The 120,684-nt window shown below is 38.8% G+C and overlaps 2 protein-coding genes and 1 long non-coding RNA gene across 11 annotated transcripts; 2 read left to right on the top strand and 1 right to left on the bottom strand.

The window, feature by feature from the left end:
- The first annotated feature begins 1,060 nt into the window (after positions 1-1,060).
- KLHL7 (kelch like family member 7) lies at positions 1,061-70,057 on the top strand. 5 transcript variants are annotated; one of them, XM_058724832.1, is made up of 12 exons: positions 1,094-1,151; positions 17,395-17,525; positions 22,388-22,490; positions 23,287-23,380; positions 23,656-23,780; positions 31,249-31,424; positions 33,865-34,039; positions 46,042-46,184; positions 60,564-60,804; positions 63,205-63,406; positions 67,738-67,835; positions 68,739-70,057. In XM_058724832.1, the coding sequence occupies exons 3-12, from the start codon at positions 22,412-22,414 to the stop codon at positions 69,020-69,022; spliced, it is 1,617 nt and encodes a 538-aa protein (XP_058580815.1). In that variant the 5' UTR covers positions 1,094-1,151; positions 17,395-17,525; positions 22,388-22,411; the 3' UTR covers positions 69,023-70,057. The 5 variants fall into 5 exon arrangements, with proteins under 5 accessions (XP_058580817.1, XP_058580815.1, XP_058580813.1 ...); XM_058724833.1 differs by lacking the exon at positions 1,094-1,151 and adding an exon at positions 1,315-1,452; XM_058724831.1 differs by lacking the exons at positions 1,094-1,151; positions 17,395-17,525 and adding exons at positions 1,343-1,452; positions 2,477-2,577.
- LOC131509283 (uncharacterized) lies at positions 27,702-76,816 on the bottom strand. Of its 2 annotated transcripts, XR_009260406.1 has the most exons (4): positions 76,507-76,773; positions 37,189-37,262; positions 36,509-36,586; positions 27,702-27,838 (listed from the first exon to the last, which is right to left on the bottom strand). It is a non-coding gene; the product is annotated as an uncharacterized LOC131509283 (long non-coding RNA). The 2 variants fall into 2 exon arrangements; XR_009260405.1 differs by lacking the exon at positions 27,702-27,838 and having other exon boundaries at positions 36,304-36,586; positions 76,507-76,816.
- A 39-nt stretch (positions 76,817-76,855) lies between these two features.
- On the top strand, positions 76,856-95,383 carry NUP42 (nucleoporin 42). 4 transcript variants are annotated; one of them, XM_058724836.1, is made up of 8 exons: positions 76,959-77,055; positions 77,513-77,600; positions 79,478-79,706; positions 82,544-82,638; positions 89,405-89,481; positions 90,222-90,308; positions 92,858-92,942; positions 94,412-95,383. In XM_058724836.1, exons 4-8 carry the CDS (start codon positions 82,563-82,565, stop codon positions 94,978-94,980), a joined length of 894 nt encoding a protein of 297 aa, XP_058580819.1. In that variant the 5' UTR covers positions 76,959-77,055; positions 77,513-77,600; positions 79,478-79,706; positions 82,544-82,562; the 3' UTR covers positions 94,981-95,383. The 4 variants fall into 4 exon arrangements, with proteins under 4 accessions (XP_058580818.1, XP_058580819.1, XP_058580820.1 ...); XM_058724837.1 differs by having other exon boundaries at positions 77,513-77,611; XM_058724835.1 differs by lacking the exon at positions 77,513-77,600 and having other exon boundaries at positions 76,856-77,055.
- Positions 95,384-120,684: the final 25,301 nt, after the last annotated feature.

Genomic DNA, 120,684 nt, shown 5'->3' with positions numbered 1-120,684 from the left:
CAATTAAAATAAATATTTAAATGCACTCATATTCTTCAGTGTCCTGGGGCATTTGATGAAGTACATAGGGTTTTCCTCATTTCTAACTTCATGAGGAATAAATGGTTTCTATTGCCAGGGTCCAGTATAAAACCTCAAATTATGAACTAGCTAAAATACAAGATCTGAGAACCTCTAGATTAAGAGAAGAAAGATAAAGTGCACAGAGGCATAAATGCCTTAGACTTTCGTAAAAATGGAGGCTTATATACCCCTTGCTTTTTCATTTGAGTTATTGTATAGTTTGTCTTCATGAAGAGAAAGCATAATACTTCAATAGCATGTTATTTTCCATAAAACATGTCTCCATATATACCCATATAGACATAGGTAGAAAATCTTCTACCCTCTGGGTTATGTAGAAATTTTTCAGAATGTGAAACAATGTATAATTTCAAATGATCTTGTATATTATCATGCACTAGAAAGATTATTAGAGTCACCAAAAGTCTTTTCATGCGTTCTGTGATTGAGTTCCGGTAGAACATTTGGGTAAGACTAACTGAAGATTTCTGGTTTCTAACCTGATCCTCTGGTTTCAAACACAGTAATCCAGCCTAAGTAGGCAGGCGTTCCACATCAGGGAGACGCCAACGGTACTGTACGATTTTGCTCTATGAATCCCAAGCAAATAAATCTTGTATTCTGTGTAATACGCCTTTTACTGGCAGTACGTGAACATCTTTCATCATTTAATAAATATATATTGAGCGCCTACAGTTTGCGTCTGATGCTGCAGTGAAGAAAACACCAATCCTGTTCCTAAGGAGCTTACGCTAACGGGAGACACCCTAATGTGTCCTACCGCCTACGCTTCCAAAAAATATATATATAATCTCACCACATAACCTAAATTTATAAAATCTGACTTGGGGAAATGGAAGCGCACGCTCGTCCTTGGGGCCGCTGAAAGTCAAAACCGTTCCTGCTCCCGGGGGCGACCCAGCCTCCCGCCCAGCGCCGCGTCGCAGGGAGCGGCGCGCCTCTGTGACGCGCACGCCCCGCCCACCGCTCCCTTCATAGTGCCCCGCCCCCGTGAGCGAAGTGCGCAGACTCCTCAGCCCGGCTCCAGTTCGGTCGGGACGCCGCTGAGCCCGCGACGTCGCCTCTCGGTGAGTTTCTGAGGGGGCCGCCAGGCCTTGTCCTTCCGCAGTGGCCGCGCCGGCAGCAGGGCACTGCAGCCGCAGTCCCGGCCGCGGTGTTTGGTAAGCAGAAGCCCCGGCGTGCCCTGAGCGTGCAGCCCCCGCCGCTCGGCCCGGCCACAGCCCCGGGCGTGAACGGAGCTGACGGAGGATGGCAGCCGCCGGGGTGGAGAAGAGCAGCAAGAAGAAGACCGAGAAGAAACTTGCTGCTCGAGAAGAAGCTAAATTGTTGGCGGGCTTCATGGGCGTCATGAATAACATGCGGAAACAGGTACCGCCTTTGTGGGAGTGACGGACGCCAGGGGGGAGGGGGTCCGGGACTCGCGCCCCTGGCTCCCTGGGCCGAAACCGCGCCCGGTGGTGATCGCGACTCTCCTCAGTCCTCGCCTTTTCTTCCATTTTCGCACGCCAGCCGAGCTGCTGTTAGTAGAGGGTCGCGTTAACCATTTGTCGAGCAGAAGCGTCTCCTCGTCTGCCGGTGCTGCGTGGCTCGCAAGTCAGGCTCCTGGGAGACTCCTGGGCTGGCATATTCGGCATCGCGTATCGGTTGTGTAACAGCTCTGCCCTAGTTATCTCTTTGTGAGGCGAGGATCCTTCCATTGGCGAGCCGCTGCGTTAAGGTGTCGTGAGATCTCGTGCGAAGAAGCCCATTGGCACAGCCCAGCCCGAAGCCCCCTCAGAAGGGAGAAGCATTGCTGGCCTGAAATCAGCTACTCTTAGATAAGGATCCCCGCCCCTCGTCTGTGTTCCCCGGGTGGAGCTAGTTGAAGGCAAATCCTCCTGTACGTGTTAATTTAGAGCAGAAACAGTCACCGATAAATACCGCGCAGTCTTTTAAGGCCCCTCTGCGCCTCTGTTATTAAGAGGAGCTCTTTGTTCTGTCCTTGACGTGTGGCGCATTAATGACCGTCTTCACGTCGGCGAAAGGTGGGTGATGAAAAGAACGGATTTTACCGCGAAGGATGTAGACAAGAGAGGTTTTTTGGTGGCGTTTTTTTTTAATTCCATAACATCTTATACCAATAAGTATAGAAAAGTCACTTGGTTACCGTAAGCTTTATTTATAGCAAATAGGCTTCTTAGATGTGGGAATGTTTCTGTTCTGTAACTGTGGTCCTGTTTCCAAAGAAGACAAAAGCAGGGTGTATGAATAACTGCAAAACCTGGTTTGCTTATCTAGTGGTTTTGATGGGAATATGGAGAACAGTACAGGAATTTGAGATTTGTAAGAAGATCCTAGCTTCTGATTTCTTGAATCAAACTCTGACTGCAGGGATCTTGTCTTTGTTCATCAGCTCCTGGCATGGTGCATGAATGCGGTAGATATCTGTCTGAATGCCTTTAATCTTCCCCGGCTTTTGTGCCGAAGTCACCGTGAATGTCTGCATTCAGTATTGTATGTACCTGACTTTAATGTATCTATTTTCATGTATACATTCAAGTTCCTTTCATGTAAATCTTTTTATATTTGCAACACCGGTGACTTCAAATTACTGGTGCATTTAACAAGTGTGTGCTCCTAAAGGGTAGTTGAACACAGTTAACCAGTGCTCAAATTTGTTTCCAGCAATCCTCCCCCCCCCCGCCCCCCTCCCCCATCCCCAGAGAGGTGGTTTCATCTGTGGACTCCAGCATTGTAAAGCTTGCCTCATTCCTTATGTAGATAGGTTGCAGCTGGGTTGCAGCATCAGCTGTTTACTTGAGGAAAAGGGGATTGTATGTTTAACTGTTTGGGTTCAAAAATTGAATTGTATCCATTTCTTAGATTTAGCTTTAGACTATGTTAACCTCTGTTTATCCACTGTTAAACTAGAAATAAAGTTACTGAAAAATCAGGATTCTGTTACTGTGTAGTAGGGGAAAATAGAGCTAGAACAACCAGAGATCTCTTCCACAGTGGTTCACTGATCTTAATCTGCGGGTTCTCTTTTTGTCAATGGCTTTGCATGTTTTTAAGGTATTCTCCAGTAGAATTTTCACCAACTTCATGGAATCCTTTTGCAAGATGTGCAGTTTCCTTTGCAGTTGATGTACATTGTACTCGTATTGTTCTGTTTAACGTAACACAGGAGAGACTCACCAAGAATGACTGACAAGGGCATTTGATGGGATTGGCAGAAATAGAAAGTGGTCTGAGCCAGAGGAAGAATGTTTGAATGAGAACCAGTTTTATAAGTGTTCTTGTTCTTCAGTGAATATTTTTGTATTGTGACTCTTTTTGCTTTCCCATATGACTTCATTACTTTGGGGATCAGGATAATGAGTGCCTAGATGACAAGGACCCCTCTGTACACACCCAGAAACATTCTTACAAGAACTTGAGAACACTGAAATTAGAATACCTGAATTCAAATTCCTGCTGTACCATTAATTAGTTTTGTGATCTTAGATAAATATGACTTAGGTCATTTCATCTCTCCATAACATAGCAGTCAATTCTATATGTAGTGGCCAAGGAGGTTGTACAGAGCCAGCAGCCTCAGCTTCTTATGGGCCTCTTTTCCTTCATCATCCTTGCAGTCATTTCTAGCCTTTTATTTTTAAGTAAACTTTCCAATGAAGTAGAGAATTCACTAAAAGGATACAAATCATAAACATGCAGCTCATTGAATTATTACAAACTAAACACACCATCAACGATAAGAAATAGAACATGAAGAGTACACAAGAGGTCCCCCTTTACACTCTTCTGAATCACTACCCCCCCCACCAAAGGCAACCACTGTTCCAACTTCTGTCACCATAGATTTGTTTTTTCTGTTTTTGAACTTATATAAATGAAATCCTACTGTATATATTCTTGAGTCTTGGCTTCTTAAAGCTAACATTATGTTTGTGAGATTTATTACGTCGTTCTGTGTCACTTTAGTACATCCTCGTTGTGCTTAGTATTCCACTGTATGAATACACCACATTTATCCATTCCATCATTATGGACATTTGAGTCATTTCTAGTTTGGCACTATAAAGACAAGTTCTACTTGGAATGTTTTGTATATTTTGTACATGTCTTTGGATGTGTGCATGTCTGCATTTCTGTTGGGAACTACGTAAGAGCGGAGCTGTGGAGTCATAGGTTACACTACATTTAGCTTTAATAGACACTGTCCTGTAATTTCCAAAGTTGTGTCAGTTCATGCTCATTCCAGTTGTGTACGAGAGAGGGTTTTGCTCTCATCTTTGTCAGCACTTAGTATTGTCAGTCTTTATAACGTTAGCCATTCTAGCGGGTGTATTGTAGCATCTTATTAGGTTGAGCACCTTTTTATTTCCCTAACTTTTTGTTTAGATTAATTTTATTACCTGATACACTAGAGAGGGGCTCTACAAAGGAGGGCTGGGTCATAGTCACTACTGCTCCTATCCAGTTGCTGTCACTGTTAATGAAGTCTAGGAGACCCTTAACATTTGAGGGATATGTTTTGAGACCTTTTGGAGTACCACTGTAGTTTATAGTTTTCTCATGTTAAGTGAATTAAAGCATAATTAGAATTTAAAAGCTTATGTTAAAGCGCTATTGAGAATTATGTGAGAGAACCAAAAAAAAGCTGATTTGAAGACTGGATGCTGAGCAGTTAACTGGGATTATTTACCAACTAAAAGGACTCAGCTTCTGTACAGTCACCTCTTAAAGATTGTTAATTACTAGTAGTCATTTTCTTTAGGGTCTCTTGTGAATAATCTAAACCCTCTGCATTAAATCTTCAGTAAGAGAAACACTTCTTGGGCATGTATTTTCTACCAGCTTTGTCTTAATTCAGCTAACAATTCCCATATACAACTCCCATCATTCAGACCTTCCTATTCTTAATTGCTGCCTTCTCCTTTTGTCTGCCCAGTTTAGGAGATAATCATCTCTCTCTTCACTCCCTTTCAAATGCCCCAGGCTTTCTTGACATTCAGCCTTTTTTTCACATCCATCTGGCCAAAAGCATTGATGACAATTTACCTTATTTGTGCAAGGCTTCCAAGCACAGCTGGAGAATATCCCATTATTGAACAGTCCTCTGCTAGGTAAGTCCTAATTTCAACAGGGCTGTCAGTACTGGTGATCAATCCTACTTTCCATTAATTTTACTGTTTTTCTCTAACCTGAGTCTTTTCTCTATATCCTCATTTTCAGTAGGGCATCCCTCTTGTGATATCACAAATAAATAGAAGACATTAGTTTGGAACTATCTAACTTTTAACTTTCTACCACCAAGTCTTTAAGCCTATTTTGTTACATTTTATTTTGCTACAGTGAAGAAGCTGCCTCTTTTCCATCTAAAGCCAGTGATTTCACCTGGGCTTTGACTCAGTCTGGTCAGAAAAGTTACATTGTTGGTTACTCGCATCTCTGCTAAGCACCCTTAACTTCTTCTTTTCTACTAGACTCTAGCCATCAATATTCAGTCATGTTTTAACCTCCCTAGCTTTTAAGCCAACCAAACCAATACAGCTATTCTTAGTCTCAACATTCCCCTGTAAATAATACCTCTCTCCCCCTTGTTAAAACCAAAAGGTGGGTAGATTCACTGCCTTTTTTGGCTCACTGTTGATTTATTCCCTTATCTCAGTTTGACTTTCTAACTCAGCCCTTCAGATGAATATTTATTGAGACCCACTGTATGCTAGGCATTTTGCTAGATTGTGTAGTTGCAGTGATGAGCAAAACCAGACAGTCCCTGTCTTCATGTGGGTTTTGTCTAGTAAGAGAGACATTAGTCAAGCAGTCACACACAAATGTAAAATTGCAACAGTGGTAGGTATTATTAAAGAGAAGAACATAGTACAGTGAGGGCATATGAATAAATCATTTGACATCAAGAAGATTTCCCCAGGAAACTGGTAAATGAACTGAGAGCTGAAATAAGAGTAAGGGCACCTTAAGGAGGAGCCTCTTAGGTAGATGGAACAACAAATGCAGAGGTTCTGAGTCAAAACACCTACTTACCATAGAATGGCAAGTGCAAGATACTGATTAAAGGCCAGTGTGACTGGAGCACAGAACATAAGGGGGAGGATGGCGAACATGAAACTGGAGAAGTAGTTAGAGAACTGTCCATGCATAGTCTCATAAGACATTGGGGGGGGGTGCCTCTATCCTAAAACCACTTCAGATGCGGGGTGTGTGTGGGTGTGGGTGTGAGTGTGACAGAAACAGAAAAGGGATCTGTGAGTATTTGTTTTTCTTTTGAAAAAGATGGTGCCTAGTCTGTGGCCAAATGGGAGAACTCTCAGAGTGGTTGTTGGCAGACCAAATAGGAAGTTGTTCAGTAACTCAGATGGTCCCTTGGACTAAGGTGGTAGCAGCAGTAGCAATGAGGAAAAGATGACATATTCAAGATTTAGGAGGTAAAATCAATAGATCTTGGTGATGATAACTCTCACATGTGGTTGTGATGACTAAATTAGATAGCCAAAGTAAAATAAAGCATGACCTGATAATGTTGGCTATTTTTGTTGCTCTTGTGATATGGTGGTTGATTCGATGCTGAGGGATTTAATACACGTTGTCAGTTATGACCTCTAGGGTTCTAGAATTCATAACTAGATAGATGATGACATTAGCCACCAAGAGAGGAGACACTAGAGAAAAGGATCAAGGCTTTTTTTTCAACGTTTTTTTTTTGTTTGTTTTTTTTTTTAATTTATTTTTGGGACAGAGAGAGACAGAGCATGAACGGGGGAGGGGCAGAGAGAGAGGCAGACACAGAATCGGAAACAGGCTCCAGGCTCCGAGCCATCAGCCCAGAGCCTGACGCGGGGCTCGAACTCGCGGACCGCGAGATCGTGACCTGGCTGAAGTCGGACGCTTAACCGACTGCGCCACCCAGGTGCCCCAGGATCAAGGCTTTGAGGAAAGGATTATAGGTTGTATTTTGGATATGTTCAGTTCACAATGCCATGAGAGAGTAAGGTATATAATGAACTGACAGGTTTGAGAGTTGTGGGTTAAAAGTATAAATTTGTGGTGCACCTGGCTGGCTTGGTCAGTAGGTAGAGCAGTAGAGTGCACAACTCTTGATTTCAGGGTTGTGAATTCAAGCCCCATTTTGGGGATAGAGTTTACTTAAAAAAATTTTTTTAAGTGTAAATTTGTGATTATCTGCAGATAGAAGATAACTTTGTTGAAACTATGGAGAGTCAGGAGTCTGGGATAAAGAATAGGAAGGAGCCTATAAAGGAGACCCCCGCCCCCCCCCCCCCCAAGAAAAAAGGCCAGAAGAGTAAGAGGAAAGTGAGAATTTTCAGAATCAGGGAAGAAATTGTTTCAGAAGGAGGATGGCAAATTTTGAAGCCTATGAGAAGTCAAGATATGATATAGCAACACAGGGGAGTTGTTGACTGTAGTGTGTTGTTTTGATTGGAAGACAGATGGAAGTCAGATTGGCATGAGTAGGATGTGAGACCATTGAGACAATATTTTTGGAGAAACTTGGCCCAGAAGGGAGTAGGGGAGTCCAAATGAAGGTTGTTTGGTTTCATGTGTTTATTTTTTTTTTAATTTTTTTTTTAACGTTTATTTATTTTTGGGACAGAGAGAGACAGACATGAACCAGGGGAGGGGCAGAGAGAGAGGGAGACACAGAATCAGAAGCAGGCTCCAGGCTCTGAGCCATCAGCCCAGAGCCCAACGCGGGGCTCGAACTCATGGATCGCGAGATCGTGACCTGAGCTGAAGTCGGACGCTCAACCGACTGAGCCACCCAGGCGCCCCTGGTTTCATGTGTTTAAACTGGGGAGATATAAGTGTGTTTCAAAACTGAAAGGAAGAATTCATTTGAGATGTAGAGGTTGAATGTATATGAAACAGAATGTATAATTGATAGATGATTCCTGAGATAAGATCTAAAGTAAAGGTAATCTGTCATGGGAGGAGGATAGTTTCTCTTTCATCAGAGTGGGAAGGAAGAGTGGTTGGAAGAGAGGTTTGGAATCAGAATAAAAGAGCCTCTGTCAGAGGCTGTCTCTCTGAAAAGTAGCAAATGAGACCATCTGCTGAAATGAAGGAAGAAGAAAATGAAGTTAGAGGTTGAGGAAAATAGTTTTTGTGGAGTGGAAATGGTATGATGGCTGGCAGTATTTTTGAAGGTTTTTTTTTTTTTGAGGTTAATTACCATGGATTTGTAATTAATATTTATCCTCACCCTGGCCTTCAAAGCCCTGTCTGACCTGATCCCATCCTATTTCAATCAGATTTCATACCACTGTTCTCATAGCCATTTCACTCCAAGGCACCTGTCTTCCTTCAGAGCCTGAAAAGTTGTATCAGTGCTTGTAACTCTTTCCCTCTTACTTATGTTCAGTTCTTACCATAAATGGCACTTCCTCCCTGAATGCCCTTCATTGTGTCAAGGGCATGTACTACATATACTCTGTTTCTTTCCTTCACCCATTGATCTTTATTAGACAGATAAACACTTTGTATGTATGTCTTTGCTACTAGGCACTAAGTTCCTTGAGGGCAGGGACAATATCTGTCTTATTCAGTGCTATATTGCCAACATCTATCACATAGGTGTCAAATATTTGTTAAGTAAATAGTTGATGTCATAGGTATGGTTGATAACACCTAGAGATTGAGGAGGAAGTAAGAAGAAAAGACAGGATGAAATTCTAGGGGAATATCAACATTTTAAAGGATAGAAAGAAAAGTGCATTGGAGATTGAGGTGTGGAAGGAAGAAAGACAGCAGGGAATAATGTCATTGAAACCTAGATATAAGTTACAAAGAAGAGGAGACAGGAGTATCAAATGCAGTAGGGAGGCCAAAAAAAGATAGTGTTCCCTGGGTTTGAAAAGTGGTGCATTTAGCAAATAAAGTTTTAATGGAATGATGGGGGAGGGAGCAGATTTTAGAGGACAAAGGAAGGACAGAATGGTGAGTACATGGAGAGGGACCTGCCTCCTCTGTGGCCAAGGCTTTCCAGGATGAGATTAATGTTCTTTAAACACCAGCGGTATATACCCAAAGAATACAAAAATACTAATTCAAATAACCATGCATGCACCCTAATGTTTACAGCATCATTATCTTCAATAGCCAAACTATGGAAACAGCCCACATGTCCACTGACTGATGAATGGATAACAACACACATGCAAGCACACACACACAGATGCACACACGCTTTTTATTCAGCCATAAAAAAGAATGAAATCTTGCCATTTGCAACAACATGGATGGAGCTGGAGAATATTATATGAAACAAAGTCAGAGAAAGACAAATACCATATGATTTCACTCATATGCAGAATTTAAGAAACAAACAAGCATAGGAGAAAGAGAGAGAGAGGCAAACCAAGAAACAGACTCTTAACTGTGGAGAGCAAACTGTACCAGAAAGGAGGTGGGTGGGTGGATGGGTTAAATAAGGGGAGTAAAGAATGCACTTTTTGTGATGCGCACAGGGGTTTTATGGTAGTGTTGAATCACTAAATTGTATACCTGAAACTAATATTATACTATATGTTAACTAACTAGAATTTAAATAAAAACTTCAAAAAAATAAAATGTACTTCTAAATTAAAAAAAAAAAACAAAACTCTGGTAGTATAAAGTGCATACTGCCATCATGACACTTACCACATGTGTGTTGAATAAGTGAATACAGAAGCACATCTTAAAGGAGACATGATTGTATTAAAATTTCCTGTGAGGAGAAGAAAATCAAGATTTGGGAGCTGCAAGAACCATGCCAACCCCAGAGGCCTCTAGCCTCTCTCTAGGACACTGCCTTCATTGCACCTCAGCTCTGACTACCGCCAATCTGTTTCTCTTTCAGAGTTTCAAATCCTGGAGAGAGAGGATCTGATAGACCTAGTTTGGGTTGAATGTTAACCCTTTGAATCAATGATCTATGCTAAGGAGAACAAGGTCATGTAGCACAAACATGATCTTGAAAGGGTTATTTTATGTACTTATTTTATGTATTCCATTTCTGGGGAGTGGAGAATTACAAGTTGGGTAGCTACTCCAGTGGGCATCTATTCAAAGATTCATATCATTAAAACAGCTGGCATATTACATATTTTAATACATAATAATATAGCATATAATTTAGTTACATTCTGTTGAACTGTCTAAAATGTGGTTGATTAATATTTAAGAGAGGCACTCTTAATATGCCATCTATGCTAAATGTCATAAATTCTATACTCGGTATCAGGTTAGTCTACTGGAAAATGGTTTGCCAGAATGAAATTAGTTCTTTTTTAGACCTTTGAATTGCACTTAAATTCAATCACAATTTAATACTATACTGTAAGCTTTTATCATGAACAATGATTTTAAAATGTCTTTGTATCTTCTATAAAACTTCTTTTAGTCATGTTGTCTTTAGTCACTCATTGCTATGGGAAACAATATGCTATAGTGGAAATAACTTGAGTTTTGGAATCAAACAGATCTGGGTTTGAATCCTAGCTCTTCCTAATTGTGTGACATTGGGCAAGTCAACTTCTTTAGCCTTTTATGTTTATATTTACACAATAATGATTATAATATCATACTGACCTACCTTACTGATGTTGGGGATAGTGAGAGAGAGAATGTGAAAACTCTTGATAAATTATTTAATGTTAAATATTGTTGATATTGTTATCACAACGAGTCTACTGGCATTCTTGGTTATCAGCAAAAGAAATATGTTCTCTCTTAAGTCAAAATTATTGTAAGAAGTTCAGAAGCTTATAATGTTGATCACAGGCTGGAAGATGAGCAAGCATGGCAAACAGGCAGAAATCAGGCATTGTCCGTTAGCTAGGCTTCACAAACCCTGGAGTTCATTACAGTGTAGGCACAGTCTTGACTACCTGCTGCTGCTGCCGCCACCGTAAAGAGATTTTTCCTCCATCTTTCTATCATTTGCTCAAGATTCAAAATCCTGAAAGTTGGCATATAATTGACTGGCCTTAGATTGTTTGCCAGGTTTTGGCTCTGGTAAGTGAATAATAGAAACAACTGACTTCTAGTTTCCATAATGAGAGTCAGGCTCTGAGAATTGCCCCCTCACCATTTTCATAATGAGAAAATTTTCCAGAAATGGGAGGTTGGGTTTTGTTTTTTTTTTAATTTGTTTATTTATTTTTGAGAGGGAGAGAGAGAGCATGAGTAGGGGAGGGGCAGAGAGAGAGGGAGACACAGAATCTGAAGCAGGCTCCAGGCTCTGAGCTGTCAGCACAGAGCCCAACGCGGGGCTTGAACCCACAGATGGTGATACCATGACCTGAGCCGAAGTCAGATGCTCAGATGACTGAGCCATCCAGGTGCCCCGGGAGCTTCGGGTTTTAATAGGCAGGAAAGTGGGTGCTAGGTTGCCAGAATCCACAAATGTCTACTGTGATCTATATACCTCAAGCTGTTAAATACAAACATGTATGTACTTATTCTCATTCCTATAATTAAAAAAAGTCATCAGTCTTTTTCACTTACCATATCTAACTTGAAGTTCAAGATTATTGGTGATACCAGTTTCTTCTATAGTCTTTTCAAGATTCTTAGGCCTAAGTCTTAATAGGTTTATTTGATTGTAAAGGGGAAAGTTTCACATAGTTAAAACTAATATAAATATAAGAGCAAAAGGGTGCCTGGATGGCTCAGTCGGTTAAGCATCCAACTCAATTTTGGCTTAGGTCATGATCTCACAGTTGTTGAGTTCTTGTGCACTGACAGCACAAAGCCTGCTTGGGATTTTCTCTCTTCCCTCTCTTTTGCCCCTCCCCTGTGCATGTGCATGCTCTCTTTCTCTCTCTCTCTCTCTCTCTCTCTCTCTCAAATAAACATAAATGTATGTGTGTGTCTGTGTGTGTGTGCAAAGATGAAAATAAAAATGCAAGCCACATTGTTATTATTTAATATTTTTATTATGCATTGTTTTCATGACTTCGTCCTTCCCTGACTATTCCTATTTGTCTTTAGCCAACTCCTCAAGGTTCTTTTTCTGATGGGATGATCTAATCCTTTATTCCTAGGTATCTTGAACCTTTGGTATTACCTATAAAGTCACATTAGTCTTCCATTAAGGCTTATTACTAGCTTTAGCAGTACGAGCCTTAGGCAGGAATTTGATTTTATAATATTTATAAGTTGATTAGTTAGCCTGTTGCTGTTTATTTTATTTTATTTTTTTAATGTTAATTCTTGAGAGAGAGCACGCGAGCGAGTGTGAGTGAGGGAAGAGCGGAGAGAGGGAGGCACACAATCTGAAGCAGGCTCTAGGCTCTGAGCTGTCAGCACAGAGCCCGACGCAGGGCTCGAACTCACGAATCAGATCATAACCTGAGCCAGTTGGACGCTTAACCAGCTGAGCTACGCAGGTGCCCCAGCCTGTTTCTCTTTAATGGATGCTGGCAGAAGACATGAGACTCCTAGATTAGAGACAATAGACTCGATTACTCACAGCATAGCATTATGAGCATCCGTATGTATGTGTCAGTTCCTCTTGCCCCACAAGTACTATGAGGGTGACCTGCCCGGGGCCCAGATGGATATTATACACACAGTGGGTTTGTGTTGTAGTTCTGGAATGAACACTGAGCTTAAGGAATCTGCCATTTTTATAGCAAACAATAAGCAAGCCTGCTCCTTATTCTTGTGAGGGAGAAGGTATCTCATCCCTACGGTTGCTTGCTGGCAACATAATCCTGAGAAATGGTGGCCCAGGGAAGAAGTGTCAGGGCCTTGCCTTCTTGACATGTCCGGGTTTTAAAATATATAGGAATTCAAGAGACCCACAGAGGTCTCTTCTCTCCCGACAGACAAAAGATACCCAAGGGGATCCCCTGAGCCCCAGCTATCTTCTGTTGCATAAAGAGCAATGGTTCCCCACCCCCCCTTCATTGCCAGGTTCAGAGAACTACCCAAATGTAGTAACTTTTGTTCTTTTTACCCAGTGGCAGGAGGAGGCCAAAATGGCCAGGTTGCAGTTTTAACTTCTAATTCTGTGGAAACATGATTCTATCACTTGAATCATTCTTCTTTTGGGTCCTCATATCTCTAAACTAGCAGAACCCACCTCCAGAGACTGATTGCTGAGATCAGAAGCAAAATATTTGTGAGTGAATCATTAAGCATAAGAGTGAGGGGAGTTTCTTCCATCCCTTGGTTGCCAGGCTAACTCTGGCTATAGAGAAAACATTATTTCTGTATAAATTATGTGTAATCACATCATTTGAAAATGGATTCTACTGCTTAAAAAGTTTGAGGGCGCCTGGGTGGCGCAGTCGGTTAAGCGTCCGACTTCAGCCAGGTCACGATCTCGCGGTCCGTGAGTTCGAGCCCCGCGTCAGGCTCTGGGCTGATGGCTCGGAGCCTGGAGCCTGTTTCCGATTCTGTGTCTCCCTCTCTCTCTCTGCCCCTCCCCCGTTCATGCTCTGTCTCTCTCTCTGTCCCAAAAATAAAAAAAAAATAAATAAAAAAATTAAAAAAAAGTTTGAAAACCACTGTTATAAGGCTTTTCCGTGAAAGGAAAAGACATATATATTCTGTCTGTGTGTGGTGTGGGCTGGGAAAAACATTTCTGACCTTCACCTTACTGAAAGAGGAAACGAGGTATCTTGAACTCATTTCTCTCTCTCTCTCTCCTACAAATTTTGCCCAATGAGAGAGAAGTTCTGATGAAGCTAGGATTTAAGACGTACATACTTTTTGCCCCAAATTTTTATTTAAATTCTAGTTAACATACAGTGCAATATTGGTTTCAGGAGTAGAATTCCATGATTCATCACTTACATACAACACCCAGTGCGTATAACAAATGCCCTCCTTAATACCCATCACCCATCTAGCCCATCCCCTACGCATGCACCCAGCTCCCTCCCTCAGCCCTCAGTTCTCTATCTTTAAGGAGACTCATATACTTCTACTTAAGGTCTCCATCTGCTAAGGAGGACAGGTAGGATATGTCTTGTGGACTCTATAAGGTGGATTTGGGCCCCGCTATCTCCCCCCCCCCCCCCCGCCATATGAATATGCAAATTTAAAAATTTACATTATTGGAGTATATGGGTGTGAGTAGGTGGGGATTACTAAGCACTCACCCATCTGTTTTATTTTGTCTCACTTGGCTGTAAATCTTTACATAAACTCCCTGAGTTGAGAATCTCAGAGGGCTGAATAATAGTATTCAGGCACCAGAGCCCCATCCCAACTCCCAACAGAATGTACTGGACCAAGTAGCTATAAGTTCTTATTTCCAAGTTTTGGGTTTTTTTTGGTTTTTTTTTAAGTTTTCTGTTTTTTTGTTTGTTTTTAACCTGTACAGGGAGTGTTTTGTTCTTTTTTCTTTTTTTTTTTTTTAATTTGTGTTGGGAGAGAGAGCACACATGCATGAGCAGGAGAGGGGCAGAGAGAGAATCCCAAGCAGGCTCCGTGCTGATAGTGTGAAGCCTGATGGGGGTTCAATCTCATGGACCATGATATCATAACCTGCACCAAAATTAAGAGTCAGATGCTTAACCAACTGAGCCACCCAGGTGCCCCGGGAGTGTTTTGTTCTATGTTAAAGGCATCCTCTATCAATACCTATTCTTCCATGTGTCTTCTGCAGACCACCTTAGGAAGATTATTTAAATTTTTTACTCCAGAAAGCTTTAAAATGAGTAGATAATCTATTAACTCTAGACTGGAAATTCACTTGCATTTCCCATCTAAAATTTTTCTCAGCCAAGGTGTCATTCATAGCTTTCTAGATTATCTGGAGTGAAACAAATGACAGCTTAAAGCGCTCCATCTAATTCCATACTAGCAATATAAAATCCCCCAAATCTGACTGTTATGAACCCACTCATTATTAAATTCCCACATCTGTGATCTCCCTGTGGGTTAAAATTAAAGGCAGTTCCAAATGTGTGCTCTCTCTGGTTTCTTTTTTTTTTTTTTTTTTTTTAAATTTTTTTTTTAACGTTTTTTATTTATTTTTGAGACAGAGAGAGACAGAGCATGAACGGGGGAGGGTTACAGAGAGAAGGAGACACAGAATCTGAAACAGGCTCCAGGCTCTGAGCTGTCAGCACAGAGCCCAACGCGGGGCTCGAACCCACGGACCGTGAGATCATGACCTGAGCCGAAGTTGGTCGCTTAACCGACTGAGCCACCCAGGCGCCCCTCTCTGGTTTCTTATATGCCAAGTCTCAGCCAAAAAGCATTCACTTAAGTGTTTGGGTAGGTTCTGGGACTTTGTTCAGCAGCTGCAGCCTGGGCTATCTTCCACTGGCATATATTAAGTTAGTTTAGCACCTCCAAAGCTGAATTTTTCCAGTGTCAAGGTGGTTGGTGCCACATGTTTTCAGAATGTCAAAGGGTTCAGAGGACTCTTAATATGAGTACAGCATCCTGATCCCCACAAACCTGAAAAGATACAAGCAAATCTCCCATCTCTACAATAGATGTTGACACCTTACTATACAGTCCTAACCCACATTGTTCCCAGACAAAAACAACAGAAACGTCGGTTTCTAGAAAACAGAGAATCTTCAAAGAAAACTTCAGGATATCTTGGCTTTTGGCTTGCCAGTCTGTGTTGGCTATCTATAATTTATAGACTAAACTCAGCTAAGAGGAATCACTTATCAAGAGGCTAATAGGGACACTTTACCATATAGGGAAGAATTTTGTCTATGCATTGTAATGTTTCACTGGCATAGGATATTTTGTACTTAGAGAAATTTGCCAGGGGGATTTGCTCAGCTGCCAGGTCTTCTAGAATTTCTCTTGTTCCCCTTTGTCCTGCACATTTAAAGCTTAATTTTTCTTTTTTCAACCTTGTGTTCCTCGCACCCCAATGCTAGAGTAGTTGAGTTCTGTCCTTTGAGAGAGGATGATCCACATTTGTAGCAGGCAGTCAGGCAAAGCACAGTCTGTAGCCTTGCATTCTCTACAGTTCTGATCCTCCTAGTTCTGCACCCTTGTGTCCCCATTATGATCCTATCCTGCTGTGAAATTCCTTGTATCTACTAATCCTGTCTCCTGAAGGGGTCTTTTTTCCTTTCCATTTTTCTCAGCTGGAGAATGGCCTTTGACTGATTCCTCTAAAGCCTATGGGGACCAACATGGCCTTTGCAGTGTGCTCCTCAGAATCTTACCTTTCCTCGTTATTTGAGCTTTCCAGACCTTGGAAACTGAGTAGTAGCACACATATTCCTTTCTGTTACCTGTATGTGTCAAAATGGGCTGTGTCTCTGTTGTCTGTTTCTTTCAGCCATCACCAGCTGAGTTGTTAACCTGTTTAAGTTAAATATTTTCCTTTCTACATAGTGTGGAGCTAACGTTATTCAGATCAGAATAACTTCCTTTTCCTTTCCTTTTGATTTTGGGCCCAAATGTTTGTTTTGCTTCTTCTTTCTCTAGTGCCTTTCTTAAAAGACACTGTCCTCGTGAAAACAAAGAGGTCCACGTGTTCAGTATTGATTCAGTTACTGCCAACCCTCAGAGTAATTCCAATTATGGACAAGTTCAGTATTAACTTAGGCTTGGATTATGGCTGGGTCATTTGGCTTCCCTTTAATGTGATCTAGTACTCTCCCTTAGAGTCTTATTTCCACACATTTCCCAGATATGTTCCACTATAGCTTGTAGCCTTCCTGTCTTCCCAGACACACCACCTTGCAAATTATGTAATGGAGGAACTACTTTATTGCTGATCTTCCTTTTCCAAAAGTTTACAAATCTATCTGAATTTAATGTAACCACCTATTATAACTGTCCTACTCTTTAAGGGCAATCCTGTCATTATGTTTATGATTCCTTACCTTTAGCTTTGAAAGAGCTCTTAAAAATTTCCTAGATCCAGGCCTTTTCTGAATTTTCTCTTCCTCCATTATTTCTCTTTGGTATGTATCACCTAAATTGAATAAATAAAGCAAAAATAACTCTTTTTCCTAGTCTTATCTTTTAAAGAGCAGTTATATCAAACTGTATATGCTTTCCCTTTCAAAGCTGTTTGACCTAACATCCCCTGTGTTTCCATTAAGGAAGAAGTCCCCTTTTCCCTCTGTTTATCTGGTGTCTAACTTTTTCTTTCCTTTCCCACTGGCCTTATTGTGATTATGTGTGTTTAAATCCAGTGCTGTTTTTCTTGGCTTTCTGAGAAAATGTGATTCTGAAGGCTTTTTAATTTTTCTCTTAGGTTTTGAGTTTATCATAGCTTTGTTGAGGCTTTTCTAGTATCTCAATCCGAGAAGATTTACCCCCATATAATAAGGGCTCCATTTCCCTTTATCTTTTCAGTGATTTAAATCCACCACCCAACTATAGTTGAATCTGCAGTCTACTCAGGGAGTTATACCCAGGGCCAACTTGAAATCACGCTGTGCAGGACTGATTGCAGAACCTTGTTGACAAGCTACATAAACCCAAAGGTTAGTCATTCCCTGGTCCTCTTCTTGGGATACGATGAAGAACAGAATTTGGGACAGTTGATTGCATGCCTCCTACTAATGCCAGCACACATTGTTAAAAGCTAGAACCTCCTGCAATGCTGCGGAGCTTACATGGAGCCTCCTACCTTTTGCAGTCCTACTAAGAAAACCTGTAAAGAGAGCAAAAGGTCATTCTACCAACACTTGCCTGAAATCCTTGCCTCTTTTGAAGTGAACCTTTCCTGACCGAAGGACGCTTCCCACAGAAGTCCCTAATATTTGCAGGCACTAAAGCATTACCAAAGTTTCTGCCTCTGTCTACAGGGCTTGGAGTGTCTATGCATATGGATTTCAACAGCCCTCTTCCACTGTTGGTTCCAAACATTTGAGATGAGTTATGTTCTGCTTTGGGGCAAAATTATAGAAGAGAATGAGCCAGACCGGGCAGTTTATGGTCAGTGACCTCTGCCTTAACTCTTGCTCATCTTGTAGACACTCTTCCACAAGTGACAGTGGAGAAAAGGACTGCACTTTGCTTCTCAGTACTTACTTTCCCCAGAGGAAGAGCATTATGAGAGAGAAATCTAATTTCCCCTAAATGGGTAACAGTTATACCATTTTTTTCCAATTATCCATTCTCTCATCCCACTTTTTAAATTAATAGACTTTGTTTTTTAGAGAGGTTTTAGGTTTACCAAAAACTTGAACAGAAAGCACAGAGTTTCCGTTTTCCCTCTCCCCCTCCCAGTTTCCCCTACTAGTAACATCTTGCTAATACAAGTGTGATACATTTGTTATAATTGATGAGCCAATATTGTTACATTATTATTAACCATAGTTTACATTAGGGTTTTTTCTTAGTGTTATACATTCTGTGGATGTTGACAAATGTATAATGACGTGTATCCACTGTTACACTATCATACAAAATAGTTTCACTGCCTTAAACATTGCCTTCTTACCACATTTTTGAAATAGTATCTTTATGATACATCAAATTCCTGCTTAGTGTAGATCCCTCACATTTCTTAGGTTTACTTCTTAACATTTAATTATTTTGTTGCTGCTATGATGGGTTGTTTTGGTTGTTTTTTCTGTTTTCTCATTTGTGTTTTTTTATGGCTTACTGCTCACATATAGGTTAGCTAATTGCTTTTTCATATTTATCTTATTTGTGTCTAGCCATCTTTTCATTTAGTTCTACAAGTGTTAGGTTTATTTATCTTTATTTTCTTACTGATTTTGTTACCAAAAAACCCAGGTTCGGCTACTTGTTGCTTGAAAAGCCAATACTCAAGGGAGGAATTTTGATTGGAAAGGAATATGAGCTTTATTCAGGAGGCTGGCCATCTGGGGAGAAGGGAAACTCTTGTCTGAAAACCAATTCTGACTATTCTGCCTAGTCCAAAGAGTTTTAAAGGAACTTTAGGGCATTTAATCAATAAAAAGAGAGCACAGTGGCCTGTAACCCTTCCTGATTGCATGCAGACTTGATGCCAGCTACAGACATCATCATCACAGTGCCAGGAGGTTGTGTATTGGTGCCCCAGGGGGAGGTTGTGCAAGAGGATTTGGTTCTTTCTAGGGAACAATGTATAACCTGTAGATATACAAAGAAAGGCTTAGTTAATCACATGGGCTAAAAGTGCTTTCTGAAACTTAAAGACTACTAAGTTGGCCAGAGGGGCTGAGGTATCAGCTTCAATTTGGGTAAAATTTCCAGAACAATAATTGAAAAAAGTAGTGACAGCATGTTTCTTAGATGAGAATGCCTCTTCTGTGTCGACATTAAACGTGATGTTTGCTCTTTCTTTGTTGTTGTTTTTTTTTTAATTTATTTTTTAATGTTAATTATTCTAAGAGACAGTGTGAGCAGGGGAGGGGCAGAGAGAGAGGGAGACCCAGAATCTGAACCAAGCTCCGAGCTGCCAGCACAGAGCCTGACTGAAGGCTCAAACCCACAAACTGTAACATCATGACCTGAGCCAAAGTCAGACACTTAACTGAGTGAGCCACCCGGGTGTTTCCTCTTGACTCGAATGATCTTCGTTATACAGATGCATCATTTTCTTTATTAAAGAGTATGAAAGGAAATGAATGTTTAATTTTGCCATCTAGTGAAGTTTTTCTACATGAGGTTTTTCTCTTTTAACCTGTATATATGCTGAATTATATTAAAGAATTATTGTTCTTGAACCCTCCTTGCATTCCTAGAACAATATTTGACTAGTAACACTTCTGAATTCACTCAGCAACTATTTGACAGATCTCTAAGTCTCTAAAAGAAGAAAAAGGTGCAAAGAAAATGTGACCAAAATAGCAACTGGTATTTAAAGAAAAAAAGAAGATGGGGCGCCTGGGTGGCTTAGTCGGTTGAATATCCAGCTCTTGATTTCAGGTTCATGTCATGATCCCAGGGTCATGGGATTGAGTCCCACATCAGGCTCCACACTGAGCGGAGAGCCTGCTTAAGATTTTCTCTCTCTCTCTCTGCTTCTCTATCAAGAAGAAAAAGAAGAGAAAAGAAAAAAAGCAAGGAAGCATAATAAGTAATGTAAAAGAACATGGCATATGTAAGATGAAACATAAGTTATCAGTAATAAATATGAAGATTAAACTAAATCTGACTTAAAGTAATCTCAGATGGGGGTGGGGGTGCTGAGTGGCTCAGTTAAGTAACTTCAGCTCAGGTCATGATCTCACAGTTCATTAGTTCTCGCCCCTCATTGGGCTTGTGCTGACAGTGCAGAGCCTGCTTGGGATTCTCTCTTCTGTTTCTGCCCCTCCCCCACTTGTGCATGTGCTCTATCTCAAAATAAATAAAACTTAAAAAAAGAAAGTAATCTTAGATGGTGAGAATTTTTAATTAAATCACCTAAATCTATCAATTTATGAGAGGCTAAAAATTCAAAAGCTGAAAATAATAAATACAAAAATGTAACAAATATGGGGGAATATAAACAAAAAAATTACAAGATTTTTTTGTTTTGTTTTGTCCAGTGAACATGTATTGTTCAAAAGGTAGTTCTGTGTAAGTTTGTCCTCAGTTCATATAGATAGTACTTGTTATCTTTCATACTGTCTAACGTAATGCAAGTCTCTGTCTTCCGGTTTTCTGTGGTTACACTCTTCCCAATAGGAGCCTCTCTCTTTAAGTCAGTCCTATCTCTTGTTAAAACCCATTAATCTACTGTAGTACAGTCAGATGCACAATTTGGATACAAAAAGTTCCTCCCTTTCCTTCTACAGCATTAATATCTAGCTGGAGATTAATCTTAGAGAAGACTGAATTGCTTTGCAGAGATCTGATTTCTTTAACTTTCTTCAGTGCCTGTAAATTCATTGCCACTAGAACTCCCTGTTGCTGAGTGTATATTTTGAAAAGGTTTTTGGCTCCGTTTCCATACAGTTCTACATCTTCTGGAACTTCCTGTCAGCAGCCATAGACCCCTCCCTTATCTGATTTGCTGTTCTCTATCAGTGTTCTTTTTCTCTCCCACCTTTCCTTCTTTTCCTTCCACCTTTATTTTTCTTTCTTGCTTTTGAGCAACTAGATCAGTTTCTCTTGGTGGTAACCAAATATTTGGCTTGGTTTTGCTATCTGGTATTTTTGGTGTGGTATGTGGCAAAATCACCTGAAAGCTGACCAAAGGAAATAAAAATTTTAAACTTTGAGACACTATTGGGATAACAATGGCTTTAACTATAAATAATCTGCATATAATTTCTAAGCGATAGACCATAGGCCTTATTTAAAAAATCTTCACATAGCTGTAAAAGTGAAATTTTGTTTCTCTCTTACCCAACTATAAAATATAAATAAAGCCCATTTCTTTTCTTGTTCTAAGCATTACCATCTCATCTGGTAATGAGAGTATCAGAAACTGTATTAATAGTTTTAGTAAGTATTTAAAATTTACAAAAGGCCACATCCTCTGAGCTACTAACCCGACATTTAGATATGTGATAGATTTTCTTTTACTCTGATAACATTATTTTCCTCATATTCCCAGTGCCTAAGAGAGTGCCTAATATATCGCAATCATCAAATTTTCTCTGAGACTAACCTGGAGGTTATATATGTAACATCATTAAGAAATTGAAATTTTGTTTGACAAAAAAGATGTTTTTTTCTTTGAAATTCATGTTTAAGGGTTCCAATAAACCTTAAATTTTTTCTTTAATATTTCATTTCCTCAGCATCGTAAGTATGTAATCTGACTCTGGCTTCTTTCAGCAATCTAGAGTGATACCATTTTTGCCTTGGTTAGAGATCACAATATAAAAGTGGTTGGTATCCAGCTAGTCAGAAATGCATTTGAGAAAAGTGTTACTTAAGGAAAGAGTGCTGAATGGTCATTTGCTTCGTCCACTCTGTGTATTCTGAGTTGTTTCTGTGAAGGTTACTTTCTTGGGAAATACAGCGTGCACACTGCATCTCAAAACAAATAGATAATTTAAAAAGCCCAGATTGTTCTGTTTGAGAAACCATCAAGGACATTGCTCCTGTGTCATTTAGTGTCCCCTTAAAATTTTACCATGAGAAAACCCTTAAGAATTTGTGTCAGGAAAAAAAAATGGTTTCCCTAACAGATTAGTAGAATACTTCTTTTCTGATTGTAAAGATCTTTTTTTCTGTTTTTACTACTGGGAAACTCAATAGCACATTTTGATACAGCAAATCATGATAGCACCTCTCTAAGGTCTTCCTAAATAGGTCTTATAAACAGATTCTGTGCTGAAAAAAGACTGGATTTGAACAGAAAATAGAGATAAAACCTTTGGCAAGCACCAGTTTTATATGTGTGCTAAGCCAGGCCCAATGAGCCCCTTTTAATTTCATTTATTTTTCTCTTGACTAGAAAACGTTGTGTGATGTGATCCTTATGGTCCAGGAAAGAAAGATACCTGCTCATCGAGTTGTTCTTGCAGCAGCCAGTCATTTTTTCAACTTAATGTTCACAAGTAAGTATCTTAAAGTAATAAAACATGTTATTTTTTCCATGAGAATGACTTAGAGTCTAAATTAAAATATCTTTCCAGTACCTGGGTGGCTCAGGCAGTTAAGTGTCCAACTCAGTTTCGGCTCAGGTCATGATATCTAGGTTTCATGAGTTCAAGCCCCACTTGGGGCTCTGTACTGATGGTGCAAAGTCTGCTTGGGATATTCTCTCTGTCTATCTCTCTGTCTCAAAATAAACTTAAAATTTTTTTTAAAAGAAGAAAATATCTTTCTAAAGCCCTTAAGATATTAAGGCCATAAAACATTGAAGAGATTGGAAAGGGGTTATGATGATGTTTGATCAAAACAAAAATGTCCTTTCACTAGCACTAGAGGCCCAAGGGCTTTATTGATGGAGATGCAGTTTCTAGTTGAACAATTGTCATTGTTCTCATAGATTGGCTCCAGTTATATCAGATGTAGTTTTGCTCACAGCAATTTAGAAGAGTGCCACTAAGTCATTTTAGAAGTTGGGGAAATACTAAATCTAGGTTTATGTATCTCTGTTTACTTGGCCCTTTTTGTTTTTTTAAAGAAGTACACTAATCCACTAATTTCTTACCTTATTTTAAGACACATTAAGTGTGGAGAATTAATTTGCATTTGTTATAGGAATGTTGGGCCTCCTGGGATCTTTATTAACAGAGAGCTCTCTGTCCTGTTATTCTTCTCCACATTTAACATGGCCTGGAATGATCTGGTCCTCAGTTAACCTGGTGATAGTAGTCATGTCATTTATATTTCTTCTTTTCATTTTAGCTAACATGCTTGAATCAAAGTCCTTTGAAGTTGAACTCAAAGATGCTGAACCTGACATTATTGAACAACTTGTGGAATTTGCTTATACTGCTAGGTAAGTTAAGAAGGATCATTTCTGTTGTGGAGGAGTAAGGTTGGGATCTACTAGGGCAGAGCATTATCTTGACAAATTGATGTGCTCCAAATTCTTCGACAGGAAAAACCATAAGGATGGGGAAGTTTGAGGAGCTTATGCCATACTCATGCAAGCAAGGACCAAAAAGTTTAATTTTTTGTTTAATTTCAGGAGCTAGTAGGATACATTTTACAAAGCATTATTTAAGTAATAAAAAATTATAGGAAATTAAATTCACTTTAACTTCTTTGCAGAATTTCTGTGAATAGCAACAACGTTCAGTCTTTGTTAGATGCAGCAAACCAGTACCAGATTGAACCTGTGAAGAAAATGTGTGTTGATTTTTTGAAAGAACAAGTTGATGCTTCAAATTGTCTTGGTAAGAAGTCATATTCCTATTTAAAATAAAAACCAAAACAAACTTTAATGTGCATTTTAATAAAGGAAAAAAAAAGTGTCATTCTAAGTGTCCTCATTTAATTTTAAAGACATTGTCCACTAGAAAATACACTTAAAATACATTTTAAGAGACATTTAGGGAGATGCCTATTAACCCGGGCAGGAACGAGCCCATTAAAATTTCCAAAATATAAAATAGCTTTAATAATGAGTTTTTTTGTATCTAGAACAAAAAGTAAGGATTGCGTCTGGTGGTGGTGTGGTAATGTCATAAACATGAATATTTACCTTTGTTGCAGTACTTAGATTGGTCTGTCATAGACGAGAAAACAGGTTGTGTATACTACCTGAGGTCTTAAAGCTAGTATGTGGAGGAGCTGGAGTTGGAATTCAAGTCCTCTTGTTCTTAACTACTGTCCCATGTTGCCTCTCCACGTTATTAAATATGTTATTGTATACTAGAACACTTAAAAATCCTAGACTATAAATTAAGATACTGAATAAGAGACTGCTATAGCACTCTATTTTATTTTTTTAAGTCTTTATTTATTTTTGAGAGAGAGGTCAGTTGCAAGCAGGAGAGGGGCAGAGCGAAATCCCAAGCAGTCTCCATGCTGTCAGCGCAGAGCCTGATGCGGGCTCAAACTCACGAACCATGAGATCATGACCTGCACTGAAACCAAGAGCCAGACAGACGCTTAACCGACTGAGCCATCCAGGTGCTCCAGCACTCTATTTTAAAGCCATTAATAAAGTATTTTATATTTCATGTCAGGAAAAGCAGAAATAGTTGATCAGAGTTTTCCAAGGTGTGATATGGTATGCTTTCCACTGTGAAATAATCTTTAGTGGCACATAAATGAACATCCAGGTCTTTGTAGTGATATTTTCTTACCCTTGCTGTGATTCAGAGGAGAAAAGAATCAGGGTAGGAGTCCTAGGAAGGCAGGGAGGAGAGGAAAGCTGAATCAAGGACAACCAATGCAAAGATTTTTGACATATGAGAGAAGATGAGGGGTGCTGACAAGCCAACAGCTGGGCAAAGGGCTCCTGGAGATACATGAGAAGTTTGCAAGCCTTCTCTTTCCCCCGTTTTTCTAGGCTCCCCTCTAGTAATGAACTAGACAGTTCATTACTCCCATCTGTCACACACCCCTACTGTGAATGCAGAGCAAAAGATCTTTGTAGGCAGGTAAATAGGAAGCAGAATAAATTTTAGGGAGGGATAAAAGGCAGGCAAAGGGGATGGGAATGAGTTTGTGGCTGGTATCCAAAAAAGGAAATGGACCAAATGGAACAGGACAGGTAATAGCTATGCAGGTGAATACACTGGTGGAATTTATTTTAAAGGTGGTTGTAGGTCACAAACGAAAAGACCCATATATTAGGAAATAAAAGGCCAGTCTCTAATCTCATCTGTGCAGCAGAGACACTCTGGAATGAGTCCCTCTATTTCTCTGGGGCATAGTTTGGGGCTCCATTCATCAATAAAATTTATATTCTGAGATTTTACTTATTTCCCCTTATATAAATATGTAGTCTCACAAAATTTATTATAAAAAGAATTCAAAGGAGTTTTTGGAAGATGATGGCTTAAGTACTTCTCCTTAACTCCCTAGCACTCTAAACTTCCAACCAGCAGATTCAACTAGAAAGAAAAACAGCCAGAGTAGGGAGTGGATATGGTGGAACCTGGAGCAAGTTTGTGCTAATCTCATTTTAGGTTTTGGGCTTCTGAGGAGACCACTTGGGAGTGTTACTTCTGGATGCCTTCTGGATCATTGTTTTCAAGAGAGGAAGGATGGTGTAGCAGCCTAGAAGGGAGCCTGATTCTCTAAGCCGGGGTAAAGATAGTGGCCCATCAGTTGAGCCAAGTGCAGCTACTCTCAGTACCCAAGGGAACTGCTGCAGCCTGCATTCTTTTTAGCCCTGGGGTGGCTCTCCCTGTGAACTGATTAGAGAACTCCTTTGTTCTCTGCTGCCCCAGAGATCCCAACAAGCTTATTTCCATGAATTCTAAAGGCACCCATAGTATCTGATGGAAGTGGGCAAAGATATCATACCAGGTTAAAGGAAACCTGCTAGTTCGAGGACAGAAATCAAGTTAAACAGCCAAAATGAATGGCTCCTGTAGAAATTTTCATTTAAGAAATGGAGGAGACCTTAAATAGAAAGGAAAGCCATGATTTTCCATAAAATTCAATTGAATTGAAAAACAGAATGGATATTCCTAAAAATCAACCTAAAGAAAATAAAACAGAGAAAACTGCCTTATGATAACAACACAAAAATGCAAAGAAATGGAAATCATTAGTGAAAAACATAAAAGACCTGAAAGGAAGATATGGGACACTGATGTGAAGTAGGGATTCCACAAGGAACAAGTGGAGGAAAAGTGATATCAAAGAAATCGTAAAAGAAAACTTATTTGAGACTTAAAAAACTTGAACTTTCACACTTATACCAAGTACCAGACCTGATGGAGTGAGATTTTCCTCTCCTAAACATATCCTAGTGATATTTTTTCACCTCCAAAATCAAGAGAGAACTTTTTATTTTTTTTAATGTATGTTTATTTTGAGAAAGAGAGTGAGCATGAGTGGGGGAGGAGCAGAGAGAGAACCCAAGCAGGCTCCGTGCTGTCAGTGCAGAGCCTGATTGGGGCTCAGTCTCACCAACCAAGAGATCATGACCTGAGCCAAAAGTTGGACGCTTAACCAACTGAGCGCCCCGGGTGCCCCAAGAAAACCATTTGACGTGATAAAAATGTTCTGGCACTAGATAGTGGTGATGGTGACACAACATGGTGAATGCACTAAATCACTAATGGTAAGTTTTATGTTGCATGTATTGTATCTTAATTTTTTAAAGTATAATAAAAAGAATTTATAAGTTTTTAGAAAGGGTATGTATGATAGGTTACCAGAAATTGGTCACAAATTCTTTTCATCCTTGTATGTATACCCCTTATATATGTGACTGTAGCTCTTCCATCAAGAAGTGGAGTCTTTTTCGAAACCCTTGTAATCTAAGCTTGGCCATGTGGCTTGCTTTAGCCCATGGGACATTTGCAAATGTGACATGAGCAAAAGCTTAAATGTGCTTTGGGGCTTGCCCTGCTTTGCTGCTGGGGACTCTTCTGCCATCATGAAAAGAAAATTAGAGACCATTTGGGACACAGATGAGTTATACTAGCTGATGTTCCCTTCACCAACCAGCTTGCCTATTACCAAGTATGTGAATGAGGCCAATCTAGACTATACAGTCCCCACTAAGCAACCAGCTGGCTGCAGAGATTAAACCAGCCCGGGTCAAAAGAACCACCCACTTGACCCATAGAAGTGCATTGTTATCTTGAGCCACTAAGTTTTGGTGTTGTTTTTCCTGCATCAACAGGTAATTAACATAAAAGTTTACTTAGAAAAGGAGAATCTGAATGACATTAATTTTTTATCTGCAACAGGAAGTTAGAAGACCACAGCATTAGATATGCAAATCATAGAGAAAAAAAGAATTACATTTAAAAACATTGTTCATTTGAGATATTGCAAAGACACAATGTATAATCCACCTGGAGCCTTCTGAGAAAAGTATTGGGGGAACTACTACAGCAAAGTATGGTAAAGATCTCAAGATAGGGATATGCTGCATCAGCTTCCTTAATTGCAAGCGAAATAAACTGACTTTGCTAGTTTAAACAGAAAAGGAATTTGTTGAAAGCTTTTGAGTAACTCAGAATTGGCTGGCTCAGCTCAGTTGGTGAAGCATGCAACTCTTGATCTTGGGGCTGTGAGTTCAAGCCCCAAGTGTGGCGTGAAGTTTACTTAAAATACAAAATTAAATACACAAAATTAAATACACAAAATTGCATAGAAATCTCAAATCAAGCTTAGTAAAAGTCTGAATTTGAACAACACAAACTTGTTTAGGTAGATATCACAGAGTGTTTTACTCAGTAATCAGAGAACACATACAGTTTTCAGACACCCCTGGAGTGTTTACAAATACTGATCAGCAACCACAGAAAATCTGGAGCACCTAAAAGAGAAGAGACACAGTCTACATCCACTGATTACAGTGCAATAAAGCTGTGAACTAACCTCAAAAGGAAAGCTGTTTCCTCCCACTCCATTCTGAACACTAGATATTTAATTGAGAAATTTAGAAAAATATTTTTAAAGAGGTGTTAATGAACTTACAGGCCAAATAGAAATATATGACAATATGTACAGAAAAAAAACAACCCAAACCTTTAGAATGTGACCAAAGTATTCCTTTTTAAAAAAAAAAAAAAAAAAAATTTTTTTTAATGTTTATTTTTGAGAGAGAGTGAATATGCAGGAGGGGCAGAAAGGGAGAGGGATACTGAGGATCCAAAGGAGGCTCTGCACTGACAGCAGAGAGCCCGATGAGGGGCTCAAACCCACAAACCATGAGATCGTGACCTGAGGTGAAGTCAGATGCTTAACCGACTGAGCCACCCAGACACCCCAGTGATCAAAGTATTTCTTAGAAGAGAATTTGTAGTCTTAAAATATTTTCCAAATAAATGCATTTATTTTTATCTTTCCTTGACTGAGTATTCTACTCAAAGAGATAGGAAAAAAACTTTAAACACCTAATGAAAGTAGAAGAAAATCTCTTTCAAAGCAAAATTAATAAAATGGAAAAAGAACACTAATAGACTGTAGACTTGGCCAGAGAAACAAAAGCTAATTATTTCAAAAAATGGTATAAAATAGTAAACAAGTCTAATCAAGAAGGAAAGATCATAGAACAAACAACAAGAATTAGAAAAGGTCAAAGAAACAACAAGATATGAACACAAAAGAGAAATAGTCAAAATTGTCTTTAAAAGTTGAAAACCCAGAAATAGAAATGTTGAAAAGGTAAAGATTTGTTCCCAACGAATGCTCCAGGTTTGATGGTTTTATGTGTTAATTCTACCAAGCTTTCAAGCAATAGATTAATTCTGTATTACTTAAATCCAGTGGACATGGATAGAAAACTTTACAGCTCATTCTACAAGGGTAGGATTATTGAGATGCCAGGATTGGACAGATAACACACACGCACAGATGTGATTTTAGTTTCAATTAGGAACAATGATTTATGGGGCCTGTGGGTGGCTCAGTCGGGTAAGCATCTGATTTAGGCCCAGGTAATGATCTCACGATTCATGAGTTCAAGCCCTGCATCGGGCTCTGTGCTGACAGCTTGCGGACGGAGCCTGCTTCGGATTCTGTCTCCCTTTCTCTTTGCCCTTCCCCCACTCGCACTCTGTCTCTCTCTCTCCAAAATAAACATTTAAAAAAAAATTTTAATAATATAAATTCCTTAAAAATAGCAAATTGAATCCAATGAATATATTTTTAAAAATAATACTTTACCAAAAAAAAAATATATTGTTTGTAATACTTTACCACCCTGGTGTGAGATGTTGACAATGGAAGAGATTATTTATGTATAAAACAGAAGTATATGGGAACTCTGGTTTCTACTAAATTTTGTTGTGAACCTACAACTGCTGTGGAAATTAAAGTTTGTTAATTAAAACAATAATACTTTGTGACCCAGTAGGATTGACTTCAGAAATGTCAGAATGATTGAATGCTTAAGAATCTAACATAATTTAATATACTACCAAGCTATAGGAAAAAAACATAATCATAGCAGCAGATACTGAAGGCACTTTTATATTTCCATTACCCATTCCTGATTTAAAAAAAAAAAAAAAAACTCTTCCACTAGAAATAGAATATCTAATTAACCTGTGTCTGAAGCCAATAGCAAATATTCTTTACATGGAAAGATGCTACTATTCAACTTTTGCTGGAGGTGTCCATTAATGCAATCAGTGAAGACAAAATAAGGTAACAGTAAAAGCTTCCTTATCAGGCATAATCAGAACATTAGTTGGTTGTCTAATTTAAAATGTCATTAAAACAATGAGTGGTTAAATAAGAGAGGTTCTGCTGTAAAGGTGTTTAATGTAGTATGTAAGTATACCAATCTTCCAGTCTTTGACTGTGAGGCCCAAACCTAGTCTGTCAGTATTGATCCATGTCATGTCTTAAATAAATCACACCAATAATATATATAATTTTTTTTTTTTGGTTCCTTGAAATGAATTGAGAACTTAGTCTGAGTATAGAATCCCCTTAGAATTTTGCAGTATTTTTTCATATCTCACCAGTTGTCTTGGTCATATGCCTAATCTGAGCTTTTCTCAAGTTTGTCTGAAATCTGAAGATTAGTTTTCATAGAAACAACTTTCTTTTCACATTCATATTTTATTGAAAAGCATGATATTTAATTGGGTTGCATAAATACAGAAAATTCAACTGCCAGAAATTAGTTAATAAATATTGGTTCTTGGTGAAGATACCCTCTCTCTGTTGGGAGCATAGATACAAGCTATAGCAGACTGCTCACCATGAGCATCTAGTATGCCATGGCATTGGTTGGTATTAGATAATAGCAGTTAATCTGACAAGTTCATTACCAGGCATCAGTTATGAGAACCTCTGTGATATAAATGCGAAAGTATCAAAACTCATTATCTTAAGGCAACATGAGTTTAAACAGAAAATCAAAAATAATGAACTGAAAAATATTCAACCTCTGACTTTGAAGGGGGGCCTGCAACAAAATCACACACAATAATCAGTGGATTTATTTAGAAGGGGGATTGGCCAACTTTTTCTGTAAAGGGCCAGATAGTTAAATATTTTAGACTTTGTATGCCATGCACATGTCACACGTGGTCCTTGTCACTTCTTTTCCCTCTCCCTCTGCCCCACTTTTTTTTTTTTTTTTTTATGACCCTTTAAAACCATGAAAAATATTTTTAGCTGCTGACCAGCTGGTTGTGGGCTGGATTTAGCTCATGGACAGTACTTTACAGATTCCTGAAACAGAACATTAATAGCCAATTGGGGAGACATTCCCTCTCAAACAAAAATATAGAATAGCTAGGAAAAGGCTGAATGGGAAATGTATGAGGTTTATATAAAGAAATCTGTGTTAATTATATTGAAAATCATAAAAAAATCTGAGTAAATGGAGATACATGTCATGTTCCTAAGAGGAGCTCCTCTTGTGTTGCGGAACAGTCTCCACAGTAATCCAGAAATGCACTGCAGTCCTAAGTAAAATTATACCAGGATTTTTACAGTAGAATGTTATAAGCTTATTTTTATATTTATTTACAAGAGAAAAATGTTTAACAGCCAACAAAAATTTGAGAAAACATTGAAGGGGCTTCTCCTACAAAGTATCAATATTGGCCATACTTAATTCAGCATAGCATAGGCATAGGAATAAACCAGTAGAACAGAGAAGGATTCAGATTTGTTAAATTCACTCAGCCTCATTTTTTTGTTTTCAATGTATGTTTGGGGATTTTTAAAGTGATTTTCTATTCATTTATTTTCTTTTGTGTTTAGGTATAAGTGTGCTAGCAGAGTGTCTGGACTGTCCTGAATTGAAAGCAACTGCAGATGACTTTATTCATCAGCATTTTACTGAAGTTTATAAAACTGATGAATTTCTGCAACTTGATGTGAAGCGAGTTACACATCTCCTCAACCAGGACACACTGACTGTGAGAGCAGAGGACCAGGTGACTAAATTGTCTTCTCACTTTTTTCTTAGTAAAATATCTTTTCTGATTTCTTATGTTTCACGTTTGGATACATGACAAGGAAAAGAATCATAGTAGGAGAGAATGTGTTCTTTACATTAAACAGAGTATTCCAAAGTCTTTTTCATAGGAAAAGTAAGTCTTGCGTGCTTGTAAGGCTTGCTCTTTGAGAGAGAGACCATTTGGTAGAAATAAAGCTATTGGGTACCATGGTAGGAAGAACAGTGCTTCCCCCCAAGGGTATCCACATCCTAATTGTCAGAACCTGTTGTGAATATGTTACCTTACATGGCGGTAGGACTTTGCAGATGTGGTTAAAGACTTTGAGATGGAGAGATTATCCAGGTGGGCCCAGTGTAATCTCAAGCGTCCTTAAATGTGGAAGAGGGAGGCAGAAGAGTCAGTGTCAGTGTGATGCAGTGTGAGAAAGACTTGGCTGGATATTGCTGGCTTTGAAGATGGAAGAAGAGGCTGCAAGCCAACGAATGCAGGAGGAGGCTGCTGGATTCTGAAAAAGGCAAGGAGATGCTTTCTCCTCTAGAGCCTTCAGGCATCCCCGCTGACACATGGATTTTGACCCATTGTGACCTATTTTGGATTCAACCTCCATAACTGTCAGATTAAACTGCCGGAGGTGTAAGCTGGGTGCAGGCATTTGGGAGCTGGGTGGACTAACACTTAGAAATGCAGTCATTCAATTATTCCCTGTTTTCAGTCCCACATCCTTCTCTGTATTTTATTTAATTTGTTAAATCAGCAGTAGCAAACTAATAGAGGTACTGTAGGATCATATGCTTTGAGTTACTTTTGTTCTCGAGATAAAAGATTAGCACTGGGCCATTTTTGTCCAGTCTTCTTCATGGCCCAGTGTATTATATTAGTCTACAAGTTGACAGGCTGGACCTGGAAGACCTGACTAGGGAAAAACAAACAAACAAAAATCTTAGTTCTGTGACCCATGACTAAAATTAACTGACTTATATGCATTATGGAAAGAGAATTAAAAATGTAACTAGTCTGAAGAAACCTGGCAAACATTATCTATAGATCATTATTATATCAAGCCTAATGAGCACTATTTATAGGATAATGCCGTCAGTGATAAGACACGTTGATATGCATGGCACCTCCGTAGTCTTCCTCCCAAAACACAGTGCTCCTAGTCTAATCATGAGAAAAACCTCAGACAAACCCAAATTGAGAGACATTTTACAAAATACCTTACCAGAACTCAAAACTGTCAGTCATCAGAAACAAGGAAAGTCAGCAAAACTGGTATAGTCCATAAGACCCTAGGTGACATAATGAGTAAATGTGATGTGCTCTCCTTTATGGGATTATGGGACAGAGAAAAAAATTAGATAAAAAACTAAAGTTTTTTTGGAAATACGGACTTTAGTTAATAATGGATCATTAGCTGTGATAAGAGTATCATACTAATGTAACATTTTAACAGCTGGGTGCAGGGTATATCGGAACTTTGTGTGCTATCTTTGTAGTTTTTCTGTAAATCTAAAACTTCTCCAAAATTAAGAGTTTTTTTTTTTTTTTTTAAATAGACCAAGTCCCATTAAAAATTAATTCATATGGAGGTCAGAACTTAGGCCATATTAACACCAATCCCAAATTAACTAATTTAAGTAACTCAAATGTGGCAGGTGTGTTTTCAGTGTGTCTGAACTAGTGATTTGTGGGGACACCTGACTGGCTCAGTCATTAGAACATGTGACTCTTGATCTCATGGCTATGAGCTCAAGCTGCATGGTGGGCATGGAAACAGTATAAAACTAACAATAACAATAAAAAACTAGTGATTCATAAATCAGGTTGTGTTGATGAACTTGGACAGGTAAATACAGTATTTTGAAAAAAATTCTTATATAATCTGTAATGTATTTTTTAAACATAGAATTCTTATAAAGTTTCTGGAATGTAGATAAGTCTATCAGTTCACAATTCAGGAATATCATATTGAAATAAAATCATAGATGAACTTCATTTCTCTCGGGATGGACATCCTCTTAGGAAATTAAAGTATTTCCGTGATACCAAGTAAACATATATTGACACTATCATTGACCAGTAGATTTATTTCAGTAGAAATGTACAACACAGCTCCTTCTGAAAAAAGGTTATATTTTGTTTCAAAAAATAAGTTCAATATCCTCCCTGTCATTACATTATATAGTAGTAATTCTAAAAAATATATTACCGACAAGATTCATTAGAGCAGTGTGTAAGCTGTTCTGAAGCACAGGCAAGTGTTGGGGAATGAAAGAAAATGTCTGATAAAATATTGGGAATAAGTGGTTGCGTCTTTATGAGATCCTCCCCTGACCTTCAGCGTGAGAGTAAACATAGGTAATTGGAAATGTTGCTGCCTTGTAAGAACTTTACTGTGCTGTTTTTCCCCCCTTAGGTTTATGATGCTGCTGTCAGATGGTTGAAATATGATGAACCTAATCGCCAGCCATTTATGGTCGATATCCTTGCTAAAGTCAGGTTTCCTCTTATATCAAAGAATTTCTTAAGTAAAACAGTACAAGCTGAACCACTTATTCAAGACAATCCTGAATGCCTTAAGATGGTGATAAGTAAGTTGCCTTAATACCCATTTATAACCTGATCCTGTAGGCAGTTTCTCATGGGCTTAAAACCCTTTAGAATGGATCAGACTCCATTCAAGACTTAGCTCTTTAATTCTTTTTTTTTTTTTTTTCAAGTTTGTTTGTTTGTTTATTGAGAGAGAGAGGGAGGGATTGAGAATGTCCAAGCAGGCTCTGAGCTGAGAGCACAGAGTCCAATGCGGAGCTCGAACCCACACACTGTGCTGAAACCAAGAGTCAGACACTTAACTGACCTAGCCACCCAGGTGCCCCAACACTTACCTGTTTTAGATTAATAATCCACTGGGGTTCTTAGCTGTCTACCTGGAGGAGACTTAGCCCCAGCCCTCATTTTATAGGAATGTGTATGATAGAAGGTAAAAATTACTTACGCCTTGTCTCCTTTTGTGTATAATAGCTTTCATGTACTTTGTGCCTAGTGTTTCCTTTTTATTTTACTCAGCCAAATAATATACTGTGATCACTTTTTTTTTTCCTTTTTGACCAGCCAACAACTGCCATATTTTGTCATTTACTTAGTTTTTCTTGGCTTGCAGGCTAAGTCCCAACCCCTCTGTAAAATGCTACTTAATAAAATTGTACAATTAAACAATCTGTTGCTTTTATTTCTTGTAAACATCCTTCATAGAGCCTTCTACGTATTCCAGTGTGGACTATTTGCACTCTAACCCTGAGACACTCTTCTTGTCCTGGAACTTCCCTTCTCTGCCATCCTGGGATGTCCTTTCACTCCTCTCCTTTGTTAGATCCACTGCCTTCCCGGACCTCAGGTCTTCCCCTTTTTTAATTCTCCCTGTTGAATGGAATGTATCCCATAACAGGTTCCTGAGAAAGAGTATGTCATCAGTAAATATTACGAGACTTGATGAATCTCCTGTATTTATTTTACCATAAAATGTTGAAGGATAGTTAAACTGGGCATATAGAATTATGTTGAAAATCATTTTAGAAAATTCAAGTTAGAATTTTGAAGGCATTGCTCCATTAACTAGCTGCCAGTGTTTTTCAGAAATCTGATGCCAGTCTGATTCTTTTATTTTTTATTCCTCTTTGTAATTTTTTTGTAATATCCCTGATGTTTTGGAGGTTCACAATAATGTAACTTTGTGTTTTTGTTTTTTGTTTTTTTAGTAATCATGTTGGACATTGTCTTTTCAATCACAAATTTCTCATTTCTCTGTTACTGGTATTGTGATTCTTCAATACAACTCTTGTCTCTGCTTCTCTGATCTGTCTTCCAGGAGACAGCCTTAATTTTTCTATCATCACTTTTATTTCAGCTATTATTTGTAATTTCTGTGAGTTTTTACTTATTCTCTAATTCCTTATTTCATGGTTGTAACACCTTATTCTGAAGTAGCATTATAGTGCCTTTCATGTTTATCTTGTCTGCATTTTCTGTATTACCTTTGAATTTTGTTTTTCTGTTTTTGTTGTTGGAAGCTTTTCTTAATGTGTTATCTGTGAGTCATATTTATAAGACTAAGTTATTAATAAAGCCAATAGCACTGTATATGTGAGTGGGCTCTTGGTTCTTGGCCTGAACTGTAGGGTAATCAGTGTAAACACACGTTTTTTTGTTTATTTTTGAGAGAGATAGCAAGCAGGGGAGGGACAGAGAGAGAGGGAGACAGAATCCCAAGCAGGCTCCACACCATCAGCACAGTGCCCGATGTGGGGCTTGAATTCACAAACTGAGATCGTGACCTGAGCCGAAATCAAGAGTCAGGTGCTTAACCGACTGAGCCACCCAGGTGCCCCAACACACATTTTGTTTTTAATTGAGGACCCCTCCAATGTTAGTATCTATAAATATTTTCTCAGATAGTTGGATACAGGCATTTGGGAGCTGGGTGGGGAATATTTTGATATGTAGACTTTCACTTAACCCTTGTTATCAGGCTCATACCCTTCTCTGTGTGATTCTCCAAAGACCAGTCATCATATATCCTACTTGGAGAAGGCATGGCAGGTTACTGGACTGTGCAGTAGGGAAAGGAAACCTGACAATTAAAGTGTTGTTTACTCACAATTTTAAAGCTCTCTTGTTTTCATCCCCACCCCACTTTCTGGGGGTACTTCCTATCTCCCATTATGAATCTTTCCAGGCTTCTGCAAGATAATTTGGCTTGCTTCTCATTGGTGTCTCCTTCCACAACCATCTCTTTTTCTTTTTCTTTTTCTTTTTCTTTTTTTTTTAATGTTTTATTTTTGAGAAAGACAGAGCACGAGCGGGGGAGGGGCAGAGAGGGAGACACAGAATCTAAAGCAGGCTCCAGGCTCTGAGCTGTCAGTACAGAGCCCGATGGGGGCTTGAACTCATAAGCTGTGAGATCATGACCTGAGCTGAAGTCAGACACTCAACCAACTGAGCCACCCAGGTGCCCCCACAACCATTTCAGGTTAACATTCTATCTGCTATATGTCTTCACTTACTGAGTTTCAAGGTTATATAGATCTTCTAGTATTATCAAAGGTAGAGTTTGTTTCTTGCTTCATTGTTGTTTGGGATGGCTTTCAAGAGAAGAAGAGAAAAAGGTCTTAAAACTGGCACATTCAGTCTCAAGTTCTTTTTATCGTTAAATCTGAATCAGTGTTTTTGTATTATTAATTCTGAATCTAATTTTAGGGATGTAGTTGGAAATGTCTTCCTTATTCCAAGGTAATTTTTTAATTTCATAAATTCTTGTCTTGTGCACTTAACGGATTTCTTATTTTCTCCTTTTTAAAAAAGTTGAAACCGGGGCGCCTGGGTGGCGCAGTCGGTTAAGCGTCCGACTTCAGCCAGGTCACGATCTCGTGACAAATGGCAGCCTTGTATTTTCCTTTCTGGAAATACCTTTAGTCCTAGTGGTGTGGATCTGGGTTCTGACTGGTTGGCTGTGTGTGTGTGGTACTAGATGGATATGAATAGAGTGGGTGTCTATAATTAAGACAGTACTTTCGTTTTCCTAAACTCTAAACTTTAATAAGCACCCATCAGTTTTTTTTTTTTTTTCTGAGAGTTTGAGGATTTTGGCAAATGTTGCTATAAGTGTTGTTTTAAAATTTAGTATGCATATTTAAGCTGTACAGAAAGGTATAAAAACTAATAATGAAAATATTCATGAACTTACCTAGCACCCTGAGAAGTCAGTACAGATGAAGCATCCAATGTGTTCCTCCCCAGTGACAGCTCACATTCTTCTACCTAGGAGGAAACAATAGCCCTGAATATGGTGTTTGATCAGCATGCAGTTCTTTACCATATATATAAGCAACATTTAGTATTGTTTTGCCTATTCCATATATATAAGCAACATTTAGTATTGTTTTGCCTGTTCCTAAATGCTACATGAATGGTATACTGTATGTATTCTTCTGCAACTTGCTTTTAATATATTTTTTTAATGTTTATTCTTGAGGGAGAGAGAGACAGTGAGAGTGGGGGAGGGGCAGAGAGCCAGGGAGATACAGAATCTGAAACAGGCTCCAGGCTCTGAGCTGTCAGCACAGAGCCTGATGCGGGGCTCAAACTCATGAGCCATGAGATAATGACCTGAGCTGAAGTCAGACGCTTAACTGACTGAGTCACCCAGGCGCCCCCTGCAACTTGCTTTTTTTTTTTTTTTAATTTTTTTTTTTTTTAACGTTTATTTATTTTTGAGACAGAGAGAGACAGAGCATGAATGGGGGAGGGTCAGAGACAGAGAGGGAGACACAGAATCTGAAACAGGCTCCAGGCTCTGAGCTGTCAGCACAGAGCCTGACGCGGGGCTTGAACTCACGAACCGCGAGATCATGACCTGAGCCGAAGTCGGGCGCTTAACCGACTGAGCCACCCAGGCGCCCCTACAACTTGCTTTTAAAAATACTTTCTAATTTCCGTTATGTTTTCTCTTGTGACCAATAAGTTTAGTAGAAGTATGCTTTTAAATGCCTTTGGTCATGGATTTTTAACTTAATTGCATTGTGGTCTAAGAATGTTATGATCAGATACCAGTTTTTTAATATTTATTGAAAGTTGTCAATATTTGTAAAGTTGTTTTGTATCTTTTATGACTAATTTTTTGGTCTAGTTAATTTATCAGTTACTGACAAAGTTGTATTATATTCACCCACTATAGTGGATTTCTCCATTTCTCCTGTAATTCTGTTAATTTTTCTATTCTATATTTTGAGGGTTCTAAATATGAGTTTAGAAATGTTATCTTCCTGGTGAATGCAACCTTTTATCATTATGTAATGATCTTCTTTTTCCCTAATACAGATTATTGCCTTTCTCTATTTTATCAGATATTTATATAACTAAACCACTTTTTATCTGGTTACTATTTTCTAAGCTTATATTTATGCATTCATTCTTTTCAAACATTTTGTGTCCTTATATTTTAGTTAGATCTCTTAAAAACAGCATATAGCTTTCTTTTCTTTTTTTTTTTTTTTAAATTTTTTTTTTTTTTAATGTTTATTTATTTTTGACACAGAGAGAGACAGAGCATGAATGTGGGAGGGTCAGAGAGAGAGGGAGACACAGAATCTGAAACGGGCTCCAGGCTCTGAGCTGTCAGCACAGAGCCCGACGCGGGGCTCGAACTCACGGACGTGAGATCATGACCTGGGCCGAAGTCGGACGCTCAACCGACTGAGCCACCCAGGCGCCCCTATTTTCTTTTTTAAACCCTTTCTTACTATCTTTTAACAGGTAAATTATATTCCATTTAATTTATTGTAAATACTATTATATTTTTAATTATTTCTAATACCTTATTTTGCACTTTTTGTTCATCCCAATTTTTCTATACTTTTTTAATCTCCTTTTGGGTTGAGGTTTATTCCCTTCATTTTTTCCTTCTACTGTTAGAGAAGTTTTATATTTTGTATCAATCTTTTTAATAGTTATCCTTTATATTTTAATATGTGTACCTTAAACATTAATATTTCTACCTGCTTCCATGGGCACCTGGGTGGCTTAGTCAGTTGAACTTGTCTGACTCTTGATTTCAGCTCAGGTCATGCTCTCATGGTTCGTGGGTTTGAGCCCCACATGAGGCTCTGCGGCTGGCAGCACGGAGCCTGCTTGGGATTTCTCTTTCCCTCTCTCTCTGCCCTCTCCCATTCGCACTGTCTCTGTCTCTCGAAATAGATGAATAAACTTAAAATATATATATTTCAGGGCACCTGGGTGGTGCATTCAGTTAAGCATCCAACTCTTGGTCGCAGCTCATGTCATGATCTCACAGTTTGAGAATAAGAGCCCCACATTGGGCTCTGCTCTGATGGTGAGGAGCCTGCTTGGGATTCTGTCTCTCCTTCTCCATGCCCCTCCCTTGCTTGTGCATGTGCACTCTCTCTCTCTCTCTCTCTCAAAATGAAAAAATAAACATAGATAGATTGATTTCTACCCTTCTCTAGAAGAAAACAAGGGTCTTAGGACATTTTAATTCAGTGTATCTCTTTAGGTGTTTTGTTGTTCTGTATTTTAGTTCTTTTTTTTTTTTTTTTAACTTTCCAAGTGGGACATTATAATTTTTTTTATAATTTTTGAAAAATATAGTTAGTGTTTAGATATATACGTTTACCAGTTTCTTTGCTCACCATTTCTTGTACCTTAGACCTTCCTTCTGAGATTATTTTCCATATTTCTACATATATGGTCTGATTGTAATAGCCATTGTAAACGATTATCTGGAAATGTCTTTTTATTCATCCTATTCTTAAATGAAAGATTAAGTGGGCGTATAATTCTAGATTGAATACTTGAAGGTGTTATTTCACCCTGCATCATTACTGTTGATCCCTGCTATTAGTCTAGTTGTCATTCTTTGTAGATGATCTGAATTTTTTCTGTGGCTTTTTACAAGAGCTTTTCTTTATTTGTGGTGTTTAGCACCAAATGTGTATAGGTGTTTATTTCTTTAGTTTATCCTGCTTGGTATTTGTTTTGTTTCCTGAGTCCAATGATCTGTGTTTTTCATCATTTGGAAAATTCTCAGCCATTTTTTTCTTCAAATAATGCCACAGCTTCAGGAATTCTTCAGTTAGAAATGTTGGCAGGTCTTGCCTTTGTGATTTCTAAACTTTCCATTCATCTTTGTCTCGTTGTGTTGCATTTGGGGTAATCCTTCAAGTCTGTATTCCAGTTCACTGATTCTTTCATCTATTTCTATTCTAGTCACTTGTTTAACTTATCCTTTCAGTTTTGAATATTACTTGATATTTCTTTTTTTTTCATAGCAGCCTGGTCATTTTCAGTGGCCTTTCTTTGCTCATGTTTTCAGTTCTTTTATTTCTGTAAACACCTTAAATATAGTTATTTTATGTTTTATGTTTGATGATACCAATATGTGAAGTCTTTGAAGACCAGATACTGCTATTTGTTGCTTGTTTTGACTCATTTCTGGTTGCTTAATTCCTTATGTGTTTTGTGATTTTTGTATTGTGAGCTTATATTTGTTTGATATTAATCTCCAAGAATATGGGGAGACCTGGGTTGTATTCCTGTGAGTCTTCCCTGCTCTCCTCAAGAGGAGAATAGTATTTGCTTTTGCCAAGTGCCCTGGGGCACAAAAATCCAAGACTACTTTGAATTTTTCTTGGCTTACAGTTTCCTAGATTTACAGATAGGTAAATTCAAACCTCAGCCATTACAAGGGCAGGACCATCATTATAAATTCTTTGTATAGAATGTATAAAGGAAAGGAAACTTTACCTCTACCTGGAGCTGAAATTTAAATAGGCAAAGTATTATTTCCCCATTCTGCCATAAGGCAGCTTAGTTTTTTGGCATTTTGTTTTGTTTTGTTTTGGCTCATCTTTTCATTAAAGGTATAACATGTCCAAGTGAATTGGCTTTAGGCAAATATCTCCGTTCCAACACCTTACTTGTATAAATCTAAGACCTTATCTTCTCTCCCTCATACAGCCAATAAAATAAATTTCTATGTTTCCGATATTATCAAAAGCCCTCAGAGTCGCTCCAGGGTCTCTAAATGCTTACCATTCTAGTGTTTAGTTTTCTCATTTTTCACCCTCTGATCTTGGCTGTGCATTTTTTTTTTTTTGCCACTTTAACTATTTTATTTTATTTTATTTTATTTTATTTTATTTTACTCTTTTTACTCTTTTTACTCTTTACTTTTTATTTTACTTTAAGTAATCTTAAGTAAGCCCAACATGGGGCTCAAACCCACAACCCAAAGATCGAGTTGTATGCCCTACCGACAAGCAAGCCAGGTGCCCCTTAGCAATGCATTTAAAACATAAAACGATGTTTTAACATTTATTATTTCCAGCATTAAAGTTATTTTGTTTTTGTGGAAGTCAAAACTGTCATGCTGCTATAAGTAGAAGTTAAGCTTATTCTTTGAAGAGGCCTGAAATGTGCAGGCAATGACTGTAATATGCTAAGTTAAGTATACTAATGCTCACTCTCCTGGGCTCTTGAATTCCCAGTCATCCTAAACCAAAAACCACATGGATAGTATCCACAAATGGGACCAACTGTAAGATTTCACTTAATGTGATGATCAAGAAAGCCTCTCATAGGGGTGCCTGGGTGGCTCAGTCGGTTGAGCGTCTGACTTCAGCTCAGGTCATGATCTCACAGTCTGTGAGTTCGAGCCCCACGTTGGGCTCTGTGCTGATAGCTCAGAGCCTGGAGCCTGCTTCGGATTCTGTGTCTCCCTCTCTCTCTGCCCCTCCCCTGGTCATGCTCTGTCTCTCTCTGTCTCAAAAATGAATTAAAAAACGATTAAAAAAAAAAAAAAGAAAGCCTCTCATAGAAGGTAGCTGGAACCTACTTTGAACCATTAAGTTGTTTTTGGTGCCTTATCTGGACATTTCATTTAAGGTATAGCTGGTTTCAGGCACAAAGTTAAGGAAATAAATGAAAGAGAAAGGAGCATGTTCCCTCCTGCCTAGGACATCTTTCTCAGGAGTGGCATTAAGTTTGAGTGTCCTAGTAATTAAATAGTATCACTTGCCTCTTAACTTGGAAGTTAAGTAAAATTTTCATTAGATTTATCACACTGCTACTACTTAATAATATTGTTACGGCATTAGGTAGGTTGACCCAATATTGTCCCTTAAATTGGAAAAGTATTATGATATATCCATACAATGGAATGCTTTGTATTTACTAAAAATATTTTAAATGAATATCTAGTAATTTGGAAATTTTTCATAAGTGGTAAAAGCATGAAATAGTATATGGTATACTATCTTTTTGTTAAATGAAAATAAAGAATTTTTAAAAGACTAGGAATATTTTAATCCAGTTAAAGTGTGAAGAGAAAAAAGAGAAGAGGGTATAAGTTAGGGACATATCTTTATGAATACCTACATTTAAGCAGTGGTAGAAGGAAAAGAACCAGGAAAGGAGAATTTATTAAACTGCTTGAACCAAAGGATGGTGTCTTGAAAACCAAGGTATAGAGAGAATTTTAAGAAGTACAGCATAGGTGCCCACTCGTCTCTTAAGTTCATAAAGATGAAAGAAAAAATTGGGACCAAAAAGATACCTTTAGATTAGGGCTTTCACCTTTTGGATTTCACACATGTTAAGATTAGATTTTTTGTCATGCCTCCATTCCCACACCGTGTGTTATATTTCTGGTTTCATTGGATAAAGCACTGCACCTGTTTCTTCATACATGATGTGAGCTGTTAAAGACAACTAGCCAATCTCATTCAAGTACAGTATTTAGTTCCTATGTAGATTCTGAATTGATTTAGAAACAGGATGGCAGGATTATTCTGGAAATCCAACCAAGTATAGGGATTCCAGAAAGCCAATCAAGGCTCTGTTATTTATTACATTTTTTTTTTCTTTTTTAAAAATAAAGACAGTAGGTTATTCTAAAATTCCCTGACTAATACAAGCAGCTGAGACTCTTCTAGGCTTTGGGACCTGGGCAGAGCTAAATGGAGGAAAGAAGACCTCAAACCTCCCTTCTTCAGATCATTAATTACCTTCCTAACATCTGCCTTAGCACTGTCTTTTCAAAGCGGAAGCAAAAAGCACAGTCAAAGCCACTGCAAAGGGCCAGACCAACTTCTTACTCAAAATTTGCAAGTGACAATACCTGACTCTCAAGGGAATAACTCCCAAAGCAATAAGCCTAAAGAGCAAAGAGCTCCCCAGGAAAGATGTCAGAGTATTTGTTTCTAGCCCTGTCCTTGTAGAGAAAAAGCCTACCAGTAAAGCCCCAGCTTATGCTTCCTACAGAGGTCAATACAGTTGGCCACAGTCAGCCACTTTTACCCAGTGGCCTGTTGGTTGCAAACCATTACCTCCTGTCCCTCTCCTTCCTTGCTACCTGTCTTCTCTTGTTGGGAGTATCCACAGTACACTTGTGCCTGTGTGGAGCCCTCCTAGAGCAGTAGCTCTCAAATTCCGGCATTTCTGATTCACAAAGTCTGGGGTCAAGTATCAAATTCCAGCATTTCTGATTCACAGAGTCCAGGGTCAAGTACAGTAATTTGTATTTTTAACAAGTTTCCAGGCGCTGCTGCTACTAGTGATGGTCAGGCAAGAACCACTATCTCAGACCAGGAACAGGAGGGCTGAAGGGGAGGTCAGCAAACTACACTCCACAGGCTAAAGCTAGCCCTGAGCTAAAAGGATTATAAAAACAAACAAATCCAGAGTATGTGACAAAAACCATCTGTGGCTCGCAAAGCCTAAAATATTTACTGGCCCTTTCCAGAAAAAGTTTGCTGACCCCTGACCTAGAGCATGTGCCAGAGCCTTGGCTGCAAAGGTCTCCTGCTGTTCCAATACAAAGTGCTTCTACTCAAACTCTGAAATGAAGGAGGTGCTAAATATTGATTTTCATTCCCTCACAAACTTCTCCAACCTCTTTTTATTTGAAAGCCCAGCACAGCATCATGAACAAAGTGTTTTGCATGTGTTAAGAATTGTTGACATTATTTTGTCTTTGGATCTATAATACTGCACATCATACATAATTCAAAAAGATACAAAAGGGTATATAGTGAAAAGTCTGTCCCCTATCCCCTTGTTCCCTCATGCGGGAGGTTACTTGAGTCTGCATACACATTTACGTACATATACTTGTATAAATTATGTAACTGTGTATATATGCATAAAACGTACATTTTAAAACACAAATGGTATCACACTGTGTACTCTGCTACGTATTGCTTTTTTTTATTCCATGTTAGTTTTGGGAGATTATTCCATGGGTACATATTCCCTTTTTCATTTTTCTTAACAGCCACATACAATACTCCATTATATGGATACACAGTAATTTTTAACCACTTTCCTAACTGAACTTTAGGTTGATAAACTCCTGGAAGAATTAAGAAGAATCATTGACTATAAAGAGTGTGTGCATTTGTAATTTCGGTGGATCACACTATTGCCTTCCAAATAGTAGTACCTGTTCACGTCCCCCACCCACCCCCCCCCCCCCCAGCACTGTATAGAAGGCAGCATGTGCTTCCCCACACCTATATTCTAACCTGTGTCCAGACAGTTTGATCTTGGCCAATTTGATAAGTGAAAAAGTATGATTTAATTTGCATTTCTCTAATTAGAGCACTTCAGCATCTTTTTGTGTGTTTAAGAGTTAGTATATTTAAGTAGTTCTTTTTCTGTGAACTGTGTTCAGTTACTTAATGGAATTTTCTGTTAGTAACTGGTCTTTATCTTGTTAACAGTATCTTTCAATATTTGTCCCTTTTGTTGATAAATATTTTCTTAGTTTGTCATTGTTTTTTGGTTTTGTTTTTTTCTTTCTGCCATGCAGCAATTTAACTTAAAATTGTATGTAGTTAAGTCAGTTTTTTTGGTTTGTTTTTTTTTTCACGGCTTCTGTGTTTTCTGCCTTAGCTTTTCCACTTGGGGCCTATTTTTAAAAAAGAAAACTGTTGTATTTTTCTCTTAGTACATTTATGAGATTTTTTGCATATTCAGGTATTCTTTTGATTTGGAACTTAGAATAAATTATGAGGTAGGGGTATAACTTTTTCCTTTTTTTTTTTTTTACATTTATTTAATTTTTACATTTATTTATTTTTGAGAGACCGAGCATAAGTGGGGGAGGGGCAGAGAGAAAGAGACAGAATCTGAAGCAGGCTCCAGGCTCCGAGCTGTCAGCACAGAGCCCGACACGGGGCTCGAACTCACAAACCGTGAGCTCATGACCTGAGCTGAAGTCCAACACTTAATTGACTGAGCCACCCAGGCGCCCCATAACTTTTTTCTTTATATCATTATCTAACATGATTTATTGAGCAACCCACCTTCCCATGCTGGTTTGAAATAATACCTTAAAAGTTTTTCATTGTTAAATGGCCATTGACAAAATGAAGGAAATGCTAAATGAAAAGGATCAGGTTAGATCACAATAATTCTGAACTGTCATTGCATTTTCAAATCATCTAAGGCATCTACTTTCTCGAAGTGTGTATCTGAATTACCATGGGATTTTGTTAAATACGTAGATTCTGATTCACTAAGCCTAGTAGGTTCTGGGGTTCACTATTTCTAATAAGCTCCCAGATGCTAAAGCTGTTGGTCTTTGAACTACATTTTAAGTGGCAATACTTGTGCCTGGGCCCCTCCAACAGAGTTTTTTACTATATTCGTCTGTGGTAGTTTCAGAGATTTCTGAGGTGATTCTAATGTACAGTTAGGGTTGAGAACTGATAGATTAGGAGATCTGAATTTCAGTAACTATTATTTTGGCAACTATTGCTTGAAGAGCCAGATAATTACCTGGTGTAAAGTAAGTGGGTTTGGCGTTCTTAGCCTAATAGTGATTGCTGAGAATAATAAATTGGTTAGGACTCCAACCCTTACACATTTTCCTACCTTTTCCCCCTCTTTCCTTAACTGCTTTAAAAGGATAATAGAAAAACAGTTACAGAAGTAAAAGCACTATTATATTTGGTTATTTCCTTTTCAAAGCATCAAAGTGCCTAAAGTTTTTGAAAAGTTGCTATATGTTTTTCCACAGGTGGAATGAGGTATCATCTGCTGTCTCCAGAGGATCGAGAGGAATTGGTAGAAGGCACAAGGCCCAGAAGAAAGAAACATGACTACCGCATAGCCCTGTTTGGAGGCTCCCAGCCACAATCTTGTAGATATTTTAACCCAAAGGTAACTGATTTTTATTGTTTTGGTTTTTGAAAGCTCAGAGCACATACACACTCATCTGCCACTAGTAATAATAGCTCATACGTTTAGAGAAGTTACAGTTTGTGTTGTTCTTTCACATATCTTTTGATATACACAGTTGTCTTCTTTAACAAATAAAGAAATTGAGGCTACTCAGATTTTAAATGTTTCAGTAATTGCTCTGGAATGCAGGGTAGTAACCACTGTACCAAAGAAAATGGAAAACTAGTTCTCCTATCTTATCTCATTTTGTTACTAACCCCTTGCATTCATTACGACTCCTTGTTTCCTTTAGGTGCTATTTTCAATGACAATATGGTTCTGAAGCTGTATGTGGGTTGTTGTTGGTTTTTTTTTACTTTAGTAATTATGTTTTAGTGTAAATTAATACATACTCATTCTGGAAAATTTGAAAACCTAGAAAATCACAAAGAAAACAGATAAAGTTACCTTTAACTATGTAGAAATAATTATCAATTTTAATGTGTTTTCCAGTACATGTTATACCATTTGGACAAGCAGAGCCTGAGTCATAGGTCTAGAAATACAATTTTTAATAGACTATTAATTATAACCTTGAGAAAGGCCACTTACATTTCTACCCCTCGTTTCTTAGTCTTGTATGTTTTGGCTATGGAAGGGATAATACCATATTCTGTTAGTACTAAATGTGTTGCTGGGGCAGAGCACATATCACAGTCCTAAAATATAACACCCCAACGTTGCAAGGTGGTACCCATAACTGGTGTTGAATCTAAGCATATAATGGTCTCTTTATTATTTTGTTGGCCCATTTTTGGTTGATGATAGATACCTGATAAGTCCAGAGCATCCTCTTGACATCAGGATGCTTATCTGATACTTGTTTCTTTGGAGGCAGTCTATGTCATACTGTAGTAGCGATGTACAAAGCATTTGTAATATGGTGATGTTGTCAAGTGTACAAGAGAGAGTGAAGTCCAAGCGAAGTCCAAAGTATTAGTTCCAATGAGGGCAGAGCATTGTCCCTTTAACAGTGGAGGGGTCCCAGTGCAGTTAGCCTGGTATTAGATAACTAACTGGTTCCGGAAAGGTTTGGTAACAAATCAAGGGTTTAGGATTGATCAATATTCCTGACAAAGTGGGAGCTGACTAGTGGATAGCCACATTGGCCTTAGGGCGGGAAAGTATGTTAGCTTCCACAGCTGCTAGCGTATGCAGCCTCTGTCATTGACCCTGTGGTCACTCATAAGCCCATTGAGCACAAGCATCAGATTGAAAAGGGAAGGTATAGATGGCAGTCCTATCCATGTAATTATTAAGAGACTTTACTGGTGGGCGCTCTGTTAAGAATTCATATGGGATGCAAGTTTGTGTCCTTTCTAGAGGGCCATCTACATTATCCTTCCTCGAATCTTTCTGTCAACAGTCTTACATTGTTGCTTATTTCAGGTCTGCATCCATCTGGGTGAACCATTAGCTACTGTCAGAATTGATAAAAACTGATCTTAGCCTGTCTCTCCTGAAGGGCATAATGGAAGATAAAAGGAACTACTTGAAATTCTGCCAAATCAGAAGGTTTCTTCTGAATTGTCCTTTAGTACCATTTTTGAAGGGACTAAAATGCTTTAGCAGTCCCCTCTTGGCTAGTACTATCACAAATGATCCAAGCTCAGGTCTTTCAAATTCATCAGCTGATTTATCAGGGACCACCTCCGCAAAGACATAACCCTGGTCGAAGGAGAAGACCTCCTAGGAAGGAGTTGTGATTCATCCTTTTGGGTATTCTGTGCCGTTGGGACCTCCGTAAGTGCAGGGTTATGTTTACAAACCAAATGACTGGTCAAAGGCATGCTATTTGTGATTTGATAGATCAGGTAAAATGGTTCAAAACAGGTTAATGATATGGTCAACCTGGTTTCCTTTGGTGTCAGACATTTGCTGTCTGTCACAACCTAGTGGCCAGCCAGGAGCTATGTACTGAAAAAAATGGGTTGGCCTTGCTCCAGAATCCCAGGGGCATGCTCCGTGATCATACTGGAACATGCCCCAAGCTATAAGCAGCACACTGGTCAGTACATTGATGCCCCAGGATCACAAAGTAACCTGAGCAGCCAAGCCATTCTACTATAGCCTGTCCTACTTAGAAGGTTGTCTCCTGCTCTAGCTTTCACTTGCAACTGGCAGCTTTTTGGTTTACCCTATAAACATATAAAAGTGGGACACTCAGTTACAGGATCTGTTCCATCTGTAGTATGTAGGAGATACTTGGGGCAGCAAGCTATAGCCTTCGTTTCCAAGGAGCTATACCAACATGCTGTAGATCAGAGCTTAATGAACTTTGTCTATAAAGGACTTCATAATAAATATTTTCAGTTTTGTAGGCTACACAGTCTCTGTCATTACTGGTCAACTCTGATGCTATAGCAGGAAAACAGCCGTAAACTACATGAACAAATGGGCATGGGTGTGTTCTTGTTTATTTACAAAAATAGGCAGTGATTTGCCAGCCCAGTTTTGCCATCTGTAGGCCATAGTTTGCCAACCCAGCTCTAGACCTGTGCACATCTTTGAACTTTGTAGTGACTATATTCTAGGCTAAGCTTCTGTCCTGTCAAGCACTTGTCTTACCACTTCCTGTTCTCCAGAACTGATCAGAATTATGGGCATCAATATAGGAAACCAGGGTGTGACAACCTTTGGTAAAGTGAGATAGACCAAGGGTCCTGCAGCTTAGATTATAGCATACAGAGTCCTCTCTTGACTTGAGGTCAGACCATGAAATGATTTTGTTTTCCCTGCCAGCTGAAAAGAAATCCCATCGAATGGTGTGGATAGACAGTAACAGAAATACTCATAGCAGAGTGTTAGCTATATACCAAGTGTTAGCAGTAGTTTCAATCTGGTCCAGTCAGAAGACCACACATGACCCTGCTGCAACAATTAGAGGCATTAGTCTCGGCAGTTCTACAAAGCAGCAGTTCCTCCTCTGTTTTGGTAGAAAAAGAGGCCTTACCAAAGAAGGCTTTTCCTTCTTACTGTAGTATTTAACACCACAACCCATGAGTAAATATACTGCCAGATAGCAAGAAGACCTCTCTCCAAGGAGGGAGGGTTGGGTTAGATTGGTTAAACAGCATCATGTTTGGACTGTCCCTGTTGGTCTGGTCTCAACTCATCCATCCGTCTCTGGCCCATTCTTCCATCTCCAGAATATAGGCTGTATTTTCTTTACTAAAGACATCTGGCTTCCTTTCTCAGAAGACTGGTGTCTGGCAGGTACAACAAGGCTTCATGGCCTATGTGGTACAACCCAGTAAGCACAATGGTGTTGTGCTGAAGTGATTGATACACCTACCCATCTATTTCACACCAGGTAAAGTTAAGACTTCTTGACATTTCACTGTTTCATTGTTTTTTAATTTTTCAGGATCCATTTGAATAAAGGGCAGGAAACTTACAAGTATGATCTTTTTTTTCCAAGCAAAAAATGAAATCATAGGAGTTTATAATTCTATGAACCACAGCTTTCAAGTGTTGATAATAACCCCTTCTTGTTACCCAAAGCCTAACTACAGTATTGATTTTTACAGTTAAAAGCAAAAAACAAAAACAAAAAAACCCTAACTATACTTGTGGTGAGCAGAGCATAACATATAGACTTATCAAATCACTATGTTGCACACCTAAAACTAATGTAACATTGTGTGTTAAGTATACTTCAGTTTCTTTAAAAGGAAATGAAACTACATTTTGGTAGAAAATATTTTATGTTAAAGTAGGTGGCTATTTTGATGTATGGAGGGACAAGGAGATCTTAATTTCATTTACGAGGCTGAGCATTGTAGAATGTGGCAAATGTGGAATGACTCCCAGCACTTTATTTTTGGTGTGTAGTTCTAACCCTTTCCTTGATTTTTTTTTTTTTTTTTAATTGGACAGTGAAAAAGAGACACATATTCTATACAAGCCTGAAAGTAAGACTGTAACTCCAGAATTCTCATTCATTGTCTTACTTTGCTCTTATAAATGCCTGATACATACTTAATGTTCTTCCCTGTATTCAACCACAAATTTTTAGGCTTTCAATGGAAAAATTCAAATAATTGAGGAAATAACTACAAATAAAATTATACTCATTCCATCAATTGTCTCTTATGCCCTGAAGCTAACACCATTAGAATTCCACTAAATGTTTATTAAATGTTTCTATTAGAAGTATCACGCCCTCCCTTCTTTTTGCTATAAAATTTTATCTTGAAAAACTCACCCATTACTATTATTTGTATATAATATTTTAATATAAGTTGATTAGTCTTTATTATATCTAATATTTAAATAATTGGGAAGGCTGATTTCATTATAAATTATTGTTATTTATCTTGAATCTCCCAAAGTGAACACTGTTTCAGTATTCAAGTAGATTGCTTAATAAGAAGTACTATTCAGAAATTATATTTTATTGAACTTAACCGTTCATCAGTTAGAATTCAGAAATTCAGATTTGACGGTCATCAAGTGGGCCCCATTTGTGTGTGTGCTATATGCACCAAAAATTATCATTTTCATTGAATTGATCTCCTTTAAAGGAGGCAATTTAAGTAGTATTATTACTTAATTGAATTGTCTAGAATTAAGGTGGTATCCCTATAAACTATTATCATTAGATATTCCTTGGATATCACTGGTGAGAAGAGGCAAATATTTATATTGCTGACTGAAAAATGATAAAATCTTATTTTTTTTCCTGAGTATTGACAGAAAAAGGAGTCTTGGGTTGCTGTATTGAATTGAAATGATGTAATTCTTGTTATGATCCTTTTATAAAGTCTGTTGAGTCTTCCTTTCTCCCATCTGTACCTGTTTTTAAAGTTTTCAAGTGCTTAGTGATTACTAAAAAAGTTATTTATGTGTAACCATGCTCTACTCTTTTAGTACTGGTATTCTCAAATTGTAGGATGGGAATGTCTTATGATATTAATGCCTAAATAAAAGTTGACTTAATTGACCAGTTTTTATATGGACTGTTACTACTGGTAAAATGATGAGCTCTAAGGGCTTAGAACTTGGTAAAGGTCTTGGCTTGCCACTTCAGTATAGTGGAGAAATAGGAGACCGTGTCCTAGAGAAAAAGGGATTCTGCCTATTCCCTGCCAAAAACAAATAAGGACTGAGACCCAACAAGGTAAGGGCCAGAGCCTGTAAATTACAAAGGCAGAAAACCGTATGGTGCCGTGTCATATGAAACCATCAGGTTCAGAAGGATTACCCTGAGTACATTTTCTCATTCAGAACTCTGACAGATTCATCACTGAGCTTAGTGTCTGGCCCAATGTGGACACTCAAGTTTGAAAGGATGAATACACCAAGATAACTTTATATATAACACTTCACAAGCAGTTTTGTCAGTTTTATAGGACTGGGTTTAAACATAGGTGGGCCCTAAATCAAAAGAAATGAAGTTACCTTCCACTCAGAACACATTTTCCTGCTGGAAATATTGTTTGTTATAGGTATCAGTGTGCTTCACAGTGCTTTTTCTCACAGCATCATAGCCACCTTACCTCTTAAACAGGCCTTCACTGAGGAGACAGTCCCACTCTGTGATCAGGGTGGAAATGGGCAGTTATACATTGCATATTATTTTAAAAGACATGTACACAAAGAAGTGTAAATCTTAAATTAAAAAGTTAATAAGGCACATGGGGAACCTAGAAGAGCAGGCTCCTTTGTCAAAGAGCAACTCTTGATCTCAGGGTTGTGAGTTTGAGCCCCACATTGGATGTAGAGATTACTTAAATAAAAAATTAACAAAGCTTGTATGAGAGTGTATCAGTTGTGTTTGCCACCAGCAAAAGAGTGCTGTAGAAGCAGTGCACAGAGGTAAAAGGAAGAGCACTGCTCAAAGGATCAGGAGCGCCCATAGGAACAAAATATCCAAAGTGGGCAGCAGTCATCCCAAGTGGATTGGATCCTGGCTGTGTACCCAGGGGCCGACATTGTTGGAATGCAAGTGTGGGTCACCCTGGGTATCCCTTCAGCTTCCTTAGTTGTCGTTATAATAGGCATCCAGTGGTAATAAGGTCCTCTGCAGCTTGGGCACAGTAGCTGTTCCGTAAGCTTGTTTGCATGCAGTTTGGTTAGAGAGGCGGTACTCACATTCATATGGAAGAGACTGGAGTACATTCTGAAGTAAATTCTCAGGAGAGTGCTCTTCCTTCCTAAAATGTCTTCTAAAATATTGAGAGCCTCAGTTCTTCTCTCTTCAAGCATCTCCACCACACACTATTTTGTAGTTTTATTCTAAAATCAACCTGACAGCCCCTTGCTGTCACCCTTCAGGGATCTGTTTCTTTCTGTGTTTAGTCACTGCGTCTGCAAGAAACCCCAGTGAAGTACAGCTAACCACAGGAGGGATGATACCAGACTCATTCTCTGTAAGCCATAGTTATCATAAATTAACAGATCAATCCCCTAAAAAAGTCTGGGAGAGAGCAGAAATAGAGCTGTAGTTTTATTATTTTGTTTTGTTTCTGTAATAGAGCAGTAGGTATTTGATTAAGGGGTGTAAGGGGGAAGGAATGAGAAAACTAAACATGGCATCTGTGTGTGGTGGTGTTTTAAAGACTCCAGCCATTCTGAAATGAGCCGGAGAGTAGTGGGCATATGAACACAGGACTATAGGGATAAGGGTCAGGTTGAGGGTAATCCTCAGAGAAGTAGAAAAATTACCACTACCATGGCACTTGGAATTTTCTCTTGGCTAATTTGGGTAATTGTTCATATGATGACCCAGAGGCACAGTAAGATCTGTCATCCTAGAAGTATTAAATCACGTCCAAATAGGTTTGCTGTGATTATTTTCTTTGAAAATTGATGATCAGGTTTTAAGAGAAAATTATCCTCAGCGGTTATAAACAACAGAACATATTGTATGGACTATGTCCAGAAGCAGGAAGCAGTTAGAGGCTGAGGTCAGTGAGGAAGCCACTGAACACAGCCAATCAAAAGTCCCAATATGGGATGGACAGTAATGGCCTTGTTGATATGAAGAGCTCCACCTGAGTTGGATTTGTCCATGGAAGCTTCATGGAGGTTTTCTTGAGGGAAACTTACTGGTAGAGTTTGGATAGGAAGAAAGAGAAAAGACAAGAATATATTGAATCCTAAGTATGTCTGCATCTTTTTGGTTTGATAAGTATGGTTATTAAAATTTTTCATGTGAGCTTCCAAAGTATTACTTAGCTGAATGGAATCTAACTTTGTGCTTTAAAAAAAGAAATTAGATGTAGGTGGAAGAACTGAAGGACTAGGCCATTGGTCATTTTTCTTTTGTGATGCCTTTTTTTTTTTTTTTTTTTTTTTTGTTTTGGTTCTTTTTCTTTGTTTTATTTGTTCTGTTGGTTGGTTACTTTTGTTTTGTTTTGTTTTTGTAAATGAAAGCACCTCTTTAGGAGAAAGAGCATTTCAAGTTTAGGGTATATGAACTAAGGCAAATCAGTCTTTCTAAACTTCAGCTTTCTGGTCTATTAAGAAAGTTTAAAGCTTCTCAGCATTTGTGTGAGCATCAGTTATGTTCATTTGACTCCATCTTTTCTTTGACCTTCACTCACTCAGCTTCTCCCTGCCACATCTTTAGGATTCTTCATCTTCCATATTTAAACATAAAAAGGCTTCTCATCTTCCTTTGTTCATCTCCTTTGTCTCTTCACCTTCCCCAACTCTTCCAAACCTCTTGCCCTTGTCCAGCATCTCCCCTACTCTGTCCATCTGAGACAGCAGATGTTCATCCCATCTAGTGAGAACAGTTTATTAAATGAGTCTGTTACTGCATTTCAAGATTTGGGACAGTCATTTAAAGAGTAGTGTGCCTTCCCGTGCCAAGATTTGCAATCCCGCGTTAGGGCTGTAAAGGCAGATCTTGTGTTGAAGTAACTGGCAGAGCGCTAGCATAGGGGCGCTTCATGGATTCTCCACGCAAAGCACAAGGGCTCTTATAAAGCCTAACATCCTTCTCAGGGTCCACTTTTGCATTGAGCTTCATTTCATATTTAAATTTCTGAGTAATTCAGGTTTGAGTTTTGTTTTCTGGTGGTATGGTATTCATCTGAGAGTTGAAGGGAAGACATTTTGTGACTTTATAAAGCCGCAGGTTTTTTGTTTTAAAGTCGGTCCCATGCCCAGGATGGAGCCCAATGTGGGGCTTGAACTCATGACCCCCAAGATCAAGATCTGAGCTGAGACTGAGTCTGACACTTAAACCTACTGAGCCACCCAGACACCCAGCAGCAGTTATTCTTAATCAGTAATTCCCTTTCATCAGGTATCTGCCCTTCCTTCAGGCTCCTTGCTAATTTTAACAATCATTAACAGCTGAGAAATGGCCACTTACATGCTTGTTGTTCCTTATTTATCTCACAGTTTACTACAGCACAGCCATGCCCCACCCACCCCCACCCACCCCCCACTGTGGAAGCCCTTTCTTCCTAACTACAATGCTGTATTTCTTGAAGAACTTAAATTACAAGAGCGTTTTCTCCTAATGGCTGATTCTTTAAATCCCTTTCTGGAGTTTGGAGTATGTTCTCAGCAATATTTGTGTGACCCTGTTGAAAATAGTGTATTTCAAAATGGGTATGGCCTGAGAAATTACTTGGCATGATCAAATGTTTACTTCTGAAAACCAGAGTGCCCTGGTAAGTGTGCTGTTTGGAAGGAAGGCAGAAAGACTGCTTCTGATCTGTCCTGTAGTTGAAACTCAGCCTCATAGTATAATAGCTATTTATGTGTTTCAGTTCTTAAAACCTGAAATTAATTTTACTTCCACCTTTGTGTTAAAACATTAGCACTATTATAAACATCTGCTCTGAGAAGTTGTTTCCCTTGTACCATACTTTTGCTACCATTTGCCTGATTGATGTATTTACTTTTTCTGTTTGTTTGTTTTTAATGTTTATTTTTGAGAGAAAGACAGAGTGCAAGGGAGGGGCAGAGAGAGATGGAGACACAGGCTCCCAAGCAGGCTCCAGGCTGTCAGCACAGAGCCCGACATGGGGCATGAACCCATGGACCACGAGGTCATAAACTGAGCCAAAGTCGGACGCTTGACCGACTGAGCCACCCAGGTGTCCCTACTTTTTCTGTTTAAATAAACACATGTAGAAAATTCAAATATAGCAAGATACAAAGGAGAAAGCCAAAGCACTCCCAGTATCAAAAGACAGTTCTCAGAAGTTAGTGAATATCATTCCAGTCCTCTCATTTTACATATATAAGATCATACTGTACACGCTATCTTGTAAAAACTATTTTTTACTCTTTCGGCATTTATATTGTGGAAGTATTTTCATGTCAGTGAAAATACCATCCTTTCAAAGGGCTACAGAGTGTTCCGTCATAGGGATATAACATAGTTTATCTGAAGCTAAGGATATACCATAATTTGTTTAATGCTTATCTTCTTCATGCACATTTGGCCTAATTCCCATTTTTCCCTGTTAAAATACCCCTGCAGTGAAACATCTTGTATATGCCAACTTTACATTGTCCCAATTTTTTCTGGAGAGTAAATTCCTAGGAGAAGAATTGTTCTAGCTAAGGATAAAGATGGAAACTCTTTCAGTTTACCAAAAAAGTAGATAAAAGCTTGGTTCCTAACATCAGCTACTGTTTGTTGGTGGGTCATAGGTTTCCTGTACCTCAGTAGTGCAGCCACCAGAGGCCCAGGGACTAGAGTGACAAGATGCACACTGGAGTCAGTATAGTTTAAAGACATCACTACAATGAGGAACTGACATTGGACTAGGAGCCCCGTGCAGCATCTAGTCTTTGACCTTTAGAAAGTCAAAAATGAAGGTGGTTCAGCTGAAAGACATTCCCACAAATCTGGCCTATCTCCCAATAAAAACATTCCCATCAGTACACTAAGCCCTCGGCCAAATACCATACAAAGACATGGGGGAAATCACTGTTTTCAGAGAGGCTGTGGTTTTAGTGCTCAATTATTATTTTTCTAAGTGATAAGATATGGAGACTGTGCATGAGGACCTCAGTGGCCCTCTCACCAGCATCTTGATTGGTAGATGAGGGTGGTTCAGGTCCTTTGATGTCAAGTCAAATGCCCAGAGTGACTTAGCTAGAAATACAACAGGAATAAGAAGAACCCAGATTATTCCACTCCCAGTCCAGTGTTCTTTCTAGGAGGCCCTATAAGAAGATTTTTAGAGAGCAGGGCAGCGTAGGAGTTAAGAGCACAGCTTTGGAGTCTTGATAGATTGGGACTTAAATCTTGGATTCACTACTTTCTAACGCTGTGATCTTGACATGGTACTTAACTCTCTAAGATATCATCATCTATAAAATAAGCTTATTCCTCATGGAGTTATTGAGGAAATTAAATAAAATGTTTTAAGATATTTCAGCATAGCTCCTGGAAGGGGAAGTGCTTGAAATAAGTCAGATAATGGCTTTACAGAAAGTGCTTACAATTTGGACATTGTAAACTCAGATTAGATTGACTCCTTGAAGTTTCTGCCAGAAATCTTAAGGGTTTTTTTTCTTTTATTTATTTAATTCTTTTTGCTGTTTTGTTAATTTTGTTTTCCTTTTTTTCCAAGACCCCATCTTTCCTATGTTTGCTTGGTTTCCTCTCAAAATGATCCAAAATAAAATTCTCGAGTCTTAAAAATAAAAAGTATTTCTTTTATTTTGGATTTTGCTTGTCTTGATTGTTAAAATATCTGTGTGTGGTGTCTTTATTTTTTGAAGATTCATGTGTTTTCAGAATGCAGATTGTATAAAATCAGTCCTTACTCTCAAGGAAAACAGCAAGCTGATATTTTTGCCTTGAGGGATTTAGAGAGGCGATTACAGCCCCTCACCTCAAGAAGCATTTCACTGTAGTACCACACCACTGCTGGAAAATCATACAGGACACAATGTAATGGAGTGCTCAGTCATCAAGCCCAGACTTAAGTGTGGTGGGGATTCAGAAAAAGACAGGGAAGCCTACAAAAAGGAAAGAAGCCTTGAGCTTGAAAAAAATGTTGAATGTGGTATATATCACAGCAGAGACAAGAAAGGCTAAGGACAAAGGAAGACAGGACTTTATACACGAGTGTATATGTGTGTGGATGCATAAATGAGTGATGTGTCAAAACTTCCTTCTACCTGTGTCTTTTCCAGGCTTTCCAGTTATCCCATTTTCATATCAGCAGTCAGGCACAGAAACGTGCATGAAATTGATACTCAATAAAACTTAACTGAGTTACATTGTTTTTAGAGTAACAGTTCCATGCCCACACATATACAATGTAACTCTAGTGCTATGTATGTGTCTGGACTCACAGGAAAGCTACATGTCTAACTTGACCTGTAGCCTAGGAGCTCAGAGCCATAAGCAACCCTTCCTCTACCTGCAGGCCCCAGGTTGGGAATGGTCCTATTGCTAGGAAAAGACCTGGCATTCCTACCCACAGAGGCTTTAAGTCAGACTTCTAATCTATATTTTTACCCTCTCTGTTTGCTCTCTCAACTGCACACATTATCTCCTAGGCAGTATAACAAGTTATTAAAGGGCAAACATCAAATCACCTTCTTAGTATTGTTTTGGATGAAGTGTAGATGGGGGCAGTTAGTAGATGGGAGTGAGATCTACCATACATACATGTGAGTAAAAAAGCTCCCTTCCCTCATACATAGATACAACCAAAGCCAGGTATTTTCAAGCACAGGTGCATACCTGTGTATACCTGACAGGTGTATTTAATGAGCTAAAATATAAAACATTAAATTTTAGCTGAAATGAAGTCGGATTTACATTCTAGGTAAAATTCTTGCAAAGGTTATTTCATCTATCTGCCTTGAAGATGAACTCTTAGGTAAGAATATTATATGTAGTTAGATTTATCAAGCTTAGCATCTACAATGTACATTGACCAATGACAGTATTTGGAGAATTGAAAAAGATTTAAAAATTTGAGGATTTCTAAAGAAATCAGGGCCCAAATTGCAAGTAGATACAAGCATGTGCATGTGCCTATCTACTCCTGGTCACACATGTGTGCACACACACTGGATAATCATTTTTCCCTTAAGCTTATAGTTCTAAGAGCACAATTTATTTTAATTCTTAAATCTGAAGCCTAAGCCCTATGTGACCGGTACATATGAGAATTCATTTATTCCTTACTCAAACCCTTGGGTAGTATCAAAAGTTAGAACTATTCTATTATCAAACTCTTGGCAGTTATTTGTTTTGTTTTGTTTTCTTTTTGGAACTTCATATCCTAGCGTCTAAATGTTCAAACTCATTTAGCTAAAAGAAAAAGTATTTTGTTTGTGTGTTTAATCCCAGCTCATACATGGGCAGTTATTTTTAATTTGAAGAGTAGCGGGTCTTAGAGATCATTTAAAAGGATATATCACCCACTGTCTCATCCTGAAATAAAGGAAGAGCAGGAAAAGATAATGTTCTTGAGAATATCTTTAGAAATTATGGGAAAATTCCCATATTGCTTTCTAATAATATCAAATAAATTGGGTGTAAAAGTGGCAAGACTTGAGATTCAGTGAATTAACAATGTATCTTATTAATGAAACTGAAGTTCTCTACTTATAAAGTTGGTCAGGTGGGAATTATGAGTAGATTTGCAGAATATATAAGAGAGTCATTAGTTTACTTTTGAGGGATCATTCCCTGTAGAGTATGGTCATTACTTTATTTTTTTTTCATTCTGTGGTATGCAACTCTAAGAAAACAAATTTTTAAAATAATTTTCCCATTTTTCAGTGTCCATTGAGCAAAACAAACTTTGGGAAAATGTTATATTTATCCTATAGTTTTGTATGCCTGCCATAGGTATACCACTGAGTAACCGAGGGGGATCCCAAATTGAGAATAAAGCAAGGATTAAGACTCTTGTTTTTCTAGGGGTGCCTGGGTGGCTCAGTCAGTTAAGCATCTGCCTTCAGCTCAGGTCATGATCTCGCGGTTTGTGAGTTCAGGCCCCACATCAGGCTCTGCACTCAGTACTGAGCCTGCTTCAGATCTTCTGTCGCCCTTTTCCTCTCTCTCTCTCTCTCTCTCTCTCTCAAAAATAAAAATAAACATTAAAAGAAAAAGAGAATTTGTATTAAAAAAATAAAAAGTCTCTTGTTTTTCTGGTCACCTAAAGAGCAGAATGTTCATCACCACAAGGAGTCAAGGTGCTCTGCATAAGGGGCTCTTTTTCCTGAGACTTCCTGGTGTTGTATGATGCTTTGATCTAATCTGATGAATGTCTAAAACAGTGGGCGCTAGTGTGACAGATATCCATCAGATTTTCCCAAAGGGCACTGAGCGTTAATAATCACACACACACTGCTTTGCTCAGTGACAGCAGGAATTGTTTGGATTTCTGCCAGTCCCAAATTATTTTTAGACATTTTCAGAAAGCAGAAACACTATAGCTTCCTTGTTCAAAAAAAAAAGGGGGGGGGGGGTGGAATCAAAGATGCTGTAGCTTTGGGAGAATTTTACACAGAAAAAGGTACATTTACATAGAAATGTACATTTCTACTTAATTTACATAGAAAAAGTTATCCTTGGATACATTTACACAGAAAAAGGTATCCTTGGATGTATCAGACATAGTGAGGAAACTAAATGGTGCTGTGAACCACCCTTATTGTGAAGTACTGATTATGTGCTCATTTTTAATCACTGGGAAGAAAAAAGTGAGCTTCCAGCCTAGTTGAAACAGATTCTTCAAGTATTCCATAGTAAATATCACAGCTTTAAGAGTCCATCTGAATAAACTGGCTCAACTGAATATTTTTAAGTTAATATTACAGAAGTCCACAAAATACCTTCTCGCCTTAGATGTCAGGAAGATCACAGCACCTTAAACTTCATGTTAGCCAATGATTATTTACATCTCTCCGTGTATCTGGCAGGGAAGGGATGGCTAGAGTTACATTTGAAATAGGCCTTTTTCTAAGTAACAAAAGTACTTCACTTATTTTAGAATTTTCTTGTATTATTATGCTTAGTAACAGAAGGAATAGGAGACTGGTGGTAGGGATGCATTCAAATGTGTGACAGTTTAATCTGGAGCCAGAAAACACCCAAAGCAGCCACTATCTTCCTCTCGCCCTCTGCCCCCACCTAACCGACATTCTGAAGAAATCACACAAGATTAAGTTAGATAATGTCTCAAGCCAAACATTGTGATATGTACTCTAGTAAATTAACAAACTCATATTTTGTATTTTCTCAACTATGTCTTTGCCTCATCTGTATCAATTTGCCTCATCAGATCAATGCCTCATCTGATCAATAAGATAAGATCATCTTATCATCTGATAAGTTTTGCATTACTGACCATTTATTTCCTGTTACAGGATTATAGCTGGACAGACATCCGCTGCCCCTTTGAAAAACGAAGGGATGCAGCATGTGTGTTTTGGGACAACGTAGTGTACATTTTGGGGGGCTCTCAGCTTTTCCCCATAAAACGAATGGATTGCTACAATGTCGTGAAGGATAGCTGGTATTCCAAGCTGGGTCCTCCGACACCTCGAGACAGCCTTGCTGCCTGTGCTGCAGAAGGCAAAATTTATACATCTGGAGGTTCCGAAGTCGGTAAGGACTTACTTGGTATCTTTGTTTGCAAAAAGTGTTTTACCAAGTATCTTGGTAAAGTTTCTTGGCTTTTCGTATTTATATAAACAACTGGTATGGTCTTTTTAACATAACTTACATACACATCTGTCACATTGTACAGCCCATTTCCCTGAAGGTTTACCTTACTTCGTTAATTTTACAAGAACTTCAGCTTCCTGAGTTACGTTAACTGTCCCATTTTTCTCTCATGCCGTCTAGATTTTAGTTCTATGTAGATTGCTTTAAGATACATAATATTTGCTTTAACGATTTCAGAGTGTGGCTCACTCATAGACTCTTTAAGATTTCTTTACTACATTCTTGCTTTTAAAATCTATATTGCCTTTTTAGAACAGCATATGGGCTTGGGTGTAAAACACCTTTCTCTTTAATGGATAATTTGTTAGCATCAGGAGTGGTCTTTTTCTAAATGAGTAGTTTTTCTAAATGAATATTCTAGGCGCAGACTGGATATATAATAGCATTTACATGCTTTCACCTTTTCAGATAATTTCTTTAGCTAAATAATGGGTTTATAAAGAAAACTAGAAAGACCAAGTAAACCTAAGGTACAGAATTTAAATGTTAATTAAGTCTTTATTTTCTTTGATAATTTTTATATTAGGCCAGAGAATGTTTTACTTTTGGTCAGCATATTTATCTGTTTGATGTTTTTACTCCCCCACTAGATGTCAAAAATATTTAGATTCTAAAATATTAGAAAATTTAAAGTTTTTTTTAAGTTTATTTTGAAAGAGAGGGAGCATGAGCAAACACTGGGGAGGGTCCGAGAGAAAGGGAGAGGAAGAATCCCAAGCAGGCTCCGTGCTGTCAGCATGGGACCCCATGCAGGGCTTGATCACAACCTGAGCCAAAATCAAGAGTTGGACACTCATCCTCGTGACACCCAAGAAACCCAGAAAAATTAAAGATTTTTAAAATGTGACTTAAGAAGTGACCTTTTCCCCCCTTTCTTTTTTTCCTTTTTTTTTCTTTTCCCCCCTTTAAAAGCATTCTTCATAGAATGTCTATGAAGACATTTCAAACACAATAAATACTAAAGATAATAGAAAGTAACTGTTCTATAGATACACTTTTTATAGAAAGTATAATATGTAACTTTACTTCTTCAGCAATTACTGAGTTTTTTACTTAAATAGTAATTTCTTATATCTGCCACATACCCTGTATTTCCCCTTAATATCAACCAATTGAATCTATCAAATTGAAAATGTTCAAGGGGCGCCTGGGTGGCTCAGTCAGTTAAGCGGCCGACTTCGGCTCAGGTCATGATCTTGCGGTCCGTGAGTTCGAGCCCCGCGTCGGGCTCTGTGCTGACAGCTCAGAGCCTGGAGCCTGCTTCGGATTCTGTGTCTCCCTCTCTCTGACCCTCCCCCATTCATGCTCTGTCTCTCTCTGTCTCAAAAATAAATAAACGTTAAAAAAAAATTTTTTTTTAAAAAAGAAAATGTTCTAAAAGTTAAAAAGAAGTTAATGTTAATCAGGACGGTTGCTTCTTCCATTTGTTATTCCCTGAATTTTGCCTTCTGTAGAGACCTTGGTTGTGGTTGAGAATTATAAGGGTGTTGTTAAGCATTAGCAAAGTTCAGAAGAGTGGGAGATGAGAAATCATTTGGTTAAATTTTAACGTTTTTCTTCGGAAGGAAAAAAGCACCTGTTTCTTCATTAGTATTATTTCTAAAATTCTCTATTGAGCCCCTATAACTTGTAGAAGTTGCAAAACAGGATGAATATATGTTTTGCTATTAAAACGTATAATCAAATTACATCAGAGTCATGCAGTGGTACCTTGAGAATACTTCAGAATGGCCCAGCATGACTTCAGGGCTTACTCACACAACTACTAAGAGTAGTCAGGAAGAATAGTTTTGTTAATGGTGCAGTGACTATTACAGAATGTTAAATTATAATCCTTAGAATATTATCAGATCATAGTTTTCAGGGTTTAAGGTACAGATTTATCATCTATAAATAACTATGGTTTCTCATATCTCTAATTATCCAAACATTTGAAGTTTGGATAATTCCCATCATGCATAACTGGGCTTGAAGACATACATAATGTTATTTATTTAATTTTCTTCTGAATTCAAACCAATCTTTTCCTAAATTAATTACCAATAAATAAGTATCTTCAGCAGATCCTTTTTTTTTTAGTATTTTCTAAGGTCTATACAAACGGGGTTAGCTTTTTCTTAAGCTATTCCTACATTTTGCTGTTATTGTTAATTAAGTTTAGAAAAGACTCTACAACTGTAAATTCCTCCCTCCAGTAACTAGGGACTTACTTCTACAATCAGCTCGCTCCAAGCCCACACACACACTAAGCTAAGTCTGGTTGGGCCTTTTCTTTTACAGGAAACTCAGCGCTGTATTTATTTGAGTGCTATGATACAAGAACTGAAAGCTGGCACACAAAGCCCAGCATGTTGACTCAGCGCTGCAGCCACGGGATGGTGGAAGCCAACGGCCTGATCTATGTTTGTGGTGGAAGTTTAGGGAACAATGTTTCTGGGCGCGTGCTGAATTCCTGTGAGGTTTATGATCCTGCCACAGAAACGTATGTATCAGTTTAAAAGTCCTATTTTAAAATCATGCAAGAACAGACCTGTTCTTAAGTCATTGAAATCACACTGGGTATAATTCGTCTTTTAAGTAACATCGTTCTTTAGATATAGGGTTTGTAAACTTATGTGTAGAAGTGTGTGGGAATAACCTTATGCATAACTCATTAAAACCACACTGTATAAACAAAAAAAAGTCTTCTTTCAGTTAATTGTATGTAAGCTCAGAGGAAGAAGATGGCAAAAGGCAAAGGAGCCCAACAGAAGAATTTAGTTCTCGTATCAAGAATGTGCATACACTTGGGAATGTGCTAGGTTTGGGACATTCATGGCCTGGACCACTCCTCTATGCTTTAAGAAATGGCTTGACCTTATATACCCTGTGGGAGCTGCTTTCTTTCTGTTCTTGTTTGTGCAGCAAATGCTGTGAATGGGACAAGTATGACTTGATTCATCAAAGTCATAAAATACTTTTGTTTGAGGTCAGGAAATGTAGGGGAGGACAGGGAAAAATTTATGATCAGTAGTAAATTTGCCTTTAATTGGGAATATCATATATTGATTGGTTTGTATCATTAATAAATTGTACCCCTAGGTATAATGTCTTAATTCTGAGTTTGTATGGGTAGATACCTATTTTTCCAGTAAGATTATTCTTAAATCCAGGAAGTAAGTAACTGCTTTTTTAAAGACAAAATGCTAAAGAAATAAATGGTTAGGCAGCTTTTCTGACCTTATAATTAATGATGGAACCTGTTCAATGTAGACAAAGACAAAGCTAATGTGCAAATTACTGAACAGTAGGGGGCGTGGGTAAGTAAAATGCCATTAAACTAATAAGGAAATGACCACAGGTAATATCCAAGTCAGACCTTTTTTTGATACTCAGAAACAGCCAAAGAGATTTGATAAGACAAGTAACTTACTGATTTGAAAGCATTGTTCTTCCTTTACCAGAACCAATTATTAGGTAAATATGTTCAACTTAAACATTATGCCAAAGAACTGCACCATAAGTCTTACGTTCAAGTTTTACATTTAGGAAATATTGCCAGCTTATAAAACATAGAAGTCTTCTACTCCAGCTATTGGTTTTTTTTGTTGTTGTTGTTTTGTTTTGGTTTTTTTTTTTTTTAGTGAAAAGTAATCATTTAATTATAAAATGTGATTAGCCATGTACCATTATTTACTTATACTTCCACCCATTTTTAAAGGATTTAAAATCAGTAATTTCTTCCCCAAACAAAGCTGCAGTTACAGTTGTTCTTTTCTCATTTTTTTTGCCCAGCTGGTTACCAGTGCTAGTAATAGAATTGAAAGCAACTTATCTTGAAACTTACCTTTGCTGAAGTGTTGAGACTAGAAAATCGCTCAGAGATCATCAAATTTACTATTCCTCAGTGTTTTTCAAAATATACCTTTGTACTTGCCAGAACACACTGGGGATACCCCTTATCTCATCCCATCATCTGTCAGTTGAGCTATCCACCCCATCTTGTCCTAAATTACAGAACTCTACATGGGGCTTAGTCTCACACACCATCAGATCATGCATGACCTGAGCTGAAATCCAGAGTTGGATGCTTAACTGACTGAGCCACCCGGGCACCTCTGCAACCTCAATATTTTATTATTATTATTATTATTATTATTAATTTATTTATTTACTTACTTACCTATTTTTGAGAGACAGAGAGTGACAGAGCACAAGCTGGGGAGGGGTAGAGAGAGAGAGAAGGAGACTGAATCCAAAGCAGGCTCCAGGCTCCGAGTTGTCAGCACAGAGCCCAGTGCAGGGCTCGAATGCACGAACTATGAGATCATAACCCGAGCCGAAGTCGGATGCCCAACCGACTGAGCCATCCAGGCGTGCCTACAACCTCAATATTTTTTAAAACTGGATCAATACATTCAATTTAGGGGAATATTTTAAAACTTACACAACTTAGCATTTCTTTTGTATATATTGAGCTTATGTATGAAACCTGAATTCTCTATATTCTCTTCAATGCCCTTAACTTTACCCTAAGTGAAAAGCTAGTGTGACTATAATGATTCACATCCCAAAATGAAAAGTTATATGCTACAGTGATTTCCTTTTTTAAGTGTTTTGTAACTGGTTTAATTGGAAGCTAAGAAATGAAGCCTGTGGAAACAACATGACACAGTTTATGCAGTCAGAACTTTAAGAAAAACTTCTAAACACTAAAGTTCAGGTTGGGGAGAGCATGGACACAGTACATACTCCACATATGAAATTACAGGAAGAAGAAAATGTATTTTGGGAAACTTCCTACTCTAAACCTTCAGGAGACTTAGCTACAAAGATCTTCCTCTACTTACAGTGGGGTTACATCCTGATAAACCCAATGTAAGTTGAAAATATTGTTACCTTGCAAATGCACTTACTCCACCTAACCTGGACATCATAGCTTAGCCTAGCCTACTTTAAACATGCTCAAAACACTTACAGTAGCCTGCAGTTGGGCAAAATCAGTTAACACAAAAACTATAATGTGTTGAATAGGTCATGTGATATATTGAATACTGGACGGGAAAAGCGGAATGGCTGTACAAGTACAGGATGGTCCTAAGTGTATCAGTTGTTCACCCTTGTGATCATCTGGCTGACTGGGAGCTGTGGCTCACTGCTGCTGGCCAGCATCACGAGAGAGTATCATACAGCTGGCCCAGGAAAAGATCAGAATTCAAAATGTGAAGCACAGTTTCTACTGTATGTGTTTCACTTTTGCATGATATCATAAAGTCAAAACATCGTAAGTCAAACCATCATTAGCATCAGACCACCCACCATACATACAAATACACTCTTACTTTATATCATGGACATATGTGGAGAAGAAAGGGGTATATATTTTGAATTTTTCCAAGTCAAATACTATGTTTATTGCATTTTGACAGCTCATGAAGCTCACTGCGTGGAAAGGCAGTGGAGGTCCAGTATGGCTCCCATATCTGAGCTGTTTGCTGGAAAAGATCAGCATGGGCGAGCATGTGTATTTACCCTGGAAAAAAAAAAAAAAAAAAAAAAAAAAAGGACCAGTGTTGCCCACCTCACCTTACAGAGTGCTCTGAAAATGAGAGTGGTGACTTTCAAATATCTTTTAAAACAAACAAAATTTATAGATATAAGGCAACAAAACAGTTGCTAATATTTCAGTTAATCATTATGTCCTAATTATTTTGAAAAAATTATAAATTTAACTTTTAAAAGAAGAGATAGGGGTGCTTGGGCGGGTAAGTTTGTTAAGTGTCCAACTTCGGCTCAGGTCATGATCTCACGGTTTGTGAGTTCGAGCCCCGCGTCGGGCTCTATGCCTACAGCTCAGAGCCTGGAGCCTGCTTTGAATTCTGTGACTCCCTCTCTCTGTCCCTCCCCTGCTCGTGCGCTCTCTCTCTCTCAAAAATAAATAAACATTAAAGAAAAAAAATTTTTAAATAAGAGATATAAATAATCATATTAAAGAGTTACACTTATGTCCAATTTCCTGTTTGTTTTTGCTTGGAGACTTTTGATATGTTAGCTGTTGAGACACAAACAAGCCTGTGTGCCAGTACTCCCTTCACAGTCAGAAATGTCAATTGGGTATATTGGATTATATGCAAAAGAAGGGATTGATTCTCATAGAAAAAAGTAACAGTTGTCTGTGTGTATGAGGCTGTTAGCTATGATTTAGTATTCTTCAACACTTGTGTCCACATTTATATTCTCAGTCTCATTACATATAGTAGTGGCTGTGAACAAAATAACATGCTAATAAGGTATTAAATTAGACACAGTGACAGTACTTTTGTTACTAGAGCTGCCTAAAGTTCGAGTGTACATTTGAAGGTGGACATGTGAATAGTAACAGAACTACTCATTTGCTGATTGCTAGAGCCAGTGTTAAATTTGTATTTTACTCACATAAATATTAATTAAAACCATGTGTGACAATATTAGTATTTTATACTTAAATACCTTCCCTTTTTTTTTCTTTTTGTTACCATTTTAACAAATTATTGTGAACTACAGGGATTGGATTTCCTCCAAAGACGTGTTAGCAGTCTCCAGATATTCTCTATTTCTCATATTCTATCGAAGTTGAAAGGAGTAAAATCCCCATTTACCTGACCTTTAAATAAATTCCTCAAAACCATGTTAGACTTTTGTTTTCTAGCCTCTCAGGTGTGTGTGTTTGTGTGTGAACACATAGGTGAGTGGTAAATGATCACTTTAATTGGGATAACAAACCTTTCTTATAAATTAGTATGAGTACTTTACCTCCTGTGAACAAGTACTCTAAAAACTTTCTTTTATTTTCAGATGGACTGAGCTGTGTCCAATGATTGAGGCCAGGAAGAATCATGGACTGGTATTTGTAAAAGACAAGATATTTGCTGTAGGTGGTCAGAATGGCTTGGGTATGTGATATTAATTCACCGTTTAACTTTCCCAGTGAATTTGCTGAGACCTCCTTCTCTTAAATTTTGTAAACATTTCTTAAAATCTAAATACAAGCATTTATCACACACATTATTATACTTATTTTTATAGTTTCTGGGAACTATTTTATGAGACATTGCAGTGTATTTAACATTGCTGTCCATGAAATGTAGGTAATGTCCACCTCACACATTTCCTGGGTAGTAGTATCATAATAACCAAAGAACTTATTGAGTAACAGAAACATTGGAATTAAAAAAAGAAAAAACTTTAAATACAACTTTTAAGATTTGTATACAGACCCTGCATGGCATAATTTCCTAAACATTTTTAAAATTTGCATGAAAATATCAATATTACTATTTTTTAAATAAGTAAATTTGACTTTTTACTTTCTTAAATAATTTATAATAAAAAATCTTATGGAGAATCTGGACTGAATCTATAGTCCACAAACCTCATTTTAGTACCTTTTAGCATTACTTAAATATATAACAAAGAAATACCTTCTTTCCCTTTTCCTGTCTCTCGCCATTGCTAAATTGATAAATGCCAGAAGGATAGTTTGAATAATTATAATCAAAGTTAATCAGAAGGAGAATCCACTGATTTACTTTTCCAGAACAGAACATTTTTAATTCTGCAAAATATAAATATTTAGGATTCTAAACCAACAAGTAAAAATTAAGTTAAATTTGTATTATGTTAAAGTAAAAATAAGAATAGGTGGTAGATTTCTGGGCATTCATTGTAAGATTCTTAACTGTTCTGCATGTTTGAAAATGTTCGCAATAAAATGTTGGGAAAATGCAAAAAAATAATACTTTAAGAGATCTTAGAATTGTTCATATAGTCGTTCATGTAATTTTATTCTTTTGAAGGTGGCCTGGACAACGTGGAATATTATGATATTAAATTAAACGAATGGAAGATGGTCTCACCAATGCCATGGAAGGGTGTGACAGTGAAGTGTGCAGCAGTTGGCTCTATAGTCTATGTCTTGGCGGGTTTTCAAGGTGTGGGTCGATTAGGACACATCCTTGAATATAATACTGAGACAGACAAATGGGTTGCCAACTCCAAAGTCCGAGCTTTTCCAGTAACAAGTTGTTTAATTTGTGTTGTTGATACTTGTGGAGCAAATGAAGAAACACTTGAAACATGAAAAGTGAATGGACTTCAAGATTTATTGGAGACTCAAAAATATGGCCACCAGTGCTTTGTTCCAAGAGTTTGGTTACAAAGGTTTAGTTTGGTGTTTTGTTTTGTTTTGTTTTTAAGGAAATTTCAAGTAAAGTAAGATCGCTATAAAATAGATGTTTCTTTTATATGAATTTCCTTACTTAATTCAAAGACCATATTTTAGCTGGCCACTTAACCAAGACATACCTAGTGAGAAAACTTGAAAAATCATAAGCATTTGGTGAAAATACAAATTCTTGAATGAATTTTTCCATGTGTAACTATGATTATGGCAGAGTGGGGATTGGCTCGTCAGTGAAGCAGTCTCATCTTAGCTCTAGATTCTATTTTCATACATCATAGAAGTGCTATGTAGGTAGGTCTACTTGTTTCTGTTCAGTCAAGAACGAAGACATAGTATGAAGTGTAAGTCAAGACAGGCAACTCCGATGAAGCAGCTTAGTCTCACCTAGTTTTGCTTGTCTTCATTTGTTCCATTTAGTGCCAAATTTATTCCATTTTAAAAGCAAGCCAGAGTGAGTCAAGGCATACACATATTCTCTCACAAAACTTCATAAACACATTTTGGGCTTAGAAACATACCCAAGTCCTCATGAAATATATTCAATTAAATATATTCCATCTTTTAAACACAAAATGTCAAGCTTAGCACGCCGGTTAATTTATAGTACTGTTTTACCCCGTGGTTAAAAAATGATTATGCCTCTTCACTCACTGTTAAATAAAATAAAATCATAGTAAGAATGATTAGCAAAAGATAAAGCTATTTATAGTAAATTTCTAGGTTACTAGAATAGCACTGATAGCTATACAATATCAATGTTGACTTTGAACTTCTTATGGATTTAAAAAGATACATGATTTCTTTTTGTTAGCAGGACGCATCAGAGAGGTTTGACCCAGGTATCTCCTAAAAGTTTTGTAATAATTTGAGTTAAATGTTTGTCATCTCGTATTAATTGCTTTTATGTGGTCAATAAATCTTTTACAAACCCAACTACTCATTTCTTTCCTAGTAATGTTTTGCCCTTTTACATTATGGAATGTATGGAATGAGCCATGTAAAGCTGTCACCATCAGTGTTTTTATCCAATTATATTAAATATTTTTTAACTTAAAATAGACTGCTAAGTTTTATTCATCTTTCATTTCAAATGTGTTAGGCAACGGTTGTTTTTAAAACTTGTGAACCATTGTTTCTGTTTTGATCTTCATTGTTTTATTTATATGGGGGTTATAATCTTAAATCCTAAAAATGTTCAAATGAAAAAGAAGTTATAAAAAGCATAGTGATAGTATTTTTATTTATGTAGGGTTTTTAATGCACATAACACTTTTCTTGAAATGTAATTTACATATCCTACAGTGCACCCATTTAAAGTATACCATTCAGTGGTCTTTAATATACTCACAGACTTGTGCAGTCAGCATCACAATTTTGGAACATTTTCATCACCACAGAGAAGAAACCCCATACTCATTAGCCATCAGTCCCTATTGTCCCCTCTATTAGTTTCCTGTGGCTCCTATAATGAATTACCACAAACTTGGTGACTTTAAAACAACAGAAACTTATTCTTTCTCAGTTTAAGAGGCCAAAAGTCCTAAATCGGGTTGTTGACAGAGTTGCCTCCTTCTGGGTAGAGGCTCTGAGGCAGAAAGTGCCCACACCTCTCCCCTAGCTTCTGGTGGTTGTTGGAAACCCTTGGCATACATTGACTTGAAATTGCATCATTAAAATCACTGCCTCTGTCTTCACATGTCCTTTCCTATGTGTCTCTGTGTCTTGGTGTGGTGTTACAGGGACAGTAGTCATTGTATCTACTACAATGTAGATCTACTAGACTAGATCAGTCTAGTATGATCTTAATAACATCTGCCGAGACCCTGTTTGCAGATAAGGTCACAGTCTGAATTTCCAAGTGGACATGAATTATAGGGGGACATTATCCACCCTGGTTACATACCCCAAACAAGACAACCATTAATCTTTCTGTCTCTGGATTTGCCTATCTTGAATATTTTTTTCTTAATTTTTTTTTCAACATTTTTTATTTATTTTTGGGACAGAGAGAGACAGAGCATGAACGGGGGAGGGGCAGAGAGAGAGGGAGACACAGAATCGGAAACAGGCTCCAGGCTCTGAGCCATCAGCCCAGAGCCTGACACAGGGCTCGAACTCACGGACCGCGAGATCGTGACCTGGCTGAAGTCGGACGCTTAACCGACTGCGTCACCCAGGCGCCCCTATCTTGAATATTTTTACGTTGGGTTGTGAATTTTGTGAAATTGAATAAGAAAAGTCCACTTTAATTTCTTTGAGGGCAGAACACCCATTTAACATGATTTGGTTATATTACTTAATTTAATACAATAATCTCCCATATGGAATATGCAGCACTCTTTGAAATATTTTATTTTTTAAATTATGTTTGTCTTTGAGAGAGAGCATGGGAGGGGGGCAGAGAGAGAGAGAGAGAGACAGAGGATCTGAAGCAGGCTCTGCACTGACAGCAGTCGGGGTTCAAACTCACAAACTGAGATCATGACCTGAGCTGAAGTTGGACGCTTAACCAACTAAGCCACCCAGGCACCCCTTATTTGAAATCTTTTAAACAGACTAGCCTTTTCTTTAGGCTGTATCAACTGACCAGAACACACTGTGAGTATGTAAAGAGATTTGATGTATTGTAATGAAGTGGTTTGGGGGGAGGGGGGTGGTGTTAGTAATCTTAGTAATTACCAATTAGTACCTATTTTCTGCCTTGGAAATACTCTGCAAAATTGTCAATGCCAGGATAATGAGTAATGATGACATGATATATCGGCAAGTATTTTTTCTATTCCTTTTTCCTCCCCACAAAATTCCTGTCCTTCATATAAAGGTCTCTACTTTCTTTTTCATCACCATGTGATATGTTAATACTATATCCTTTGCAGTGACACGATTTTGATGACAGAAGTTTAGTTGAAATTTTAAAAATCACAACTTGAACGTAAAAAGTTTAAGTTCTTCAAAAAATGTTGCTATAAAAAAACAGTACTCAATTACAATTTTGACTTAGCTTTCAAAAACCTGACCTACAATCTTAAAGGAAATTTTGAATCACAAAAATAAGCCATTACATAAACACATATTAACCAAGCAGTCTATGTTCCTTTTGCCTTTTATACTGTTAACAGCAAAAATTTGAGATTTGCCGCATAGGCCAGGGTAAGGGAAATATTTGGAGGAAATTTTGCTTTTTAAGGGTGATGCCATTAACATATACCCACAATGTCAGAAAATTCAGTCCATTCCAACATGACACCAAATTAAGCCCCAATAATTTGGCAAAATGAAAGACAATTTCAGACTGCATCTTTCATCATGTTATAAATCCTTTAACACTCTTTTTCTTACATTTGCCTCAAAAGACTTAAAAGTTTGAATTTATTTTCACCTTCCTAACTTCCTCCTTTGCAAGGCTATTTTTGGGAGAAATAAAAATTTTAAAGTCTGTGCTGGGAAATTGTCTGAAATGTTACTAACTAAAAAGCTTTTTAGTTCCCAGACCTTTAAGCCTCCTCTCATAACGACAGTAATTGGGTTCAGGATCTGGTTTAGTCAGTTCTTGTATGGGATTTCTCTGACTTTATCTTCCAACCTTCTATTGAATTTGTTTTCACTAGCCATGTTTAATTTCTAAGAACACTTTTTAAAAAATATTCTTTCCTATAGTATTCTGTCCTGGGGATACTTTAGTTTCTTTAACGTTTTCTATACACCTTGATGTCTTTCAGTTTACTCTTCTTTTTCTGTTTGCTCTTTTCTGTTGGAGTCTTTACACAAATATCTGATCCCTGGCTGTGTATTTATATTTAAAATGAGACATTTAAAAATAATTTTTGTGTACAGAGGTGGGCTTAATTTTCAGTGAGCTTTGATGCACCTGGGTGGCTCAGTCAGTTAAGCATCTGACCTTGGCTCAGGTCATGATCTCACAGTTCATGAGTTCAAGCCCCATGTTGGTCTCTTTGCTGTCAGTACCAAGCCTGCTTCAGGATCCTCTGTCCCCCTCTTTCTGCTTCCGCACCCCCACTCCCCATTCTCTCTCAAAATAAATAAACTTGTAAAAATAATTATAAAAAAGTAAAACTTATCAGTGAGATTCGTCATATGATGAGGAAATGGCCACTTATTTTTGTTGGGGATCTATCGGAGATTCATAGATACTTTTCTGAGATGTTTGATTCTCAAAAAAAATAAACTTCCAAACTCCTGGACCTTGGGTGGGGAGGGCAAGTTGGGGAAAAAGGGGACTGTAAGCCTGGCTGCAGGATTTCTGGAGCTCAGGCAAAGGGGACAATAAACATAAGTGGCTTTGTCAGTACCGTAATTTCCCCTTTGTCATTGATGTCCTGGATTCTGAGGCCTCTCTGGTTACCCCTGTCACCCCACCTGCCCCCTTTTTTTTTTCCAAGAAAAAACCTATCTCCCATCAGGTACGAATAGTTGCCTCACTAGGTGGATTTATGGAGCTAGATTCTAACTTCACCACTTACAGACTTTCAGTCTACTCTTCTCTGGTTACCTAGAGGCTTTTAGTTCCTGAGGCTTTTCAGCCTTCTCTAGGGACATCAGCGTGCACCCCATAGATATTTGATCTTCTAAGTAATTGAATATTCTTCCATGTGCATTCAGTCCTCATAAATTGTGGTTTGAGATTTTGGTTATCTCCTAGTATAATGAAAGATGGTGTTTTTGCTTTTCCCTCTTATTTTGAGATGATGTTTAAGAGGAAAGGGGAGGGGGCATTAGTATTTTCACTCCGCCATCTTGAAATCAGAAGTTTCCTTCCTGTGACCCCACTCCTGATTTTTCCACCTTCCCCTTCCCTGACTGATCACTACTGAATTCTGCATCCATTGGCCCTACGCTCTATTGTCTCACACAGCACTCCACCAAGATGATCTCCATTGGGATCTGGGCTTGCCCATCTCTCTACCTTCACACACCACCATGCTCACCCTCACAGCTTCAGCCACCATTGACATTATTTTAGGTCTTTGATAACCCAGCAGAGTCCTTATACATGTTGGTGTTTGCATAGACAAGTCAGTGGCCACAATGAGAAACTGGTTAATACAAGGGGATTACTCAAATGTGAACAGTGGGAACCAAATTTCTCCTTCCAATCAAAGGAGGGAGTTAGAAATACAGGAGCAAGATAAATCCTGTGATCTTGGGATAGAATTGGAGGTTATCAGTGTAAACTCCTAGTTTCTAATACACATAGACACAGAAATAATGTGTTGGTGTAAATGTGTATCTGTCTATAGTACATATTTCCTAGCAATGCCCATGAAAGGGCTTGGGAGCAAAGACCTCACAACAGCAATCAGAAAACCTAAAGTTCAGATCATGGCTTCTAAGTACCATTAAAAGACCCAAGATTCCTTGGAGAAATGGCTGATTCCAAGACTGGATCAAGGAATGCATAAGACGAGCCTGGCAATCTTTTGGGCCAAGGAGTAAAGAAGTGCTCAGAGAATCATGCGATGTGTCAAAAAACAAAGGAGCTTACAGGGTTCTCGCTGGCCAAATTGGGGAAGATATGAACCTCAAAATAATGACTAATAGATTATAACCCACTGAATAAAACTGGAAATCATGAGGCCATACTGATAGGAATAAATGAATGAATGAACCAAAAAACTTGAGGAGGAATGACATTTTTATACTTTCAGAGTATCTCCCCACAAAGTCCTTACTAATAACAAAAAGGAAAAGAGTCATTGTAGAGTGAAGTAGCTTGGCACACACCACCTTATCAAGTGATCAGAGTGAGGTAGTGAGACAAATTGAAATTGTGCACAATCTGGGAGGTACAATGTGAAGACCATGGCTTCATTTCTGTGATAATCCTACCAGAGATGCTCAATCTGAATCCAATCATGAGAAAACATCAGATAAATCTGCACTGAGGAACTTCTACCAAATAACTAGCTATCAAGGTCTTGAAGTAGTGTTAAGGTCTTTAATAGTGTTATGCTCTTGAAAATCAAGGAAATACTGAGGAAATGTTCCAGAATGAAGACGACTAAAGAAATATGAATAAGGCAACAATGATTCTAAACTGGATCCTTTTTTTTTTTTTAATATAAATATGTTTGTTTATTTTTGAGAGGTTGCACGCGCATGAGCAGGGTAGGGGCAAAGAGACAGGGGAACAGAAGATCCAAAGCGGGCTCTGTGCTGACAGCAGTAGGCCCCATGCGGGGCTCGAACTCACAAACCTGAGCTGAAGTTAGATACTCAAACGACTGAGCCACCTGGGCGCCCCAGTAGTACATAAACATTAACGTCTTGATTTTGGTGACTGCACTGTGGTTATGTGGGAGAATGTTTTGTAGGAAATACAGGAACTATTTGGGTGATGGGGCATCAAGTCTGCAATATAGTCTCATACTGTATTTGTAAATCTTCAATAAGTTTCAAAGTAAGTGAATTGAATAGATTTTTTTTTTTAATAAACTAGGTTAGGGTGCCTGGCTGGCTCAGTCAGTCAGAAGGGCATGTGACTTGATCTTGGGGTCGGGAGTTTGAGCCCCACGTTGGGCACAGAGATTACTTTAAAACATTTTTTTTTACATGTATTTATTTTTGAGAGAGCACAAGTGGGGGGCAGAAATAGAAGGAGACACAGAATCCGAAGCAGGTTCCAGGCTCTAGGCTGTTAGCACAGAGCCCAACACGGGGCTCAAACTCACAAACTGAGATCATGACCTGAGCCGAAGTCTGACGCTTAATCGACTGAGCCACCCAGGCACCCCTAGAGATTACTTTAAATAAGCTAGGTTGTACCAGTTATTCCCAGTACTTTGATAGATTCCATTGTACTCAAAATCCAAAGATGTGAGCAAGAACTATGACCAATCATCCTAAACCACCAGAGATAAACCTGTATTCCAACAAATTCATATTCATTGCCTCCTTGCAACTAAGCAGACTGGGAACCAGGGGGAGAGTAGGGAAGGAAAAGACAGTTGTAGGATTTTGTGGGGAAGATGGATTTTAGGTAAAATTTGGTAAGCTCAAAGCAAAGCAGAGTTGTGTGTAAAGGCATCAACATCCAATCTGGACTGAGAAGTGGATGTAGGGTCGTTTTCTTGGAAACTACAAAATTAAGAAAAATATGGAATGCTCTTTTCAGGAACCTGAAGTTCCACACCTGGGTAGAAATCGATGCTACTTCTCTGTCTTCGCTCCTCCAAGGAAGAGTGGGATGTTTCATTCTTGAAACAATTTCAAATAGCGGTGTTTGTGTGGACTTTAAACAACTAACTTTCTCAGTGTAAGAATGTAGTGTTTATAGGAGTTGTTATGATACTTTTCAGTTGCTGTCTGTCCTTGAAGGAACCAGTTTCCTGTTAACCTTATAACTGGCTTTATGTGTTACCCACCTGATGAATGGCTGGGCAGATTTTTGCTTCCTCAACAGCAGAAATGAAAAGTACGACTCGGTCTCTCAAACTACAAGTACTCCTGTCCTCCAGGGCCTTGCTGAAGATCTGTTTCCTTAACCTGCTTTCTTCTCATTTCCGACCCTCAAGCCTCCCTTAAAGTCGGAGGCCTAATACCAGGCGCAAACACGCCTCTTTCTCCACGTTAACCATCCAAACATTCCGCTTTCCCAAGACAAGCTCAGTGAGTGGGGGCCGCCCCGTTCTTCTCAAACCCTATTGGGTAAAATCCACGCCTCTCATCCCAGGGCGGGACAAGAGAGAAAGGGGCGCGAGAAGATGACATCACGGTAGCGGGGTGGGACCTGTGGTTGCATTGGGCTCTCCTTCCGCTGAGGGTGCCGCCTGAAGACCGTTCCGTGGGCGACGCTGTCGCTATGACCATTTGTCAATTCTTCCTTCAAGGCCGGTGCCGCTTTGGAGACCGGTGCTGGAACGAACATCCCGGCGCCGGGGGTGCGGGCGGGGGACGGCAGCAACAGCCCTCAGGTGACGTTCTCCCCGGTCCTACGCCGGTAGCCGACTAGGGGAAGGCCTGGCCCGGGGCTCGTCTGGTTGGGACCGGGCGTCAGGCGTGAGGCCCGCCACTAGGCTTTGCGGCGCTGTGCACTAGTCTGGTGACGCTGCTGAGTTGCTCGCGTCGTCCCCTCTTCAGCCCCGCCCACCGGGCTGGGTTCAGGTTCTCTCCGACGCTTTTATTAGTCTGTTAGCCCCTGGGTTGTTTTTTGTTGAGGGGATGAAGACAGGGACTTGGCCTTTGTTACTAATGCGAAACAATGAGTTTTTAGTTCGAGAGTACGTGGAAAGCTACCTTGTCTGCGGGTGGTAATGGTCCGGAGAATTCGTGTAGGTCGACCCAGATGCCTCCTTGCTTTACTACCCTTCTGAGTACTTTATTTTTTTCCCTTGTCACCTTAAATATAATTTTTACCAAACTTTTTTCCAGAGAGAGGCTAGCAACTGGGGTCAGAGCCTGGATTCTTAACTTTGGAGAAGTTGCAAACTCCTTTCAAAATCTAATAATAGCTACAAAGGTATACCCCAGGTGAATGTACATGTTCATAACATTGGGGGTAAAATTAGAAGGGTGGGATGCCCAGTTAAGAACTGTGAGTTATGAGGGAAGGGGGGTGGAGGACCGCGTTGACCTACTATCTGGGCCTTAGTGATTGTCAAAGTTTTTGGAATATTTAAGCCAATCGTGGATGATGTGAAAGGATGGTGTTCAAGATGAGGAGGGAACAAAAATGAAACCATATTACAATGCAAAGTTTTAAAGTTCAGATGAATAGTTAGGTTTTATTTTCTAAGGATTGACGGTAGCCCTTGACAGTGTCACAAGATGCTGACCACCTCTCCAACTCTTCCTTCCCTTCCCTCTTGTAGGACTGTTTATCCAACTCTTCATGTTGCATTGTGGTTTCACGTCTGATCCCTCCTCGTCTTGGAGACAGTCCTTTTGCATCACCCACCATTAGTCTAGTGAATATTCCAAACCAAAAATTATGACTCGGGGTTTGATAAATGTGAGTGTATTTCCTAGAAAAACCACTTAATATTTGACATTCTTTGAAGACTCACTCTAAATGTAGTAATTAAAAAATAAATGTTGAATGGATTAATGGTTGAAGAAACTCATTAAGTAAACAGTGTATTTAGTTCCCAGAAAGGAATGCTTCTAGAATTAATAAGTGAAGGCCAAAAGCTATATACAAAAGAAGGAATGAATTTCTTCAGGTGTCATCCCCCAAAGGATTTGAAACTTCAGAAAAATAAAATACCATTAACCCTTTCATGAGGAATCTGGCCCAGCAATCTGCTCCTTTTTTATCATTGGTTTTATTAAGTAGTTTTAGAAATGGGAGATGAATTTTCAAGATGGAATATATCTCCCATCACTCCAGTTTTTAATATATTTCATGGCATATCTCCTAATTCAGTCAAAAACAAGGTGAATTATCTTGGCCCCAACTAGGAAGTGATGAGTAAATGAGGTACTTTAAGTGAGAAGATTTTTTTAAATACAGAGAGAGGAGAGAGTCCTGTTGGTTCATTTCGATAATTATGAAATATTAGAATCTGCTCATAATCGAACTCAATGCATTTTATTCACATGTAAATTATAATCTCCCTATGAAAGAGAGGTGGGTAATGGTGTTTTCCCAGAGGGAAGATGGAGTCAAATAGATTTAAGCATCGGGGCGCCTGGGTGGCTCAGCCGGTTAAGCGTCCGACTTCAGCTCAGGTCACAATCTCACCGTCCGTGAGTTCCAGCCCCGCGTCGGGCTCTGGGCTGATGGCCCAGAGCCTGGAGCCTGCTTCAGATTCTGTGTCTCCCTCTCTCTCTGCCCCTCCCCCGTTCATGCTCTGTCTCTCTCTGTCTCAAAAATAAATAAACGTTAAAAAAAAATTAAAAAAAAAAAATAGATTTAAGCATCTATTCAAGGACAGAGGGTAGGATCTAATTTTTTATATTCAACAAACTCTTTAATACATTGTTCATTTTTCAGACTTTACTGCTGTGTAAGGGCCCAGTAGGAGAGCAAAAAATGGTAAAGACAGAACTTTTTATCCTGAAGGAGCTTATGGTTTAAGATAGATCCTAAATCCATTATCAAGCAATTATTTAATAAGCTTATATCATCTTAACTTAGTAATATATCATTATTTTTCTGTGGATTTACAGTCCTCTCAATCTTTTTAAGCAAACAAACAAAAAATGCCACTAGACCATTACGTGATGTGTTGGTTACAAGTAAATATATAAATCAAAAATGAAGAATTTTGTGATTTAAAATGAGTGGAAATGTGCTTCTTAAATCTTTGCATAATGTCTGCACATAAGACAAAATGTAATGAAATTTTTAGAGTTTTAAAAAAGGAGTTGCCAATAAAATTGTTTTGTTTTCAGGTAGTAACAGACGTGGATGGAATCCCTCCAGCCAGAGATACTCCAGTGTTATCCAGCCATCCAGCTTCTCCAAATCCACACCATGGGGGGGCAGCAGAGATCAAGAAAAGCCATCTTTCAGTTCTTCGGATTCTGGAGCTTCAACTAGCAGGAACAGGGGATTTGGACTATCCCAGAATCCATTTGCTTCACCCAGCTCTGATGAGCAGAAAGATGAAAAGAAACTTCTGTAAGTGGAAGCCTTCAGAAAAACTACCCATTTGCTTATTTTTTTCAAAAGTACCTATAATATTTTCTTTAAAAAAGAAGTAATACATTATTCAAAAATCAGAATAAGCAAAAAGAAGAAAAAGCACCCATGATCCTATTACTCAGAGATAACTATTTTGCATATGTCACAGTAGACTTTATTTCACTTAAAAATGTACCACCTTGGGGCACCTGGGTGGCTCAGTCAGTTGATCATCCAACTGGATTTCAGCTCAGGTCATGATCCCAGGGTCATGGGACTGAGCCCCACATCAGGCTCCACGCTGTGGAGCCTGCTTGAGATTCTCTCTCTCTCTCTGTCTCTCTCTCTCTCTCCCCCTCTCTCCCTTTCCCTGACTTACACACTCTCTCTCTCTAAAGTAAAAATGAAAAAAAATATTGGTCACCTTACCATACCAGTACAGTGACTCTCAGGGCTAATTTTTTTTCCCACTTTTCTATGGCTAACACTATATTGTGAATATCTTTCTAAAGTAGTTCTGTTTAAATTTGTTGCAAATTATGAGGTCTTTGCAAAGTATGAGGTAATTTAAGCTATTTGTAATCTTGGTGGTACTTACAACATCTGGCATTTTTCTTTCTAAAATTTTTATTTCACCTACCCCATTGAAACTGATTTCATTTGATTTCCTTCATTACTGTGGAGTATATTCCTTATGATTTCTTCATCATGGTAGAATGTATGACTGGTGCCAGAATATTCCCTGACTCTCTGTAACTGTTGCCTCAGCTCCCCACTTGAGGACAGAACTTAAATATACTTGTTAGTCTTTTATTTCCCATAATAAATTAGAACAAGTGGTAAACATTTTGAGCCATGTACTACATACAATTGATTTTTTAAAGGTAAAAGAGCAAACAAAGGCTTCCTTCCTATATTTGATGTTGTAAAATAATTTAAAAATTATTTAAAATTCTGTGATAGCTAAAATTTTATTAATTGTGGCTTTTTGGATAGTGGAGGGAACCATTTAATTTAGAGTCAAATCTATCCACACCTTCGCCAATAAAATAACTATATGGACATGGGTCTGTTTTCTGTTCTGCAAAATATAAGAATTAAACAAAATGGTCTCTAAAATCCTGCCCACTTTATTTTTTTTTTAATTTTTTTTAACATTTATTTATTTTTGAGACAGAGAGAAAGCATGAACGGGGGAGGGTCAGAGAGAGGGAGACACAGAATCCGAAACAGGCTCCAGGCTCCGAGCTGTCAGCAGAGCCCGACGCGGGGCTCGAACTCACGGACCGCGAGATCATGACCTGAGCCGAAGTTGGCCGCTTAACCGACTGAGCCACCCAGGCGCCCCAAATCCTGCCCACTTTAAAAAGTTTAAGGTTCCGGGTGCCTGGCTGGCTTTACGTGGCTAAAGTGTCTGATTTGATCCCAGTTCAGGTCTTGATGTCAGGGTAGTGAGTTCAAGCCCTGCATTGGGCTCCCCGCTGGGCTTGAAGCTTACTTAAAAAAAATTTTTTTTTTAACAAATTAAATAAAGGGACATCTGAATGCCTTGGTCAGTTAAGTGTCTGACTCTAGGTTTGAGCTCAGGTCATAATCTAACAGTTCGTGAGTTTGAGCCCTACATCGGCTCCTCACTGATGGCACAGAGCCTATTTGGGATTCTTTCTTTCCCTCTCAGAGTTTCTGCCCGTCCTCTGCTCATTCTCTCTCTCTTTCAAAATAAATAAATAAACTTCAAATACATACATACATACATACATAAAATTAAAATGTCATGGTTCTGTATTACTCATATGGTGCTTTGTGTCTTTTTCCAGTTAAATGGCCGTTGATGTTTATGATAACAAAGAAAGATTAAAGTTAGTATTGTATATCTTATTGTATTTTAGTTCTTTAAATATGTATAGTTGGATAGTTCTCACTTAATAAATGTATTGGTTAATGGTTCAGCTTACTAGAAAACCAAAACTATAAACTTTTTTGGTATTATATTTTTTTGTTTTAATTTTTTAAAGTTATTTTTTAATATTTATTTATTGTTGAGAGAGAGACACAGAGTTCAAGCAGGAGAGGGGCAGGGAGAGAGGCAGACACAATCTGAGCAGGCTCCCGGCTCTGAGTTGCCAGCACAGAGGCCAACGCAGGGCTTAAGCTCATGAGCCATGAGATCATGACCTGAGCTGAAGTTGGCTGCTTAACTGACTGAGCCATGCAGGTGCCCCCTATTTTCATTTTTAATGTTTATTCATTTTTGAGAGAGAGAGAGAGAGACAGAGTATGAGTGGGGAGGGGCAGAGAGAGAGGGAGTCACAAAATCTAAAGCAGGCTCCAGGCTCTGAGCTATCAGCACAGAGCCCGACGCAGGGCTTGAACCCAAGAACCACAAGATCATAGCCTGAGCTGCAGTCAGACCTTTCACTGACTGATCCACCCAGGCGCCCCTAATTTTTTTTTATTTTAAAGAGCACTCGAGCAAAGGAGAGGGGTACAGGGAGGGGAAGAGACAGAGATAGAGGATCCCAAGCAGGCTCCCCACTCAGTGTGGAGTCCAACACAGCTCAATCCCACAACCCTGGGATAATGACCTGACCCAAACCAAGAGTCAGATGTTCAACCAACTGAGCCACCCAGGCACCCCAATATTACAATATTTAAAATCATGAAATATAGTTCTTATTCTATAAATTCTGCTTTAAAGAATACTCTTCAGAAAATACAATTGAAAAAATCTGAAATTATATGTTTACTATAATTTAAAATTTGGGTCATTGAAAATTATAAACAATAAATTTTAACAAGCAGATTAAAAAGTTCCTTTTCTCTTTTTTTTCCAGAGAAGGAATTATAAAAGATATGGAAGTTTGGGAATCATCAGGGCAGTGGATGTTTTCTGTTTATTCGCCAGTGAAAAAGAAGCCTAATATTTCAGGTAATTGAGAAATTGTATGTTTGTAAATTGTGTTTTATAACTCTTAGTTTCTAAAACGAAGGTCATGCTTAATAAACTAATCTCAAACTTAGCTACAGTTAGGAGAGTTTAGACATTGTTTAAAGTATTCCATTTTTCTGGCGGAACTTCATAATTCAGAGATAGAGATTAGAAGATACAGTTTTTTTTTTTTGTTTTTTTTTTAAATTTTTTTTTTTTAACATTTATTTATTTTTGAGACAGAGAGAGACAGAGCATGAACGGGGGAGGGGCAGAGAGAGAGGGAGACACAGAATCGGAAGCAGGCTCCAGGCTCTGAGCTGTCAGCCCAGAGCCCGACGCGGGGCTCGAACTCACGGACCGTGAGATCGTGACCTGAGCTGAAGTCGGACGCTCAACCGACTGAGCCACCCAGGCGCCCCGAAGATACAGTTTTTTGAGGGGGCGCCTGGGTGGCTCAGTCGGTTGAGCATCTGGTCATGATCATGACCGGTCATGATCTCGTGGTCTGTGAGTTCGAGCCCCGTGTCGGGGTCTGTGCTGACAGCTCAGAGCCTGGAACCTGCTTCGGATTCTTTGTCTCCCTCGCTCTCTGCCCCTCCCCCGCTCATGCTCTGTATCTTTCTGTTAAAAATAAATAAACATTAAAAAAAATTAGAAGATACAGTTTTTTTAAAGTATGTAGTTCTCATGGGAAAATAGTGAAATCAGGACCCACCCCAATTCCAATTCTGTAAGCCCCCAAAGAGTCTCTGCCTTCTTGGTTCCCTATAGGTACAACTTTCAAAACTCTTAGCTGCTAACAGTGAATAGAAGATTCACATCCTTTTTGTCATTAAGGCCTTGGCTGCCTGATTCTCTTCTCCCTTCCCTGTATTTCCTTCCAAAGATAGTTATTTTTTGTAAAGCGTGTTGAGACCTATTCTGGAGATAGCATGTGAAGGTAAAGAGCTTTAGCTTGGCTACAGGGATAGCATTTCTTTAGAATACGCTTTTTCCTCCCTGTTTCTTTTGTGCGTGGTCCCTAAGCCCTTTCTGAACTCAAACCTAGAGCACCACACTTTTCTAATCCTATTTTGGGTGGTCCTGGGCCCTCTGTGCTGTTGAGTAAATAGCAAGTACCTCGCAGATGAGAGCCCCTGCAAACCCTCAGAACTCTGGGATCCCTACTCTGTCTCAGCTCTGCCTGCTTATTCCCTCTGAGCATTTGTCACACCAGTCCTTAGTTATTTATTCACTCAGCTGTTCAACAAAATATTTACTGAATTTCTTTTGTGCCAGGCCCTATTCTAAGTTCTAAGAATATAGTGATGAGCAGGATAGACAAGCTCCCATGCTTACAAAGCTTATGTTCTTGAGGGAGGGAGACAGTAAATAATACAAATAAATCAGATAGTTTTAGATAGTGTTTTCTATAAAGAAAATAAAGAAGTACTGAACCTTTTTTAATCAGTTTGGAATTAAACCTAATGTCTAATGCCCTAAAGCAATGGTTCTCAAACTGTGGAATATAGATTCTTACGTAGGATTGCCAGATAAAATATGGGACACTCGGTTAAATTTAAATTTTTTTTATTTAGGTAAACAAAAAATATTTTTAGTATATGAAATCCCATGTAATATTTAGGACATACTTATACTAAAAAAGTATTTGTTAGATATCTGACATTGAGATTTAACTGGGCATCCTGCATTTTTTTTAATGTTTATTTTGAGAGAGAGAGAGAGAGAGAGTGCTTGTGCACGGGGGAGAGGTGGGGGTGGTGAGGACAGAGGATCTGAAGTGGACTCTGCGTTGACAGCAGGGAGCCCAGTGCAGGCTTTGAACTCTCGAACTTGAGATCATGAGATCATGATCTGAGCCGAAGTCAAACAATCAACTGAGCCACCCAGACACCCCTGGGCATCCTGTATTATTTGCTAAATCTGGCAGCCCTATTCCTGAGACCCTTTTAAAGGTTGTACAAATTTGGGGTGCCTAGGTGACTCAGTCAGTTGAGCGTCCAACTGTTGATTTGGGCTCAGGTTATGATCTCACAGTTTGTGAGATCCAGCCCCACAGTGGGCTCTGTGCTGACAGCATAGAGCCTGCTTGAGATTCTCTCTCTCCTTCTCCCCCTGCCCCCCCCTTCTCACTTGTACTTGAGTGCGCACACACATGCTTTCTGTCAAACTTTTTTTAAAAAGCCTCTACAGGAGCGCCTGGGTGGCTCAGTCGGTTAAGCGTCCGACTTTGGCTCAGGTCATGATCTCAAGGTATGTGAGTTCAAGCCCCGCATTATGCTCTCTGTGTCAGCATGGAGCCCACTTCAGATCCTCCCTCGCGCTCTCTCTCTCTCTCTGCCCCTTCCCTGCACTCTCTCTCTCTCTCTCTCTCTCTCTCAGAAATAAACTTTTAAAAAAAATAAAAATAAATTTTAAAAAATTTTCAAAAGGCTCTACAAATTCAAAAATATTTTCATAATAATACCAAGACATTAATTGCCATTTCACTCTGTTGACATTTGCACTGTTGGTGCAAAAGCATTGATGGGTCAAACTCCTTGTATCTTAGCATGAATCAAGGCAGAGGCAACATAACTGTACTAGCAGACTACATTAGTCAATAAAAAAATTTTTTTTTTAAATTTTTATAAGTAATCTCTACACCTAACATGGGACTTGAACTCTGGACCCTGAGGTCAAAAGTCATATGGTCTTCTGACCAAGCCAGCCAGGCACCCCAATAAAAAAACTTTTTAATGCCATTTTCACTTAAAGTTTTTGATGAAGAGGTAAAAATAGTGATTTTATTAATCATGACCCTTGAGTGTACACCTTAAAAAAAATTTTTTTTTAATGTTTATTTATTTTTGAGAGAGAGAGAGAGAGATAGAATGTGAGCAGGGCAGGGGCAGAGACAGAGGGGGAGACACAGAATCTGAAGCAGGCTCCAGGCTCCGAGCTGTGAGCACAGAACCCAACATGGGGCTTAAGCTCATGAACTGCAAGATCATGACCTGAGCCGAAGTCAGTCACTTAACCAACTGAGCCTGAGCCACCCAGGCGCCCCACACTATTTTTTAGAGAGAGAGAGAGACAGAGACAGAGAAAGAACAAATCAAGCAGGCTCCACACTCAGCACTGAGCAGCATGCGGGGCTCCATCCCATGACCCTGGGATCATGACCCGAGCTGAAATCAAAAGTCAGATGCTCAACTGACTGAGCCACCCAGGTGTCCTGTATGCACACTTTTTTTAATCTGTGTGACAAAATGAGAAGCACACATGAAATGCTTCTGCCACGTACTCAGATATGATGGTTATCTTCCTTGAGGGAAGACACAAGTGATCCTTTGAGTTGTGAGCTGAACCAGCCACTTTTTCCATAGACCGTTTTGTTGTTGTTTTTTTTTTTTAACGTTTATTTATTTTTGAGACAGAGAGAGACAGAGCATGAACGGGGGAGGGTCAGAGAGAGGGAGACACAGAATCTGAAACAGGCTCCAGGCTCTGAGCTGTCAGCACAGAGCCCGACGCGGGGCTCGAACCCACGGACTGTGAGATCATGACCTGAGCCGAAGTCAGCCGCTTAACCGACTGAGCCACCCAGGTGCCCCTCCATAGACCGTTTTTACTTGAAAGAATGACTGACAGCTATGGTTATCTAGACTTAGGAATTTGGCAGCATTTTCTAAAAAAACAAATGGAGTGAGCTTGTTGCTTCAAAGAAAACAACTGTTTATTGCCAATGACAAAATTCAACTTTCATGTGAGAATTAGAATTATGGAAAACTGTTTTCTGCCACTGTCAGCTTGATGACTTAAATATCTCTTAAAGTCTCTTCTGATGAGATGGACAGTGACATTAACAAATAAGAGTTTTTTGATATTGTAAAATGGCATGTGGCAATATTTGAAAGTTCTAGATGACTCAATGAACCAGTAGTTTCTAAATGACAATGTATGATGTTATAAAAACATGCATGGCTGAAAAATTCATTCTAAGCACAAGATAAACCACTAGATTTAATATAATAATACAAAAAGTTAATTAATATTAAGGCTTAAATTTACATTATAGCTAAACTTGTAAGAACCTAACACCACAATTACCTGAAAAGATTATTAAAGTCCTCCTTCCCAACTCCCTATCTGTGTTAGAACAGATTTTCTTCATACACTTCAGCCAGGTAGTATATTGCAACAGACTGAATGTAGAAGTAGATATAATAATCCAGCAGTCTTCTCTTAAAACCAAACATTAAAAAAATTTACAAACAGACCCTCCGTCAGCAAAGAGATGATGACTCACTGAAAGCTCAGAAGAGGGTTAGCATTTTTTAGCAATAAAATATTTTTACATTAAAGTATGCAAAAAAACATTTACAGACATAAAACAGTGCCACTCATCTCACTAAATTTTTATTTTTTGCTTGAAAAATAGTTTTTTCATTTATGTTGATATGTAATTGGTTTCTTATTTTTATGTGAATTAATAAATATGTTCTATTATTTCTTATTTTTCATTTTAAATATGGTAAATATGTATATTATAACCTATATAAGCAAAAGCTCTTTGGCATTGTTAATGATTTTTAAGAATATAAATGGGTTTTGAGACCAAAAAGTTGGAGAACTGTTCTTAGACATCAGTTGTAATGAATTAACTCTCTATGCATCTAAAATGATACTGCTTTTTTACCCCCTTGGGATAACTGTGAAAATAGTCACTCAGATAATTTTCTGTGTTCTGTGGTTCAGATGAGGAACAGCTGGAAGGAGGAGAAAGTAACTGGAGGGACAGTTTTTCTTTAGAGTAAGTTATCCATTCTTACAAAGCAGGATTGGAGTGGAGTCCTAAGTGAGAAGAAGGTGTCTCTTATGGGAAGATTTGGGGAAAGCATTCCTGGCAGTAGGAATAGCTAGTGCATAGACCCTTGTAGGAACAAGATTGGCAAGTTTGAAGACAAGTGAGGCCAGAACCCCTGGAGGAGAGTGAATGAGAGAAAGAGTAATAGGACATAAGGCCATAGAGTCAGCCAAGAGCCAGATCATGTTGGACTAACTGTAAGGACAGCCATGTGGAGCTTTAAGCAGAAGGACATGATCTGATTAGAAAAAACTCAGTCGGACTGTTGTATGAAAGAAGTGGTCTGTAGGGAGTGCTGTGGGGTGAAAACTAAAATAGTGGCAAGGAGATGAGTTAGGAGACAAATGCTGGTGACTGACTGGGTTAGAATCACTAGCAGTGGAGACAGAATTTGTCAAATTCGTAGTGTGTTTTGGAATTAGAACTTGGCAGGATGCTGATTAATTAGATGTGGGGAAAGAGATAAATACAAGGAGATTCCTAGGTTTTTTGGCCTGAACACTTATTAAAGATGGTATAACGACAAGTTGTTAGAGGGAATCCAAGGTTCTAATTTGAACATTTAGTCTTTTCTTTATTCTGGGGTGTAGAAGTCCATGGAGTTAATGATATCTGGGTTACAAGTAATTCTCTGTAGGAAATATCCTGAATGTTGTTTTTCCTTTCTTAAAAAGTTTCCTAATTATAAATTTACAGCTGTTGCCATAGAAAACTTGAAAAACACAGAAATACATAAATAAAATAAAGATCACCTGGTGTCACAAACTATAATATTTCAGATTATTCCTTTCAAAATATGCACACAAAACCATATTTCCTGTTTGTATATATATAATTAGGACCATAATCTAGTTTTGTATTCTACTTTGTTGTTTTCAGGTTGTCTCTATTACTAAAAATACTAGAATGAACACCTTCATACATAAAACTCTTTGATTATAGGTCTGATTATTTTCTGAGGTTAAATCCTAGAAATTCTATTAAGGACAGAAGGTACAAACATATTTAAGGCATTTGACACGTACTGACAATTGTCCTCCTAGAAAAGTGCCTTTCTGGTTGCCTTAAAGGCAATTTAGGAGAATGTCAATTTTACCACACCCTTACTAACAATAAATACCATCCATTTTTAATTTTTGCCATTAAGTAAAGTATCTTATCTGTATTTTAAGTTGTATTTTTAAATTGAACTTTTTTTTTAAAGAATTTTTTTTTAAGTTAGTCATTTATTTTGAGAGAGGGACAGAGAGAGCAAGTCAGGGAGGGGCAGAGAGAGGGAGAGAGAGAATCCCAAGCAGGCTCCACACTGTTAGCACAGAGCCCTATGTGGGGCCCAAACTTACCAATTGAGATCATGACCTGAGCAGAAACCAAGAGTCTGATGCTCAACTGACTGAGCCCCCCCAGGCGCCCCTAAACTGAACTTTTTAATTTCACTTACTTACTGGCTATTTGAATTTTTTTGTGAATTGCCTGTTTCTTATGTTTGCTCCTATTTGTTTGTCCTATGGATTTGTAAGTGCTGTTTACACATTGACATTAGCTCTTTTCCTGTCATATATGTTAAAGTTACTGTTTTCCATTTGCCTTTTAATTTTGCTTATTATAGTTTCTGGCATACAGAATATTATTTTAGACAGAAATTTGAATGTATATGTAGTTAACTCTTGTATTATTCCTTACACTCCATTTATCTTTAGAAAATTTCCCCCTTTAAAGATCAAATATACAACTATATTTTATTTTAATCTTATACTTTATTAAACATATAGGCTTTGAAATTTTTCCTTATGATTATGAAAATTTTCTTATGATCAACATTAGCATATATTCTTGTCTAGGACTTCTAGCTTTACTATACTATCAAAAGTACTGGTATTTATTTTAAAGATTCCAATTGATCCCTCACTTCAGGTTTTACAGACATTTCACCAGAGGAATTGAGGCTTGAATACCATAACTACTTAACCAGCAATAACTTACAGAGTTATGTAAGTTTGTTTCCTATTCATCTACCTTAATACCAGATTAGCTGTTAATTATAGTCTTCTCTGTTTGTAGTGGCTTGCTTGTACATTGGCAAAGTGGATGAGGTCTAATAATTTTTCTCAAGACAAGGCTATTTTTATTTTCTAAATTACTTTCTTTGAAATTGGTTGGTTATCTAAAATGGTAATAATATATTTTGACTATATAACTAGGAATGTCACTATTTTTCTTGCAAATTATCCAGTGATCAGTCATAGAAGTCAGACCCTTTCATCATTTGACACTTATGGAGCATCTATTAGGTACAGACACCATGATGAATTCTAGAAAAGCAGTGAAATAAGACACAGTCTGTGGTACGGATTAACATTCTCACATATGAGATATCAAAAAATAAAAAAGCTGGACTTCAATAAGTTAGTGCTTAAAAGAAATGACATAAAGTGTATTTTTGTGTTGTCTACGGTCATGATCATGCATTTCAACTAGTATGCATGTTTGTTCCCATCCAGATATAACTACCTCTGTGCTGCCACATTACTTGAAATTCTAAACCAGGTGACACAAGGTTTTGGAGAACAGGGAGGGAACTATAGCTGGAACATCTTGGGCAAATTGTACGAGTAATGGGCCATAAAAATGTTTTCTAAACTTGTGATTTTAGCAAATAAAGACATGAAGTTAGAGAGACTAACTTAAACACTCAGAATTGACTGATTATTTTTCTGTCTTCTCTCTTTAGCTAAATTCCCTCCAACAGTTAATAAATCAGTGGAGAAACAGAGTAAATGAACTGAAAAATCTAAATACATCGGCTAACTTAGCTTCGGTGAGTATTGGGAGAGTTTTCTACAGGGAAGTGTCTTATCTATTACTTTTTTTGCAGAGAATTTCACTTCGGATTTAGAAAGCAAAGCTAAAGTTCTCTGTCAAGAATTATGATACACATTCTCAGGATTGTATCATTTAAAATCACAGTCCTGGAATTGCTTTCTCTCTGTTCCTCAGTCAGAAAAGCACAGGTAACTTTGCTTTCCTTAGGGTAAAGTTTTTGACTTAAGTAGTCTAGTTTTGAAAATGTTACATAAATTCAAATATACCAGGTTATTAGCATTTACAAAGAAATTGCTTTGAAAAATGATCTGGATACGCATTTAGACTACTGTTTGCTTTTGTGACTGGAAAACACTCACCATCTATTCCCTGACCTATATAGAAATGCCTTTAGTAGATGTATACCCACTTGTCTCCAAAGATACATGATCCTGACTATAGCATATTCATTATCTTGGTCAATAAAGTTATGATGTTTCTATTCCCATTAAAACTTCTTAAGGACCTTATTTTGAAATAAGATATTTAGAGTTTCCCAGACGATTTATATTTCTACCTTCTAAAAAGGATATGATGGTTGTCACTGCCTAACTTAGTAAATGACTGTGTGACAGTTGCAGTGCTCCACCCCTTTCTTAAATATGTACTTCCTAAACAGACTCTTGTGTAAGCTAATTTCTCCACCGTTTAGTTGTTATAATGCCGTTTAAGTTTAGTAGGACTTCTTGAAGGATTCTGTCCGTACATGAGAGGTAGCCCACCACCACCATTACTGATGTAAAGGGGATAACTGAGTCCAAAGAACTACACAACTACCCTCAGGGTTAGAAGTTCCTTGCTCTTTGCCACTTTTCTAGGTGCCCCTCCATAGGTTAAGATCTTGGACAGCCCCACCCACAGTGGGCTTAGCATATACGAGTAGTTCATTCTTTATTCTTTTAATCCAGTGTATGAATATATGTTTATCTGTTTACCTGTTAATGAATATTACACTGAAGGAGAGAAGCTGGACCAAAAAAAAAAAAGTACATACTATGTGATTCCGTTTATATGAAACACTAAAGAAAACAAACCTCATCTATAGTGATAGGAGATGAGTTCTTCCCTGTACCTAGCGTTTGGGAGAGAGTTGACTGAAAAAAACACAAGGGAACTTTTAGAGGTGATGGAAATGTTCTAAATCTTGATTGTGGTGGTGACTAGAAGTTTGTCAAAACTCACTGAAATACATATATACGATGGATGCATTTTATTGCGTATAAACTATACCTCAATGAAATTGATTTTTAGAAAATGCTATTGAGGCTTCCAAATAAGAGAAATTATATCTGTTTGAGTTAGTTAGGAAAAACTTCTTGGAGGTAAGGAGTAAGGGAAAAGTTCCTTGAAAGGGATTTTAAAGGAGTGCCTGGCTGGCTCAGTCAGTAGAGCATCCGACTCTTGATCTCAGGGTCATGAGTTTGAACCTACATTGGGTGTAGAGATCACTTAAATAAATAAAACTTAAAAATAAAATAAAAGAAAGGGAGATTGAGATTTCACTATGCAGAGATGAAAGACATTTCTAGAGTAGAAAATAGTAAGAACATAAAGTATTTTCAAGGAATAGGAAATGTTCAATAGATTTTAGTAGTAAGTTTTTAATTATGTAATTGTGAATCAATTCAGTTCAGGCATCAGAATAAGTAGACTAGGTAGCCTCCAAAGGCCCTTTGCCTGAAGTCTAGATTTTTTGATAATCAACCTAGTCATTAAAATGTATTATTAAATTTTTTTTTCTGATTTTAATATAAATTCATTGAAGAAATTTAGAAAATATTTTAGAAGCATAAGTAAAATTAAAATCACCCATAATTCATCACTCATAATTCATGAGTTGCTCTTAACTCATTGAAATTAGTCCATTTTTTCCTATGTGTATTCATATTGTGGGCATTTTTCTATGGTAAACATTTTTAAGTGCACATTTAAAAAAATTTTTTTAACGTTTATTCATTTTTGAGAGAGAGTTGGGGGGGGGGGGGGGGTGTGCAGAGAGAGAGGGAGACACAGGCCCAAGCAGGCTCCAGGCTCTGAGCTAGCTGTTCACACAGAACCCAATGCGGTGCTCAAACTCACAGAACATGAGATCATGACCTGAGCTGAAGTCGGATGCTCAACCAACTGAGCCACCCATGCGCCTGGTAAGTGCACATTTTTAAAATTTAATTTGGGGGCGCCTGGGTGGCGCAGTCGGTTAAGCGTCCGACTTCGGCCAGGTCACGATCTCGCGGTCCGTGAGTTCGAGCCCCGCGTCCAGCTCTGGGCTGATGGCTCGGAGCCTGGAGCCTGTTTCTGATTCTGTGTCTCCCTCTCTCTCTGCCCCTCCCCCGTTCATGCTCTGTCTCTCTCTGTCCCAAAAATAAATAAAAAACGTTGAAAAAAAAATTTTTTTTTAAAAAATAAAATAAAATTTAATTTGGCTGTGAATTGAGAATTATTCATCAACTAATTTATTATTTGCCTGCCTTTTTTTTTTTTTTTTTTTTTTTTTTTTTTTTGCAGCTCTCAGATGTAAAGGGTGGAGTAAATCAAGCAGCAGCTACATTTGGATTTGGCAGTATGCAAGGAATAACATTTGGGCCACCAGGTAAATGATAAAGTGATGCAAGACTTTATCCATTTTGGAAACAGGATTTTAGAGGTTTCAGATCATAAAGTCTGAAGGTGTGTTAAGGGACATTAAATTACCATTGCAGATTCTACTGTCTTCCATAATGGAGTTTCAAAGAATTTGGCTCATCAGTCATTTGTGAAATGGAGGTCAGATGGAGCATGTTTTTTGAAAGACCCTATGGCTCAAGCTTTCAAAGTGTATTTTAGGAGTTTTTTCAAAAGTTTTATAGGAATACATAGTAACTGTTGTAGCAGCACCACAATTGAGGACCTTCTTTTCACTGTGTATAACAGCATAGTATTGTCTCACATGGCAATACTGTGTCACTTTTTGTTTTTGGTTTTTTTTAAAAAAAAATTTTTTTTTTTTTTTAATGTTTTTTATTTATTTTTGGGACAGACAGAGACAGAGCATGAACGGGGGAGGGGCAGAGAGAGAGGGAGACACAGAATTGGAAACAGGCTCCAGGCTCCGAGCCATCAGCCCAGAGCCTGACGCGGGGCTCGAACTCACGGACCGCGAGATCGTGACCTGGCTGAAGTCGGACGCTTAACCGACTGCGCCACCCAGGCGCCCCCTGTTTTTGGTTTTTTTTTTAGTTTAAAGGACAAATTTTTTAAGTTAGGACACAGGTGAACAATGGTTCTTAGAGACAAATAAAAATGCAAATTAGGACTGAGGGTTTCAACTGTCATAAAAAGTATGCAAAAAATGGCAACTCAGGAAAAATTTAGGCAAAAACTAGAGATGTCGATTATTAGAGTATGATTTCATCATATTCATCTTAGTTGAGAGCTGGAAGGGGCTTGAGAATCACTCCATCTATACAGGAGGAAACTGAGATGAAGTGACCACTCTATATTTGCTTAAAAGAATATAGCTGGCGCGCCTGGGTGACTCAGTCGGTTAAGCATCTGACTCTTGGTTTTGGCTCAGGTCGTGATCTTGCAGTTGGTGTGATCACATCCTGCATTTGTCTCTGCACTGACAGCATGGGGCCTGCTTGGGATTCTCTCTCTCCATCTCTGTCTCTCTGTCTCTTTCTCTGTCCCCCCTCCCCAAAATAAATATCTTTTTAAATTAAAAAATTTTTAAATAAAAGAATATAGCTGAGGAAAGAGTTACTTCTTTGATAATGGATATAGCTGATTTACTTGGGGCACACGAGCACAGAAAGCGAAAGTCCACCTCCTAATCCCAGAGGTTTCTCAAAGCTGTTTCCATGAGTGTGGATAATCATGGTACAAATGAGATCAGTACAGCAGAAAGACAGGACGACAGGGTTTTAATGGGTTTGTTCTAGCTTCTTCTTTTCACTTTTTCCAATAAAGCTTCTCAACATTCAAACATGGCAGAAATAAGAAAAAAAGGAGGGGTGGTTAATATGGTTACATTTTCTGACTTATCATAGGTTATTTTTTCCTTTTTCTGTTTTTTTTTAGGTTTTCCAGTGCATAACAGCAGCAGTGCTAATGCTCAGAATTTTAGTTTTAAACCAAGCTCTGGATTTGCCTCTGCCGCTTCTGGAAGTCCTTCTGTGTTTGGGAATACTCCAGCGTTTGGAGCCGCACCCCCTGCCAGTTCTGCCATCACTACTTCCACTCCAACATTCGGATTTGGGAAACCTGCAATCACATCTGCTGCTTCATTTTCTTTTAAAAGTCCTGTAGCTTCCGGTTTTGGATCACCTGGATTTTCAGGATTTCCAGCTCCCATGGCAGCAGGCTCTGTTGGAGCCCCAGCCTTTGGAAGTGGCAATTCTGTGGCTGGTTTTGGTAATCTAGGCTCACATTCTCACAGTGCTTTTTCCAAGTCATCCAGTGACACCTTTGGAAATAGCAGCATATCCACCTCTTTACCAGTCTCAAATGGCAGCATCACAACAGATAATGTGTTATTCACACCCAAGGATCAACTAACAGCAGAAGAACTGGAGCAGTTTCAATCCAAGAAATTTACTCTGGGAAAAATTCCATTAAAGCCACCACCTGTGGAACTTCTAAATATTTGAAAGGACAATTTTAAATACAGAAAAGAACAGCTCTTAAAGTTGTTTTGAGTGGTTCATATATAATTTCTCTGAGTGGTTCAAATATATACATATATATGTACATATATACGTTTAAGGAATATAAGCTTTCAATAGTAACTTCAGGGGTTTTGAAATTCAATATTTTTTTCATAAAAAATACTCAAGAGGTTTTTTTTTTTTTTTACTTTAATTATGAATGGAACTGGAAAAACTGTGCACTGAATAAAGTGCTTTTCTCATTCTACATCACTTTACTGTCATACCCTTTAAAGGTTTACCTGTAAATATTTTTTTTTTTAGGAAGGAGATATTTCCTAAAGCCATTAGGGGAAAAAATGCTTAAATATGTAGCTTATTTACCAAATAAACATCAGTAACATCACTTTCCTTTATGTTAAAATTCTCTTAAAGAGAAATAAGTTTTTAAAGGGCAAAAATGTATTTTTCAGGTCTGTGGAGACATTTTCCCCTCATAATTTTGTTTCCCCCTCAGTTTTAACTTTCTCATGGGCCACTATTTGAGTATTCTTCATCAGTTTTAGGCAAATTCTTAAATGGGCCCAGGATTGTAAGAGAAATGGAAATTGTGGTCTCATGTGAATAAATAGTGTCTGTGGTGGGGTCAAGATTCACCAGCTCTAGTGAGCTTCTCTTAGAATTCTCATACATGTTGGGTCTCCCTGTGTCCTTAGATTGAGAGAGGAATGCTTCTATCTCTTATGTACAGTTGACACAAGAAGCCAAAGACTCGTCATGAGTTGAGGCATATGTATCAGAGTTCTGTGCTCCTCCCTCAAGCCTCCAGAAGGACATAGCTAGCACTACAAGAGCAGTTAACCTGACATAGATCTGGTGTTGAGCTGATATAAGTGAAAACAGAATCTTACCTAATAAAAGGCACCCCAAATGATTTTAGCACATATGGAAAGCATTCAGTCCTCAGAGGATCCAGTTGTTACTTCTTTCAAAGAACTGTATGACTCCCAGCTAACACTTCTGGAAACCCAAAATTTGGGATAGAATCTATAGCCAAGGGGTATATGTTTGGAACCATTCTTGGTGTAGAAATGGTAAATAGATCCTAAGTTTCTGCTTTGGTCTCAAGCTCTAAAGACTTTTCAATGTTTATTCCAACTTACAGATGACGCCAGGAAATTTCCTACCCTAATGGAATGAACCCTGTGCTACCAGACTTACCAGTCTCCCATGGGTCCCAGCTGAACTTCCCAGTGTCCTGGAGGCTCTGAGGATGCAGGTTAAGGGTCTAGTGTTTCTAAATTTGCCTGATGAGAAGGATTACCTGAGGTATTTGTTAAATTATATATCCAGAATAATACATATCCACAGGGCTAGACCTGGGGATGTGTTTTTTACCAAGTGTTTCATGAGATTCTACAAGCAAATTTAGGAAACAGGGGCCTGTCTAGTTGCATATACACTACTCAGTAATATGTGATTTGGGAGTTCTGTTGTAATTGCTGAAGTGCATTTTATGTGCTTTCACGCACACGTGCTCACCTCCCCCACCCCCCACACACAGTGTGGTGAACTTAATGAGATTCAAGGTTGTCAAATAGTGCTGCTGTCAAAAAGCACAAAGAAGTGCTATGGGTTACTTAACAGTGTGAGGAACTAAAGCAAAGATGTTTACACAGTAGAAACCAGCAGTGTGCGTGCATAGCAGTATCAGGAGTCAAAGAAGGCCAGCTTAGACCTGGCTAAAAGGCAGCAGTGCTTCAGAAAATAGAAACAGGTACCAATGAGGTGGTGGCCAGGTAGATTGAATTTCAAGACCCTGAGAGTGAGTGGAAGGGAAAAAGCAACCCCAAGAGCATGTGCTACCATCTAGATTTATTCAGTAAGGCAAGAACCAATTCTGGGTGAGCTGGTCTAACTGGAAGGTACACCCCCAAATAAGCAAAATCCACCTCCCTTCACAGCTGCTGCAATGGCTGTCCCTGTTTACCCAGGATGGGAGCAAATTACAGAATTGCAAATAAGGTTTTATTACAAGTAAACTTATTTAACCAGCTTGGTTGTCTGATCACAGATTAGAAGTCTAATAGCTGTGGGGCGCCTGGGTGGCGCAGTCGGTTAAGCGGCCGACTTCAGCCAGGTCACGATCTCGCGGTCCGTGAGTTCGAGCCCCGCGTCGGGCTCTGGGCCGATGGCTCGGAGCCTGGAGCCTGTTTCCGATTCTGTGTCTCCCTCTCTCTCTGCCCCTCCCCCGTTCATGCTCTGTCTCTCTCTGTCTCAAAAATAAATAAACGTTAAACTTTAAAAAAAAAAAAAAAAGAAGTCTAATAGCTGAGAGCTGATTAGAAAAGGAGAAAAAAAAAAGCTGAGATTATCACTGTTCAAAAGGCATAACGTGATTTAGCTACACACACAGTATTATTCACAAGAATAAAATCATTCAGTCTAGTGTCCAACAATACTAGACAGCCTTTCTAAATGACCTAAAAGAGGGGCACTTGGGTGGCTCAGTTGGCTAAGCATCCGACTCTCGGTTTCAGCTCAGGTCATGATCTCACAGTTTCATAAGTTCATGCCCTGCATGGGGCTCTGTGCTGACAGTGCAGAACCTGCTTGGGATTCTCTCTCTCCCTTTCTCTCTCCTCTCCCCCTCTGTCTCTGTCTTTCTCAAATAAACTTAAAATAAATGACGTAAAAGAGAATAACTTGGAAAAGACTTTCTTCTGTAGTCAATGGACAAAAGCCTGTTATAAAATAGTATGTACAATGTGGTCCATTTTAGGGGGAAATTGTATATTCATAGGGAGAGGAAAGCCTGAAAGTTCATAATAGCTCAGATTTATTACTGTAAATAAAAAATTCACAACATTAAATTTATCATCTTAACTATTTTTAAGTGTATAGTAGTGTTAGGTGGTGTGTACAACATTCACATTGTTGTGCAACAGATCTCTAGATCTCTTTCATCTTCCCACACTTGAAACTATCCCATTGTTTGTATGAACCGCATTTTCTTTAACCATTCATCTGTTGATGGGATTTGAGTTGCTTCCACCCAATGGAAGCTACTGCAATAATGCTGCAGTGAACACGGGTGTGCAAATATCTCATTGAGATCCTGCTTTAAATTCTTCTGGATATATTTCTAGATGGGGAATTGATAAGTCAATGCAACTCTTATGTTTAGTGTGTTGAGGAACCTCTACACCACTTTTCACAGCAGCTGCATCATTTTACATTCCCAGCAGAGTTCCAATTTCTCCACATCCTCTCCAACACTTACTTTCTTGTTTTGATAGTAGCCATCCTAATGGGTGTGAGGTGATATCTTATTGTTGTTCTGATTTTCATTTCTCTTGTGATTTGTGATATTGAGCATCTTTTCAGTTGCTTCTTGGCCATCTGTATATTTTCTTTGGAGAAGCGTCTATTTAAGTCCTTTGCCAATTTTTTAATCCAGTTATCTGTTTTCTTCTTGAGTTGTAGAAATTCTCTATATAGTCTGTATATTAACCCTTTATCAGATATATGATTTACAGATATTTTCTCTTATTTCATAGATTGCCTTTTCACTCTGTTGATTGTTTCCTTGGACAGATGGAAGTTTTTTCGTTTGATGTAGTCCCATTTGTCTATTTTTGCTTCTGTTGTCTGTGCTTTTGGTATCATATTCAAGAGACCATTGCCAACTCCAGTGTCATGAAGATTTTTCCTATGTTTTCATCTAGGAATTATATAGTTCTAGGCCTTACATTTAGGTACTTAATCCGTTTAATTTTATATATATGGTGTAAGGTAAGAGTCCAATTTCATTTTTTTTGCATGTGGATATCCAGGTTTCCCAATACCATTTGTTGAAAAGACTGTCTTTTCCCCATTTTGTAGTCATGGCACCTGTGTCAAAAATTATTTGGGTATATATATGCAAGAGTTTGCTTCTGGACTCCATTCTGTTTCGTTGGTCAATACATCTGCCTTTATACCAGTACCACACTGTCTCATTAGTGTTGCATTGTGTTATGCTTTAAAATCAGGAACTGTGAGGGGCGCCTGGGTGGCGCAGTCGGTTAAGCGTCCGACTTCAGCCAGGTCACGATCTCGCGGTCCGTGAGTTCGAGCCCCGCGTCGGGCTCTGGGCTGATGGCTCGGAGCCTGGAGCCTGTTTCCGATTCTGTGTCTCCCTCTCTCTCTGACCCTCCCCCGTTCATGCTCTGTCTCTCTCTGTCCCAAAAATAAAAATAAAAAAAAAGTTGAAAAAAAAAAAAAATTTTTAAAAAATAAAAATAAAAATAAAAAAATAAATAAAATCAGGAACTGTGAGGCTGCCAGTTTTGTTCTTTTTCAAGATTGTTTTGTATATTTGGGATACTTTAAGATTCCATATAAATTTTAGGATTTTTTCCTACTTCAAAAAAAAATATATACACGCACACACACACACATATATACATACATGTATGTACGTATACATGTATATAAAAATATACATATATATATGCCATTGGGATTTAATATAGATTGCATTGAATATTTACATCACTTTGGATAGTATGTATATTTTAACTGTATTAAGTTTCCCGTTCCATAAACGTGGGATGTCTCTATTCATTTGTATTTTCTTTCTTTTCTTTAGCAATGCTTTATAGTTTTGAGTGTACAAGTCTTTTACCTCCTTGGATATGTTTATTCCTAAATATTGATGCCATAGTAAATGGGATTATTTTCTTCATTTCCTCTTTGTATTAATTATTGCTAGTGTATATAAATGTAACTGATTTTTGTGTTGACTTTGTATCCTGCTACTTTGCTGAAATTTTTTTAAGTTTATTTATTTTGAGAGAGAGTGAACATAAGTGGGGGGAGGGGCAGAGAGAGAGAATCCCACGCAGTCTCCACACTGTCAGCACAGAGCCTGAGTCAGGGCTTGACCTCACAAACCATGAAATCATGACCTGAGCCAAAATCAAGAGCTCAACCGACGAGTCATCCAGGTGCCCCTTTGCTGAAATTATTAATTGTAACAGCTGTGTGTGTGTGTGTGTGTGTGTGTGTGTGTGTGTGTGTGTGTTGAGTGTTTGAAGGTTTTGTACATATAAAATCAAATAATCTGTGAGCAGAGATAATGTTACTTTTTTCCTTTCCAATTTAGGTACCTTTTATTTTTTTTGTCTAATTGCTTTGGCTAGCAATTCTAATACTATGTTGAATAGTAGTGTTGAAAGGAGGCACCTTTTTTAAAAATATTTTTTAAGTTTATTTTTGAGAGAGAGAGAGACAGAGTGCTAGCAGGGGAATGGCAGAGAGAGAAAGGTAGAGGGAGACACAGAATCTGAAGCAGGCTTCAGGCTCTGACCCTGACGCAGGGCTCATACTCATGAGCCATGAGATCATGACCTGAGCTGAAGTCAGATGTTTAACCTACTGAGCCACCCAGACGCCCCGAAAGGAGGCATCTTTGCCTTGTTTCTTTCTTTCTTTTTTTTTTAATGTTTTATTTTTAAGACGGAGAGAGACAGAGCATGAGTGGGGATGGGGCAAAGAAAAAGGGAGACACAGAAACTGAAGCAGGCACCAGGCTCTGAGCTGTGAGCACAGAGCCCGACGCAGGGCTCAAACTCACAAACTGTGAGATCATGACCTGAGCCGAAGCTGGCTACTCAACCAACTGAGCCACCCAGGCACCCCGGCCTTGTTTCTGATCTTAGAGGAAAAACTTTTAGTCTTTCATGGTTGAGTATGATATGTATTCACTGTTGAGGTAGTTTCCTTTTACTCCTAGTTTTGAGTGTTTTTATCATGAAAGAGTGTTATATTTTGTCAAATGCTTTTTCTGCATCATTTGAGATAGTCATGTGGATTTTGTCCTACATTTGTTAATGTAGTGTGTTACGTTGATTTTTTTATTATTGAGCCATTCTTGCATTCCACATGTAAATCCCATTTGATTATAGTGTATAATCTTTTTAGTGTGCTGTTTAGTTCAGTTTACTCGTATTTTATTGAGTATTTTTACATTGTTACTCATCAGGAATATTTTTCTACAGTTTTATTTGCTTGTATCTTTACCTAGGTTTGATATCAGAATAATGCTGGCTTCATAGAATGAGTTTGGAAGTGTTTCCTCTTCTTCAATTCTTTGGAAGGTTGTGAGGAGGATTGGTGTTAACTCTTTAAATGTTTGGTAGAACCCTTCAGTGAGTCATCTGGTCCTGGTTAGGAAGTGTTTGATTACTGCTGGAATCTCCATACCAGTTATAGGTCTGTTCAGATTTTTTATTTCTTTATGATTCGGTCTTGGTAGGCTGGTTGTTTCTGGGAATTTATCCAATTTTTTCTAGGTTACCCAATTTGTTGTTTTAGAATTATTCATAGTAGTCTCTTATAATCCTTTTAATTTCTGTGATATCAGTTATACCCATAGTTTCAATTCTAGTTTTAGTTATTTTAGTCTTCTATCTCTTTTTCTTAGTCTAGCTAGGGCTTTGTTAATTTTGTCAGTCTTTTCAAAAGACAATCTCTTAGTCTGCTCAAGCTACCATAAAATATCATAGACTAGGTGGCTTTAAAAAGCAGGCATTTCTCACAGTTCTGGAAGCTAAAAGCCCAAGGTACTGGCATGATCAGGTGCTGGTGAGAACCCACTTCCTGGCTTGCAGGTAGTTGCCTTCTTGTTGTGTGCTCACATGGCCTTTCCTTGGTGTGTGTGCATGAAGACAGAGATTTCTCTCTCTCTCCCTCTTCTTACAAGCCCATAAATCCCAACATGAGGTTCCCACCCTCATGACCTCATCTAAATCTAATTACCTCCAAAAGGCCCCACCTCCATATACTATTGCATTGGGGATTAGGGCTTCAATATATGAATTTGAGGAGAAACAGAAACATTCAGTCCATAACACACCAACTTTTGGTTTCATTGATTTTTTTCTTTTATTTTTCTGTTCTCTAGTTCATTTGCCTCTGCTCTAATCTTTATTATTTCTTTCTTTCTTTCTTCTAAATTTAGATTCAGTTTGTTCTTTGTCTCCTCAAGGTGTAAAGTTGGGCTATTGATTTGAGATCTTTTTTTTAAATTATTATTAGTTTTCTTTATTTTTGAGAGGCAGAGAGAGCACGTGTGGGGTTAGGGTAGTGAGAGAGGGAGACACAGAATCCAAAGCAGGCTCCAGGCTCTGAGCTGTCAGCACAGAGCCTGACGTGGGGTTTGAACTCATGAACTGCGAGATCATGACCTGAGCCAAAGTCAGACGCTCAACCGACTGAGCCATCCATGTGCCCCGAGATCTTTTTTAATGTAAGGACTTACCATTATAAAATTCCCTCCTAGTACTGCTTTTGTGCATCCCATAAGCTTGAGTATGTTGTGTTTGTTTTCATTTGTCTCTACATATTATCTAAGTTCCCTTGTGATTTTTTTCTTTAACCCATTCATTGTTAATTGTTAATTAAACAATTAACATTGTTTAATCTCCACATATATGTGGATTTTCCTTCTATTGATTTCTAGTTTTATTCCATTGTGGTCAGAGAATATACTTTGTATAATTTCAATCTTCTTATATTTGCTAAAACTTGTTATGTGGTCTCAGGCACCTGGGTGGCTCAGACAGTTAAAGCATCTGACTTTGGCTCAAGTCATGATCTTGCGGTTTGTGTGTTTGAGCCCCACATTGGGCTCTGCTGACAGCTCGGAGTCTGGAGCCTGCTTTGGAGTCTGTGTCTCCCTCTCTCTCTCTGTCCCTTCCCGGCTTGCATTCTGCCTGTCTGTCTCTCTCTATCTCTCTCTCTCCCAAAAATAAATAAACATAAGTATATATATATATTTAAAAAACTTGTTTTGTGGCCTAATGTGGTATACCTTAGAGAATGTCCATGTGCACTTCAAAAGAATACATATTCTTCTTCTGTTAACTGTTCTATGTATATCTCTTAGGTCCAGTTGGTTGATAGTGTTGTTCAAGTCCTCTGTTTTCTTACTGATCTTCTGTCTGGTTGTTGTATCCATAAATGAAAGTGGAGTATGAAATCTCCTAATATTGTCTTGCTGTCTATTTCTTCCTTCAGTGCTGTCAATGTTTGCTTCATATGTTTGGGACCCCTAATGTTAGGGGAATATATATTATAATTGTTATATCTTCCTGGTGAATTGACCCTGTTAGCATTATGTAATGTCCTTTTTTTGTATTGGGTGATAGTTTTTGTCTTAAAGGCTATTTTGTCTAAATATGGCCTCCCCTGCTATTTTCAGCTTCCTGTTTGCATAAAATATCTTTTTCCAACCTTTCACTTTTAGCCTATGGTGCCTTTAGATATAAAATGTATCTCTTGTAGACAGTATATTAATTGGGTCTTGTTTCTTACCCATTCAACCAATCTGTGTCTTTCAGTTGGTACATCTAAAATCCCTTTACCTATAAAGTAATTGCTGACAGGGAAGGAGTTACTATTGCCATTTTGTTCATTGTGTTCTGCCTATCTTATGGCTGTTTTATCCTTCTTTTCTTCCTGCTACCTTATTTTATGTTTCATTAATTTTTAAATTTTTGGGGGGGCGCCTGGGTGGCTCAGTTGGTTAAGCGTCCGACTTCGGCTCAGATCGTGATCTCGCAGTCCATGAGTTCAAGCCCCGCGTCGGGCTCTGTGCTGACAGCTCAGAGCCTGGAGCCTGTTTCAGATTCTGTGTCTCCCTCTCTCTGACCCTCCCCCGTTCATGCTCTTTCTCTCTCTGTCTCAAAAATAAAGGTTAAAAAAAATTTTTATAAATTTTTTTAGTGACATATTTTGATTTCCTTCTCATTTTCCCTTTGAGTATATTCTATAAATAGTTTCTTTGTGGTTATCATTGTAAAAGCATTTTAAAGTTGTAACAATATATTTTAAACTGTTAATAGCTTCACTTCAATCACATAAAAACTTGCCCCTTTACATCTTTGCACGCCCCCTTTGTTATTGAGACACAGATTACCTCTTTTTATATCACATATCCATTAGCCATATATCTATATATAATTGCTTTTCATGTTTTTGTTTTTAAAATTCTATACCAGAAAGTGATAGATGCACCTGCATTTCAACACTACATAGTTCTACATTTATGTATTTACTTTCACCACAAGAGTTTTATATTTTTGTATGGTTTTGGTTGCAGTTTATCATCCTTTGACTTCAACTTAAAGGACTCCCTTCAGCATTTCTTTTTATTCCCAGTTTATTGACACTGCAGTGCTCAGGTTCTGACCACATACATCCACAGTGGGCACAGCAGTGTCTTCCATGGCTGCTTCTTAGTCCTCAGTTTCTTCAGTCCTCATGCTTGTTGAGCCAGCAACATCTGGCACACATTTCCTTGGGCTGCAGTTCCAGAGGCTTGTACTGCTTGCCCTTGTAGAATTCTCTGAGATTCTCTTTCTGAGTCTGGTTAATGTGGCAAGAACCCAGGTGATGGATTTATGAACAACTTTGATCTTAGCTTGGATGCCAATCTGTCACTTTGGTGACACACAGCTGGGATAGCTTCATCTTCTAGTTGTCCAGCTATTTCAGCAGTTCCTCCTTCTTACCTTGAAGGTCTTGGGGCTTAATCTTGGCCATGGCTGCGCAAGCCATCTCTGCCACCTCCAAGGGAAAGAGCGCATCAGCATTTCTTATAGGGCAGCTCTAGTGATGAGAAACTCTCTCAGCTTTCATTTATCTGGAAAAATCTAAATTTCTCCTTCATTTGTTGAAGGGTAGTTTTGCTGGATATGGTATTCTTGGCTGGCAATTGTTTCTATCAGTAATTTTTTTTTGAGAGAGAGAGAGTATGCATGAGAGGAAGAAAGGCAGAGGGAGAAGGAGAGAGAAAATCTTAAGCAGGCCTGACTCAGTGTGGAGCCTGACTCAGAGCTTGATCTCACAATCCTGATAGAATGACCTGAGCCGAAATCAAGAATCAGACACTCAACTGACTGAGCCACCCATGCACCCCTCTTTCAATACATTAAAGCCTTGGATTGTGAGTAACTTATTCTGTGAGTGTTCTGCAATATGAACAAATATTTCTAATAAATTTTAACTTGATAAACGAGCAGTGTCTTGTTATACGAGTAACACATGATGCCAAATGTCACATGATCACAACTGAGACAATGGTTCCTTGAAATTCGATTTGATATACAAGTGCTTTGGATTGCAAGCATGTTTCTGAAATGAATTATGCTCACAAACCAAGGTTTTACTGTATTTAAAAAATGTTTTTTAAATGTTTATTTTATTTTTGAGAGAGAGAGAGAGTGTGAGTGGGGAAGTGGCAGAGAGAGAGAGAGAGACACAGAATCTGAAGCAGGTTCCAGGCTCCAAGCTGTCAGCACAGAGTTCGATGCAGGGCTCAGACTCACTAACCATGAGATTATGACCTGAGTCGAAGTCAGACACTTAACTGACTGAGCCACCTGGTGCCTCTACTGTATTTTTAATATATCATCCTACTGCCTTCTAGCCTGCAAGGTTTCTGCTGAGAAATCTTCTGATAATCCAATAGATGGTCCCTTGTACATGACAAGGCACTTTTCTCTTTCCACTTTCAAGATTCTCTTTGTGGCTTCTGACAGTTTGATTATGATATGCCTTGGTATAGTTTTCTTTAGATTTATCTTAGTTGGAGTTTTTTTAATTTCATGAATTTGTATGTCCATTTCTATTTTTAGATTTAAGATATTTAAGGCCATTAATTCCTCAAGTAGGCTTTCTGCTTTCTTCCTTCCTTCCTTCCTTCCTTCCTTCCTTCCTTCCTTCCTTCCTTCCTTCTTTTTCTGAGGCTTCCATAATGTGTGTGTCGTTCTGCCTTATAGTATCCTATAAGTCACTTAGGCTCGCCTCATTTTTCTTCAGTCTTTTTTCTTTTTTACTTCTCTGCCTAAGTAATTTTGAAATTCCTATCTTTGAGTTCCCTGATTCTTTCTTCTTCCTGGTTAAATCTGATGCTGAATAGTGAATTTTTCGGTGCAATTATTGTTGTTTTCATTTTCAGAATTTCTGTTTGACTCTTCTTCATAGTTTCTATCTCATCATCGATATCCTCATTTTGTTCATACATTGTTTTCCTGATTTTGTTTAGTTGTCTGTGCTCTCTTTTAATTCAGTGAGCATTTATTTGATGCTTATTTCACATTTGTTAGTAACTCATATGTCTCCATTTATTTGGGGTCAGTTTCAGGAAATTTAATTTTTTCCTCTAAATTGGTCATATTTCCTTGTATGTTTGTATGTCTTGTTATCTACTGTTGAAATTTTGGCATTTTAAAAATCACCCATCCCTCTCAGACTTCTTAGTCTGGTTTTGTACAGGAATGACATTCTCAATTCAACCTTGCTAGAGATTCTGGACTTCTCAAGCCTTTTCTGGGGATGTGTCCTTTTTGGGCTTGTGTGTAACTTAATTAAAGAGGTTTGCCTCTGTTTAAGCAGTACTTCCACCTGATGTCTGCTGGTGGCCACCCTGGTGCTGTAGTATGCCTCATGACACTGGAGCTCCACCTAGTGTCTATCTGTGGTACTGCAGACTCTGGTGCATGTTGATCACTTGTTCTCAGAGTCGAAGCTCCCAACCTGGCTCCTGGTTGTCAGGCAAAATGTAAACTAGGCCCTTGGGCAGTCTACATAAAAGAATGTTGGACATACATTCTGCTTCTTTCTTCCACAGGAAGGAGATGGGAATTAAGTGTTTCCTCCCAATAGTGCTACACTATTAGCACTATTAGAAGGAGGGGCTCTGGCAAGAGAAATTGCCACATATTTTCCTACCAGGCTTTAATATTATTGACATTGAACTCACCTGGAATGCAGGAACCTCTTGACTGAATTCTAGATTTTTCAGACAATTGGTTCAGGCATTACTGTTAAATCTGTGTCTCCATAGGGGGAAGAAGGGGGAAGGGCTTCCTTTTCTACATCTTACTGATGTCATTTCCAATAGCTCCATAAACCAGTAGGTTTAATGAGCTTTTGCAGTGTTTCAAACAGTGTCCTAAATATTTTACATCTATTACCTAATTTAATCCTCAAGCCCTATGATCTGGGTCCTATTATCATGATCCTTATTTTCTAAGTGAGAAAATGACCTATCCAAGGTCACTCAACTGGCAAATGGTTAAATTGGAATTCAAACACAGGACTTAGAAACACATGCTTTTCTGATGAACATGTATACAAAAATTCTCAACAAGATAACTAGCAAATCGAATCCAACAGTATATCGGGCTTCATGCTGGCACTGGGGAGCATGCTTGGAATTCTCTCTCTCTTCCTTTCTCTCTGCCCCTGCCCCACTCACTTTTGCTCTCTCTCTAAAATAAATAAACTTAAAAAAAAAACCAAAAAAACTTCTGCACGGCAAAGAAAACAACCAACAAAACTCAAAGGCAACCAATGGAATGAGAGAAGATGTTTGCAAATGACATATCGGATGAAGGGCTAGTACCCAAAATCTATGAAGAACCTATTAAACTCAACTCACAAAAAGTAAATAATCCAGTTAAGAAATGGGCAAAAGACATGAACAGACATTTCTCCAAAGAAGGCATACAAATGGCTAATGGACACATGAAAAAATGCTCAACATCACTCATCATCAGGGAAATACAAATCAAAACCACAATGAGATACCACCTCACACTGTCAGAATGGCTAAAATTAACAACTCAGGCAACGACAGATGTTGTCAAGGATGTGGAGAAAGGGGAACATTTTTGCACTGTTGGTGGGAATGCAAACTGGTGCAGCCACTCTGGAGAACAGTATGGAAGTTCCTCAAAAAGTTAAAAATAGAACTACCCTCAACCCAGCAGTTGCACTACTAGATATTTATCCAAAGGATACAAAAATACTGATTCTAAGGGGCACATGCACACCAATGCTTATAGCAGTGCTATCAACAACAGCGAAACTATGGAAAGAGCCCAAGTGTCCATCGACTCGTGGGTGGATAAAGAAGATGTGGTGTATGTGTGTGTGTGTGTGTATGTATACCTCTCACCTGCTCTACAGGCCCTAGAAAGTTCATGCAAACACCCTCTTCCTCCTGCAGCAGCGTTGTTCAGAATGGGTGGAGGTTCCAGCAGTCCTCTGCCACCCCAAAGTTATTGGCTGAGACCCCAGGCTTCCTCCATGCCCATTGGCCTACTCTGCCCACAGGTCCCTGGGCTGCAGAAGGGCTGGCTACAGTGGTCCTGACTTTTATTGCCAAGGGTACGCCTCTTTGCTGGGTTGTTCCTTTCTAGCATATGTGTGTGATTGTATGGAACACTTTTAGGAATTGTTTCTAGCTTAGAGGGACTAGTGTCCTCCCAAGTCTAGCATTTGGGGTATGGAAAATTATGGTGTGTGGTAGGGTTTTTGTTTTCTTTTGTTTTCGAGTCTTTATTTTTTCCTTTGGTCTTCTGTCTCTTTCCTAACCCTTTCCTTTCTCCTACATTGGCCAGCTTGGGCCCCTTCTGTCTGCCTATAGCATGTATCCAAGGCCAGAGCTCAGGACTGCAGGCTGCGTTGGTGGCTCCTCTGCCTCAGGAGCGTGGGAGCTGAGAAGGGGTTTTTATTTTTTTATTTTTTTTTTTTTTGAGAAGGGGTTTTTAAGAAATAATAAAAAGAAAAATAAAGTGTTTGACAGTTTCCACCTACTCAGATCCTCAAAGGCTGCAAGGTTTTGATGACGTAGATTCATTAGGAATGTCTCCTTGCCAGCCAGGGCCAAGCCCCAGACCTGCTGAGAGCAGAGGTCCTCCCAGTACCCAGGTTGCCACCACCCCAGGGACCCTGTCTTACAGAGGCCCAGGCCTGAGAGTGCAGAAATCTGGGACAGTTACCATTCCTTTTCAAGGGCCAGAACTCCTTTGCCAGCGTGGATTCAAGTCAGGACTGCATAACTAAACCAGTTGCAGTTTTATTTTATTTTTTTACAGCTTTTTTCCCAAAAATGATTTGTAGTTGTGTGTGCAGCACTTTGCCCTGATGTGTGTGCTCTGCAATAAAAACAAAATCTAGTATGTTTTGGAAAAACAACAACAACAAATAATCCAGTGAAGAAATGAGCAAAAGACATGAATAGACACTTATCCAAAGAAGACATCCAAATGACTAACAGACACATGAAAAAATGCTCCACATCACTCATGACCAGGGAAATACAAATTAAAACCACCATGAGATACCACATCACACCAGTCAGAATGACTAAAATTACAACTCAGGCAACAGCAGATGTTGGCGAGATGCAGAGAAAGAGGAACCCTTTTGCACTGCTGGTAGGAATGCAAACTGGTACAGCCAATCTGGAAAACAGTATGGAGTTTCCTCAAAAAATTAAAAATAGAACTAGCCTACGACCCAGAAATTGCACTACTAGGTATTTATCCAAGGGATACAGGTGTGCTGTTTTGAAGGGGCACACGCACCTCCATCTTAATGGCAACACTATTGATGATAACCAAATCTTTCCATTGGTAATGACGTGGATGGAACTATAGTGTATTGTGCTAAGTGAGATAACTCAGAGAAAGACAAATACCATATTATTTCACTCATGTGGAATTTAAGAAACAAAACAGGTGAACATAGGGGAAAGGAAGGAAAAATAAGAAAAACTGAGAGGGAGGCAAACCATAAGAGACTCTTAGGTATAGAGTAGCTATAGAGAACAAATTGAGGGTTGCTAGAGGGGAGGTAGGCAGGGGATGGGTTAAATGGGTGATGGGCATTAAGGAGGGCACTTGTTGTAATGAGCACTGGGTGTTATACGTAAGTGATTAATCACTAAATTCTACTCCCGAAACCAATACTACACTATATGTTAACTAACTTGAATCTAAATAAAAACTTGGAACAAAAAAAAAAGTGTATGCCTTTAACTACCATGCTATTCTAGATATTAGATTATGGGGGAGATATTTCTTTTTTGTTTGTTTGCTTGTTGCTTTTTCCTTTTGCTTTTTTCTATAATACATGTGCATTACCTTTGCAATACATGTATCTCCCATTTTTCTTATAGGCATGGAATTTGTAGGATGGAGCATAAGACTTTTTAGATGCAAAGGCTTAATTTTAGCAGGATTAGTTACTTAAGTTAAATTCATTCCCCCAAAATTCAAGATAAATGAGACACTCAGAAGGTACAAACTTCTTAGCCCTTCTTTCCTCCCTGAGCTTCCAATTCTGTTTCTTTTACCCTCAGCAAAGAAACAGTGTAGGAAAAAGACTAAGACATTCTCCCAGCTGGGGTGATGGTAGATGCTTCTCCTGGCTCCCTTCCAACCCCATTCTTTCACTTCTGCCTTTCCACTTTTGTTTCCATTCCTTAAAAAAAGAACACTCGAAGGCTTTAAAAATGTGATGGAATCTTTTAAGAAGGAGGCTTTAGAGTATGAAACAAATGAATGAAGGCATTTTCTTTGCCCCAAATTTTAGTTTACGTTTAGAATTACTTTAGAAAAAGAAACTCAAGTGGTCCAACCTCAATAACTCTCATGAAAAACAAATTAATACGAGATACCACTTCTTGCCCATCAAATTGGCAGAAACTAAAGTCTGACAACAACAGGTATTGAAGAAGATGTGATGTTGTCGAGACCTTGTGAGCTGTTGATATGAGTGTGGATTGGTGCAAGCACTCGAGGCAACAGTTTGGCAAATGTCCACTCCATTTACAGCCTAGTGGTTCCACTCCTCTTTGCTTCTCAGAAATTGTTCTAGGACCAGCAGCATCAATACTTCCTGAGAACTTGATACCAATGCAGAATCTCAAGCCCCGTCCCAGACCTATCGAATCAGAGTCTGCGTGTTAACAAGATTTGCCAGATGATTGGATGCACCTGAATATATGAGAAACAATTGCGTGCGGAGAAAAACGTGCAAATCTACGCACAGTACTGTTTGTAGTACAGAACATTGAAAACAGCCAGAAGTCCATTCATAGGATAAATATCCGGTGAAATGGCGTTTATCTGTATAGCAATTCCAGTCATATCTACGAACAGCCAAAAAAGCACAAGTACAAATTGATATGTAGGGTATACCCTTTAAAGTACAAAATGCAAGAATAATATTCTGTTATTTATGAATATATAAACATAATAAAGGAATAGCTGCATGAGAATAAGCACCAAATTCAGAATCAAATTGACTTAGGGAGGGAAAAAAGGAATGAGATTTTGGAGGCATGTGACATTTAAAATTTTTTTTTAACATTTATTCATTTTTGATAGATGGAGAGAGACAGACCATGAGTGGGGGAAGGGCAGAGAGAGAGGGAGACACAGAATCCAAAGCAGGCTCCAGGCTCTGAACTGTCAGCAGAGAGCCCAACACAGGGCTCGAACCCACGGACCACAAGATCATGACCTGAGCTGAAGGCAGATGCTTTAACCGACTGAGCCATCTAGGCACCCCTATCTCTGTGACACTTACTCTAAACTTAATATGACAGTGGTGACATTTGAAAGTACAAATGATGAGTACATAGTTATTCATTATATTATTTTCTATGTTTTTTCCATATATTTGAAATAAGTTTACACATTTATAAAGATTTAATTTAGGGGGGAAAGGAATCCCTTATTTTCCACCCTAAATTGTGTATTATCAAGTAACTTTTAGATTTCTGAAGTGATCACTATGGATCAGCTGGTTTGTCAAACTGTATCCAAGTCTTTTGGATTAAATATGCCACCCTGATGAAGCTTGTCTTCAAACACCTAACCACAAGAAGGAAAACTACTCTAGGAAACTGACTGTGGATAGAGACAATGTAATTTTCGCTGCCAGACTGATGAAATGTTAAGGGTACACAGATTCTTATGGAGCAAAATGAAAATTATATTTGATTCACTAGTTTGGGTATGGTCATGTGCTTGTCTCTCTACTTATACCAGACAAGGTAGATAATCTAGAATCTATGTTAACTAGCTATTTTGAAGCTCTTTTCTCAACCACATGTCATCAACCAGCTGGAAGTCTCATCTTATTTCCTTGTCATTTCTAACGTAAACAGTATTTAATCCTGTCATTGGTAAAGCAGTGGAATAGAGGGATTCTCTGCCATTAATACTTCTTTTGACATGGTGGTTGTCAAGCTTTTTCCATTTGGAGAAGTTCTAGTGACTACATGACTCACATCTCCTTTCCACCAAAAAAAAAAAAAAAGTCAAGAGAAGACAGTACTGGAATTATTTATTAATCAAGAAGCTATTCAACTCAGGGACATTTACATAATTCAGTAGAGAAAACACAGTCTTGTATAAGAAAAAGATTGCCTGGTTTATTGGAATTGTTGCTCTCTGATATTAAGGACCCACCAAATGCAAATGCTACACTAAGGATTCAGTCCTAAGACCTACTGAGCAGGTTTGGAAATGACCCTGAAAGATTATGGAAAGTTCCAAAGTATCAAGTCTCTCAAGGAGCTCATCATCAAAATGAAGATGAACAAGAATAGAATCATCTATGCAAATTCAGATGGTAACGTATATTCAAAGGCGCTGCAGTGAGAACATCAAAAAGCCACAGAGTAGAGTTAATGGAGCCATCATCAGCCAGTGGTAATTTCCCAGAGGAAATGAATTTTAATAGTGTGCAGAGGGAAATGAAATCATAATGGGAAGGAGAAATAGCCAAAACAGCCAGAAGTGAGCTTCTAAATAGAGATAAGCTGAGCCCGGGAAGATCACATTAACTTTATTATATAGAGTTTGAAAAGCTTCTTCATCTCTTTAGATAAAGAATCTTTTACTAACTGGGTGAACTTGGGCAGGTTAACTTTCCCAATCCTCTTGTCCATAGAGTAGGTAATATCCACCATCTAGTGACTGTGTGAATCAGTAATGAATGTAACATGCTTAATTGAGAAATTATGTTCAATGATTACATTATTTGAGCAAAAATAATGCTTGTACACAATAGAGAATTCAAACCACATAGAAATTCATAAAATAAAAGTTATTGTCCTCTTTCACAATAGCATTGTCTTTAACATTATTGGGCGATTCTCTCATTTTTATATATATTTAAAATATTTATTTATTTATTTATTTATTTATTTATTTATTTATTTATTTATTTATTTTGAGTGTGAGGGCAGGAGCAGAGAGAGAGGGAGAGAGAGAATCCCAAGCAGGCTCTGCACTGATAACTCAGGGCTTGATTCCACAACCCCAATATCATGACCTGAGCCGATATCAAGAGTCAGATGCTTAACTGAGTCACCCAGGTACCCCTCATTTTTGTATTTTATACACATTCTAGTAGTTATTATCATTATCAGTGCTATATACTGTTTTTCATCTTGTTACCTTAACAAAATGTCTTGAAGAGCCTTCCAAATCAGCATGTATAGGTTTACCTCACTCTTTTTTTTTTTTTTGAGTTTATTTATTTTGAGAGAGAGAATGAGTAGGGGAGGGGCAGAGAGAGAGAGAGAGAGAGAGAGAGAGAGAGAGAGGGAGACAATCCCAAATAGGCTCCTCACTGTCAATGTAAGGCCTCACTCAGGGCTCAATCTCACGAACCATGAGATCATGACCTGAGCCTAAATCAAGAGTCAGACACTTAACCAACTGAGCTACCCAGGTGCCCCATAGGGAATACTATTTTTAAAAAGAGTCGGGGGTGCCTGGGTGCCTCACTTGAGCCTCCAACTTCAGCTCAGGTCATGATCTTGTGGTCCATGAGGTCTAGCCCCGCATCAGGCTCTGTGCTGACAGCTCAGAGCCTGGAGCCTGCTTCAGATTCTGTGTCTCCCTCTCTCTCTGCCCCTCCCCTGCTCGTGCTCTGTCTCTCTCTCTCTCTCTCCCTCTCTCTCTCTCAAAAATAAATTAAAACATTAAAAAAAATTTTTTTTAAAGAGCGAGGTAGGAGTGCCTGGGTGGCTTAGTCAATTAAACATCTGGCTCTTGGTTTACACTCAGGTCATGATTTCACAGTCTGTGGGTTCAAGCCCACATCAGGCTCTGCTGACAGTTCAGAGCCTGCTTGGGATTCTCTCTCTCTCTCCCTCTCTCTCTCTATTTCTCTCCTTCTCTCTCTGCCCCTCCCCTGCTTGTGCACACTCTATCAAAATAGTAAAGATAAAATAGTATTCCACTGTATACATTAAAAATGTATAGATAAAATAGTATTCCACTGTATGTCCATTACTTAATTTATTTAACTATGTCTATTCATGGGCCGACAGTGCTTCAATAGGACATTCTAGAGCGTATATCTTTGCACCATTGTGCAAGTGTTTTGTCAGAAGTGAAAATACTGAGTTGAAAGTATGAATAGTTTTTTATTTTAGTAGATTTTGTTAAATTGATCTTTGACATGTCTTACTAATTTATCCTTTCTTCCCCCATCCCTCCACCATGTAGTCCTGAGAACAGAAGACACAGCCTACTTACATTTCAGAGGTAATGAATTTGTTGTCATTGAGTATATACAGCATATGACATATATATATGTCATTGAGTATATACAGTATATACATTCCCTACCAATGAGCCCCCTGAGCCACTACTGTACAGACAGTGCTTCAGGTCTTGTTGGGTTTTTTCCCATCAAAGTTAGAAAAACCCAGAGAGACTGGATTTCCAAGTGCTCTGAAGATGCCATATGTCCTGTAAACAGGTTTGCATAATGTGCGATGGTTGAGTGTACAAGCCTGTCATTGACCAGAGAGATGAATCTCATCAAAACACAAAGAAAACACAGCGCACCCATGGGGGCAGAATTGAGAGAGGTTATTCTAAGAAACAACTCCAGCTTCCTAACTGGCCAAGTAGTTTCTAACAAGCCAAGTCTGAGACCAAAATGGGCAAAGGGAGAGGAAAATGAGGTTCTGTATAGAGAACTATACAGTGAGGAGAACTATCCCCAAGTGTCTGAGACACCTCCTGGCCTCACAGCTTTCTTCTTCTAGCTTAGATTCCATAGTCCATGAGTCCAATCACTCTTGAAGGTATATAATTACAACTCCTCTGCGTTCCTTCCTCCAGGCAATTTCCTGCCAACCTGAGACACTGGCCAGCTGTCTTCCATGGCCAGCACACCTGCAGAGCAGTGTAGCTGCTACAGAAAGCTACACCATGAAGTCACGACCTTCCCTCTCAGTAATGCTGCCCAGAAAGCCACACAGTTCCTCCAGGCACCTGCTCCCAACTAAGTTTTTCTCCCTTCCTTTCTTCCTTCCTCCTTCCATCCCTCCTTTCCTTCCTTCCTTCCTTCCTTCCTTCCTTCCTTCCTTCCTTCCTCAGTAATCTCTACATCCAACGTGAGGCTAGAACTCACCACCGCAAGATCAAGAGTCGCGTGCTCTATCGACTGAGACAGCCAAGCACCCCGACCTAAGCTTTTTTTTTTTTTAGCATTTATTTTGAGAGAGAGAAAGAGAGAGTATGTGCAGGTGGGGGAGAGGGGCATAAAGAGAGGGAGAGAGAGAAAGAATTCCAAGCAGGCTCTGTGCTGTTAGCATGGAGACTGATGCAGACCTAAATCTCACCAACCATGAGATCATGACCTGAGCTGAAATCAAGAGTCAGATGCTTAACTGACTGAGTCACTCAGGTGCCCCCCACATAAGCTTTTCTATACCTTTTCTATATCATCTCATCTGTCTTCTCTCTGAAGAAATGATCTTCCTCATCCTTCATTGAGAAATTAGAAGCCTCAGAGAGGACATTGGTCATTCTCTTCTGTATTCTAAAGCCAGACCTTCACACATGCTATGGGACACCACCAGTGGTCCACTCTTCTCTTGAGTCACCTGTTCTTTACCTTCAGTAAGTACCCCCATAAACATTTCACATGCTGTAGCATCTCCCTGCTGGGGGAAAACAAATACAAAATGCTCTTGACCTTGTCTTCCAAAAACCACTGCCCCAGCTCTCTGTTTCCTGTAAAAGCCACACTTCTCTAAATGTTGTTTCACTCTACCACTCTCCTCCCCCACCCATTCTCACCCTCACTCTTCAACCCGTCCCAATTTGTCTCAGCCTTCATTTCACTGAAACTGTCCTTGCTAAGTTCTCGGTACTGGTCAGGCCTCTTTCCGGCTCCCTTTTCACACTGACAACATTCCTGCAGCAGCTCCAGACCCTACATCTCTCAGAGAGTTAGTGAAGAAAAAGAGTCTCTCCCAGGATTCCCAACAGAATCCTCACAGCCTCTCACTGGCTCTGATCAAGACCATGTGTCCATCCTGGGTCAGTCACAGAATTCACCGAGTTTCTTCTGATGACCTGACCAATCTCCGATACAAAGGTCTACCTTCTCCTTTTTAACAGCTGCATAATATCCCATTGCATGAATGTATCATAATTTATTTAACCTCTCCTTTGCTGAAAGACATTAGGGTTTTTCTAGCAATTTCCTAACACAAATAAAGCCATTCCAAGATGCACATTCTAGGACCCTGCCCCCCTACGTACACACTCACACTCACACGGTTCTTTCTTTACCAACCTCACCAAGCACATGACTGCTGAGTTGTGCTTTTTATGCTTTTAAGGAACTTTCCATCACACCACCAGCATGGCACAATGTAAGTTCCTGTGACCACTCTGAGAAAGAGGAAGGGGGAGGGGACCCCGGAGTCTGCAATGTCTAGACATTTTCTTCATTGTCTTCAGGTCACCAAAGGTAGTCCAGCTGTCAATAGAGGGGCTCTCTGAAGCTTCCCCTAAAATTAGAAGGAAAATAATTTTTCAAATTTCTATGGAAGCCTCACTTGCCTTCGGATCTTTCCGAGTCGACCTATTGTGGGTGGTAGGGTAACATTTCTCCTAATCTGTTCTACCTCTGCTTCTACCTTAACAGTTCAAAAGAACTGCAAAAAATCTTGGAATTTCCAATTTCACCTCTTTTACCATTGTCTAAGGGCTGCTTCAGCGCAAGCCATAGGAAGAGCCACTACCACGACCCTCCTACCTCCATCTTCAAAGAGGTGACATTGCCCCCAGTCCACTACGTGACTTCTCAGCCCTTCTCTTGATCCCCTGGCTTTGTGGCAAAAGCCCTTGCCTGTCCTATGATGCCCTTATCCAGCCAACCCACCACCTTGAAGCCATGAATCAGCACTTCTAAGCTAAATGAATGCAGCATGTCTCAGAAGCATGTCATGTATCCTTTCTGCTTCTGATGCCTGATTTAAAATAACAACAACAACAACAACAACAATAATAATCACTTTACAAACCTTTCTGGGCTAACCTCAGTTTTGAAGTTCTAGTATGCAGCTCCACCACTGACCAGATAGATCTCCAGTCAATACCCAATTACACTTTCCGTCCTTGTTTTGTTGCTGATAAATAAGCTTTCTCTTCCCTGACCTTGCAGAACATTTATTTTTGCAACTGTTTTCTCTTTTGCCTTTATATCCTCTATTGCACCATGAGAAAACACCACCAATGCTATTTGCCACCCCTTACAGCACAGGTCCTCTTCTTCCTCCTGCCCTGCCCCTCCCACATCTGCAGTATGGAGTGAAAACACACACTGAAAATATTCTCTCTCCAGCCTCTCTCTGATGGGATCCTCACCCCGCTTCTAGTGTGCTCAACTCCTTGGGGGCTCCCAGAGGAAGTCTCAGCCCACATTGGAATATGGTCTTCCCTCAGGCCACATTTGCCGATGTTTTAAAACAAAACTTCCTTTTACTGGTGCTTGGTAAGCTGAATGAACAAGTACCACTCATAAAATAGAGAATTTATTATAACTGCCAGCATTGTTTCTAAACGGCTCTACAGACACTGTACTACTGGCATTAGTAAACGTATTTGTTTTAAAGACAATTTTACCCAAAGAAGCCTCGATATAGAGGCAGGAAAGGTGTACAAGTTATAGATCCTACCTTGTGATTATTTTGATTATTTTCCAAAACCCAATTTTTTTCAGGCTATAATAACGTGTGTATGTACATCTGGTGCTTAAAACACAAGTTCTCTGCTCCCGTCAAGTCCCATCACCGACAGCACTGCTCTGGGCAGCCCCATGAGAACCGGATCAAGTTTCTCCTTCCGTGTGTCCCAGGATGTGGCATGTCTACCACTTAGAGGTACAGGAGATGACTTTACAGTACATTATCTTTCTATAGATATAAAAAGACACAACCAGTGCATCAAACCCCTGCATTTGGAGTACTATTGTTTAGGATGAGATTAAAGTGTTGATGTGGTTTCAAAGATAAATATTAAGTAAAAAGTACACAGAGATGATAAAAACCATAAAGGTGGTACAAGAATGAAGTTGAGGACCCTGCTCTCTCTCATGCTGCGTAAAACATGGTGCTTCATCAGAGTTCATTAATGTGATGCCTGACCGTCTTCCATGCTTCTTCCAGCAATATTCTTTTTTACATTTTTCAATGTTTATTTATTTATTTTGAGAGAGAGAGAGAGCGCACAAGCAGGGGAAGGGCAGAGAGAAGGAGAGAGAGAATCCCAAGCAGGCTCCAGGCTCACCACGGAGCTCCATGTGGGGCTCAGTCTCATGAACTGTGAGATCATGACCTGAGCCAAAATCAAGAGCCGAACGCTTAACTGACTGAGTCACACAGGAGTACCTTAAATTATTTTTTAATGTTTAAGCAATTTTCTTTTTTATTTTTTTTATAATTTTTTAAGTTTATTTATTTATTTTGAGAGAGAGAGAGAGCAGAGAGAGAGGGAGAAAGAGAATCCCAAGCAGGATCTGTGCCATCAGCACAGAGCCCGTTGTGGGGCTTGAACTCACGAACTGTGAGATCATGATCTGAGTCAAAACTAAGAGTCAGATGCTTAATCGACTGAACCACCCAGGCGCCCCTATTTTTTTTAAGCAATATTCTAAATAAGCTGCTGTAGGCAAAGCACATTAACCTAGTGGCTGGCTTTCTGTGTTTGCCTGCTTCCTGCATAGCTGGTGCAACAAGGCAGAACCCACCGGCTGGAATGACTGTGCTGCACTTGGGTATCAGAGAAGGCTATCAGGCATTTATCTGTTCAGTGGCCAGTGAGTTGATTTGGATTTGTTTTAGTTTTGAGAAAGAGGAAGAGGTTGGTAGTGATCTTCTCCCCAGGAGCCCTGGACAGCTGACTCAGTGTCACGGGCTTTTTGGCCTGGCAGCATTTCAATGGCAGGCTCAGACTCTCGCAGAGCAAATCCCATGACTTCATGGGACTGCCTGGGTCACTGTTGTGCCAGAATGTTCTTGTGGATGATACTGTTGAGGTGAGTAGGTCCTGAAAAATCTTTTTATCTTAAAGGAATGTTATGAGAAGAGTCCACTTGATATAGGGTTTTATTTATTTTTTATATTTCCATTTTTTAAATGTTTTTATTTTTGAGAGAGAGAGAACAAGTGGGGGAGGGGCTGAGAGAGAGGGAGACAGGATCAGAAGCAGGCTCTGTGCTGACAGCAGAGACCCCGATGCGGGGCTTAAACTCACAAAATGTGAGATCATGACCTGAGCTGAAGTCAGGTGGTTAACTGACTGAACCACCCCAGTGCCCCTAGGATTTGATTTCTTTTAACAATTGTCATTTAGTTTATTGCATTACAACTTTTTTCTAGAAAGGATATGAAATGACTTATAAAAATACATACAATAAGATAAAACTTTAATAGATGAGGAAACTGGGGCAAAAGGAGAAGGAGGGCAGGAAAGATAAAATGGAGCCAAGACTGAAGACAGTCACAAATGTATGCATCAGGGGCTCCACGGTGGTGGCACAGCTGGCTCACCTTCCTCACAGCCAGACAGCAAAGGCAACAATGACGTATATGGTCCATGGTGACCCTAACGTTTTCTTTCTAAAAACAAACCACTGCTCAGGAGAAGGCTAAGCATCCCACGTGCTGAGATCAAAAAGAAGTTTCTAGTGTACATGTGATGCTGTCAACAGGGTCCTCAATGATTTCTCTGGGATGCACCATAGTGGCTTCACAGGGCTGTTTTGTACCACATCCTTCAGCAGAGTTGGGGGCTTCAGGCCAAAGCAAGCATTGGAAATCAATGTTACAGGGAACCAAGACTATGCCCTTTGAGGACACATCTCAGCTGGTTAGCTTAACCCCTCGATGGGTTTCAGAGGGCCTGGTGGCACGGCCAGACGACACCTCCATAGCCATTATTTCTAAGCCAGCTCTGCAAACTCTTCAGCACCGAGGAGTTCAGGGAAACACTCCCTGACAGCCTAGGATGTGGATGTGGCCCTTCCAGGCTGCAGTGCTATGTGCTCTAAGGCGCCAACTGGAGGCAGGACCCAGACTAGCTCCATAATTTGTGGGCCAAGGGCAAAATGAAAATACAAGTTTCCATGTGCAAAACTTAAGAATTTCAAGATGGTGACAGCAGAGTGGTGAAGCAGCCACAGGGCCCTTGTAAGGATGGAGCCCCGTGGGACTGCACAAGTCACACACCTATGGAGCAGCCCTGGGTGCATTGAATAGCCTCATGAAAAGCTGGAGAAACTAGTGAGGACACAATATGTGTTTGTGTTGGCTAGATAATAATTATTTTAATTAATAATTATTGGTTTTTTAAATTAATTTATTTTTGAGAGAGAGAGAATGTGTGTGTGAGCAGGGGAGGAGAAGAGAGAGAGAGGGAGAGAGAGAATCCCAGGCAGGCTCTGTACTGTCAGTGCAGAATGGTGAGATCATGACCTGAGCCAAAATCAAGAGTCAGACATTTAACCGACTGAGCTACCTAGGTGCCCCTAATAATT

This window comes from Neofelis nebulosa, chromosome 4 (genome assembly GCF_028018385.1).
Source record: "Neofelis nebulosa isolate mNeoNeb1 chromosome 4, mNeoNeb1.pri, whole genome shotgun sequence".
In the NCBI taxonomy this organism is placed as follows: domain Eukaryota; kingdom Metazoa; phylum Chordata; class Mammalia; order Carnivora; family Felidae; genus Neofelis; species Neofelis nebulosa.
This window is presented reverse-complemented; position numbering and strand designations above follow the sequence as displayed.

Coding starts and splice junctions, on each gene's coding strand:
- KLHL7 (XM_058724830.1), top strand. CDS start 1,333: ATGGCAGCCGCCGGGGTGGAGAAGAGCAGCAAGAAGAAGACCGAGAAG. Junction 22,491..23,286: donor TTTCAACTTAATGTTCACAA/GTAAGTATCTTA, acceptor TTTTCATTTTAG/CTAACATGCTTGAATCAAAG. Junction 23,781..31,248: donor TGATGCTTCAAATTGTCTTG/GTAAGAAGTCAT, acceptor TTTTGTGTTTAG/GTATAAGTGTGCTAGCAGAG.
- NUP42 (XM_058724835.1), top strand. CDS start 76,944: ATGACCATTTGTCAATTCTTCCTTCAAGGCCGGTGCCGCTTTGGAGAC. Junction 82,639..89,404: donor AAAGAAGCCTAATATTTCAG/GTAATTGAGAAA, acceptor CCCTCACTTCAG/GTTTTACAGACATTTCACCA. Junction 89,482..90,221: donor GCAATAACTTACAGAGTTAT/GTAAGTTTGTTT, acceptor TTCTCTCTTTAG/CTAAATTCCCTCCAACAGTT.